At 40.4% G+C, this 144,179-nt stretch overlaps 4 protein-coding genes across 8 annotated transcripts in view; 2 read left to right on the forward strand and 2 right to left on the reverse strand.

The window, feature by feature from the left end:
• Positions 1-926: 926 nt before the first annotated feature.
• On the reverse strand, positions 927-25,026 carry galm (galactose mutarotase). 2 transcript variants are annotated; one of them, XM_030071173.1, is made up of 9 exons: positions 24,913-25,026; positions 22,333-22,520; positions 21,318-21,472; positions 18,782-18,895; positions 16,496-16,588; positions 12,257-12,338; positions 2,899-3,049; positions 2,457-2,631; positions 927-1,364 (listed from the first exon to the last, which is right to left on the reverse strand). In XM_030071173.1, the coding sequence occupies exons 2-9, from the start codon at positions 22,517-22,519 to the stop codon at positions 1,287-1,289; spliced, it is 1,035 nt and encodes a 344-aa protein (XP_029927033.1). In that variant the 5' UTR covers position 22,520; positions 24,913-25,026; the 3' UTR covers positions 927-1,286. The 2 variants fall into 2 exon arrangements, with proteins under 2 accessions (XP_029927033.1, XP_029927034.1); XM_030071174.1 differs by lacking the exon at positions 24,913-25,026 and adding an exon at positions 24,296-24,495.
• Positions 25,027-28,626: 3,600 nt separating this feature from the next.
• LOC115372371 (rap1 GTPase-GDP dissociation stimulator 1) lies at positions 28,627-75,066 on the reverse strand. 4 transcript variants are annotated; one of them, XM_030070211.1, is made up of 15 exons: positions 74,909-75,066; positions 61,804-61,908; positions 58,130-58,252; positions 57,672-57,797; positions 53,748-53,876; positions 53,540-53,665; positions 52,538-52,681; positions 50,781-50,912; positions 47,721-47,855; positions 36,752-36,877; positions 35,525-35,664; positions 34,242-34,368; positions 32,656-32,784; positions 32,071-32,187; positions 31,949-31,965 (listed from the first exon to the last, which is right to left on the reverse strand). In XM_030070211.1, the coding sequence occupies exons 1-14, from the start codon at positions 74,919-74,921 to the stop codon at positions 32,111-32,113; spliced, it is 1,632 nt and encodes a 543-aa protein (XP_029926071.1). In that variant the 5' UTR covers positions 74,922-75,066; the 3' UTR covers positions 31,949-31,965; positions 32,071-32,110. The 4 variants fall into 4 exon arrangements, with proteins under 4 accessions (XP_029926068.1, XP_029926072.1, XP_029926071.1 ...); XM_030070208.1 differs by lacking the exons at positions 31,949-31,965; positions 32,071-32,187 and adding an exon at positions 28,627-31,741 and having other exon boundaries at positions 74,909-75,065; XM_030070212.1 differs by lacking the exon at positions 32,071-32,187 and having other exon boundaries at positions 31,912-31,990.
• A 31,134-nt stretch (positions 75,067-106,200) lies between these two features.
• Positions 106,201-112,460, forward strand: chchd1 (coiled-coil-helix-coiled-coil-helix domain containing 1). The gene is made up of 3 exons (XM_030071198.1): positions 106,201-106,529; positions 108,443-108,561; positions 110,736-112,460. Exons 1-3 carry the CDS (start codon positions 106,391-106,393, stop codon positions 110,844-110,846), a joined length of 369 nt encoding a protein of 122 aa, XP_029927058.1. The 5' UTR covers positions 106,201-106,390; the 3' UTR covers positions 110,847-112,460.
• Positions 112,461-125,895: 13,435 nt separating this feature from the next.
• LOC115372859 (neurotrypsin) overlaps positions 125,896-144,179 on the forward strand; it is a 30,886-nt gene continuing 12,602 nt past the window's right edge. Inside the window, exons 1-7 of the mRNA XM_030071020.1 lie at positions 125,896-125,926; positions 132,131-132,373; positions 136,684-136,822; positions 139,343-139,521; positions 140,520-140,667; positions 142,352-142,530; positions 144,125-144,179. The exon at positions 144,125-144,179 is cut by the window's right edge and continues 87 nt beyond it. Of these exons, the coding sequence (XP_029926880.1) occupies positions 125,896-125,926; positions 132,131-132,373; positions 136,684-136,822; positions 139,343-139,521; positions 140,520-140,667; positions 142,352-142,530; positions 144,125-144,179 (974 nt within the window). The remainder of the gene's footprint in view (positions 125,927-132,130; positions 132,374-136,683; positions 136,823-139,342; positions 139,522-140,519; positions 140,668-142,351; positions 142,531-144,124) is intronic.

Raw genomic sequence — 144,179 nt, forward strand, 5'->3', positions numbered from 1 at the left:
GATTGGCTGAACTTACGCTTCAGCCTAACAAATGTTATGGTGCTGAATTACTTGGATGATTAATGTTCTTAACTTTCCACTTACAAAAACTGCATTGCTTTACACTGAACTACACAGCAATTTGGTCTCCCGGATATGAACCATTCAAGTGGTTGGGCTGGCAAAATGTATTAATTTGAATCAGTTGATTATCTTCACAGACATTTGGAAATTCTTAAATATTAGTATTTATCTTTTAATCTTTACATTGGATTTTGCTGCACTGAATGTCATGTCTGACATGTCAGTATAGGCACAAAATTATTCAAGTAAAGAGTTCCACATTGTTTCCACATTGAAAAACTCAGTGGTCCATCTTTAAACAACAAATATATCCTCTGTATTCTGACAAAAGCCTCATTTAACAGTACATCTTTACTCAACAAAATTTAAGGGAAATACAACTCATCAAGTATATTTTTCTATTTATGGCACGTGAGCAAAGTCAGTTTGAGACCTGGTTAATTAAACAGTTGTCTTTTCGTCAAAAAATGTGTACACTTTTTTATTAACTTGTAGGCATGTGCCAATTAATGTCAGTGCCAGTTAAAGGACCATACCAGTAACCCTGCATGTTTATCCAAATATCTACATAATGTATATACTTAATGTTTCTACTAATCTTTTCCCAGAGAAAGGAGTCATATTTTAAAACTATGATATCATTTTTCTGACCTTTTTATCCAGCCATTGGTTTCCATTCATTCCTCTATGATATGAAAATTTACCAACCATTCTTCACACCAGTATTCCATCACCATAATAAAGCTGTGAATATTAGTTTTCCTAAAAGGAGCAGCATTGTTTTGTTCTGATGACTTGAAATTTGGTGCAGTCTCTCCACCAGAAAATAGTCCCCGAGGAAACATTTGCTTTACACAGCCAATTCTGTTATGTGGTTTATGAATGCGGATGACTTTGTTAGCTACAGAAGCATAAAATTATAAGGTGGGTGTTACAACCAAAAAATCTAATTTGAAAATTGAGGGATTTTGTTTATGTGTTGTCAAATCCATAGTACCACAAGATTTGCAAAATGATATGTTGCAAGGTAAAATGTGGGTAAACTGTAGGAAACAGGCCAAACATTCAAAAATCACTAGCATGGACCTTTAACACAACACATATTTCTGTATATCCAAGTGCTTCTTCATCTTTGTGAGTTATAGAGTTTTACCCTTCATCTTCAAAATGATACTAACAGAAGAACAGAAGTACATTCAGGCCAGAATAGGCGGTCACGGAGGTCAGACAGTGGTGAAAGTAAAGTGGGTGATGTGTTGGTATTCCTCACCAGGATGCAGCAAAGAGTCCGGAAACAAGGCCTACAACATGTACACACAAAGACAAGCACAGGCACAGAAAAGAGGAAGAAGAAATGAAAGCCACAACAACAAAAATGGTTTAGTAAACTTGACTTTTAGGATACTATTGCTATTTACTGTAACTACATCACAAGTATAAAATGAGAAAATTCAATCCTTTAAAGGCCCCATGCTGTCCACTTTTCCAGGCTTTTATTTTAACTGTTGATCTCCCTGCAAGATGTGTTTGTGGTTTTGAGTACCTGTGGTCTGATAAATATAGTTTCACAGCTCCTCTCTCTTGCCTTTCTCCTGGAGCTCTGGCAGCACGGCTTGTTTAGCCAATCAGAAGAGAGAATCAGCCCCTCTCCACTGATTGGCTGACTGTTTTGAGTGACATATGGTCGGGCCAATCACAGACAAGTAACTGAAACCTACGCTGCTCAGCAGAGCTCCAAGGTACTCACCAGTAAACAGGAATTATCATCTTATATAGATCTATCTTATGTATGATTGTCATGGCTACTGCTGAGCGTGATGTTGTACGACCATAGATGTCTGAGCCCGACTCAGATCCCAAACCACAGACGGCAGAACACACCGGCAAAGCCGGTACTGTATTGTGTCAGGTTGATGAAACAGTTGGCACTGAAATGAGCCGAACAGACGGGCAAATGTGGACTAAAATCCTGCGGGACCCGGGAAAAAATGACCATCAGCCACTGTGCAATGAAACATGAGCCTCCTTGCATCCGTCTATGGCAGAACAACGTTTCTACGTCATGTGGCTAACTTGTTAGCTTGTTATCTGGGGAGCGGAGGCGGGCTGGCTAGTTTAAGTGGGCGGAGTCACCATATGTGTGACATCACAGAAAGGAGGAAGTGCTGTCCGTGCGTTTTAAAGGGAGAGTTTCAAAAAATGGGCTGTGTGCATTTCTCCGTTTATCACAGGTTTAATGCATGGGACAGTATTTATGTGGCCCCGAGACCTTCCCTATCACCAAAAAACATCCAAATTGCATTTTTTCATGCCATGGGGCCTTTAAGACAGGGGTTTTGAACTGCAGGTCTGTGAAAGTATTGCAGGTGGTCACTGACAGAATAACACAGTACCTGGTTAACAGCATCAGGCCAATTCTGTGTCTCCAGACAGAAGGAGCAGTGCTTCTTGTATTTAACTCCACCCTTTCCTGTCACAGAGCCATCCAAGAAGTTGGCAGTGTAGAATTGGACTCCTGGTTGGCTGGTGGACACCTCCAGGACACGCCCACTAGTTGGGTGACACACCCTATGATGCCAGAAGATGGAGATGGTCAAAGGTCTGTCAAACCATAAAAGTGTATTAAAGAAAAAGGACACAGGTTCTATGTCTTTCCCACTCTGTTTTATGGCTCTTGCTGTGTGCATTATTGAGCAAATGAATCAGTGAGGGAGTGAGAGAAAATGCATTATTCTACATATTCTATGTTCAGGATTAGCAGTGAACTTCAAATGCCGTCCCGTATGCACGCACACACACGCACACACGCACGCACACACACGCAAGCATGCACACCTGGCAGTGTGTCTCTCAGCCCAGGGGTCTCCAGGTAAAGCCAGACAGAAATTGTGGTCGAACCCTGGCAGTGGAATTTTCTTCAACTGAGGGCCAATTAGAACTGGACTTCTGAGGTCAAAGGGCGTACCATCCACTGCTCTTACCTCTCCTGCAGACACAGACAGATTAACCAAGTTACTGATCAGTCATTACACATCACTGAAATGATGTAAAAATGACGGCTCACTGAATATACTAATTATAGAAATAAACTTACACATATTATAAGAAAGAGTACGAGTAATCATTACACAGAACATATAAAAGCATCACAGGGTGATTCAAAGAAATCTTGGAGAGTGCTAAACAAGGTCTTAAATAGGGGCCAGAAAACCAATTTGCTCCCGGACATTGGTAACACACACATGCACTCACACACCACAAGCAGCACTACCAGCAATAACAGTCTTGCGGATAAATTTAATGATTATTTTGTCTCCATTGGAGAAAACTTATCTAATAAAATCAGCCAACCTCAGGATGCCTCCTTTACCTCCATTACCTGTCAGGTAATGTTTGACCTGAATTGTTTCTTCCTAAAACCAACTGATTGTGATGAAGTTTGTAAAACTGTCATGCACATGAAAAGCTCACATTCAGCTGGAGCTGATGAAATCTCCAGCAGAATCCTGAAAAGCATTGTTAGTGTAATTGCTGAACCTCTTGTTTATTGTATCAATCTATCTTTACTTTCCGGGGTAGTGCCAAAAATGGTGAAAATTGCATGAGTTACACCGGTCTTCTCGTGATAATAATGATTTGTGCAATTATCATCCAATTTCTATCCTGCCTTTCTGGAAACAGTAGTATACAATAGACTGAATAGCTACCTGGACAAGCTAAACATCATTGTGCCATCCCAGTATGGTTTCAGGAAAAACAGTACTACCTGTATGGCAGTATTTGACCAAATTGAAAAGATCAATGACGTCATTGATAAAGGTGACTGTGGTATTGCCATTTTTTTGGATTTATCTAAAGCATTTGACACTATTGATCTTGACATCCTAGTTAGTAAGTTGCATCACTATGGCATCAGAGGCCTCGTGCCTGATAACCCGAAGTAACCCGAACTGTGTGAATGTGCAGCTTAAGAGATTTGGTAATACTTTTATACTATATACTGTATTTAATACTGTATAGGTCTTCCCCACTCAATAACAATTTTCCCACAATGCATTTTCATGTAGAGTAGATTACTATGAACATATACCACTTCACCACTATAGTAAAAAACAGTATAATACTTCTGAAATATGGCAACTACAAAAATATTTGTTAAAGTGTAATTTGTCAGGTCTGCAGTTCATCAATCAGTCAGCTTTGAATGATCATAAGCAATATTACGCTGCAGCATTTCCCTAAGCATTTATCTTGAGGCTAGAGGGAGGTGAGTACCATCTCAATGGGTCCAATGTCTTTTTTGAAACCAATCTGACTCTATGGCAGCAGATCGTGGTCTAGATGGACAATTTGTCAGTTCAGGAGGATTCATGCCAGGATTTGACCAGCAACTGACAGTAAGGAGACACCTCTGTGGTTCTTCCAGGCCTATTGGTTTCCTTTTCTCTTACACAGATGAATAATTGAGACATCACTGAATTCCTGGGGGACAGTTTCTAACTTCTACAATGACAAGGAGAGATCAGTCAGTCATTTTGGGATTAATTTTTACTTCAGCATGTTGACTATTATATATACAAGACACAAGAAGCCTTAAAGTCATAATGAAATGTTATTTTGTTTCCTTACTTTGATATAGTGAAACAGGATATTTGGGGAGGGCAACAATTGGGGTCCGGGTATTATAATAATACCTCGGTTGCAGAAAGTATTCTGACCCCCTTCATTTTTTTCACTTTTGTTATGTTGCAGTCTGATGCTATAATCGTTTGAATAAATTTTTTTTCTCTCATTAATCTACACTAAGTACCCTATAATGACAAAGTGAAAACAGAATTTTAGAAATTTTTGCGAAATCATTAAAAAGGAAAAACTGAAATATCACATTGACATAAGTATTCAGACCCTTTGCAACAACACTTGAAATTTAGCTCAGGTGCCTCTCATTTCTCTTGATGGTTGCTGAGATGTGTCTACACCTTGATTAGGATCCAACGGTGGTAAATTAAATTGATTGGACATGATTTGGAAAGGCACACACCTCTCTGTAGAAGGCCTCACAGCTGATGCAATGCATATCAGAGCAAAAACCAAGCCATGAGGTCAAAGGAACTGCCTGCAGAGCTCAGAGACAGGATTGTTGTAAGGCACAGATCTGAGGGAGGCTACAAAAAAAATTTCTGCTGCACTGAAGGTTCCCAAGAGCACAGTGGCCTCCATCATTCTCAAATGGAAGAAGTTTATGAATTTAAACGATTGTAGCATCATGCTGCAAGATAAGAAAAGTGAAAAAAGTGAAGGGGGTCTGAATACTTTCTGAATGCACTGTACTTCAATGATTTATATTATTCTCAAAGTCAATGACAAATCATTTGACCAATAAAACATTTTCGACCCATAAAAATGCGCTACACATATTTCATTTTTTTGCTGATGTTTTTGATTATATTTATCATAACTATGATCTCATGTTTAACATATAACATAAGACTATGAACATAAAGCTTAATAAAAAGGACCAGCAAACCTTGAAAAAGTTGAAGTTAAGGAGACAATCCCAGATACAATAGGCTATTGAGTAGGCACTAAGTCAAACCCAAAAGCACTAGCTCCACTGCATCTGAATATAGAATTAGTTAAGACTTTATTAACTGTAGGAGCAAGTAGTCTATCCTTGATAAAGTACATATTTATATATATTTTTTCTCTTTTCTTGGCTATAGGCTATAAGAAATTGTGGGATGAATTGGAAGCACTCCATGTCTTTGTTGAGCCTGATGGATGGACATGAAAATGTGTTACTCAAAAAAGATGTAGAATATCTCGTAGGTCAAATATAATCAAAATAATCTTTTGTTGGATGTCCTTTGGGCTGATCTGCATTCTAACTGTGACCTACTATACATGTACGTCTGTTATAATGACACCCAGGGCAATGCTGTGCCATCTCATCCCCTCAAATCACCCCCTTGTTGAAAGCTAAAACAACAGAAAGCACCCTGTCAGACAGACTGAAAAACTCGCCTGGACTAACTTGTCTACTTGAAAGTTGCCTCACTCTTGTAAAACTGACAAACAATAAATTTCATACATTCAAGTCCTGGATAAACCACTGGTCTAATCTTCAGTACTTGAGGCAGATTTCCATTTTAACTAACACACATTTTGTGCTATAAATAAATAGTAATTAGCTTCTGTGTCTCCACTGAGGCAAGACCTCCTTAGGGGAAATCAGGGCAAATTGGAGAGGAATGAAAATGTTTGTCTGACAGTGCATGAAGGCACACACACACACACACACACACACACACACACACACACACACACACACACACACACACACACACACACACACACCAAATGTACCTGCACTCACATGCACAGACAACAGTATTAAGGCACATGTGCAGCAGGGAAAAGGAAAACAAAATATAAGCACAAAAAGTGGATGTATGGGGAAGTCTATGTATTATATTTTTTTACGATTACATATAAATAATTGTAGTTTGAAAGTGTAATATTTCTCACTGATTGACAGGCTAAATGTATTGCTGCTTGCAGTGACACTAAAACAGAGAACACGTAAAGCCTCAGACAGTGGAGGAAAAGTTTTTCAATCGATGCATACAGAGGACAGTCTATTGGAAAACGAAGACATTAGAGGGAGTGGACATTGATGCCACAAGCCACTCAGCCAACTATAGGACCCTTGCAGTTTTCAACTGTTGGAGAGGTTTGTGTATCCATGTCACCATGAGAGCTGCTCTGTCCAGAGCATTAAGCTCCTGACGGGTCTCCCAAATTATGCAAAGTGGTCTCAGGTGCGCTGCCAGACAAAGAGCAATTCAGAAGCCCCTACGCAGTGTTGACATGTGGAAACACACACCTTGCCCATAATTCAGATTTCGGTACATGGAATGTCACCTCTCTGAGCGGTGCAGAGCGTATGCTGGAGGTCAAGCGATACCAGTCAGATAGGGTTGGGCTAACCTTCTATATAGTCTCGGATCTGTATCCATATTCATGGATAGGGGCTAGTCTCCACAGTGAAGCGGCAGGCAGGTGTGGGGTTACTTGTTATTCTCCTGCTGAGCACTGCCATTTTGGAGTTTGTCACAATGAACAAGAGCATCCTCCATAATTCTACTGGGAGACTTCAATGCTCATGTTGGCAATGATGGAGAAACTTGGAGAAGGGACGGCCTACCAATCTGAACCCTGGTAGTGCTTAATATTGTCCTTTTTTGCTAGCCATGGACAGCCGATTACACAAAGTGCACTTCGTACCCGAGCTCCAACGCCAGCACTTGATAATCAACTTCATAGTTGTCTCAATAGATCTGCGACAAAATGTTTTGAGCACTCAGGTGGTCTAAAGAACACACCTAGTGAACTTAAACATGGAGGACCATGTAGAGTATATCCATAATGGGAGAACTGTTCTGAACATGTCCAGCTTGGGTGAGACTCCTGGGCTGACCCAGAGCACGCTGTGAGGATTACACATTCCATCTTGCCTAGGAATGCCTTGGGATCAACCAGGAGGTGCTGGTGGATGCAGCTGTGTAACAGGATGCTGAGCCTGATCCTGTTGCCACTGCGATCTGATCCTGGATAAACATTGAATAATGGATTGCCATATGGATGAAATTTCTATGCTATGTTCGACAGGCTGCTGATTTCATTACTGGTACATCTGGCTTATTTGTTTTTAGAATAGAATAGAATAGAATAGAAATACTTTACTGTCTACCTTTTGCGTGCAGAAGGCAGAAATTTGTCTTTGACTTGTATACATTAAAAACACTTTTACATAAACATACTAAGTACATCACAAGACACGTTAAAAAAAGTTACATAAATCATAATAGAGCAACACTAAATAGCACCAAGAGCTTGATGGTAAGAACTGAACTCTTGTAAGTATATAGTGCATTGTGCTGAGGTAGGATTTAAATAACATGTTCCATAATGACTGCCTGACATTTTGGACTATGTCAGGTAATTATTTAGCCAAATTAGAGTATGTGGTCAGTTAATCATCACAGCCTTGTTTTTAATACATCTGATTAGCATACTAGCTAATGTAACTTGTAGGGGCTAGCATTAGAAGTGGCTAATGATTTGCTTAGTTTAACTGAGCAGACTTACCTCCATCTAAAACTCTGAACTCCTTTGAAGGACTATTCCATTTACTACAATTTACCCACATTTTACAATACAACAAAGCATTTATAAATTATGAGGGGATACTAAAGATTTCACACAGAGCACTGTAATGGTGGTAGAAAAAGATGGTGGATGTGGCTGGCGGAGGTGCCGCTGCTCCGGGCAAATCTAGAATAAAACCAGAGATCGCAGCTGCTGATGGTAAAATCATTGTGGGATGACAAATTTTTAAACTTCCTTGTTATCAAAAAGAAAACTCTGAGCCAGGACGATATTGTTTTACTGGCTGTGAATCACTTTGGGTCAGAATGGATTGAGAGCTCCAACAAAGTTCTCTTTGAACTCTGCCCAAGCTCCACACATCGCTACAGAGCACATAAAGGTTCACAAAAAGACACGAATAATGTTACAAGTTGCCTGAAACTACTCAACGAGGTCGGTGAAAACATCCCTCGCTTTGTGTCTCATTACCTGGATGAACTGCCGCCTGTGACTTTTAACAGCCTTGACGTCTCCTGCCTGCTGGGGAGAACTGAACAACTAAACGCAGACATTTCTATCATGAAACAGGCTATGGCTGTGCAGACTAACGTCTGTGAGGACTTTTGTACAGTAACAGTGGATTTAAACGCCTGTGTGTGATCGAGCAACCAGGCTCGGGTGGAGGGAGTGTGCTTGCTCCCCGGGTCGGAAAGGAGGATTCGGGCCGGAGTGTGAAGAGTGAGGCGCAGGAGCCTGGAGCCCTGGTACGAGAGTGTGTGATCACGCCCCGGATCGACGTGGAGGGCTTGAGCCAGGGTGAGGAGAGTGTGGCCTGGACGCTTGGAGCTCAGAGCTTCCCGAGTGTGGAGCAGAGTGGCGGAGTGGAGTGGCGGAGCGGGGGGGTCCCCAGCGTGGAGCCGTGTGGTGAAGGAGGGCCGCCATCGTAAACGTGTCACTGGTAATGCTGCTATACAGTCCAAACACCGACTAAATCCTCCAAGAGTGAAGAGGACAAGGGGCATTGTTGGAACCAGCGCTGGGGGCAACATGCAAGTTGTAAAGACTAAGTTGGTGAGTGCTTTTGCCACTAAATTCTCGCCAGCCTTAGACATGGAGACTCTGGCTAATTATCTGAGAGACAAACTTCACCGTGATGTTACCTTCCAAAAGACTGAAACTGCCAGAAGTCGGTTTAGCTCCATTAAAATTACTGCCGAGTGTAATGAGGTTGGTGAAATGTATAATCCACAAGTTTGGCCAGAAGGGATCTTTGTACAGCGTTTCTATGAGGCGCGCAATTCCAGGGCTACTGCAGGGCCAGTGGATGTAAAAACACCTGCTACTACAAGGAATGTGCCTGAGGCTGGGGCATCTGCGGCAGTCTAAACATGATCTTGTGATATGACCATCAGGGTTGTGTCATATAATGCACGTGGTTTGCGTGCAGGACAGACAAGCTCATGGAGAACGCTGATACCTTGTGTATTCAGGAGACTCTACTCACTAAACAAGATCTGGATAAACTTATGAAAATTACAGACCAATTGCGTTGGCTAGCATACTGTCTAAAGTATTAGAACAGATTCTTTTAGATAAGCTTAAAGAATACATAACTACTGACAACCAATTTGGTTTTAAAAGTAAACACAGTACAGACCTGTGTATATATGCTCTTAAGGAAGTTATTAGTAAGTACAGTAGACATAACACTCCAGTGTTTATGTGTTTTCTGGATGCATCTAAAGCATTTGACCGTGTCAATCTCAGTAAACTGTTCTTAAAATTACAAGTGCAACCCCTTATCAGATATGGGGTTCGCCCATACCTTGCAGGTGAGATGGGGTAGAATTACATCTGCATCATTCAGGATGACCAATGGGTCCGACAAGGTGGAATTCCTTCACCTGTTCTTTTTAATGTATATATGGATGATCTCTCTAAGAAGTTAAAAGCATGTAAGACTGGTTGTATGGTAGGGGAGAGCCTCATTAACCATCTGATGTATGCTGATGATTTAGTTGTCCTGTCTCCTTGAAGTGCTGGTTTAAAACAACTGCTCAGAGTGTGCTCAGGTTATGGTGTGCAGTTTGACATTAAGTTTAACTCTAAAAAGAGTGTTGTCATGATATTTAAAACTAAAGAATACCAGAAGTTGAACTTTCTGCTGTTCCTTCTGTCTGATCAAGTGCTAAACACACACACACACACACACACACACACACACACACACACACATATATATATTTATATATATATATATATATATATACATACATACATATACAGTGGTGTGAAAAAGTGTTTGCCCCCTCCCTGATTTCTTATTTTTTTGCATGTTTGTCACACTTAAATGTTTCAGATCATCAAACAAATTTAAATATAAGACAAAGATAACACAAGTAAACACAAACTGCAGTTTTTAAATGAAGGTTTTTATTATTAAGGGGGAAAAAAAATCCAAACCTACATGGCCCTGTGTGAAAAAGTGTTTGCCCCCCCTGTTAAAACATAACTTCACTGTGGTTTATCACAGCTGAGTTCAATTTCTCTAGCCACAACCGGGCCTGATTACTGCCATACCTGTTCTCAATCAAGAAATCACTTAAATAGGACTTCTCTGACAAAGTGAAGTAGACCAAAAGATCCTCAAAAGCTAGACATCATGCTGAGATCCAAAGAAATTCAGGAACAAATGGGAAAGAAAGTCATTGAGATCTATCAGTCTGGAAAAGGTTACAAAGCCATTTCTAAAGCTTTGGGACTCCAGTGAACCACAGTGAGAGCCATTATTCACAAATGGCGAAAACATGGAACAGTGGTGAACCATCCCAGGAGTGGCCAGCTGACCAAAATTACCCCAAGAGTGCAGCTACGACTCATCCAAGAGGTCACAAAAGAAGCCAGAACAACATCTAAAGAACTGCAGGCCTCACTTGCCTCAGTGAAGGTCAGTGTCCATGATTCAACAATAAGAACGAGACTGGGCAAAAATGGCATCCATGGGAGAGTTCCAAGGTGAAAACCACTGCTGACCAAAATGAACACAAAGGCTCATCTCACATTTGCCAAAAACATCTTGATGATCCCCAAGACTTTTGGGAAAATATTCTGTGGACTGACAAGACAAAAGTTGAACTTTTTGGAAGGTGTGTGTCCCGTTACATCTGGCATAAAACTAACACAGCATTTCATGAAAAGAACATCATACCAACAGTCAAACATGGTGGTGGTAGTGTGATGGTCTGGGGCTGCTTTGCTGCTTCAGGACCTGGAAGACTTGCCATAATTGATGGAACCATGAATTCTGCTCTCTACCAGAAAATCCTGAAGGACAATGTCCAGCCATCAGTTCATGACCTCAAACTCAAGCGCACTTGGGTTATGCAGCAGGACAATGATCCAAAACACACCAGCAAGTCCACCTCTGAATGGCTGAAGAAAAACAAAATGAAGACTTTGGAGTGGCCTAGTCAAAGTCCTGACCTGAATCCTATTGAAATGCTGTGGCATGACCTTCAAAAGGCGGTTCATGCTTGAAAACCCTACAATGTAGCTGAATTACAACAACTCTGCAAAGATGAGTGGGCCAAAATTCCTCCACAGCACTGTAAGAGACTCATTACAAGTTATCGCAAACGCCTGATTGCAGTTTTTGCTGCTAAGGGTGGCCCAACCACTTATTAGGTTTAGGGGGCAAACACTTTTTCACACAGGGCCATGTAGGTGTGGATTTTTTATTTCGCCTTAATAATAAAAACCTTCATTTAAAAACTGCATTTTGTGTTTACTTGTGTTATCTTTGTCTTATATTTAAATTTGTTTGACGATCTGAAACATTTAAGTGTGACAAACATACAAAAAAATAAGAAATCAGGGAGGGGGCAAACACTTTTTCACACCACTGTATATGTGTGTTTCAAGTATTATGCTAAACATGCAAAATCACTGCAATCCTTGAAACTAATTTTCCAGCTCTGGGTCATATCAGCGTTTCTATGTCTTGTTTTGTTGCTCAGTGTTGTGTGTGTGTCTTGTCTTTTACCTGTAGGAATTGATGTGTCATCCACAGGCAGGTATGACTGAGCACCAATGGACACTTCATGGTCATAGATATCTGCTGCACCCTACACATGCACACAAAGAACAGAGAGATACAAGTTTAGTACCACTGTCCCTTGGGCACTGCACTGCACGCACAAACACAGTGCACGTTCTGATGCTTTGTGTCAGATCTCCACTTTGTAGATCTGACACAAAGCATTGGAGTCAAGTTGTAGGGTTTACTTTATTTTTTTATTTATGGCCCAGTTAAATAAAAACAGCTATTAAACAAATACAAACTCTATAATATAACCCATCCTCTATGATAATGCCCTATTAACATATTGTGGATTGTATTTTTTGTATTGCTTTTGTTTTGATATGATCCGCTGGCTCGCCAAATTGGTCACAGCTGAGATGTACGGGGGGTTTAAGAGGACACAGAAGTGTCAGGCGCAAAAACTAAAAAGCCCTGGGAGTCTGTGGGAGACCAGGTTGAAAATTTGTTGCTGATGAAAGTGCACTAATTGATTTCACATGGAAACAGTGTATCGCTTCAATCACCGAAGACACTGGATTTTGTGCTGGAGAGCAGATCAGTCCATCGAGCCGGCGTGACAGTTCAGATTTTTTTTTTTTTTCCTGAACTAACTGAATGGAGACTTCCATTTTAAAGACACTATTTTGGATTATTCATTGCTCACTGGGATTTACAGAGACCCTGCCAAGGATTTGTTTGGTGAGCACGGAAGCGGACATCGACTGACTCTTTGTTTTTTTGTTTGTTTGTTTGGGAACTGGCTCTTGTGGTGTGACAACATGCAGGTAATGGACAATGAAACAGCGTTTTCACTGATGGAGCTTATGTTTTGTTCTTTGTTGGTTTTTTTTATGCCACATTATCCCACGTTATTTATCACTATACATATATATCAGTATACATTTAGTTTGGCTGTTACAAAGTATCAGAGCTCCATTTTGGAGATTTAAGTCAAACTAGTGCTGCGCGGTATACACGGTATGACGGTAGAAACGATATAAATTGAGCCACGGTAGAGATTTGTGCTCTACCGTGGTATCGTCAACTTATCGATCACGGAATTGCGGACAGAATCGCGGAATTAGCCAAATAAAACGGAATCTATTTTTAACTCAGAATTTGACATAATAACAACCGCACCGGCACCGCACAAGCACACAACTCATAATACTACATACTAGGGGTGCTCCATCACGGGTACCTCACGATTCGATGCAATTTCGATTACGGGAGCTTCGATTTTTCGATTATAGCGATTACAGTGTTTGTCGATTCGATGCGATTATTGGTGCCACGATTCTTCGATTATTGCGATTTTTACAGCTATTTTCCATGCAAGACTGATTTTGTGTTAATCTGTGGCTAGCTTTGTAAATAAATAGCCCATAAATTAACTCATGTCACTCTCAAAATAAAGATTTTTTGAACATTTGACTAGGAATTATTTTTCAAAGACAAAATATTTTGACTGTAATCTGGGAGTGAAAGAATTGCATGAGCCAGTTCCATCATAACAAAGTAATTAAAAAAAATTGGTACACAGGCACTACAGTACACCACTGACTTTTATGTATGTATGTATGTATGTATTATAGTTTATAATTTATCGTGTTGCGAAAGTACTTGACGGTGGCGTTCGTTTTGTGGGTGGAGATAAAAGGCCGGCGGATCAGGAGGGGGCTTGTCTGTAAAGTCTGGTTTGACGTGCAGCTTCATGGGATGCAGGGCGAACAAGGGCAACCGCAAATTAAAGCCCGACTCCTTCAGCATTCGCCACGACGAAAATGGCCTAAAATATGTCACCGTGTCTTTCAACGAATGCACAAAAAATCACAAAGATGATGAAAAAACCATAGAAAGCCTGCGGGGATTCATATTTGAGAAGCCAGGTAACCCACTGTGTCCGGTGGCCTCCCTGGAGAAATAGCCTACCTCTCCCTGCTGCCTCCTGATCCACCTGCCTTTTATCTCCACCCAAAGTGGACACAGCGTGACAGCGCCGATGTATGGTAAATTAACAGTATACTTTTATTATTATTGTTACAACCGACGTTAGGCATAGCATACGTCTGCGCAAAAACACACCTGTCGCGAAACGCACGCCACCGTCCAAACATAATTGAACACTATTTTAACAATTGCACTATTAATGGAAATATCCAGTTCAACATTAACGAACCCAAATAGCCTGATGTGAGTAGAGGAACCAAAGTTCAGTGTTTATGTTTGCAGCTAATTTTAAATATTAAACCAAATGTTCTGTGACACTTTTTGCACAAGAGAACTGTTTACAATATTCACTTTATTTTTGTGAGAATTTTTGTACTTCTAAATCAGTACCTCTCTTGTTCTTTGGACAATAAATGCTCAAAAAATTACATTATATCTTTGTTTTTTTTTTTTGTTGTTATTGTTTTTAAAACAATTTAGCCTTGCAAAGAGTCTAAAAAAACCCATTTAGAAACACTTCCATGATAAGTTTTACAACATTTATACCGCGATATATACCGTTACCGTGAGGGATGCAATTTATACCGTGATATGAATTTTTGGTCATATCGCCCAGCACTAAGTCAAACATCAGATCAGTTTCTCTATTTGGCATGCCCTCTTACCCTACAAATGACAAAAACACATCCTCTATTGTACCACAGATACATAATGAGATTGTACATTCTAGTTGCACACTGCACTTGTCAAACTATTAATATACACTCCATATGTATCTTACATTAATATTATTATGACACTAATGCACAAAAACACATCATCCAAGACAGACTGCACTGTGCTGCTTTCCAGACATCATTGCCATCAAGTGAACAAATGTGGCCATTAGGGCATCAAGCAGGGTTAATCATGAGGGACAGCAACGCATACGGAAGCATGGCAACAGGATGTTATTTCTTCCAGTCAAAACAACTGGCAGAGTCCAACACCCACTGGAAACAAGCTTGACCTAGTGCCAAGAACACAGACGTAGCCCTAGCTGCGGTTATACAGGGCCCGCAGCAGCACATGGTATGGAGTACCAGATGGTTTGGTACTTCATACTCCCGCAGAACACCCCAACGGGACACCCCTGGGGACACGGTCGTAAGCCTTCTCCAAAACCACAAAGCACATGAAGACTGGATATTCAAACTCCCATGAGTTTCCGTACAAGAGTAAAGAGCTTCTCCACAGTTCCACAGCCAGGATGGAATCCGCATTGATCCTCTTGAATCAAAGACAATCGGCCGTAGAGTCTCCTTTTCAGCACCCTTGAGTAAACTTTCCGAGAGCTAACTCTCCGGTCCTCCCCTTTAAAAATCGGAACCACCACCCCCCATCTGCCACCCCTTAGGCACTGTCCCCGACCTCCACACAACACTGAGGAGATGTGTCAGCTATTACAGTCCAACAACATCCAGAGCCAGGGTAATAGCCAGAGTCCTCAGCCAGACGTTCCCAGTTCACCCTCACTATCTGCTTGTGTTTACCTGGTCTTTCCGGCAGCCTCCCTCATCATCTGATCAAACTCACCACCAGGTGGTGATCGGCTGACAGCTGGCCCTCTCTTCACCCAAGTGTCGAGAACATATGGCCACAGGTCTGATGAAACAACTACAAAGTCAATCATCAACCACTGGCTTAAGGAGCCCTGGTTCCAGGTACACTTATGAGCCTCCCTATGCTTGAACATGGTGTTCATTATGGATAGTCCATGGCTTGCATGCAAGTCCAACAACAAAGCACCACCGCTCTGGCTCCTTCCCCTCCAGAGAGGTGACATTCCACGTTCCAAAAGCCAGTTTCTGAACTGTAGGTCCAGTCCGTCAGGGCCTCTGCCACAACCCAACATCTGTGTGGCATCGCACCCGGCTCCTACTACTCCCTTCGCAGGTGGTGAGGGCCCATGTGACTTTTTCGGACTGAGCCTGGCCAGACCCCCGTGACCAGTCTGGCCAACAAGCACTTGCCTGCTTGAACTGCTCTTTGTCTGACCTCTCTACCGTGCTACATGCTCCCAACAGCTCAGCTCCCAGGGTCACAGGAGTACACAAACCCCTCCACCACAATAAGGTTAATAGATAACAGTTCACTGTTACCGCTTACTTATGACAATGCTCCTTATCACTATTCCTCTTTCCTCTTGCAATCCTTTAAGCTATCTTCTATAAAAAATGCTTGAAAGATTAATTCATTTTGTGTCCTTACCTGTCCACCCAGGTTGAAGTAGGAGTGGTTGCTGAGGTTGATTGGGGTGGTTTTTGTAGACTGAGCCTGGTATTTAAGTGTCAGTGTTTCCCCCTGCACACAGAAGTATCAGCATAAGAGCACACTTTTATTGATGTTGTCAAAAACTGCTTAAATGAAAAAGAAAAAAAAAACAGACAAACTGGAAACAGTAGTCCATTTTATTTACATAGCCAGAGGATACCAAATCAATGACTGCTTCATTTGCAGTCACAATAAATGACCCAATTTCAGACCTACTACTGTATGCACTTATACACATGATTATCAACAATACCACAATCAATTGTTGGCATATTTCAATTACTACATTATCTTCATAACACATACAGACACCACAAATCATACAGGATACCAAGAAATTACAAAACATATATAACATACCACACACAAGAGAATACTGACAAATTGTTTTGGATACCCTGATGCGGGCTACAATAAGCTTGTCGTTAGGGTTGGGACCACTTATTGACAATGACTGAAAAATCAACAACATCAGATGTAGATTTAGCCCCCCAGTGGTTGAACTGAAGCTGAGAGTGGGGCACTTCTGCCTATCCAGTATGCTGAAAAGGAAGGGCTACTGCAAGAATGAAACCAAACTATTTCAATGGCTTTCAAGTCACTGTTTGGTAAAACTGAACACTCATAATTGGCAGGTTTTGGGATAAGACATAATAAGACATTACATTACTCATCTTTTCCTTAAGATATTGTAAAGTTAGGATCTATTTTAAAACTGCTGCTATATCAACACAGCTCTCCATTAGAGAATTTTACTCAGGATGTTAAGTATTGGCATTGAGATGCAGGACGTCGAGAAGAAAAATCATTGATTTGCCCTATTTGCTCAAACTAAATTATTTTTTCAGTATGCTTATTGGTGGCAAATCTCCACATATGAAGTGACTTTTCCAAACTAAAGAGTGAAATCCAGAAGCATCCACTAAACAGCAGTGAGTGAACTCTCCATACATACAAGACTGGACTCACCAAGGACGACTCAACCGAGAATACAAACCACACAGCCATACACTGACAGTACAGAAACACCCTCACTACATTACAAACATCCTAAAAATTAGTTATTAGACAATGATATAAAAAAAATTTGATAATTAGACCCTCAAGAAAAACGCGATTATGCAATCGCATGAATTCCCGCATAAATCACCCAAATGTCGCTGATAATGCGGGGGTCAATTATTTTCCAAAAGGGCGCATAATCCCCTCAATAATCGCAAATTCCCGCGGAAAATATGCGAAATATGCGGGTCTTGCTTGATTTTCCCGCAATTTCACCGCATAAAATGATATAAAAACCCTGCATATTTAATCGCATAATCAAGGATTTTAGCCCATGTAATCAAGGATTTTAGTCCGCATAATCAAGGATTTTTGGCCGTGTTTTTCTTGAGGGTCTAGATAATACATAAAATTATACAGTAACTACAAAGCGTAAAATAAAGATAAATAAGTAAACAAATGATAAAAAAGAAAAGAGACAGAGGTAAATCTCAACCACCAAAGACTGCTCATTTACAATATAAAACTATCATGGTGAATAGAGGGGGATTTTGCAGCAAATTAGTCAACCATGTATGATGGGGGATTCTTCGTATAGTTGATAAAGGGTTGCCATATTTTGTAAAAAAAAAAAAAAAAAAAAAAAAGGTGAACAAGATCCCTTCTTATGATTATTTTACTAGTTTTGCTGATAATTTTCTGTTCCAATTTTTCAAATATAATTTTCTGGTCATTTCTTGTAACTTTTCAAAAATTTTACAATTTTTTTGGGTAATTTTGGAAACAAGTTTCTTGGAATTTTTTCAACTATTTAAGGGGGAATTTTGTGATCATTTCCTTATCATTTTCTACTACATTTTTTGCACATTTTGTATTTTTTTTTTTTTTTTTGTAACTTTCTTGTTACATTTTTTTTGTTTCTTTTTTAGTAATATTGTGGCAATTTTATGCCAATTTCCTGATAATTTTATTTCCAAAATTTTGGTTGAGCAATCGGTAATATTTCTTTGCTGTACTTTTTTGATATATGGAAAGTATCTTTAAAAGAATTCAAATGAATTTGCTTTGCTTTCAAAAGGGTTCATTTGCTCATATCCACTTACTTATTTCTCAGTAATGCAGTGCTTTCAATTCTAGCAGCTACCCCTCTCTCTTCAATGTGGGGCTACTAAAGATGCCAAGTGCAGCTTTACATCTGAAAATCAAGTCTAAGTGGTTTACCTGCAGAGTGTAGGTGACAGAGACGTGTACCTCTCCAGGATAGCCCTGGTCACCATCTGGACTAGTATGACTCAAACATACACCACCTTCCACCGCCTCAGCAACCCAGATGGCCTGAAGAGACAAACACACATCTAAGTGTGTGCGGGGTGTGTGTGTGTGTGTGTGTGTGAGTGAGAGAGAGAGAGAGAGAGAGAGAGTTTGTTGGTGTCAGGCACACACTTCCATTCACAATTTCACGGCTGTCCTTTTGTCAATAGGGAGGGGAAATGTTAACTTGGCGTCTGCTTGTTGTGTTCAGAAAAGAGGAAAAAACATCATTCATATCAAAGACTATGGACAGAGAATGCAGAGTGAGGTACAGCCTGCCATCGGGGGCAGTGCTGAGCACTCTGCTAAACAGAGCAGAATATATGATAGTCAATGAGGCTAAATACTATAAAATTGACTATAAAATTGACATTTGACTCCAAGCCCAATATTTATGATGCAGACAGAATAATAAGATGACATAAATCCTAACCCTAACCCAGTTTCAAAAAAACAACCACATCTTTGTTGCTGATCTCAGTAATTGGTGTGGACTATCAGCACAGTGGCCTAGTACCACTAGATCATTTGAAATACTGAGATAACAATCAATTTGACAGGAAACGGGTAGAATTGGCTTTCATGTTCACAAAATTTGAGACATGCATAGATATAGATATAGTCTTTATTGTCCCACAGTAAATCTGTTTACACAGCCCATACACAAACAGCAACATACAGATAACCATGGTCATAATGCATGGTGATAATGCATGGTTGCCAGTTCCTGATGCAAACACCAGGGGGTGACGTGCCAATTTTCCCTTCCAATACTGAAATTGGAGCCATCGACCTTCAATCTATGAATTAGCTTTTCTGTTAAATGCTTAACATCTGTTGAAACAGAAAGTATATCAATAAATTAGTCAGTGCCTTCCTGCTAACGACCAGTGTATGCATAAATGATTTGATTGCGTGCATGGTTAATGATTTGCTTCACTGTGAAACACAGAGGAGAGGGAGATAAGGGAGAGAAACGTGTTGATAGAAACCCACAGCACTGTGACATAAACAGTTCAGCAACGACTTCAATAAGCAAGAGATGCTGTATGTTCCATGACAAAACCAAAACCAACCACAGTAGCAGTGAGGAAACAGTTTAACTTTTCTAAGAACACTGGAGGACTTTTAGCTCTATCTCTATCCCGAGCATCTGCTTAAAACGTGCCGTATGTTTGATTTAGCCTAAAATCACCCCAGGCAGTGCAATTAAAAAGAATAATTGTGTTTTAACTTCTCAGTGCTGACATTAAAGGCTGTGACAGTTTGAAAGCGGTGACAGCTTAATTGAAATATGCACTGACCTCTGGACTTATCAGCGTTATCAGACATGCCCACCTCCATGCACATGCACAGACATGCATATACATACACACAGTGCTCCAACTCCACCAGCTGTGTAATGTCTTTATGGAGTTGTTACTTGCTGCACTGAGAGCCACTCCATCTGAAGAGATATTAAGGGAAGGAGGCAGTCTATGTGTGTAGGTGTGTGCGTGTGAGTGTGTTTGTGTGTGTGTTTATAGCAGGTGATGGAGCAGCTAACTGAATTATCTGCAATTAGCCAATGCACATTTCGGGCCTCAAGCCTGATGTGTAGACTGTTGCTCTTAAAGGACCATAACAGTGATTTTCCAGTATGTTTTTAGCATCATATCTACAAAATGTAAATCCTTCACATTTCTGCTAAACTTAAGCAAGCAGTTGTATTTTAATACTCCAATATGACTTTTCCTACCTTTTATCCAGCCACTGGTTTCCATTCACTCCACTGCAATATGAACATAAACTTACAAAGACTTTGACAGACACCATCATCATAATAAGGTCGCCCAAATTAGTTTTCCTAAAGCAGCAGCACTGTTGTGTTTTGATGACTTCAGTGACTGAAGTAGACCATTTTCACAGCAGCCATTTTGACATGAAATTGTAGGGAAAAAATAAACTAATGACACTGATGAAAGTTCTGCTCCATTTTGGTCCAACAACACCAGAGTTCTGGCCTAACTTAAATGGAATGGAACCTTAATTAATGTCATTAGTAACACCAGTGTTTATCCTGCTGTTTCATGTCAAAGTGGCTGCTGTGAAAAAGCGATTCTGGGCAGAGTGAAACGGCCTCTCCACCAGGAAATAGTCTGTCTGATTGCTCAATACAGCAAATTATCAGTTCTGTGTATTATGAATGGGTACGACTTTACTAGCCACAAAAGGAGAACATTACAAGGTAGGTGTTGGAACCAAAAATTTAAACTTGAAAAGAAAAAAAAATCCCCAAAATTTGGCACATTTTATTGAAAAAAAAAAAAAAAAACAATTGTAGGTTGGATTACAGCATTTTTAACAATCCGTTTCTAACTCAAATTCTTGTTGGTTTTCTGCAAATTAAATTAAATTAAATGACATGGAAAATAAATGATGTTCCCATACACTGCCATTCGTTTACCTTATTGAAGCCTCTCAGCCCTCCATGCAGTGCATTTGGTCCGTTATTAATATCCAGCTGGTATTCTGTTCCGTCCACTGCAAACCTTCCCCGTGCGATCCTGTTGGCCACACGGCCCACCACTGCCCCCAAGTACCGCTGATCTGACACATAACCTGACAAAACAAGAAAACACACCACATATTATACACAAAATAATCACCATTTCAGTTTGTTTTCAGAGTAACACATCTCTAACACATGAAGCATGTGGTATTAATGAATCTAATGAGGCAAATAATACATCACAGCTTATTATTACTCTATGGTATTATTAATGACAAAGCACACATACTTCCTCAGTTTTTATCTATCTATTCATCTATTGTATTATTTGTGTGTGGACTTAAAGGGATAGTTCACCCATTTGGAAAATCTGATACATCATTTCCTCTATAGCTGTTATAGATGATAGTAGTGGTGCTGGATACTGGCTGGATGCTCCAAATGCTAACTGTTATCCTCCTGCAATTGAGGTGGACTTCCCCCCGACTGACATTCTTCAAAATAACCATCTTAATCCAATCAATTTTTTAAATAAACAAGGTTTGTGTTTGATAATGTGTAGCAGAGTTTTTACAGCCCAAATGGCATCAAAATATTGGCCAAAAACATTAATCAATGATAGAACCATTTTCTTGTATGGTCTCAGCTCTCTGTGCTGGTCCACAGCTACAACAGTGACTGGCAGGTGCCTCAAAGGTTTGTGAAACATGTGCTCGAAGGGAGTGGAGGAAGAGAAGAAGCTAAGCACAACATTACTTGCCAACTATCTTTTAGTACTCTGGAGAAAAGAAAGGAATCTACTTCTATCCTAAAGTTTGAGTCTGATGAAATGTAACAGAACTTTTATATCCTGAAAAGGTTTTTAAAAAAAAAAAAAAAAAAAGTCCCACTAACAGGACACTTGACCAGAGCAGACCCTCTCTCAGAATAACAACAGTAATTATATCATTCATTTCACACACTGCAGTACCTTCCAGATGATCATAACCCAGAACCAGGTCCTCCAGCCGTCCATCCCTCCCCTTACTGCACACAGACCTGATGATGGCACCCAGAGTCAGCACCTCCACTTTGACCTTGGGGGCCCGCAGAATCCACAGGTCCACGCTGCCCTGGCCGGGTACCTCACCCCAAGGCTGCTGGCTCACTTCAGTCATCCTCCATAGCATGTGACAGGTAAAGATAAGTGTATGCATGTTTGCCTGTCTGTGCCAAATGTATGTTCCTCTAAGCATATACATGTATGTGTATGACATTGTGCATTTCTATGTATATGTATTTGTGTATGTGTATGAAAAATATGCAGAAATATGATAGAACTACAATCCAAAAAATAATAGTAAAAACAAACGTATGGGGACATGCTCTTTTACTATTCTTTATTTTAGAAAATTGTATAACTTCTTTGGCTGTGGACTTTGCACTCATCCAGTGGTCACTTGAGCTTGGTATTTTAAGCCAATGTACACAAGTAGCTGTGATGACCTGAAGTGTTCAGGGGCACTGTCAACGCACACACACGGACACACTTGGCAAAATGAACGTGTTTCCAGCCATGGCAGCAGTTACTGGTGTTTATGACCCAAGAGCGACATGAAGAAGTGTATATTTTCAAAATAAATATGCAACATAAAGGACAATTAGCGATCCAAACATAAAAAACAAAGTTGGCCAAAATCATAAATCAATTCATTGAGAAATAAGCATATGAAGACATCAGTAAATAAGCAAATAACTGGGTCACCGTTGTAGATTTTATAATGTACATATTACTCAAATAAAGACTATCTTACATAATTTTTATTTCCACAGGAATATTTTCTTGCCTGTCTTTAAACTACTGCTTCTTTCAGCATTTAAACTCCTAGTGAGGGCAGCACTGTAAGACAGCTTTCAGGGATAAAAGTTGCATAGGCTGTTTAGGGGCTTAATGTATCCCTCAATTCATCAGCGGCACGCTCAATCAGAAAATGTGCTGTTTCCGGGTTAAATGATGCTTTGCCTCAAAACAATGTGCAGGGTTGTCTTCTCCTGATAAGTGGGTGTGTCACGGTGGAATCCAACTCAGCACTGGAACATATATAGGTCCTAAAGCCCAGTGAACTAAAATATGTTTATACACAACAGAGGTATCTGTTCAAGCAATCTGATTGGTCAAGGGTCATTTAGTAAAACATCAAGGGAGCCACATCACTTCTAACAGCTGACATCAGCAAACTGAAGCAACATTCTCCATGAAAGAAACTACACTTCCCGAAGAGGAAAACCAAACCAGGAGAAATCTGACCACTCATCAAAAATGAACAGTTACAGTTAAACAAGGTTTAGTTTGGGGAAATACACTTTTTGGCTGAACATTAAAATTGGCAATCACACCTTTATTTCAGCAATGATTAAAAGAACTGTGACCTTTTGAATGGTTACTATTAAAAGCTGTGCTTCTTCTATCAACATCCGCACAAGCAAACCTAGCTGGTAAGCACTTTAAACGTTGATTCCTATTATTTAGAACCATACATAACTCTGAGTATTTATATACATTATTACATACTGCATTCTGGCCTGGGGGGTGAGCTCCCAGCATGCCTTGGGGCGACGGACTGTTGCCTAGCTCCAGGTCACTGCTGTTCAGTATTCCCACTGCATCTAGTAGCATTGCAGCGCGCATGGCTTATCATTTAGCCTTTGTGCCATGCTGTTAATTTTAGGTACAGTGTTTTTTTTTGTGCAGCATGAATGTTACTGTTTTGGTGTGTCCCCAGTAAGTCATTTGGTGAATCTTACTAGCTAAGTCACACTGTTGCTACAAGCTGTAATGTTAATAGAGGAGGTGCAATGTTGTCCAGAAAATCATGTTGCTCATTAACACTGACTCGTTTGCCGTTAAAAAAAAAAAAAAAAAAAAAAAAAAAAAAAAAAAGCAGCTGACATACCTGACGTTTTCGACCCAAACCTTTCCGCACTCGGCAGGGTAAATAGTAGAACCCTACGTCACCAAAGCGCACTCACGAGACATGAAAACTTTTTTTTTTTTTTTCTTTACAAAGATGTACAGAATGATACTCTGGGTTACACACGCCGAAACGTTTCTAAGGATATACATATTTACTACAAATATGTTGTTCAAATAAAAAAATCCCCTCGCACTTTTACTGACGGAAATAAACAAACAAACAAACAAACAAACAAAAAAAAAACATTAACTCTCAGCGTAGCCGACTGCTTTTGTGCTGATGACGGAAGTAGCTTGTACGTGCACGTGCGTGTTTAGGTCTACGTTAAAACGTACGCATTGAATGTATACACAGGTCTGCCTGTAACTCAAATGTATGTGTGTGTGTGTGTGTGTGTGTGTGTGTGTGTGTGTGTGTGTGTGTGTGTGTGTGTGTGTGTGTGTGTGTGTGTGTGTTCGCGTGCGCGTTCGTTCAACTGCCCCATCCCAAACATCCGCGCTGTGACACTGCAGTAAGGTGAGCGCGTGTTGTATGACAGTTTACGCACTCAGGAAGTGCTCCTGGTGAAACATGGCCATTAGAAGTCGGGTTCTCACCTCACAAAGCACTAGAGCGCTTCACGGAACAGTCCAGTCCAACAGTCCAGTCACTCAGCTGTGCTTCAAAATAAGCGTCACACGACAGGCCCACGGCCTCATATGATGACATCATCACAGTGGGCCAGCATGTTTTGGTAGCTGTTTTTACAACCTCCTGCAGCACTCAATGGACGACCTATGGCTGCACATACACAATGGTCTGGACGTCTGGCCGTCAGTGTAAATGTACTGTCTGCTAAATGGATAATTACCTCATTAACTGCGGCTTTATTATCTATGCCATATACTGTTGATCAATCCCAGAGAGAGAGAGAGAGAGAGAGAGAGAGAGAGAGAGAGAGAGAGAGAGAGAGAGAATGTTCACAGTCATTGGTCCATTGCTCCATCACTGTTCATCTCTGTTCTTTATTATTGAAAACTCCAGCCCCTGCCAACACTTCACTGCAGGACAGCTGCTTTATCTGCACAGTCAGTAAAGAGACACACCACTCTGTGGACTGATTGTTCACGGTTGTGGTACACTGTTCATCCTGTAGACCCCTATGTTGTATTTCAATAAGCCACCAACTCCCTTTTGAAGTAATTTTGCTCAAAAGGGATCCTCATATCAGGGGATATTTGTTTGTGTTAAGCATTTAAAGAAGAACCATGACATCAACCCAGCTTCAGTGATCTGATATTTAAATACATCATTTTAATTATATGGGTCCCTTGCAGTGTTTTTTCTGCTGGCTAATTTCCCAGTAATTTTCTTGTTTTCTTGTTTTGTTTTATTTTGTTTTGTTTTGTTTTGTTTTTTCCTGCTGATTGCCTTTCCCCCCATGTTTTTCAAAGTCAAGTGTATCTGTGCAATTTTCATATGGTTACACCAAAACAAAAAACAAAAACGAGGCTGCAGGGCCGGTGCATTAGCACGGCTGAAGAGACAACCCTTTAAGCCGCCGCCTCCCAGCATTTTCCAACGCCAGGTCAATAACTAACAAAATCGACGAACTGCGCCTGCACATCGCATCCAACAAGTGTTTCCGTGACTGCTGCATTTTTCTGATATCAGAGACATGGCTGCAGCCATCTATACCGGACTCGGCTATTCAACTAGGAGGTTGCACGATGCTTTCTACTCTGCCCTGCACCAAAAGTACTGAGCCCTAATTTCATTGCATTATCATACCGTATATGATTGTGCAAGATCTATCTATCTATCTAATACTGAAAAATAGTGGTTAGATTTAACCAGACAGTGGAATTTTTCTGAAATGATCCCTCATACAATATCTGCATTGTAACAGTTTCTAGTGAATTAAATAACAATGAAATTAAACTATTCCTCATTTTACCAAGGACCCCCTGGAGGCCCCTCATGGAGGTGAAAGGGTGCCCCGACTCCACTTTGAAAACCACTGATCTTGCTGTCAGGATATTGCCATTTGTGTCTGCAGTTTATACACTGCTATGTATATGTGCACAATTACACAGAATGGTGTGGATGATTAAGTCTCATGTGAAATGAATATCACTTTAAGTTGAAATGAAATAGATTTTATTGTCCTAGAAGTCACCAGATAGATGTGTCTCCTTCAGGTCCACTGAGTTGAATATGGGATTCCATTGGTGCCCACTGAGCCCATTTCTGCTGCAACACTGACATCTGCTGGACTATTTGGCCTGCAGAAAATAACTGGTCAAAAAGCAGTGCTGTCCCTAGACATTTGGGGGGCTCCAGGCCAAAAATCATCTGGGGGGCCCTTGTGTTTTACCATGAATAGATCAATGTTGGTCTAAAAGATAAACAACTTGAAAGATTTTATTTCACCCTCTGACTCCTTTTTTTTTTTTTTTTTTTGGACGATTTTTTCGTCATTTTTCTTGTATTCTTGTATTGAATTTATGGTAATTTTTCTTGTAATATAATTTTAAATATATAACGATTGCAGGTGTAAATAGTTTTCTGGTAATTGTTTTACTAGTTCTTTGATAATTCTCGGGTATTTTTTGCTAATTGTTTTTTGTAGGGGTAATTTTTTGATAATATTCTTATACTTTCTGATTTCTTTGATCATTTTTATTTTTTTTTTATTTTTCTACTGGTTACTAAGTTTCTCAAAATAAAATTCATTTATTTTGCTTTTTTGTTTGTTTGGCTACTTGTTTGTTTAAGAATGTTCTTTTTTTTCCTGTTAATTTGCTCATTGCCTTTTTCCCATGTTTCTAAAAAGAAATCAGATGAATTTTCTCCATTTGCAAAGGGTTAATTGAGCTTTCAAAAAACAACAACAGATGATTGGTTGTGGGGGCCCTATATTGAGGAAGGCAAGGTCCTATGGTGCTGTGTTTTTATTTGCCTACAGGGCAAAATGGTTCTGCACAGCAGCTATAGAAGAAAATTTCACTCAGACTTTATGAATGGCAGTATTGTATGGAACCTTAAAGCAGAGATGGTCTAGAAACAAGATGGCTTCAACAAAGCTGCACACCTACCTTAGGAGACAAGTGGTGCATCCTGAGTCTGTTCACTCCAATTTGAAAAAGCTTTACCTACAGATTATGACTGGTACGTATGGCTCATGGACATTCAAGTAAATACTAGGTGCTTTTTTTGACAAGCCACATACGTATTTTTCCCACACCTTCCAACTCCAAAGTGATATTTTTCAGACAAATAAATCAGGAGATAAGTTTGTTCAGTGGTTCTCTGTTGTAGCTAGCATTAAAAGCTGACAGCACCCATTTAGGACAAAAGAAGCATTTTCATATGACTGGCAGCAATGGTAGCCTAATGCATCATCTTCCTTTATTGCAGTATCTTAGCTTAGAGGAAGGAGGCAAACTGATTCAGTCATTCATTATTCATTTTCTGGAGCCTATCCCAGCGCTCATTTGGTGGACGGCAGGTGGCAAATTCATACCAAAATTAATTGGTGTTTTTGTCTTTAGAACAAGAGTGAATGTAGTGTGAACTTGAGAAAAGATATGGTAGTTCACCTTTAAAACATATAAGGGACGAGATTAAAACAACAGATAAATAGTAAATGGTGAATGTGTTTTGTTTAGAATCTTGTAACCTTGCAACACTTGGAAAGTGATGGTAAACCTTCTTTGTGTGGATTAAGGAAGTTAAGAATGTTAATGTTAATGTTTAAAATTAATGTTAGCTGGGGGGAAGTCCAGCTCAGTGGCAGGAGGCTAACAGTTAGCATGTGGAGCATCAAAGCTCAGCAGAATTGTAAATGGAGAACCTTTCCTCAGTGCGTTTCTGAAGATAAATAAAACAAAATAAACATCTGGTTGGGTGCGGGGGGGTCACATTTTTCAAAATGAGTGAACTACCTACTACTTTTAAACAACTTTTAAGATGAATTTCATCTTCAGCCCTTAGCCCTATCTCTGACCAAAACAACATTGGGATGTACTAATGAACTCACAGTAATCTCTTTGTGGACATTGGTCATACAGTTTTACTGCATTTCCATCATTTATGTATTTCTAATTTGTGGTACAGTTACAGCTGAATTTGGACCAAAAAAGCATTTGAATCTTGCTCAACTCAAAACAGCTGGCAGCAGAACCTTTGATTTGGTGCATTTGTGTGTGTGTGTGTGTGTGTGTGTGTGTGTGTGCGTGTGTGTGTGTGTGTGTGACTTGTTACATGTGGCTAGAATTTTTCAGAGTTGGACTGTTTAACTGATAAGAAAAATGCAATAACTAGAAGCCTTTTTTGGGAAGACAAGACATAATTTTATTCTGCTTACTGTGGAACACAGCTCTAGAAATGTCAAAAAATACCTTCCATAAATAATGAACAGACAGAGTTGTTCACAAATGTTTAACAATGTCTAGCTTGTATACATATTGTAGGTTCATACAGATATCACATTGAACCATAGCAGGAATATCATTGCTTTATATCCTCCACTCACAGATATTATATCAAATGATGCAAAAGAAAGGTTAATCACTTTAAATTGCATAAGTGTTTTTACACCACACCACACACACTGACCCTTGTCCCTATGGGTAGGCGACGAAAATGCACATTGAATTGCTTTGTATACAGCACCTACTGTACACCTATTATTATTATATACATATAAATATCCAATGATAGCTAGTTCAATATTCAGTGACTTCTTCACATTGTGCTTCTATAGGATACCGCTCTGTCAGACATGTATTGTTACATTAGTTTTGCTGTCTACCATAAAACAGGAAGCCTTCCTTAGAGAGGTCATGATATTGCTCTTACTTCACCGACTCTGACAGTCTCTGTGATAATGATAAACAAGAGACTGGACGATCCAGATAAACTGCTTTGATGCTGGTGGATGAGTCGGTTACATGTTCAAGATTTCTCATGGTGGCACAAGTCTTTGGTGGTCTTCACCAGGTTTCAGCTTCTCAAAAATACCTCAGCCTAAAAATAATCTTTTCCCAAAGGATTTGTGATAGGGATAACTTAGCGAGTAATGTTTGATTTCATCACAATATTTCAAGTCAAATTATCTTGCCTTTTCTTCCCCAACATTTCTCTTTGCAATGATGTAATATCTTTCAACACATGCATTCCACATGACCACAAACATTAACACATTCAAAACAAAACTGTGGCAAAACTGTCTTAACTCCCAGCAGTCATAGAGTTACTGTTTGTGATAAATAACTATAGCTTTTTGCTCATATGATGTAGAAAGCATTTTTTAAATGGTGTCAACTCAAAGTAATGACACTCGAATACTGAATAAAATTATTAATATTGACCTGGACTCAGTTTGCCATTTTTTTTTTTAAATTGTGGAGTAAATTAATGTGTTTTGGCACTAATAGCCCTCATTAGACACCATAACAATTCTGGCCCCTGCCTGCTCTATATAATATGCACAATCATCCTCAGGTGTGTAGGTGAAGTCCTTATAGTGATATTTCACCCGTTTTGAAAAAAATGATATTATTTCACCTACCCTTAGGTGCTATCTTCCTCTCATTGTTACTGAGTGCTGGATACTGGCTGGATGCTCCAAATGCTAACTGTTAGCCTCCTGCCTTTGGGGTGGACTTATAATAACTCATAATAATAATAATGATAATAATAATAATAATAATATTCTTGAAATGACCACTGTAATGCAAATCAAAATGTTTAACATCACTCGACAATTATTACCCTTCAAAACCTAAATGCATACATTGATTGTGCATGACCGATGCTCAAATTGCCGTTTAAAACGGTATTTACCATGCTATCAACATCCAGAAAGATCTGGTAACCTCTGCAGTTCGTGGATCACCCCATGCCAGAGGAGCAGTAGCCACCACACATGACTGTTCAAAAATTAACAATGTTTTTTCCAGCCATTCCAAGCTGTAAAAATTCTGGTACACATCATCAGACTCATACTTCATTAAACAATTGTTCATTAAACAATTTGAGTTGATTAGGGTGAATATTTCCAAAGGAAAGTCCACCTCATATAGAGCTGAACTGTCAATGATGGGTTCAGATGCAAATTATGCAACTAATTCTAAATGATGTCCTCCCTAACAACCTCCCCTACACACCAGAGGATGATTATGCATATTGTAAAAAGGAGGCAGGGACCAGCATTGACATGGTACTCTGATGACAGCTAGTTTCCAAAACGCATTACCTTACCTCACAATAAAAATGGTGAACAGAGTCCAGATCTTCGATAATCATATTAATAAATATCTGTAGTACTTTGAATTGCTTGTATTTCATCTTAACAGACCACCTAACCAGTTCTGATGAACAGAGGAAGCACATCTATCTGTAATTCCATTTGTTATTGACAACATTCTGCATGGATTTTCTGGAAATTTCTATGTTTTTTGTCAAAATTCTTTTGGCCGTCTAAGCAACCATGTCTCTTTAATTGTCTTTATGGCAAGATACACTTGAAGCAGAGTTTGTGCCAAATAACAGAGCTGCGTTTCATTAGCTGTTTGACTTCCACTCATCGACTTCGGCTCAGCCTTTGGTAATGCACAACAACAGACATTACATGGAGGCCACTTGGAGATCAGAGGCAAAGTGAGCAGGAGATGAGCTGGGAGGTTTAAATGGACAGTTACATGAATATTGGTTTGTCTATTCACGCTCATATAATTTGCCCCTCCTACAAGTTGACATTGCATCATAAATAACAGATAACTGTAATGCACTGTGTTTAACATTTGCCTCTGAAGTGGCCATGGTTGGGTCCAAGAGTCAAAGTACACTTCAGTTTTTCAGAAGAATGGAATGACACTAATGGTGGTGGAGATTCCCCCACCAGGCCACGCTGAGGGGAAGCCATGAAGGCCAGTTAAACCACTAATGAAATGTAGCGCAGAATTTCAACCTTACATTAAGTGTTAACCTAACAACAAGTCTTTAAAACTGTCAACTCATTTACAAAATCTTTATTTTAGACCTTACAACATTTAGGTCTACAGACCTTCACCCAACTGCAGCTTCTAACAGATTCTGTTCCCTTCTGATCAGTCACACAAAACTAGGTGTGCCGTTCAGTCATACTGAAACTGTGAAAATGGCCTTGTCCATCTTCAGTGAGCTGTGACAAAATGATCTATCTGTGCAGTAAGATACTTTGACTTAAAATATGTCATTGAAAGAACTGGATAAATCTGAGTAAAAGATGAAATCCTTTGCCCTGCCTGTCAGATTTTTGCAGTGTGTTGGTCTAGCTGGTGTCGCTGAGCATGGTCAATATGGAGCTGGCCTGAGATGCCAGCTTACTGCTGCTGTGATCTGCCAGCTTACTGAGGCTGTCCTTCATATTCACAGAATCCATCTCCTCCTTCATCGCACCTGCAGCAGAATGGCATTGAGGGATGGATGTAGGAAGAGAGAGACAAGTGGGAGTAGACAGGAGAAAAAAGGAGAAGTGATCAGAATGATGCATGAAAAGATTTTTAAAAATACTGTCGTCCTGAGCTCTCTTTCACTTTAAAGACCTGCTGCTGAAACAGGATGTTTGGGTGGGACATGGTACAGGGAAGTATCATTCACAAGTGTAAACCAACAGGATATCACTTTGGGACAGAAAGACAATTTTATCTGACGGCATAAGGTGGATAAGAGAGGATGGTTAAAGATTTGTGAGGGTTTCATGGGTTGAAATTTTAATTTATACCCACTAGTGCAGGATGATGTCAGTATTATTTCTACACTTTGTTTTTAAGAGAAGTAGAAGTCATGTGAGGTCATTTCATGAGAACTTGAAGGAAAAGAGGACATGTGAGATGCTGGTTGGTCTGTAAAACAGAGACTAGGAGTAAGCACTGCTCCACTGAACAGGACCTCAGGCCTCTTGAAGCCAGTCAGGGGTCATGTCAGCTGAGAAGGCTTATAAATCAGCTATTGTAGCCTCCCAACCCTAAATTATGTCCCTCCTTGTTTTAGCTGTTGAATAGGCTGCAACTGCTGTTGCTTTGTTCCACATACTCACACTCCAAGTGTACAGTACCTCAAGCATCATACCTGCCTTTACCTCATCTCCATTTATCTGGTCATTTTTAAGAATGTTAGCTTGGGGGAAGTCCACCTCAGTAGCAGGAGGCTAACAGTTAGCATCCAGCCAGTATCCAGCACCCAGTAACAATGAGAGGAAGGTAGCACCACTGCTGTCCTCCAGAACATTTAGAAGCTGAGTAGAATAATATCACATTTTCCAAAATGGGTGAACTGTCCCTTTAAGTGTATGAGGTAACTGTAAAACATACCGGAGTTGGCCAGGCTGCAGATGAGGCCTAAAGCGCTGAACTTGACCTCCACCGCCCCCGCAGGATCATCTAACATCTTCTGGAGTGTTGGGACCAGTTCAGCCTCTCTGAATGGAGCCTGCACAGACTCTGTAGCATTCACACACACACACACACACACACACACACACACACCTATGCATGATTGAATGCGTTTGCACATATGACTAATTAAAGCACATTCCGTTAACATGCATTCTGAATGAATTATACACTTTGACTGATCTGTCACTTCTCTAACGCCTCTTAAAAAACAGCTGTGGAAACAGATTATCTTTGCTATATTTTATTTCACAGTGCTACTCATTTATTTGTTTGACTATAATTTCTAGCTGTAGGATACAGTACAAAAGGCTGACAGCTTAGAGCTGTGGTTTTAAGAATAGCACATTATTAGCATCCTCACTAATAGCACATTCTCTCTTAAATATAGTGTAGCATCACATAGAATGCTGTGAATCCAGCCTTTGTAGTTCTTGTATTAAAATGAATGTTTTCTGGGATTTCCACACGCATTACAGCTGCAGATGAGTACTGCAAAGTATAGTGTGTGTTTTGCTATCTGAAAACAGTCTTTTTTATCACTGCTTGTCACAGAGGAAAACAGTTCAGTGCTTGGCACTGGCTTCCCCTAAAATGTGTTGTTACATAAGTTGCCATCACAGTTCCTGTCTGCAGCTGTAATGCATTTGCTCAATGCATTCCATTTTTATCCGACAGCTTATACACATATTTAATTCAAATTCAGTTGCTGGCTGTGTGTCTGTCAACCAACTTGTCAGCAGCTACATGCCTAGGGAGGGGGGAGGGATAAATCAGTGTTCTTCTCTTCATCCTTTCATCCATTCATGACAGTGGTTTAACTTTGCAAATATAAAATTTCAACCAGGTATATCATGGGCCACAGAAGACCTGATGAACTTTTCAGGCTACTCAGTCAAAAAGGGGAGTGGCAGTGGGTGGGACATACCACAAAAAGTCACAAAAAAGTGATGCAAGGTCCTGGACAACACACTAACTTTTCACACTGGTTGGGCCACACCCACTTCCAGACAGGCCACGCCCATCTTCTTCTTCTTCTTCTTCTTCTTCTTCTTCTTCTTCTTCTTCTTCTTCTTCTTCTTCTTCTTCTTCTTCTTCTTCTTCTTCTTCTTCTTCTTCTTCTCCTTTCTCATCTTCTTCTTCTTCTTCTTCTTCTTCTTCTTCTTCTTCTTCTTCTTCTTCTTCGGCAGTTTCTCCAAAGGGGATCTTGTGGGGTGTCCTCTACTGCCGACAAGTTGGATGACACAGCCACGCCCACTTTTGGTCGCGCTCTCTATTACAGATTCTGGACCAGAGGTAGTAGCTCTACAGAGAATCGTTAATTTGTTCAATCTGTTTATCTCATAGTGTGTTAAGAGAATGAAAAACTCTACCAAAATAGCTGTCTTTATGTCCATCTGCATCACATGGTACTGATCAAAGTGTTTACAGATTACAGAGCTCCTACTCTATTTTCCCTGATCAGCGGAACTTTGGATTTTAGAAAGTCTCTGAAACTGCTTTACCGATGTCAACAGCAGATGCTATTGCCAGGGCAACCAGAGCTTCATTCTGCATGATCACATGTTCACTGCTTGCCATGGAGATAAGGTGCCGTACCCCATCTGCTTTGGTTACAGCATGGATAACTTCCTGTCAGGGGGAGGGAATCAATTAGAGATGTTCATTAAGTCTCTGTTTTTTTGTGTGTAAATGTGAGCCAAAAAAAGAAGAGAAAGAGACTGAGAGTGTGTAAGTACATAGGAAATGCTATGCTCTTATACAGAAACAACTAGGATCTTCATAATATAAAATTAATCCAAATCACAGGTGTGATGATGAAGGTATCTGTGTATGTGTGTGTGTGTTCTGTTATTTCTGTATTCTGATGACCAAATGGGGACTGCCTGTCAGTCCAAAGTCCCACTATTCCAAAACTCCAATAGTCTGAATAACATCCACAAAATAAACCTGGTTAGGATTAAGCAGAGGGTTCCTCAAAAAAATCCATGATTTATATTTCATACAACACATGATGCACTGTGTAAATAAGATAGCTTTGGAGTTGTTGTAAAGTTTATTTATTCACACTGATGGAGCTAGGCTAATGACTCCCATTGACTTTTAGTTTATGCTAAGCTAACACAAAATAATACCCATAGGAACTAAACCGATGTACACAGGTGAAAATGGTATCGAACATCTTGTCTCAGTCAGGGGAAGTCGGGGGACTTTATTTTGCCCAAAACACGGGAGTATTCCTTTAACGTTAAGGTAAATGAGTGGTTGCATTTCTCAGCAGGCATGCAAAACTCAGTATAACATTGGCAGTCACTGAAATCCAACTCCAGATTGTGTATTTTTGGAGCAATGGGCCTTCAGAGCAATAGGCATTTGTTTTTGAGATAACAGGTTGTCAGACTAATGGGCTCTCAGTCCCAAGCGACATTTTTCAGACTGCTGGGATTTTGTAATAATGGCCCCTTGGACCAACTGCATGGCACCAACCAACCTCAAAAGCACAGAAAGTGAAGACATTTGGTTGCTTTTCAGTTTTCCCAGAGGTTAATGACTGTTGGGTAATGATTTGAACCACTGGAGGGTGAACCATGCCCAGTTTAGTGAGATAAATACACAGTGCTGAAATACTGACAGTATAAAGTATATGACTATACAGTTTACAACTCAAAAGTGTTTAAAGTTGAAGATTAGAGTTAGTATATGTTTTAGTTTAGAGTTTGAGGATGGGTCAAGGGCATCATTATTATAGTAATGTGTGTGTTTGTGTGTGTGTGTGTGAGAGACTAACAGGGTTTCGGCTGTGTCGGATGAGGGCTGCCAGTAGGCGGTTGGCTTCTCCCCTGACTCCTGCATGGTCCTTAGCGTCACACCACTCCATTACTCGAGCTAACAATACTGCATCCCTCCCCAGCACTGTGGCTGCCTCCTCTGACAGATCCAACCACACAGGGCAGTCAATGAAGGAAGGATGGAGAGAGAGAGAGAGAGAGAGAGAGAGAGAGAGAGAGAGAGAGAGAGAGAGAGAGAGAGAGAGAGAGAGAGAGAGGAAACCATCAAAACAGAGATTGGACAGAAAAAAGGGCATTTGAGTGACTAAAATATAAGCAAGTGAAGAAACAGAGACAGTAAATGTTGAGATAATAGGACAATGACATCTATGATGTGAAATGAAGAATAATGAACAGCATATTATTGCAGAAGACTGTATAGGCTGAAAGGAGAGAGAAAAAACTATACAGCAGACATTACTCAGAAGATAGAGCATACTCTGCTTGCTTTAATTGACTGTTCTCTTCACATGAACCCTATGTTCAATACTTTGTCATGTCATAGAAATTATGTTTTGTTTTGTTAGGTTTTGTTCTTGTGTCTTGTCTCGTGACTTCCTGTTTTATTTTGAAATCCCACTCTCCTCTTGTGTCAGGTCACTTGCCCTTCCCCTTGTGTGTTTCCCACTGGTCTGATTGTCTGCCACGCCCTGATTGTTTCCACCTGTTCCCCATTACCTTGTGTGTAGTCCCTGTTTCCCTTTGTCTTGTTTTGTCCTGCCAAGTCAAGTGTTTGTCCATGCTCCATGTCACGCCAAGTCAAGTCTCGTCATGTCAGGTTATGTATTTCCTTCGTTACTTTGTTTTGCCATAGTTAAGTTTTTGTGTCTTTGCTACTTTGTTTCGTCATAGTTTTGTTCTCATATTCTTTTGATACTTTGGTCTTGCCTTTGTTTCCTGTAATTCCTCGTTAAGAGAGATTTTCTGTTGTTACTTTTGCTATGGTGATTTTCCGTTGTTACTTTTGTCATAGAATATTTCTCTTGTAACTTTGTTTTGAATTTAAGTTGTTACTTTTCTAATTAAAAGAATTAAGTTGAACTCTTGTGAGTCGTGCGATTGGGTTCAATCCTTGTAGTCTAAGAACTGACATACTTTGCATGTGTGTGTGTGTGTGTGTGTGTGTGTGTGTGACTGTACTGAAATAGTATTGCTCAATCCATTTGCCATGAATAACACACACACACCTTGTCCATCCACCATCATGCGTAGTGTTCCCAGCAGCTTGAACTGAACTGGTGGCATGTCGGATCGCAGGAGCGTCTTGATCCTCTCCGTCACCCCGTCCTCCAGCATCCGCACTTTGTTGGTGGCTGGAAGACAGAGAGGTCAGTCTGACAGAGGACAAACTTGTTCTATTTTGTGTGTGTGTGTGTGTGTGTGTGTCTGTCTGTCTATGTCTGTGTGTATATGTCTGTCTATGTCTGTCTGTATATGTCTGTCTGTGTGTCTGTATGTCTGTGTGTCTGTCTGTATGTCTGTCTATGTCTGTCTGTATATGTCTGTATGTCTGTCTATGTCTGTGTCTATGTCTGTATGTCTGTCTGTCTATGTCTGTCTGTCTGTCTGTATGTCTGTCTATGTCTGTCTGTATATGTCTATGTCTAAGTCTGTCTATGTCTGTCTGTCTGTCTATGTCTGTCTGTATATGTCTATGTCTGTCTGTGTGTCTGTATATGTCTGTGTCTGTGTGTCTGTATATGTCTGTCTGTATATGTCTGTGTCTGTATGTATGTCTGTCTTAGAGTTCTCATCGGGCCTGAAAATTAAGAACCGACCCGACCCGGGCGCGACTGGGCCAGCCCGAGGCCCGACCCGACCCGACTAATTAGCCGAACTTTAGGCCCAACAGCCGATAAAGCCCGAAAAAAAAAAAAAAAATCGCCAAATTCCCCATTATTTAGCAGAGCCGGTCGGCCGCGGCACCGGGGCACCATCAGTCGGTATGAGGCGGGCCATCAGGCAGCTCACCTGTCAGATCCGGCAGACCTGACGGGTGGGCGCGGTATCGGACGGTGCCGCGGCCGGCCCGCCTGATACCGACTGATGGTGCCGCGGCATGTGCGGGTCAATACGGTAGTCTAGAAAACTGGAGATTTTTTTTTTTTCTCGTGCGCCCCCAAGTAGGCTAGATTGCGCCCTGGGCAGTTGCACTGCCCATAGCAAAAACCGTCCCTGCTGCCGAGTCTGCCAGCACAGCGGGATCCTGCTGCAACTCTCTCTCACTTGTTTGCGCTGCGCACGCACAGCTGGTCGTCTGTCTGTCACTGAAAGTTTAGCCTCCAAATCCAATCCAGTCTCTCACTCTCTCCACCAGTCACAGAAAAATGAAACGTCATAATCAATAACACAACACATAATTCTATTTTTTTTTTATTAAAAAAAAAAAAAAAAAAAAAAAAAATCCCCCACAGAACCCGAAGCCCGACCCGACCCGCCTAATTCACGTAAATTTTAGGCCCGACCCGACCCGAAAATGTCGGGTCGGGTCGGGTCGGGTTCGGGCAGAATATGAGAACTCTATTCTGTCTATGTCTGTCTGTATGTCTGTCTGTATGTCTGTCTGTATGTCTGTCTGTTTGTCTGTATGTTTGTCTGTATATGTCTATGTCTGTCTGTGTGTCTGTATGTCTGTGTGTCTGTATATGTCTGTCTATGTCTGTCTGTATATGTCTGTCTATGTCTGTGTGCAATCTGAATCTGTTGATTCTTTCAAATCTAGATTAAAAACTCATCTCTTCAGCCTAACTTATGGCTGACAGTTAGTGGTACGGTGGGCTGGTTCTCTGTCTCAATGAAGTAACCCAAGCACTCACCTGCCGACGAGATTATGAGATTATTGCTCTCACGGAGCTAATTATCAATTAGTCTTCTGCAGATAATTAATGTTCCACCTTTGTCTCTGTGTGAGTGTGTGTGAATGGTTGATGTGTGTTTGTCCGAGTGTGTGCTCTGTCTATTATAGATCCAGGTCTTCATGGTGTAGGTGGCTGTGTGGCCCGGGTCCCTGGCTGCTCTGGTGCATCTGGCTTCCCTTGGCGTCATCATCCCTCATCCGCCACCTATCTATCCTCATACATTCTATTGTTTGTTATCTGTGTTTACAACATCTATTGCACGTCTGTCCGTCCTGGGGAGGGATCCCTCCTCTGTTGCTCCCCTGAGGTTTCTTCCTATTTTTCTCCCCGTTAAAGGGGTTTTTTAGGGAGTTGTTCCTCATCCGATGTGAGGGTCTAAGGACAGAGGATGTTGTATTTTTCTGGAAAAGCCCTTTGAGACAAATTTGTAATTTGTGATTCTGGGCTATACAAATAAATAAAATTGAATTGAATTGTGTCTGTCTATGTCTGTCTGTGTCTGTCTGTCTATGTCTATGTCTGTCTGTGTGTCTGTCTGTCTGTCTATATCTATGTCTGTCTGTCTATGTCTGTCTGTGTCTGTCTGTCTGTCTGTCTATGTCTGTCTGTGTGTCTGTATGTCTGTCTATGTCTGTCTGTCTGTGTGTCTGTGTGTCTGTCTGTCTGTCTATGTCTGTCTGTCTGTCTGTATGTCTGTCTATGTCTGTCTGTCTGACTGTGTCTGTATGTCTGTCTATGTCTGTCTGTGTGTCTATGTCTGTCTGTCTGTCTATGTCTATGTGTGTCTGTGTCTGTGTCTGTGTCTGTCTGTCTGTCTGTCTGTCTGTCTATGTCTGTCTGTCTGTATATGTCTGTGTGTCTGTATGTCTGTCTGTCTGTCTGTGTGTCTGTATGTCTGTCTGTGTGTCTGTTTGTCTGTCTGTCTGTCTGTCTATGTTTATGTCTGTCTGTGTGTCTTTGTCTGTCTATGTCTGTCTGTCTGTCTGTATATGTCTGTCTATGTCTGTCTGTGTGTCTGTATGTCTGTATCTGTCTATGTGTCTGTATGTCTGTCTGTCTGTCTATGTCTGTCTGTGTGTCTGTATGTCTGTCTATGTCTGTCTGTCTGTATATGGCTGTCTGTCTGTCTGTATGTCTGTCTATGTCTGTCTGTCTGTATGTCTGTCTATGTTTGTCTGTCTGTATATGTCTGTCTGTCTGTGTGTCTGTATGTCTGTATATGTCTATGTCTGTCTGTGTGTCTGTATGTCTGTCTGTGTGTCTGTATGTCTGTATGTCTATGTCTGTCTGTCTGTGTGTCTGTATGTCTGTCTATGTCTGTCTGTCTGTATATGGCTGTCTATGTCTGTCTGTATGTCTGTATGTCTGTCTGTCTGTCTGTATGTCTGTCTGTCTGTCTGTCTGTATATGTCTGTCTGTCTGTGTGTCTGTCTGTCTGTATATGTCTATGTCTATGTCTGTCTGTATGTCTGTATGTCTATGTCTGTCTGTCTGTGTGTCTGTATGTCTATCTGTCTGTATATGTCTGTCTATGTCTGTCTGTCTGTATATGTCTGTCTGTCTGTGTGTCTGTATGTCTGTCTATGTCTGTCTGTGTGTCTGTATGTCTGTCTGTGTGTCTGTATGTCTGTCTGTATATGTCTGTCTATGTCTGTATGTCTGTGTGTGTGTGTCTGTCTGTCTGTCTGTCTGTGTGTCTATGTCTGTCTGTCTGTCTGTCTATGTCTGTCTGTCTGTGTGTCTGTGTGTCTATGTCTGTCTGTCTGTATGTGTATGTCTGTCTGTATCTATGTCTGTATGTCTGTATCTGTCTGTCTATATCTATGTCTGTATGTCTGTCTATGTCTATGTCTGTCTGTCTGTATATGTCTATGTCTGTCTGTGTGTCTGTATGTCTGTCTATGTCTATGTCTGTCTGTGTGTCTGTATGTCTGTATGTCTGTCTGTGTGTCTGTATGTCTGTCTGTATATGTCTATGTCTGTCTGTGTGTCTGTATGTCTGTCTATGTCTGTCTGTCTGTCTATGTTTATGTCTGTCTGTGTGTCTTTATGTCTGTCTATGTTTATGTCTGTCTGTGTGTCTTTATGTCTGTCTATGTCTATGTCTGTCTGTGTGTCTGTATGTCTGTCTATGTCTGTCTTTCTGTCTGTATATGTCTGTCTGTCTGTCTGTGTGTCTGTATGTCTGTCTATCTGTCTATGTCTGTCTGTATGTCTATGTCTGTCTATGTCTGTCTTTCTGTCTGTATATGTCTGTCTATGTCTGTCTGTGTGTCTGTATGTCTGTCTATCTGTCTATGTCTGTGTGTCTGTATGTATGTCTGTCTGTCTGTCTATGTCTGTCTGTGTGTCTGTATGTCTGTCTATGTCTGTCTGTCTGTATATGTCTGTCTATGTCTGTCTGTCTGTATGTCTGTCTGTCTGTCTGTCTGTATGTCTGTCTATCTATGTCTATGTCTGTCTGTCTGTATATGTCTATGTCTGTCTGTCTGTATATGTCTATGTCTGTCTGTGTGTCTGTATGTCTGTATATGTCTGTCTATGTCTGTCTGTGTGTCTGTATGTCTGTCTATGTCTGTCTGTGTGTCTGTATGTCTGTCTGTCTGTCTGTGTGTCTGTATGTCTATGTCTGTCTGTCTGTATATGTCTGTCTGTCTGTCTGTATGTCTAAGTCTGTCTGTGTGTCTGTATGTCTGTCTGTCTGTATATGTCTGTCTATGTCTCTGTGTGTGTGTGTGCCTATGTCTATGTGTCTGTATATGTCTGTCTATGTCTGTCTGTGTGTCTGTATGTCTGTCTATGTCTGTCTGTGTGTCTGTCTGTCTGTCTATGTCTGTCTGTCTGTAAATGTCTGTCTATGTCTGTCTGTGTATCTGTATGTCTGTCTATATCTGTCTGTATATGTCTATGTCTGTCTGTGTGTCTGTATGTCTGTCTATGTCTGTCTGTCTGTATATGTCTATGTCTGTCTGTATGTCTGTCTGTATATGTCTGTCTGTCTGTGTGTCTGTATGTCTGTCTATGTCTATGTCTGTCTGTCTGTATATGTCTGTCTGTCTGTGTCTGTATGTCTGTCTGTATGTCTGTATGTCTGTGTATGTCAAAGTCCATGTCTGTCTATGTGTCTGTATGTCTGTATGTCTGTATATGTCTGTATGTCTGTCTGTATATGTCTATGTCTGTCTGTGTGTCTTTATGTCTGTCTATGTCTGTCTGTATATGTCTGTCTGTATATGTCTGTCTATGTCTATGTCTGTCTGTGTGTCTGTATGTCTGTCTGTATATGTCTGTCTATGTCTATGTCTATGTCTGTATGTCTGTATGTCTGTCTGTCTGTGTGTCTATGTCTGTCTGTCTATGTCTGTCTGTCTGTGTGTTTGTGTGTCTATGTCTGTCTGTATGTCTGTCTATGTCTGTCTGTCTATGTCTGTCTATGTCTGTCTGTATGTCTGTCTGTCTGTATATGTCTGTCTATGTCTGTCTGTCTGTATATGTCTGTATGTCTGTATCTATGTCTGTCTGTCTGTATGTCTGTATCTATGTCTGTCTATATCTATGTCTGTATGTCTGTCTATGTCTATGTCTGTGTGTCTGTATGTCTGTCTATGTCTATGTCTGTATGTCTGTATGTCTGTCTGTATATGTCTATGTCTATGTCCGTCTGTGTGTCTGTATGTCTGTCTATGTCTATGTCTGTCTGTCTGTCTATGTTTATGTCTGTCTCTGTGTCATTATGTCTGTCTATGCCTATGTCTGTCTGTGTGTCTGTATGTCTGTCTATGTCTGTCTTTCTGTCTGTATATGTCTGTCTATGTCTCTCTGTGTGTCTGTATGTCTGTCTATCTGTCTATGTCTGTGTGTCTGTATGTCTGTCTGTCTGTCTATGTCTGTCTGTGTGTCTGTATGTCTGTCTATGTCTGTCTGTCTGTATATGTCTGTCTATGTCTGTCTGTCTGTATGTCTGTCTATGTCTGTATGTCTGTCTATCTATGTCTATGTCTGTATGTCTGTATATGTCTATGTCTGTCTGTCTGTATGTCTGTCTATGTCTGTCTATATGTCTGTCTATGTCTGTCTGTATGTCTGTCTATGTCTGTCTGTATATGTCTGTCTATGTCTGTCTGTCTGTATATGTCTGTATGTCTGTATCTATGTCTGTCTGTCTGTATGTCTGTATCTATGTCTGTCTATATCTATGTCTGTATGTCTGTCTATGTCTATGTCTGTCTGTCTGTATGTCTGTATCTATGTCTGTCTATATCTATGTCTGTATGTCTGTCTATGTCTATGTCTGTGTGTCTGTATGTCTGTCTATGTCTATGTCTGTATGTCTGTATGTCTGTCTGTATATGTCTATGTCTATGTGTGTCTGTATGTCTGTCTATGTCTATGTCTGTCTGTCTGTCTATGTTTATGTCTGTCTCTGTGTCATCATGTCTGTCTATGTCTGTCTGTCTGTGTGTCTGTATGTCTGTCTATGTCTGTCTGTCTGTATATGGCTGTCTATGTCTGTCTGTATGTCTGTCTATGTCTGTCTGTCTGTATGTCTGTCTGTCTGTCTGTATATGTCTGTCTGTCTGTCTGTGTGTCTGTCTGTCTGTATATGTCTATGTCTGTCTGTCTGTATGTCTGTATGTCTATGTCTGTCTGTCTGTGTGTCTGTATGTCTATCTGTCTGTATATGTCTGTCTATGTCTGTCTGTCTGTATATGTCTGTCTGTCTGTGTGTCTGTATGTCTGTCTATGTCTGTCTGTGTGTCTGTATGTCTGTCTGTGTGTCTGTATGTCTGTCTGTATATGTCTGTCTATGTCTGTATGTCTGTGTGTGTGTGTCTGTCTGTCTGTCTGTCTGTGTGTCTATGTCTGTCTGTCTGTCTGTCTATGTCTGTCTGTCTGTGTGTCTATGTCTGTCTGTCTGTCTGTGTATGTCTGTCTGTCTGTCTGTATGTCTGTCTATGTCTGTCTATATCTATGTCTGTATGTCTGTCTATGTCTATGTCTGTCTGTCTGTATATGTCTATGTCTGTCTGTGTGTCTGTATGTCTGTCTATGTCTATGTCTGTCTGTGTGTCTGTATGTCTGTATGTCTGTCTGTGTGTCTGTATGTCTGTCTGTATATGTCTATGTCTGTCTGTGTGTCTGTATGTCTGTCTATGTCTGTCTGTCTGTCTATGTTTATGTCTGTCTGTGTGTCTTTATGTCTGTCTATGTTTATGTCTGTCTGTGTGTCTTTATGTCTGTCTATGCCTATGTCTGTCTGTGTGTCTGTATGTCTGTCTATGTCTGTCTTTCTGTCTGTATATGTCTGTCTATGTCTGTCTGTGTGTCTGTATGTCTGTCTATCTGTCTATGTCTGTGTGTCTGTATGTCTGTCTGTCTGTCTATGTCTGTCTGTGTGTCTGTATGTCTGTCTATGTCTGTCTGTCTGTATATGTCTGTCTATGTCTGTCTGTCTGTATGTCTGTCTATGTCTGTCTGTATGTCTGTCTATCTATGTCTATGTCTGTATGTCTGTATATGTCTATGTCTGTCTGTCTGTCTGTATGTCTGTCTATATGTCTGTCTATGTCTGTCTGTATGTCTGTCTATGTCTGTCTGTATATGTCTGTCTATGTCTGTCTGTCTGTATATGTCTGTATGTCTGTATCTATGTCTGTCTGTCTGTATCTATGTCTGTCTATATCTATGTCTGTATGTCTGTCTATGTCTATGTCTGTGTGTCTGTCTGTCTGTATGTCTGTCTGTCTGTCTGTCTGTCTGTCTGTATGTCTGTCTATCTATGTCTATGTCTGTATGTCTGTCTATCTATGTCTATGTCTGTCTGTCTGTCTATGTCTGTCTGTCTGTATATGTCTATGTCTGTCTGTGTGTCTGTATGTCTGTATATGTCTGTCTATGTCTGTCTGTGTGTCTGTATGTCTGTCTATGTCTGTCTGTGTGTCTGTATGTCTGTCTGTCTGTCTGTGTGTCTGTATGTCTATGTCTGTCTGTCTGTATATGTCTGTCTGTCTGTCTGTATGTCTAAGTCTGTCTGTGTGTCTGTATGTCTGTCTGTCTGTATATGTCTGTCTATGTCTCTGTGTGTGTGTGCCTATGTCTGTGTGTCTGTATATGTCTGTCTATGTCTGTCTGTGTGTCTGTATGTCTGTCTATGTCTGTCTGTGTGTCTGTCTGTCTGTCTATGTCTGTCTGTCTGTAAATGTCTGTCTATGTCTGTCTGTGTGTCTGTATGTCTGTCTATATCTGTCTGTATATGTCTATGTCTGTCTGTGTGTCTGTATGTCTGTCTATGTCTATGTCTGTCTGTATGTCTGTCTGTATATGTCTGTCTGTCTGTGTGTCTGTATGTCTGTCTATGTCTATGTCTGTCTGTCTGTATATGTCTGTCTGTCTGTGTCTGTATGTCTGTCTGTATGTCTGTGTATGTCTATGTCCATGTCTGTCTATGTGTCTGTATGTCTGTATGTCTGTATATGTCTGTATGTCTGTCTGTATATGTCTATGTCTGTCTGTGTGTCTTTATGTCTGTCTATGTCTGTCTGTATATGTCTGTCTGTATATGTCTGTCTATGTCTATGTCTGTCTGTGTGTCTGTATGTCTGTCTGTATATGTCTGTCTATGTCTATGTCTATATGTCTGTATGTCTGTCTGTCTGTGTGTCTGTATGTCTGTCTGTCTGTCTGTGTGTCTATGTCTGTCTGTCTATGTCTGTCTGTCTGTGTGTTTGTGTGTCTATGTCTGTCTGTATGTCTGTCTATGTCTGTCTGTATGTCTGTCTATGTCTATGTCTGTCTATGTCTGTCTGTCTGTATATGTCTGTCTATGTCTGTCTGTCTGTCTGTATATGTCTGTATGTCTGTATCTATGTCTGTCTGTCTGTATGTCTGTATCTATGTCTGTCTATATCTATGTCTGTATGTCTGTCTATGTCTGTCTGTGTGTCTGTATGTCTGTCTATGTCTATATCTGAATGTCTGTATGTCTGTCTGTATATGTCTATGTCTATGTCCGTCTGTGTGTCTGTATGTCTGTCTATGTCTATGTCTGTCTGTCTGTCTATGTTTATGTCTGTCTCTGTGTCATTATGTCTGTCTATGCCTATGTCTGTCTGTGTGTCTGTATGTCTGTCTATGTCTGTCTTTCTGTCTGTATATGTCTGTCTATGTCTGTCTGTGTGTCTGTATGTCTGTCTATCTGTCTATGTCTGTGTGTCTGTATGTCTGTCTGTCTGTCTATGTCTGTCTGTGTGTCTGTATGTCTGTCTATGTCTGTCTGTCTGTATATGTCTGTCTATGTCTGTCTGTCTGTATGTCTATGTCTGTCTGTATGTCTGTCTATCTATGTCTATGTCTGTATGTCTGTATATGTCTATGTCTGTCTGTCTGTCTGTATGTCTGTCTATGTCTGTCTATATGTCTGTCTATGTCTGTCTGTATGTCTGTCTATGTCTGTCTGTATATGTCTGTCTATGTCTGTCTGTCTGTATATGTCTGTATGTCTGTATCTATGTCTGTCTGTCTGTATGTCTGTATCTATGTCTGTCTATATCTATGTCTGTATGTCTGTCTATGTCTATGTCTGTGTGTCTGTATGTCTGTCTATGTCTATGTCTATGTCTGTATGTCTGTCTGTATATGTCTATGTCTATGTGTGTCTGTATGTCTGTCTATGTCTATGTCTGTCTGTCTGTCTATGTTTATGTCTGTCTCTGTGTCATTATGTCTGTCTATGTCTATGTCTGTCTGTGTGTCTGTATGTCTGTCTATGTCTGTCTTTCTGTCTGTATATGTCTGTCTATGTCTGTCTGTGTGTCTGTATGTCTGTCTATCTGTCTATGTCTGTGTGTCTGTATGTCTGTCTGTCTGTCTATGTCTGTCTGTGTGTCTGTATGTCTGTCTATGTCTGTCTGTCTGTATATGTCTGTCTATGTCTGTCTGTCTGTATGTCTGTCTATGTCTGTCTGTATGTCTGTCTATCTATGTCTATGTCTGTATGTCTGTATATGTCTATGTCTGTCTGTGTGTCTGTATGTCTGTATATGTCTATGTCTATGTCTGTCTGTGTGTCTGTATGTCTGTCTATGTCTGTCTGTGTGTCTGTATGTCTGTCTATATCTGTCTGTGTGTCTGTATGTCTATGTCTGTCTGTATATGTCTATGTCTATGTCTGTCTGTATGTCTAAGTCTGTCTGTATATGTCTGTCTATGTCTCTGTGTGTGTGTGCCTATGTCTGTGTGTCTGTATATGTCTGTCTATGTCTGTCTGTGTGTCTGTATGTCTGTCTATGTCTGTCTGTCTATGTCTGTCTGTAAATGTCTGTCTATGTCTGTCTGTCTGTCTGTATGTCTGTCTATATCTGTCTGTATATGTCTATGTCTGTCTGTGTGTCTGTATGTCTGTCTATGTCTATGTCTGTCTGTATATGTCTATGTCTGTCTGTGTGTCTGTATGTTTGTCTATGTCTGTCTGTCTGTCTGTATATGTCTGTCTGTCTGTATGTCTGTATATGTCTATGTCCATGTCTGTCTATGTGTCTGTATGTCTGTATATGTCTGTATGTCTGTCTGTATATGTCTATGTCTGTCTGTGTGTCTTTATGTCTGTCTATGTCTTTCTGTCTGTATATGTCTGTCTGTATATGTCTGTCTATGTCTATGTCTGTCTGTGTGTCTGTATGTCTGTATGTCTATGTCTGTCTGTCTGTATATGTCTATGTCTGTCTGTCTGTCTGTATGTCTGAATGTCTGTCTGTCTGTCTGTGTCTCTGTCTGTCTATGTCTGTCTGTGTGTCTCTGTCTGTCTATGTCTATGTCTGTCTGTGTGTGTCTGTCTGTGTGTGTGTGTGTGCCTATGTCTGTGCGTGTGTGTGTCTCTGTCTGTGTGTGTGTGTGCCTATGTCTGTGCGTGTGTGTGCCTATGTCTGTGCGTGTGTGTGCCTATGTCTGTGTGTGTGTGTGCCTATGTCTGTGCGTGTGTGTGCCTATGTCTGTGCATGTGCGTGCGTGCCTATGTCTTTATGTCTATGTGTGTCTCTCTGATTTGGACTGAGTCTATTCATGGTGTGTGTATTTATTGTACCGAGCTACTGGATGCCTAAATTTCCTCCAGGATCAGTAAAGTATTTATCTATCTATCTATCTGTCTGTCTATCTATCCATCTAATAAACCCACACCTGCACTGCCTTTCAGTAGGAGATGTTACTGTGTACATTTTTCCAAATGGAATTCCTTCTACTCCCTGCTTTTTGTTTGCGTTTCTAATGGAGTGACATCTCTGCTGTTTGCTCTGATCAGTACCGGGAATGGCCAGGTTTCTGAGTGCACTCAGTCCGGCATGTTGAACAGACACGTCTCCCTCGTCGACATGCTGCTCCAGCAGGGTCAGGATGTGAGGAACCACACCCAGATCCAGCATCTTTATACAGTTACTGTCTGACAGAGACACACACATCAGGTCATCTTCACTGAAGACGGGCAAGGTCATATTCAAAATCTGCTTATTGATCAATGTCTTAAAGGTGGACTCAGCACCGGCAGAAAATGTCTGCTGCACTGCCCTCTAGAGGTTGAAACTTTGAGGCATGTTGCACTTCTGGCCATACCCACTCAGTGAGGTAGCCACATTCCAATTAACAGCAGCTAAAAATACCTGCCAGCTTGGTGCACCATGAAGTGCAACATATTTGACAAACATCTACAGGACACTGCAGCGGAAGGTTTCTACCTTATGAGTTAGTCTTTAAAGTTTTATTCTGCCGATGCCTTAATCACACTCACTAATATTGTCTGACTACAAATAATGATATTGGAACAGTTATTTAAAATAATGTTTGCATATATATCTATATCTATATATCTGTATCTATATCTATATCTATATCTATCTATATATATATACAGTACAGGCCAAAACTTTGGACACACCTTCTCATTCAATGCGTTTTCTTTATTTTCATGACTATTTACATTGTAGATTCTCACTGAAGGAATCAAAACTATGAATGAACACATGTGGAGTTATGTACTTAACAAAAAAAGGTGAAATAACTGAAAACATGTTTTATATTCTAGTTTCTTCAAAATAGCCACCCTTTGCTCTGATTACTGCTTTGCACACTCTTGGCATTCTCTCGATGAGCTTCAAGAGGTAGTCACCTGAAATGGTTTTCACTTCACAGGTGTGCCTTATCAGGGTTAATTAGTGGAATTTCTTGCTTTATCAATGGGGTTGGGACCATCAGTTGTGTTGTGCAGAAGTCAGGTTACTACACAGCCGACAGCCCTATTGGACAACTGTTAAAATTCATATTATGGCAAGAACCAATCAGCTAACTAAAGAAAAACGAGTGGCCATCATTACTTTAAGAAATGAAGGTCAGTCAGTCCGGAAAATTGCAAAAACTTTAAATGTGTCCCCAAGTGGAGTCGCAAAAACCATCAAGCGCTACAACCAAAGTGGCACACATGAGGACCGACCCAGGAAAGGAAGACCAAGAGTCACCTCTGCTTCTGAGGACAAGTTCATCCGAGTCACCAGCCTCAGAAATCGCAAGTTAACAGCAGCTCAGGTCAGAGACCAGATAAATGCCACACAGAGTTCTAGCAGCAGACCCATCTCTAGAACAACTGTTAAGAGGAGACTGTGCAAATCAGGCCTTCATGGTCAAATAGCTGCTAGGAAACCACTGCTAAGGAGAGGCAACAAGCAGAAGAGATTTGTTTGGGCCAAGAAACACAAGGAATGGACATTAGACCAGTGGAAATCTGTGCTTTGGTCTGATGAGTCCAAATTTGAGATCTTTGCTTCCAACCGCCGTGTCTTTGTGAGACGCAGAAAAGGTGAACGGATGGATTCCACATGCCTGGTTCCCACTGTGAAGCATGGAGGAGGAGGTGTGATGGTGTGGGGGTGTTTTGCTGGTGACACTGTTGGGGATTTATTCAAAATTGGAGGCACACTGAACCAGCATGGCTACCACAGCATCCTGCAGCGACATGCCATCCCATCCGGTTTGTGTTTAGTTGGACGATCATTTATTTCTCAACAGGACAATGAGCCCAAACACACCTCCAGGCTGTGTAAGGGCTATTTGAGCAAGAAGGAGAGTGATGGAGTGCTGCGGCAGATGACCTGGCTTCCACAGTCACCGGACCTGAACCCAATCCAGATGGTTTGGGGTGAGCTGGACCGCAGAGTGAAGGCAAAGGGGCCAACAAGTGCTAAACACCTCTGGGAACTCCTTCAAGACTGTTGAAAAACCATTTCAGGTGTCTACCTCTTGAAGCTCATCGAGAGAATGCCAAGAGTGTGCAAAGCAGTAATCAGAGCAAAGGGTGGCTATTTTGAAGAAACTAGAATATAAAACATGTTTTCAGTTATTTCACCTTTTTTTGTTAAGTACATAACTCCACGTGTTCATTCATAGTTTTGATTCCTTCAGTTAGAATCTACAATGTAAACAGTCATGAAAATAAAGAAAACGCATTGAATGAGAAGGTGTGTCCAAACTTTTGGCCTGTACTGTATATATATGTATGTGTGTGTGTATATATATATATATATATATATATATATATATATATATATATATATATATAGACAGATAGATATCTATATATCTATATATCTATATATCTACACATATATATAGATATATAGATATATATGGTAGAGAGTTGGGTTATATAGTTCCATTATATGAATCCACATGGTGGCCAAATATCCTTATTAGTTGCTCTGTATTCTCCTGGACTGCTAATCCACAATAATGGGTTTCTATTTCTCCATTCACTTACTTTGCAAAACAGCTCCTAAAATAACACTTTCAGTGCATAACTAAATGACAGCAAAATGGATCATGCCAATATAAAAAAACAAGTGTTACTTTTTTGGAGTAAAGTAAATGTATCTTTTCTTGTTATTATTCTATTTGAATTAGAAAGTAGATCCAGCAGGTAGCATCTTTGGGAAACTTGCACATAGCAACTTTTCACCCAAAAGAACCTAATAGTACTTTAACAACTAATTAATTACAATTACAATTAAATAATTACATGAAAAAATGGGAACTGGTACTTTTTACACTGGCATAATCTATTTTGTTGGCATTCATTTGTATGCTAAAAGTGTTATTTTGGAATTTTGTTATGGAAGTGAATACAGAGATAAAATGCAGTAATGTAGATTAACAGTCCAGGGGAGCACGGAACAGCTAAATGAAGATATTTCAAAACCATGTGACCTCATATGAGATCCAGCTAACTATACAATCCAATGCTCTACCAAGTTCAATTCCGGTTTAAGAGGAATACATTCAAAGCAAAGGTAAAGAAGCTCTTCTCCAGCAAAGATCTCACCATTCCTGGCAAAGTTGGCAATGGCCAGAGCTCCAGACAGCTGGAGCTGGGTGTTAGAGCTCTGCAGCCAGGAGAGGACATCCTGATACACCAGGCCTGATCCCTCACCAAAACACTTCTGCATGGACTCATCTGACACACACACAGTCAGACAAACATTATAAAAATAAAAAACAGCACATTCTGGTAACCAGGCATGTGCTGTCCTTTGATTAGATCCATTTCAAACAGGGCCGTCTTATGATTTAGGGTGATCAGGCCAGACAAAAAAAAAATTCTGGGTTCCGGTTCCCGACCGAGTGTCCCATTTAACCCCCGAGTCAGGTTATTTTATTGGCCTCTGTGTAAAAATAAAATAAAAAAATAAAATAAAGGCACTATGCGACCGAGTGTGACCTTGTTGGCATTGGTCAAAAGTTAAGCAGGGCTTTTATTTTGATCTATGTTGCACTCGCCTTATTTGTGATGTTCTCGCATAATTTCGGAAAATAACTTCATGGAATCACGCGCCACCGACAGCACTGGCTGGAAAGAATGGACTTCCGCACGGTGTGTGTGATTTGTCCTCACAAACCACCAGTGAAAATAATCCGACTTCAAGAGAAAACCTTTGCAGATGTAGTGAAAGAGGTGAAACAGTGCCATTGTAGGTTTGCAGCAGGCAAACATGACAGGCGATCCGTCATGTTTGCCTGCTGCCCCCACCGTGGAGCTTGGCTCTATGGCAGTGGGCGTGACGGGTGTATTCGACTTCAGGTACCGAGTGCTGCGATGCGAGCCAGAGACACCTCCCTCTGCTGGTAATAACGCTGCTCCGTCCGTTAAAAATGTGGTAACTTATGCAAATATTGAATTAATTATATTTAAAAAGCAACCCATGCATTGCTTCCAAAAATTAAAAAAAGAATAAAATAAAATAAAATCCCTACCTACCCATCCTTCCCGTGAATAAATAAAATAAAATAAATCCCCCTTACCCATCCTTAAAATGCTAAATAAAATAAAAAATAAAATAAAATAAATTCTCTACCTACTCATGCCCTTAAATGACAAGAAACCGGAACCCAAGGTATTTTTTTGTTTTGCCTCAGGTAACACGCCACAAAAGGGAAAAGAAACTTGTTACACTTGCTGGGACTGTTCTCAACAGTTTGTCCTGCCTCTGAAGGAGGCTGTTTCCTGATAAAGTAAGTCACGTTACTTGACAATATTCTGTTGTTTGACACAGGTTTTGCATAGTGTTTGTAGGAGTACTTCATTGGAAGAGGGCATTATTATTTGCTCAGGTTGTAACATTAGTGTAATAGGTCTTGGTAAATGGAGGTTAGCAGTAATGTCATTTGTTAGTTTTTAACACTGATGTGTTATTGGTGATTTCCTTTGAATTTTCATTGTTACATTTTTATTAGCCAAGCCATTCTTAAATGTCAAGCACGTTTCTAGAACTAAGCTTTAGCTTGCCTCTAGAAATACATATTTGTACTTGTTTGTCAGTGGATTGCTGTGGCTCATGAATGAAGCTCTGAATAAGGAGGGAGGTTTCATGCGATTCAATGGAACATAAATACCATTTTCATTAATAGTATTTTCAAGAAAGAAAGAGAGAAAGAAAGAACTTTCATGTTGACAGTTTTACACACAGGCGTGTTGAGGACAACAGAAAAGCTCCTCTCCTGCCCCAGGTTTATGTTGCATTGTTGTTACTGAACACAAGTATATTCAGACATGCAAAGCAAATCCATGAATAAATCACTCACCTCCTAAAAGCAGGGACACTATCAGGTTTGAAGCAATTTTGATGCTGCAGAGGTCATGAGGGTCGGAACCCCCCTGCAGTCCCCCAATCATTTCTGATAAAGCCTCGGGTACTCCTGATTCTGCAAACTGCAGCTTCAGTGTATCTGGGGATACAACAGGACCATGTCAGTATGGGGATTCCCATATTTCAAGCCTTTGAAACTTCAGTGAATTCACATGATTTCTTTAAAATTATAGGGAAAAAAGGCAATTAGCAAAAACTTACCGGAACATTGTTAAATAAATAAATAAATAAATAAAATGCAAGAAAACTATGTTTATAATTATTTAAATTATCTATTTAAATATCAAATTAGTGAGAAGCATTCACAAGCATATGACCCTTTGAAATAAATTCACTTGATTTTTTTCAAAAACATGGGAAAATGGTGACAAGGAAATTACCAAGAAAAGACCCAAACTGAGCAACAAATTAGCAAAACATAACAAGAAAGTGGTCAAAAAAGTATCTCCTTTCATTATTTCTGGTTAAGCAACATTCCTCCATTGTTGATACAACTGTCTGTTTGGTCTTTGTCTCAGAATGAAAGTTGAAGTTGCACTAGTCCATATTTTTATTTAAAAATCCAGTCACCTTAACAGCCTGAACCACAAAGTGGGGCTACAACAGAAAGGAATGCCCTCTCCCCACTCTCTGTAGATGCTGTAGAATCTACAGCATCTGCAGTGTAGATTCACCCAGACAGACCAAATTAAATTCTGGTGGAAAATCCCCCCACACAAAGTGAACTTACTTATCGCTGTCCTATCCTGATGCTCTATACCATCTCCACCCCACCATACTAACAAGACATTTAGTTTACTGGTATCACATTAGAGGATTTGGGTGGAGGTCCTCAAAATTCAAACAGTTGCCTCTGCCAGCGTGTGTAATTGCCTAATGCTGTTCTAATTTAGACCCAAATAATATTTGGTTCTATTGTTGTCAATCCTGGTCTTACCGCTCTCGCCCAGTGAGCCCAGTACTTCCAGGATGACATGTCGGCGTTCAGCATCAGGTGCCCGTTTCAGCTGGAATGTCAGTACCTCTGCAACACCCTGGTCTGTCAGGGCCTCCCTCGTCGAATCTGAAAACACACGGCTCTGTAACTGTAGGCAGTATAGGATGTAACTAATTACATAGCTATTTTTCCTGTTGTTAATAATCACCCATGTCAGCCAGGTTACACAAGGCCAGCAAACAAACATTGACTAGGGGGTCGTTCTCTGGATACTCCCTCATGATGGACACCAGTCTGGGGATCACACCACTCTGGACCAACTGGTCTTGCTGAGCCGCTGTGTAGGAGCAGAGATCAGGAAGAGTGAAATTGAGGAGAGCAGGCAAGGAAAGGATGGAGGGTATGACAACATGAGAAACGTAGAGAGACTTAAATAGACACATGACTGACTGAGAAAAAGATGCAAGCACGTGTCTGTTAAATCTGTCCATCTGTTTTGTCTCCCTTTCTATTTGTTTAAAGAGATAGTTCACTCATTTTGAAAGATGTGATATACACTCCTGATCAAAATTTTAAGATCAGTTGAGAAATTGCAAGAATTTACATTTTGCACTGTTGGATCTTAAGAAGGTTCTAAGTGGAGCTTCAAAATGCAAAAAGAAGAAATGGGAGTGAGACCAAAAAAAAATTTGAGTAAGCAATTTATTGCAAACAACCTTTAAACTGAAATAGGCTGTTCATCAGATGATCAAAAGTTTAAGACCACAGCCTTTAAAAGCCCAAATCTTGGCAAAAATGTGGATTCAGTGTCATTTTCTGTCAGGTATCCACACTGTCATCACCTCCTGATGGCAAAGGCAAAAAAGCTTTCTCTCTTTGAACTTGTTGGATTGTTGAGCTACATAAGCAAGGCCCAACAACAAGGCCTCTCGCAGCGTGCCATTGCTGCTGAGGCTGGACGCAGTAAGACAGTCATTTCTTCCTAAAAGATCCTGAGGGTTATGGAACAAAAAAGTCAAGTCTTCAAACGGCACAAAATTGCCCATTTGGAGTTTGCACAAGAGCACCAAACATGGGACATTGAAAGGTGGACGAAAGTTTTATTCTCTGATGAGAAAAAAATTAACCTTGACGGTCCTGATGGCTTCCAACGTTACTGGCATGACAAGGAGATCCCACCTGAGATGTTTTCTACACGGCACAGTGGAGGGGGCGCCATCATGATCTGTGGGGCTTTTTCCTTCAATGGAACAATGGAGCTTCAGGTTGTGCAGAGGTGTCAAACGGCAGCTGGCTATGTGGAGATGTTGCAGGGGGCATCCCTCATGACTGAAGGCCATCGTCTGTGTGGTAATGACTGGGTTTTTCAACAGGACAACGCTGCAGTTCACAATGCCCGCCTGACAAAGGACTTCTTCCAGAGAAATAACATCACTCTTTTGAACCATCCTGCGTGTTCCCCTGATCTAAATCCAATTGAGAACATTTGGGGTTGGATGGCAAGGGAAGTTTACAGAAATGGACACCAGTTCCAGACAGTGGATGCCCTCCGTGAAGCCATCTTCACCACTTGCAGCAACATTCCCACTAGCCTCCTGGAAACACTAGCATCAAGCATGCCCAAACGAATTTTTGAGGTGATTAACAAGAATGGCGCAGCTACCCATTACTGAGTCCTTTTTTGAAAATTTTATTTCTATTTTAGCGGGGGTTTTTTTGTTTTTTTTTTTGAGATATGGTCTTAAACTTTTGATCAGCTGATGAACAGCCTATTTCAGTTTAATGGTTGTTTGCAATAAATTGCTTACTCAATTTTTTTTTGGTCTCACTCCCATTTCTTCTTTTTGCATTTTGAAGCTCTACTTAGAACCTTCTTAAGATCCAACAGTGCAAAATGTAAATTCTTGCAATTTTTCAACTGGTCTTAAAATTTTGATCAGGAGTGTAATCCCCCCTCACACCCCCCACCCCACCATTTTGTTTACCCATTTTGAAAAATATATCATTTCACTTCCCCCCAGCTGTTCTGTAGGACAGTAGTGGCTCTATCTTCCTCTCATTGTTATTGAGTGCTGGATACTGGCTGGATGCTCCAAATGCTAACTGTTAGCTTCCTGCCATTGGGCCCCCTTTACAGGAACCTTCCTCCTACTCGGCCCTCTCAGTGGAGACACGGCAGGTGAGAGGGCCGAGCAAGAGGACGTTCCTGAAGTAGCTCCTGCCCCCCAAATACTACCAGGAACATTTTGGTGGAAACGGGCCTCTTTTTAAAAATGACCACCTTAAGGGAATACAAGAAAACATTATGGGGAAAATAAAATCCCCTTTTTCCAAACTGAGACCCTGATTCCACCTGGCATTAACATCCAGCAGCTGAACTGTCAGCTGATGGATCAAATGCAAACTGAAGTGCAGGTCAGCTACAAAGCAGCTGTTTACTGAATAAAAACACTACCTGGAGGTTAGGAACTACATGGGAGCCTGGGAGAGCTCCCTTAAAGACATGATTTAAAATATGTATTGACAGCATGCATACAGGAATATTACAGGTAACAACAGTGGGAGAGTCCCCACCCAAATGCACATTCATGGGTCTAGCCAATAATAATTTACAGATGTGAAATACATCTTACGTAATTGACAGCACATTAAAATGAGGCTGGAGTGAGGAAGAATGTCCCCTTTTGTCAAATACCTGGTCCATGTTAAACGCCTTTTATTTTTACTTTATTCATATATTTATTTACTTTTGGCTTGCTTTACAGCACAAAAGAGAAAGAGGGTGTTGTTCTTCCAGCACAAAGAGAGCTCAAGCATTTAGTGTCTGTAAATGGAGAGTGAAAAAATTATGGAAAAATCACTTAAAATCAGGTTTAATCTGTTCAGGGAGGGGAGGAGGGCCAGGAAGCAACAGTGTTTCTATTTAATGTGGCCTTCGTTTGGAATAACACAAGCACCAACAGCACCACTAATGTGAGATACCAACCAATCATTACCACCATGGTCTCATTGGTTTACAGTCATTTTAACAAGGTATCACAATTACCTAAAAATGACATACGTTAACTCTGTAGATATAGTATTTATGTCTGCCTAAGGCCTGATGGGTTGAGAGTCATACCTTAGCACTTACTCTACATAAGGACACTATTCATCATTACTGAGGCTTTGTTCAGACTGCCAGCCCAAATCTGATTTTTGGCATATCCACATTGTATGCAGATTGATTTCAGAAAGTCTAGGCAGCTAAAAACCACATGAAATATGATTTTTGCTAATTGGATCCAAACCACATTTGGAGGTGGTTTGAAATGCGATTCCAATCACATTTCTACAGATACGTCTCAGTCTGGATGCTCTGGACACTCAAATGGGATTTCAAACTGTCCTTTATGTCACTTGCAATGCAACACACAATGATGTCAAATCATGAGCAGCTGAGCAGAATCCATGCTGCTGCTACAATTACAATTACAATTCACATTTGGCAGAAACTTTTATCCAAAGCGACGCACACAGGAGATATTTATACACCACAAGGAAAGACCGATTTAGGAGAGAACTACGACATCAAGTGCCGGAAAACTCTGGTTCTGGTTCAAAGGACATAGGTGCTACAAGGCAGTGTAAAGAGGGAATATAAGGAGTGCATAAAGTGCATTGAGGAAGAAGGAAAGCATCAAGGCAGATTGTTTTTTTACACAGTCCATTAGGTGGGCAGGTGTTCCTTGAAGAGCTGGGTTTTTAGCCACCCCTTAAGGACTGAGTGGGAGTCTGCGGATTACTAGCAGAGCAGCATGGAGGACAACACACAGAACAACAGAAGCTGAAATAAATTTTCTGCCGGCACTTGGGGGGAGGCTTCGGTATATTTTTTCTGCTTCCGTGTTGGAAAGCCGTGTCACCAGCGTACATAGTTACCGACGCCTATGTTGTTACCGTGCCATAGGAACTTGTGCAGACAGGTTGGTGATGTCTGGGCAACAAAATCAGCCTGATCACTTGTAAATAACAGTGTGGACAGTCTGTCTTGAAGATCTGATTTGAGAAACTAATCTGATTTACCTGCAGTCTGAACAAGGCCTAAATCCAATGGCAGTGTTGAGCTTGCCTGCCTGTCAGACCAACTCACAGCTGTCAAAGCAGATGCGTCCAATGGCCCTGCCAGTGTTCAGCAGCATCTCTGGGTTATCACTGTTCAGATGGGGAAGCAGCGCCGTCACCAAGCCTGCCGCAATGCATGGCTCCCTCACCGCAGCTAAAACATACAAAGAGATGAGAATGAAAGCAGAGCTGTTTCATATAGATCATTTTGGCTCATTAGGGTCTGGTACATGTTATGCACCCATGAGTTTTCTCACAAATACTGCATACATTTTAGTACCTCCTCAGACCTCAGATGAAACAGTATTATTCCTCAGACTAAAAGGCTTCAGGTCTCAGGACAAACTTAATCAAGTCTCAGGTCTAGTACAACTGGGAGGATCAAGAAAATAAATAAAAGACACATTTTTGCAACACACTGCTACATAGTACTTTGCTTCAATATAGTAACAGCATGTAACGATAAAGGCTGCACCGCTGTCCTACCTTCCCGTGCCATCTCTGCCACCAGCAGTGCCACCTGGCAGGTTAAGCCGCTTCTCCTCCGTAAGGCCTGGGCCAATGAGGGCAGAATACCACTTCCGGCAATCTCTACAGCAGCGCCCTTTTCTGTGGACACACAAACACACAGATAAACAGATATGCACTTATTTGGTTTGGAAATAATGGACTGATTTCTATATACCAGAAATGGAAAATTGGTTTTGATTCATTAACATAACAAAACAACAAAGAGTATCATTAGCATTTTTAATTCAACATAAACTTTTATTATCAATTCAATTATTATCAGTCAATTTGACCCCAGTAATTTAAACTAAATGATTATAATAAAAATTGCTATCCAAGTTTACTTGTCAGGTATTTAATGATTCTTGTTGACATTTGTTCTATGTTTTAAACAGCTAGAAAAGCTTGGGGTCAAAATGACCTAAAAGAAACACTGATGTGTGCAAAATGTGTCCAGGACACAGAAAACATATCATCATGTTTACTCACTTGTTCCCATTAAATTAGTAAAAGTCATTAAATGTGAAGCCATAAAACAATGTTAATCATGTATTTAGAGATGTTAAACATTGAATGGGGTCAAATTGACCCCAAATATAATAGGAGGATTAACCCTCTGTTTCATGTCACCTTATTTTATTTATTTATTTAGAAGTCAGGACAATGCACATTAATGAACATGTACCACAGTACATGTAAATATGCCAGATTGTAGCCCAAGGGCTAATTTCCATCTGGAGTCCTCTAGGTAGGTTGGTGTTACATTACAGGAAAATGTTAAAACATAGAGCAATACAATACATTTCAAGTAGAGTTCTCATCGGGCCTGAAAATTAAGACCCTTGAAGGTGGTTATGAATACTCGTCTTCTTGTTCAATGTAACTTTGTTATGTGACTCTGTTTAATGTGCATTGTTTATGTTCAAAACTGGAAAAAACATCCTCAGTAAAGTTTAGTATGCAACGCTATCATACTCCAAGTGGTCTGTCCAACATAATTAAAATATATCCTCTGTAGTGCCATCCAAAGCTAATATTTATCAAATCATCTACAGTAGCCTACATACTAAATATATTCCCATATGTAAAGGCATTTATTTTTGAGAATGTTAGCTGGGTGGATGTCCACCTCATTGATCCGGCCAGTATCCAGCACTCAGTAACAATGAGAGGGAGATAGCACCACTAACCCTAACCCTAACCCTAAAGGGCTTAGAGCGACAAAGAAGCTGGCCTGAATTGTTCAGACAGACGGGAAAATAATGGACTAGCAGCTAAGATCATTGGATGACCTGTAATATAAAGCTGTACAGAAGAAAGCAGTTTGCATTACTACCCCCTCGGCAAACCGAAAGATCTACAAAGCATCTTTTGTTCCTTTTGCAAATCAATTAGTAAGCTGCACATGCTGTCATAGAAAGTGTTACTGAGAACTTAGAACAAAAATGAAGCAACCTACAAGAGTCTATGTCACATACAGCTAATATGTCTGTAATCTCACAGGAGAAGGAAGTGTTTGTGTGAGTGTGTGTGTGTGTGTGTGTGTGTGTGTGTGTTTGTGTAAGGGCTGTAGATCTGACATAGGGGCACGGGACACCTAGGAAAGCCTGTATTTAGCAGATGTTGATGAGAACACCACAACAAGTGGGGGGCGGCAGGGGGTTGGCGCGGATGCATTGCCATGACAACCCCCACCCCCAACCCCCACATAGATTAGGGAGGATGCATTTTCAAGCTCAGCAAGCTCAGATGGACTGGAGGAGAATGGAAAGAGGAGTAAGGCAAAGGGAGAGGAGAGGAGAGGAAGGGAAGAAGTGTGTATGTGTGTGTGTGTGTGTGACATATCCACATAACTGAGAAAGTGGGAAAGACAGACCGAGAGAGAGAGAGATAGAGAAGACGGTCAGGCAGTCAGACAACTTTTCGCCTGCTAATCTGTTGTGGCTTACATCCTCTTCCTTTCTCTCTGATAGAAATGCTGATTAGTCTGCCCTCTTAATCCACCTGAGAGTTGGTGTTGCCAAGGTAAGATTGCCTCCAGCCATACACACACACACACACACACACACACACACACACACACACACACACACACACACACACACACACACACATTCAGCACACTTCACTCAAGCAGCTGTTCAATATAATAGAGAGGTGAAGCAGGACATTCTCATCTGAAGCTCTGCAGCTCCCTCTCTTCCTGGAGGGCTTTTAATAGCTCTTAGATTTGGGCCAAGGCTGCACTGCATATGGCTGAACAAATATACCATGTCTCACTAACAAACTCTGGTGAAAAGAGCACCCCATCCTCCTGCATACGATTGGCAGAAAAGGAACATGGGCATTTCTGAGGGAAGATGTTGATTCAAGGTCTGCAATGTCCACAGTAAGAGAAACACAAGCTGGGTGGGAAGTTTTACATGTGATTACCCCTCAGGGATCAATAAAGAATTTCTGCTTCTGATTCTGATTCCCTAACAGTGTTGACTGAAATCTGCCATTGCATTGCTTTGGTTTTGTGCGTGTGTGTGTGTGTGTGTACGTAAGGATATCGGGCCTCATTCATCAAAACTGTGTGATAAACCTCTAAATTCTCTCACAAGTAAAATTCACAATGTTCAAATTAACATAGAAATTGGCATTTATCAAATGTGCATGCTGGGGCCATCAACAGATTGTTCTTATTATATTTAATCACGATTAACCTCAGAATTTTAATAACTAATCACAATCTACCACAGTTTTGTTGCATTATTTTGCAATCCAAAAGAGTTTTAAAGGACCATACCAAAGATTTTGTACGTTTACTAGAATAGCTACAAAATGTGTATACAGTTGTCCCTCGCTATAACGCGGTTCACCTTTCGCGGCCTCGCAGTTTCACAGATTTTTTTTTTAGACTGAGCAGCAGCACGCAAAGCATCTTGGGATACAGGAGCCTGAGAAGGATAGTCGCGGTGCATCCTCCGAATCGGCTACCAACGGCTGAAAAGGAGGCCGCATTTGAAGGATCCTTCGGCTTTGGATGAATTGGGACAGGCCTTTGCGCAGTGTTGTGATGTAACTGGCCTTCAAATGTGGCCTTTGAAGGATGCAGACCCTGAATTGGGACACAGCTACTGACGGACTTGAGTGTTTGTTGTTGCTGTTATTTGTGAAGCCCTGTGAGCGCCTGTGAGGTGTCATACCAGATTGCCTGATGTGTAATCACACAAGTAAGCTCCCTAAATCAATCATGGGAACACAGTGTTTATTTCACAGATCAACACCCCCGCCACACACACACACACGCACACACACGCAAAAGTTTTTAAAAATTAATAATAATAAAAAATATATTTCCGTGAATTTTTTCGCGGACCCCCTGGCTGTGCATCGCAGACCCCACTTTGAGAACCGTGGTATTCTGGTGTTATGTTAACCCCTTTGTGTGTAACTGGTCTAATCACTGAGTTTTCTTCTGTTCATTTGACTTTTTATGAGTTTGGTTTTTGTAACTACATTTTTCTCATTTTCTTGGGTAAACAAATCTCTTCATTTCAAAATCCACCTGTGACTCCATGCCTTCCAGCTCGGTCCTTGACAGTCGTAAGAGTGTGTGTGTGTGTGAGTATGTGTGTGTGTGTGTGTAGGCATAGATGACTTACTCTTTTCTAGCAATGCAGACAACAATGTGTCCAAATGGGGCTTCAGCTCCTCCTCAATCAGCTCAGTGCTGACAGAGATGGCCTTCAGAGCATCACTCAGAGAGTCTGCAAAACAAACACACACACACACACACACACACACACACAGTGCCATACATGCCAATAGTTAAGCATTTGCCACTTTAACGTAAAATGTTTCTTTCAGTTTCATAGAGGTGTCATTAGCTAAGCCACATTGTACATAACTCTAAATATTCGGGACCCTATTTTCATGCAGGCGCTTTGCACAAAGCACTGCCAATCACTGGTGCGGTGACATTTGGGTGGGGAAAACAACAAGTCCCTGTATCTGTTTTTTGAGGAAATTAAACTGTCTTTTCTCGTTGGTTTCCCATTTGAATTGGAAAGAAGATCCAGCAGGTAGAATCTGCAGGACACTGACGCATAATAACCTTGTACTAGAAAGGAACAGCCTAATAAAACTTTATAGCCGTAATTACATGAAAGAAAAATGGGTACCAGGAGTTATTGTTTTTTATATTGGAATAATCTACTTGTTTGCATTTGTTTATGTGCTAAAAGTCTTATATTGGAAGTGTTTTTTTGTTTGTTTGTTTTTTGCAGTGGAAGTAAGATAAAAATACAGTATTATGGATTAGCAGCACAGCGGGCACAAACAAACTAATGAGGATATTTTCCCACCATGTGGACTTGTATCACACCCAGGCAGCGACACACCCCAACACTCTAACAAAGTTCAATTTTTCTTTAAAGGGAAGGGTAAAAGGATAAGTTGGTGGTCAATTCCAGGCCCTAACACACCAACTGATAACACATTCATCTCAATCCAACCCTGTTCCCAATTGCACCAGGTCTATCTTGTCATGGAAATACCAACAACGTCCCACCACACCCCTCAGTGTACTGCACACCTTCATCTAGCTGTGCTTTGTGGAGTCCACCCAGGCGCACAAGAATAGAGCCCTTGATGTTTTACTCAGTACAACATGTAGACTTTTTTTCAGCCCTATCATGGTAAGTTCAGCAGCTATAAGGTGAAGTCTGTTAAACTAGCTCAGGCAACTTAAATGGCCCTGTGAACTGGGTCAGTCGATGTGTTAGCTGTGCACATCAAGTATTGCCATCACCAATTTCACATACCCAACCACCACCCTGGCAGGTGGCAGTGTTAACCACTGAGCTAATACACTGTCCACATCAAAATATACATTTTCCACTTCTGATTCTTTTAGATTTAATTGAATGACTTGGCTTACTGCAGGTACAATCCCCCTGTAGGCTCTGCTTCTTCATATTTCCTCTTTGGGGTTTGCAAGAGCCTTCATACTAAATGTATGTATAATGTGCATTTATTCCTAAAAAAAAACAAAAAACAAAAACAAAACAAAAGCAAAACAAAACAAAAAAAATTCAGTACATGAATTGTCTGACTAAATACAGGAAATCTGCAGGAAATTTGCTGGAAAGAAAAGCTCCAATTCTGAAAAGGTTAAAAGCATCTAACATTGATCCATTTTCCACACGCACTTATTCTTAATCAGGCTCACAGGGGCTGGAACCTATGCCAGCATGTATTGACCAGAAGTCACAGATTCATCCTAGAAAGGTTGTGAGTCCACCAAGGGACAAACACAAACAGACTGATACATACATTTAGAGTCCTCAGTTCAGCTGTCCTGCATGTTTATGGGAGGAAAGTGACGTTAACACAGGGAGAACATGCAAGTACCACTTTGATAAGACCAGGGCAGCTCCAGCCTTGGAGCCACCTGTGCAGTGGCAGTGTTAACCACTGAGCTAATACACCGTCCACATCAAAATATAAGTTTTCCACTTCTGATTCTTTTAGATTTAATTGAATGACTTGGCTTACTGCAGGTATCTTTTCTGGATTCTTTTTACAGTAAGCATAGATGTCATACTACATGTGTATTATTTGCTGAGCCGGGAAAATGTATAATCCTACATGACCTAATGCAAATGCATTTTAGGTTGAGTAAATTTTGAATCAGCAAGAGGAGGCTGCCTGTATTAACACATATCCATGACATCCGAGGTTGGTCCACAAACACAAATAAGCCACTCACACTCATTCACTGATTCTCTCTCTCTCTCTCTCTCTCTTTCCAAAATTGTCTGTCTCTGTCTCTCAGATTTTCTTTTGATGGGTTTATGGAAAGGTTTAAACCACCCCTCTCCAGCTAAGTGAAATTTCATTTGGTTTGGGTCTGTTTATTCTGACTGAGTGTTTGCATGGGCATCTTTGTTCTGTTTGAGCATTTAACTGATTTTAATTATAATATTAGGCCCCATGTAAATATAACTACTACTTGCTCTTTACAGTTTGGCCATTGGTTACCTTACCCAATACCCACCTGAGGAGAAGACTGGTCACAAAATCATTGCATTCAATTAACCAGTCAAACTGGATGGATTAGCATCATATTTGACACATCAGGTAGCGGTGGGGTAGTACTATCTAGATAAACTGTCAGTACTGGAGTTCTCAGGAAGGCCTGAAGCAGTCAGGCAGGTCTCACAATGAAATTGGTCAAATTTAAAGATACAAAGTATCAGCACACAGTATTTGCTGTCCAACCACCACCTTCAAAGAATATCTGTGTCTCAACCCTTAGTTAGTCAAATCCCATTCACCTGTATTCTAAATGAATGCATCAATACAGCACATAATGCCATGTGTCCTACCAAGGATATACAAATGCGTTTGTATTCTAATCCCATATTGATGTATGAGTTCAGTGCATCACCTGGTCATATGGTGAAATAACTTCTATCATGGTTCTGTGTTTTGACTGTTCCTTGTGTTTGGTGTTGTTTTTCTTTACCCTGCTGTGTTACTCATTATTGTGTCTTCACCTGTGTCTTGTTACTCTGTCTTGTTTGCCCATCCCCGTTCCCACACCTGTCCTGAGTTGTGTATCAGCCCTGATTGGTCTGTTCCATTCCCAGTGTTTCCCTTAGCCTATCCTCAGTATTCTCCTGTCTTCCAGCTCCTTCTCCAGGTGGGCCTTGTTTCCCAAATTAGCTCCTAGTGTATTTAAGTCCTGTTTCAGTTCAGTCCAGTCTGGTTATTGTCTCCTCAATGTTCCATGTGTTTTGTAGTTTTGTCATTAAATAGTTTGCGTTCTTTGAAGAAACCTGCCTTGGATCCTGCATTTGGGTCTGCTTCCTCTCCTACACATGACAACCTCTGTCAGTCTAGACCAGTGAGTACAGCCACACTGAGTTGCCTCTGTGTTGTATTTATCTGGAAAGGGCAGTGCTGCTGAATGCCTCTGCAGTCTGGGACGATGGCAAACACATTTCTGCTACACTGCATCTGAGCAAAACAAAGCCCTGGCATGTTCAACGGCAGCACCTCAGGGATCCATGGCCAACATGTTAAAATGACTGGCCATCCCACCAGCCTCCTCAGTAACTGGTGCATCCTGTGAAAAATTCTGAATTAATGCAAAACAAAGCATTAACAATTGCTCACCCGTGACCTTGGACATCTTGTGTCCGTGCAATTAGACTGTGGTGTCAGCGCAATGCTTGGGAGAGCACTGCTCCATAACACTGAACATAAAATGAAGCTGCAAAGATCTATCTCAGGAGATTGCTTGTACATTAGTTGTGAGTTAACAGTCAGACAGGAAGCATGAAATGGTAGCAAGATGAAGCTTATGTCATTTACATTAAACTATTTTGTTGTCAGATGGTCAGGTAAGTTAGTGAGTATGATTGTTTCTGCAAGTTTATGTGTTGCAGTTGTGGTGAAGCTACAGAGAAAACTGTTTGCACACTAAGAAGCCATTGCTTGAGTATTCCTTTGTGAGAGTTCAAAAGTTTATTTTTACATTCCACTTAAGACAAACATCAACAAACAGCAGGTCTAAGAAAATGGAAAAAATTGCTTATTTGTTGTGCTGACTGGCCAATTGCCAGCTTGCCGGCCGATCGATTCATCAAAACAATTTTCAATTTTCATGATATGTGCAAGCTGTCAATCTGAATTTAACCAGTAACCTGATGTGCCAGATGGTTATTATAAAGAAACTATCTTGTGTAAGCAGGTAAGTGGAGCCAAATGCAAGAGCAGAGGCAGATTGCAGTGACCAATACAAGAATCTATTAAGAAATGCGGGAAACTAAGGAACCTGAGAAGCACAGGCAACACAGATATGCACATGGCAAATGAAAATGACCAGCCAAATATGAAACTGAGCTGAGCTTAATTCAGGGCTGGTGTGGAGGGAAACAGGCTGAGCTGGGCAAACAAGACTGACACAGAGAAGGCACAGGAAAACCAACACATCACAAACACAAGGAAACATATGGAGAAATGGAAAGCAAATACATAAACTTTTTGTGTTGGTATATGTTTACATCATTCAGAGTAAAAATCATACTACTTAAGATGACAATTTAACATGATTTCAAATACTGGAGATTCATTGTGGTGAAACATTTCTGAGGAGAGAGGCCAGTAAGCAAAGCTCAGTAATAACTAAGTAAATCAATACAAGTTCATTCACATACTTTCCACTTATAGTCTATTTAATGTATGTTGGAAATATTATAATATAATATTCTAATTTATGTTATCTCGCAATATGATTTGGGTTCACTTGCAATAAATTTAGCATTCTCTCATACTGCTTTTGCATTTCCTTCCATTCTTTCTGAACTGTATGTGTGTTTTCGCTCAGCGGCTCCCAGCGCAGCAGTGCAGCGCTCCAGTAGGATCAGCTCATTGAATTTGACTTTGAACTGGGCATAAATTCTGCTGATATAGTACTGCTACTAAATAGGTACGCTAATGTGATTAGTGAAAGGAAAATTAAATGCATTCTCAGATCTAGAGACCTATGTGCTGGAAGCAGCTGAGCGGAAACAAACATAAGACTCGGAGGGAACGGAAGTAGAAAAGTATTGCGAGGTAACGCAAAAGTATTGCAAGAGAACGCAAAACATATTGCGAGGGGATGCAAAAGTTATTGTGAGGTAACACAAAAAAATACAACTCACCACAGCCTTTTGGGGGGGGGTCTGTAATTTTCTCATTCTTGGCCCAAGGCCAAATTGTATGCTATTTTCCTGGTTTCCACCAGGGGTATTGTCATAGGTACTGCAGCATTGCAGGCTGGCAGAAAATTTGATTTTTAAAAAGTTGTTTTTGTATGTGTTTGGGTATGAAAGAGGTTTGTGTGTGATTATGGAGAAATTTGTGTCATTCGTGTATGTGCATGTGTGTGTGTATACATAGCTAAATAGCCAGAAATTACATAGCACTTCTCCTCAAGCTCAATCCCAATCCTTCCCCCTCAAACACACACATACCTGCACCAACACACACACCCTCCCATCCTTCCACATGCACACTTGCAAATGCACATGCACATACACTGGGTTCATTGTGCTACATCTATATTCTAAAGTTGTCTTTTTTTTTTTTAATAAATTTGCTGCTTTACATTTTTTTTTTTTTTTAAACTGAATGTTCAGTGTAAAGCAATGGTTGGGGTGATTCTTGCAGTGCAGAAAAATGCCTTTTTGGTTATGGCTTAATCTTCTGAATTTTCCCTGATGTTTCTTCTGTATCATGCACTGATATGGCTTGACACAGACATTCTGACACAAGAATTTCCTGCAGCCCAATAACAAAGAATTTTAAAATAAATTTGTATTTTTCTAATCCTGCACAGAAAGTTTACTTTGACACACAAATATTATATGTATATATACCAAACAAGTTATACATTTGTCATGCAAATGAAGTTTCATAACTAGATGTCTCTGTGGATATACATTTTACCACAGAGTGACATCACATCACTCTGTAGTGAGCCATTTATCTGTAGTAGAAAATTATGTTTGCAGGCCGTTAGTGTGTGTTGGGTTAGGGGTAGGTTGCGGGTGACGGTTCCCTGGAACGATCATGTGACCACCTCCAATTGCTCCAGTTGAACACAATGTAAATGCGACTGCAAGAGTTCTCTTGTGCGCAGTTATGCCAAAATTCCACTGATTGTGATGTAAGATCATTTTGGCTTTGTTCTGTCATTAGACACATGATTGTAAATCGCTTCAACAGAGCACCGTGGAAGCGTTTAGCTTGGAAGCTAAGTGGCCTAACCAGCTTCAAGGTCTAATGGGCATGTTTACAGGCCTCACCGAAAATGCAGCCTTTCTGATTGCCTTGGTAAGTAACATTCTCAGAATGAATGACTTTTTGGTGTGATCAGGATTGATGTCAGCTTAAAAAATTTAAATTTCAGATATGCTCAAATTTAAATTTCATTTAGTTTTGAGCATATCAAGGACCTTTTACATCATCAAGGAAATCAAGTTTAGATGAGGCACAAGGGTTAATGCTTATTTTACATTGAATTTTTGTGCTGAAGTCATTTTTCTTCTTCCCTTGCCAAATCCCATATGGGGATCAATAAAGTTTCATCTCATCTTATCTAGTGGTTTGGAGAGAAATACAGCAGAAACCAACAAGAAGACAAAAGGAATTATCTCCAAATGAAATGTAAAGATCAGAGTAGACACTGTGTAGAAGAGTGTGACAGAAAGAGAATCACTGCTCTTCACCTCCCCCTCCCACTGCTCTGCTGTCATGTCACTGACAGTGTAGGACTGCCACATCATACTGAGACCTTAGGCCATTGGACTGCAAAGGCAATATTTATTGTGTGTGTGTGTGTGTGTGTGTGTGTGTGTGTGTGTGTGTGTCTATTCCTCTTTACAATTATGTTGCTGTCAAAAAGGATCTAACCTGAGACATTCCAGTTCCAGGGAGTCAACATAACCCCCTTCTTGTAAACAGTCAGCTCAGAATTAACATGATGTCTGATTCCTCTCTTTATTAGCATGATAGCTATATGTAACGTGCATCACATATAGGGTTTGAAACCCTAATTGTAAATGATAAATATACACCAAATTTATCCTCAGATATTGTCAAAAGATGCGCAGAGCTTGAGGCCAAGTTATTCTCAAATGTTCAATTGGAAAAACAGTAGCAATTGCAGAAAGAAAAGGATGAGATTGGGTAACTTGCTGACACCTAACCCTAACCTAACTGAGCAGGGAACATTAGCTGGGATTTGATCATCCCAGCTGGCCTCCTCAGATGAGAGTGTCTGGTGTGTAAATGGCTGAAACACTCTGTGATCTCGTGGTGATGCTACTCATGAAATGGTCCTTGCCAATAACCACTAAAACTAGCTTGCACAGACCAAAAGATAAAAAATATATATATATATATATATATATGTATATATATATATATATATATATATATATATATATATATATATATATATGTATACATATATGTATATGTATGTGTATATATATATATATATGTATGTATATATATGTATATATATATATATGTGTGTATGTATATATATATATATATATATATATATATATATATATATATATATATATATATATATGTATACACACATATATATATATACATATACATATATATACATATATATGTATATACACACACACACATATATATATATATATATATATATATATATATATATATATTTGTATATATATGTGTGTGTGTGTGTGTGTGTGTATATGTATATGTATGTGTGTATATATATATATATATATACACACATACATACAATGGTGATTTAAAAACCACCATTGCTTGATTTTCCCTGTCAAATCCATCAATTTATGTTTTGCATAAGCCACTATTTTGTTCTAAACTAGACCTAAACCAATCCAAGCCCTAATCTTAACCATAAGATTACAATAATCTATTAGACCCTAACCACAACCTGGCACTAACCTTAACCAAAAACAGGGCTGTGCAGTCCACAGGGCAGGTTAGGCAAATGCTATAGGCGCCATCATGCCAGAGGGTGCCAGGGAGTGAGGTTTATTTATTTTATTTTTTTGTCCCTCACTGCACCCACTCGCCGCAGTCTTTCTATTCATTTCCCTAATGATTTAATTACTAACAGCCAACAGTCAGTGACCTTTGCGATAACACTGGGGATGCAGAGGAAGGGCCAACACATAAAGATAAAGGGGATGAGGTGATTCCAAAAGTCTGACAGCCCCTGCCACCCAGTACCGGACATCAGGGACTGCCACATGGTCTCAGGTTCACCGTGTCTCGCGGACCGGTGGTTGGGGACCACAGTGTTGGCGCATGTTGTTCTTCAGAGTTGTAGCAGATAAGTCACAGATGTGGGCTGGTATCTTTTCTCTTGAAAACTCATCTTGCAAGCCATCCATACTACCAAAATTGGGGATGGGGTAGGTGTGAGATATTGAGTGTATTTTTACCCTTTTTACCTTTTTACCCTACATTTATTAAAGAAAGGCCCAGGCTGTCTTTAGCCAGAGGCCAAGGATCAGGCTGTCCTGGGCTGCCCTGGGTTGTCCTTAGCTTCTGGCTCACTTAAGCAATCCTGCATTCACACAAGCATTCATTAACCCCAGCTATGAGTTAACCCCGAGCCAACAATTCATACTCGTGCCCTGAAGTCCTTGGATATCTATCTCACAAATGCTACATATGTCTAATGTTTACCTACTATATTTGGAACTATATTGTGCAAAATACCTAGGGTTAGCCCTGGAAAGCCGGTGCTAACCCTGCTTCAGAACAGTGTCAGATAGTCCAGGACTAAGATTGGGAACACATGCTTTGTCCTGGCATAAGTAGGGGCTGCAACTGACCCAATTTCCTCTAGGGGATCAATAAATCAACTGATTCTGTTTTGTGCCCAAAGAATTTTACTCCCCTAATGTGCTGTTCAGTGGCATTTCTGCATTTATAAGGGACAGAGCAGGCACAAAATTTGTGTAAAATTAAGTGCACAATGACTTGTCAAGAGATTAGCATGGTAGTGAATCCCAAAGATGGGGATACCAGGTTGGCAAATGTGGTTTGCTTAGATATTTTACATTCTGAATCACACAGAAAGTAAGAAATATTCATATCATGATTTTTTTTTTTTTTTTTTTTTTAGCTGGTTGCTAACATTACAGCATTACAGGAAAATACGTGTGTGTGTGACTAGCATACCACCGGACACCAGAGACTTGGATCATACAGCATGACAAATGTGAGCTTCTTAAACAGAACTTTTGATACTGTTTTGCTGTTGCTCAATTGTAAAATTCCTATTGGATCAGACGTGGCTAGCGTTTTTGGAATATGAGGTTTCTATGAAGGCTTGTCAGCTTTCTTTGTCAGGGACTGAATGCAGCACACAGTGACTACTTGATACAAATAATATGCATACTAGGTGAAATATTCCTTTAATAAACCATGGATCACCATCAATCCAGTTGCTGTAGTGTTTGACATGGACCTTCTCCATCTCTGCTCCGTAGAGTTTTGGTGTAGATTTTGAAACTGCAAAGTCCAAATTTTCACCATCAGACAGGAAGTGTATTGTTAGTCCTGCCTTACTCCCCCCTTGGTCTAGGTGCCAGACTGGTAGATAGATATACAGACAGATAGATATAGATATATCTATCAATCTATAGATAGATAGATAGATAGATAGATAGATAGATAGCCCAATTCAAATTCCCACCCTCAACTTCTCACATGAAATAACACTCAAGCATTTAACCTCAGGAGCTAAATAAATATTGCACACATACATGCATGTGTTGCACACAAACAAAGTTACACACAAATACACTGTGAGTAGAGAGCTGCACATGCTAATCACCTCAGCTAATCCCTCGTAAGTAGAATGAAAATAGACCAACAGGAGGGGGCTATCAGGATGATACACACCCTGCCACGTCAGGATCTGAAGCTCATGTCCTTATGGTGTGAGTATGTATGCACGTGTGTGCATGTGCCTGCATGTGTGCATGCATGTTTGTGTAGCATGTAAGCAGGCAGCAATTTAATAATCAGTCCCATAAAGGTGCCATCAGGGACTCCCTCGGTGCTTGGTACAGCTGCTCATTCAACTAAACTGCAAGTTTACAGTCATACATACTATACATATGAAACTATACATATGCACATATGTACCTCCACACTCATACATACAGACCTAGACAAAATAACACAAGGCTACAATAACTTTGCACCAAAGATGGAGACAAACTAATGGGCAGCAAAATTACCACTTTTTAATTTATTACATTTTGCTTTTATTTAACGCCCCCCTTCCCCAAAAAATAGTAGTCATTTCCAATACATAGCACAGCCTCTTGTTGCAGCCATCACTACTCTTGGACTGGTGTGGGCTCGGGCTATCTTGTGTGTTCTCCAATACCATCCATAGATATTTTGCAAAGAATTGGGATGGACATGGAGGTGTCCAAAATAGAGCAGAGATCTACTTTATGCAAACTTCAGCCGGATTGGGGTACAAGCATTAGAAAAAAAAATACTCAGTATATGGTTGATCGACATCACCAGGTGATATTAGCCATGCTTTGTTTTTGTTTTGTTTTTTCAGCCACAGAGGATAGCTGTAGTATAGTTAAAGGTTCACCCATTTTAAAAAATGCGATTTTTCTCCTTGTTACTGACTGGCTGTTTGCTCCAAATGCTAACTGTTAGCCTCCTGCCATTGAGATGGACTTGCCCCCAGCTAACATTCTTAGAAATAACCACCTAAATACATTGAAATTTTATTCTAATTCAAATGCTAAGCTGCCTGTGTCGGTTAGCACAGTGGCTCTCAGGGGCAAACCATTTCTGGCTCTTTGCCATAAGTCATATGGCTCTCAACAGAAAACGTGTTTCATAAAGAGTTAAAATTGAAATAGCTAAATTCAAAATTAGTACTCAGTTCTCTCTCTCTCTCTCTCTCTCTCTCTCTCTCTCTCTCTCTCTCTCTCTCTCTCTCTTCCTCTCATGAGTGCTGGATACTGGCTGGCTCCTGCCATTGAGGTGAGCTAACATTCTTAAAAATAATCATCGTAATCCACTCAAAGAAGGCTTAATATCACTTTACAAGTGTTGCTTTCCAAAAGTAAACTACATATACAATTACTCTGTGCACAAGGATGGTTTGTATTCTGTGTTCTGTTATCAACATCTAGAAAGATCCAGCAATTTCTGCACTTCCTTTTATCATTCTGTGCCAGAGGGGCAGTAGCCACCACAGTAGCCCTGTAATAATAATAATCAATACAAAGCAATGAGGCAAATGAGGTGGAAGTGAAATAATATCTTTTTTTTTTTCCAAAATGGTCAACTATCCCTTTAAGAACTGCAACAATCCATCCTCTGCAATCCATGGTGTTGTGTGGAACAGATGTCTAGCTGCCTCCACTGAATATCTTAGTGGTACTCTCCAAAACTTTGAATTGCAGTGGGATAATAGATCATTCATTTTGACAGCATTTCAAAATAGAACTCGCGGTAAATTTGCCAAGAGATCAAAAGTTTACATCCATATTTCCAAATCCATAAGGCATCCAATTTTTTCATGCCAATTCATGTGAATTATATGTTTTTACAACAAATGTGTGAATTGTATATGTTTATATCCCTCTGCAATTTAAAGTTGAATTGTATATGTTTATATAAGTAGTGAGAAGACTGAAGAGCTGAGAAGACTGAAGAGAGAAGAAGTGAAGTGAAGTGAGAAGACTGAAGAGCTGAGAGCGCATTTACTGAGCCGAGCGGTTTGCCCCAATGTTAAGTTTATAACTAGTTTGGGAAATAAACAATAACTCAATAAGTTTCCCATTTCCCATGGCGCGCAAAAACCGTTATGGGCTGCATTTATTTCCAGCAGCACATGGACTGTGTTTTTTAACTGATGGCGTTGAGGAGGAAAAAGCGTATACCAATAACAGGCCTACCATGAATTCTACTTTAATAAATGTATTACTTTGTAAATGTTGACACTGTCAGAGAGACTTCTTTATGTTTACTGAGATGATAGTGGGCGTTGCTGTTGGTGTGCAGAGCAGTATGTAAGTGGGGTTGACAAAATATCAGACACCTCAATATGATGCTCCTCACACCAACGCCCCCTACCAGCTCAATAATAACCATAAAGAAGAATTATCAGCTTTCTTACAGTCAACAACATTTTAAAAGTAATAGGTTTAGTCTAATGAAGTGGCCAGGAGTCTACATGCCATATTCATGTGAACACAAGTAAGACAAATGCTTAATGTCTGAGTTTCAAAACGTTATTTTTTAACTAATGCATATTACTGTTTTTTTACAGATGGCAAAAGAAGGTGGATGCAGTATGGTGTGGGACTACTTCACCAAGGATGTCACTGGTGAAGCAGTCTGTAGTATTTGTGCAGCTTCTGTAAATCAGGGATCAAGCAAGCAAAAAGCAAAAAACACAACCAGCCTATGGCAGCACCTTAAAGCTAAGCATGATGACATGATGATACAGCCTTTGATTTGTTTCATGTTCAAATTGTTCATATGCTTCTTGTTCCACACAATTTCTGATAATAAAAGTATTTGAAAATTGTAAAATGTTCTCCCTTCAATTTGTATCTTTGTAACAAGTGTTTGGAACTATATTTAAGCCATCAAAAGCAGGTATTTCGACTGTTTTTTTTTAATTGAAAAATGTAAAAATTTAACCGGCTGATATATCGGTTATCGGAATTTTTTATTCCTTAATATCGGAATTGGCATTGGCCCCAAAAAAATCCATATTGGTCGGGCCCTAATTGACACCCTCATCCATCTAAAAATGAAGTTTCCACCCAAATATTGAGACCTCATGGACCAAAAAAGCCTCTGTAAACACAGTTCCCTACCATTTTTATCTATCTATTTATCTATCTATCTATCTATCTATCTAACATTCTTCATCCCTTCCTCCCAGCTGATTCCCCAGCTGCCCCCCACACCCCACCCACCCCACATACACACACACACACACACACACACACACACACACACACACACACACATTCACACTCCCTGATGTCTGACGGGACAGGAACACATACATGCCCATTAAATGAAGGTGTGTACACGCAGCACAGAATCCCACAGCATGGCAGCAGGCTGCATGTGAAGCACAGAGCTGTGGAACAGAGGGATGGGAGATATGGAGCTACTCACCGGTCTCTGTCATGGCTGCTGGTCGGCAGGCTCTCCGCTGCCTGGCTGACTTTCTCTGCCTGCTATGGCTTTGTGTGTGTGTGTGTGTGTGTGCGTGCGTGCGTGCGTGTGTGCGTGCGTGTGTGTGTGTGTGTGTGTGTATGTGTATGTGTGTGTGTGCGTGTATGTGTGTGGCTTGAAGAGGAGCTGCCCTCCCTTCTTTGAGCCAGGCGTGCCCCGACTCTTTTTGAGTCAGCTCAGCAGTCTCTCTCCCTCTCTCTCTCTCTCTCTCTCTCTCTCTCTCTCTCTCTCTCTCTCTCTCTCTCTCCCTGCTCCCACTGCGCTTGCGTTTTCTCTCTCTGCTCATTCGTTTGCTATTCCAACCTCTCTCTCTGTTTCTCTCTCTCTCTCTCTGTGTTTCTTAATTCAAGTTTGCCAGTGCATTTTTAAGAATATGATAGCCAACAAATAAACATTCCATAATTATTTTTAACACTTTAAAACCAAGGAGACTGTGGACAGGCGTTCATTTTGAACAGTTTTATTTTACCATCTGAACAAAATTAATTTTGGTTTTCTTATTTATTTATTTATTTATTTATTTATTTAGCAGGGGTGGGTGGTGTAATTTTTCAAATTTAGACTGTCCTTTAGCAGAAAAGCCCCCACAGGTCATTTCTACAGCAGTTTATTACCAGCTTTAGTGCTGTTTAAGAGTGCAGCAACAGTATGGTGTATTAAGGATGGATCAGTCAACATGTCTTTCACTCAGCCAGCCCAAGTTCAGTTCCAGGCAAGAGCACTGGTAACTAGGCTAGGTGCTGCCTTGTGGTAGTATTGGCTAATATTAGCAAAAGTAAGCTAATGTTTCTTAACCTTAACCCCGACCTTCTTCTAACCTTAACCGTCATGACAAACCTTTTCCTACCGTTAACCGTCATGACAAACCTTTTCTTAACGTTAACCGTTATGACAAACCTTTTCCTAACCTTAACCGTCATAACAAACCTTTTCTTAACTTTAACCGTCATGACAAACCTTTTCTTAACCTTAACCGTCATGACAAACCTTTTATTAACGTTAACCGTCATGACAAGCCTTTTCTTAACTTTAACCGTCATGACAAGCCTTTTCTTAACTTTAACCGTCATGACAAGCCTTTTCTTAACCTTAACCGTCATGACAAGCCTTTTCTTAACATTAACCGTCATGGCAAACCTTTTCTTAACTTTAACCGTCATGACAAGCCTTTTCTTAACATTAACCGTCATGGCAAACCTTTTCCCATCGTTAACCGTCATGACAAACCTTTTCCCATCGTTAACCGTCATGACAAACCTTTTCCCAACATTAACCGTCATGACAAACCTTTTCCTAACGTTAACCGTCATGACAAACCTTTTCCCAACGTTAACCGTCATGACAAACCTTTTCCCAACATTAACCGTCATGACAAACGTTAACCGTCATGACAAACCTTTTCCCAACGTTAACCGTCATGACAAACGTTAACCGTCATGACAAACCTTTTCCCAACGTTAACCGTCATGACAAACGTTAACCGTCATGACAAACCTTTTCCCAACGTTAACCGTCATGACAAACGTTAACCGTCATGATAAACGTTAACCGTCATGACAAACCTTTTCCTAGCCTTAACCGTCATGACAAACCTTTTCCTAACGTTAACCGTCATGACAAACCTTTTCCTAACCTTAACTGTCATGACAAACGTTAACCGTCATGACAAACCTTTTCCTAACGTTAACCGTCATGACAAACCTTTTCCCAACGTTAACCGTCATGACAAACGTTAACCGTCATGACAAACCTTTTCCCAACGTTAACCGTCATGATAAACGTTAACCGTCATGACAAACCTTTTCCTAGCCTTAACCGTCATGACAAACCTTTTCCCAACGTTAACCGTCATGACAAACGTTAACCGTCATGACAAACCTTTTCCCAACGTTAACCGTCATGACAAACATTTTCCTAGCCTTAACCGTCATGACAAACCTTTTCCTAACGTTAACCGTCATGACAAACCTTTTCCCAACGTTAACCGTCATGACAAACGTTAACCGTCATGACAAACCTTTTCCCAACGTTAACCGTCATGACAAACCTTTTCCCAACGTTAACCGTCATGACAAACGTTAACCGTCATGACAAACCTTTTCCCAACGTTAACCGTCATGACAAACGTTAACCGTCATGACAAACCTTTTCCTAACCTTAACCGTCATGACAAACCTTTTCCCATTTTCCCTTTTATGCACTGCTAATTTAGCAGTGCATAAATTGTATTAGATTAGGTCGTATTAGATAGAACGTCTTGTGTTTTTGTGTAATTTTCTTTGTCATTTGATTATAAATATTTAATTATAATGATTATAAATCATTTACAAATGATTTTCTGGTCATTTTTGTTTTTTTTGCATTTTGCTTGCTCCTTTTCTCGGCATAGCTCTCTATAGTCTCACCTACTGCCTCTAAATCAGATTTCAGACTTTCATCTTCATCCCACTGAATCCTCCCCCATGCCTCTCTCTCTCTCTCTCTCTCTCTCTCTCTCTCTCCTTCTCTCTTGGAGAAGGCTAACTGTTATCCCCCCACCCCACCCACCACACACACACACACACACACACACACACACACATACACATACATACACACACGCATACAAACACACACACACACACACACACACACACACACACACACACACACACACACCTAATACGCTCTTAATCTTAATCTGTTAAGAGCTCATCAGTCGACTATTAGCTGAGGGTGAGACAGAGCAAGAATTCTTGACGTAAATACAGTTGCCCTGTGTCTTGCTGGGTTGTGATAGGAGAATGTCATAATCTCTAAAAACAAAAGCCAGCAAATGAATGGGGTGTGTGTGTGTGTGTGTGTGTGTGTGTGTGTGTGTGTGTGTGTGTGTGTGTGTGTCTTAGAGCTAGTGCCATCTGGCCCACCAGGCACATCAGGGGCATTCACGTTTGTGTGTGTGTGTGTGTGTGTGTTTTGAAAGCTCAATAAACGCTTTGAAACCTGAGCAAATTCACTTAATTTCTTTCAAAAATATGGGGGAAAAGACAATGAGCAAACTTAGCACACAAAAATCATAAAAAAAAACAAGAAAATTACCTGAAAATGTACAATAACAACAACATAAAAACTTGCAGCAGCCTCAGTTTGAATCTGACCCTGCATGTCATCCCCTCCCTCTCCTCTGCCCCCCGTCTCTCTTCACTGTCACTATCACATAAAGCAGAAATGCAAAAATAATAATCTTTAAAAAAAAAAAAATAAATAAATAAGAAAAGAAAATGACTTGATTTCTTTTTAAATGTTAAAAATGACCAGAGACTGACTCAAGATATAGCAAAAATTTAAAAAAATTAAATTTTTTTTTTTTTACAAAAATAGTGTGTGAGACATCCAGACGTTGCCTTCTCTCTGCATCAAAGCTCCCATTAGATACCTAGGTGTATGGGTCGGAGGTTCTCCATGAGGTGTCCCAGGATGTCTCTGGGATTTTGACTTTCAACAAATGTTCATTTCTATGACATGATGCCTGCCATCGTGTGGCCCTGTCGTTTCATGATGTGTGCAGTGTCATTTGTTTCAATACCAGCCAGTCAGTTCATATTATGGGTATATTGTCAAACATTTGAAAATGAGATATTTCAGGGTTTGCCAATATTTATGACTGTGAAAAAGTTTGAGTTTATTTAGAGACCCACGCCACCATTTTCAGTCATAAACAATAGACAAGAAGGGAAGAAATGTTTTTTTTTAAAGTTTTTTTTTTTTTTTTTTTTTTTTTCCCGATTGCAGTGACCCCAGTCACTGCAATCGGGAACATGGTGCACGCTCTTAACCGGTGAGCCCTTAGAAGGGAAGAAATGTTGAGAAGGACTCCATAGACGGGACCCTATCCAGAGATAAAGCCTACTTCAATTTGTTGCAATATTTAAAAAAATTAAAAACAGTATATTGAGTTGGCTGCTATGTGTGGCAAACAATAAGTTGCAAAATAAGCACACATCATCAGGAACAAAGAAGGGGAGAGTCTTTGAGGGTGACAGAGGTCCAGTGACAGGGGTTTATGAATATATAATGAATATATAAATGTGACATGTGAAAGTGTGTGTGGTGGAAAGGGCGACCAGAGGAAGGAGGGTGGGGCTGAGGTTGGCGATGGGAGTGGGATGGATGGGGTGAGAGGATAAAGTCTGAGGTTAGGAGTGGGAGTTGGAGTGGGATGGGTGGGTGAAGGAGAGATGAGCTGAGGTTGGGAGAGCTGGGGTGGGATGGGTGGGGTGAGGGGGTAGTGGATAGAGGGACCCTACAGTTTACTTAATAAAATAAAAACAGATGAGCTTGTTACATGCCTACAATGATCTGTTAATTAATAAAAGTACATTCTATCATTGGGAAAATGGCATAGCTTTTAGGCCTTTGTGTATTCTACGCTTCTCTTTAGGCCTACGGAATTTAAAAATTCCCTAAATTATAGCCAAGTGCTTCTCCTAAAGGGATAGTTCACCCATTTTTAAAAATTGTCCCTAGTTGTTCTGTAGGACAGTAGTGGTGCTATCTTCCTCTCCTTGTTACTGAGTGCTGGATACTGGCTGGATGCTTCAAATGCTAACTGTTAGCCTCCTGCCATTAAGGTGGACTTCCCCCCAGATAGCATTCTGAAAAATACTTGCCTTTATCTACTCAAATGTTTAAATAAACAAAGTTTGAGTTTGGTGATATGTAGCAGAATTTTAACAGCCAAAAACAGTATAAAAAATGTTGACCGTTTTCAAAAAAAGGCGCTGGTCCTCAGTTCCAGCACTGGCTGGTAGGTGCTTGAAAGGTATCACAAAAAAGGATATATGCATATTTTTTAATTCCAACTCTGTTCCAATTCCAGAGTGTTTCTCTTCTCTTTTCCTTCATTTTCTCCTCTACTACTCCCCTCCTCCTCCAAGTTAGTTTTGTATTTTGCATAAAAACTGTGAAAATCCACTATTTCTACAAAATTATATACTGTGAACTGCTGGATCATGTGATGGAGAAATGTGTCCAATCAATTGAGAAATCTTTCATTCACATTCCAACTCATGGACACAGATAAATAATATGGACGCATGTCACATTTTCCTCTGAGAAAGAGATCCAAAGGAATGCAGAGCACAGACAGAGAAAACGGTTTTCTGTAGTTTCTGTGTTGTGGCTGTGAGGCAGTGGTACTCACCACCAGGGGACGCCAAATATCCACAGCAGAGAAAAACGGAGATAGTGGTCACACAAAATACACACCATCCCATCACTTTCCTTTACCTTAACTTTAAAACCTAAGCAAATCCACTTGATTTTTTTTTTTTTTTTTTTTTCAAATACAGCATATTTAAAAGTAAATTACAAGAAGAACGGGCAGAAAACTTGCAAACACTTATCGGAAAATTTCCACGATAATTTATACATGCAAATCAGTATTTATAATTATCACAATTATTATAATGATATATTTTAAATTAGATTACAAGAAAATTACCACAAATTTACCAAAACAATTGTAAAGATGACAATAATAATAATAATAATAATAATAAAGGCTGTAGGGCTGAAACCCTGTTGTTTTTGGCTGTTTTTTTTTTTTTAATTATTATTATTGTTATTATTTCATTTTATTTTTTCCTTCTTCAGAAATGTTTGTGCAAATTCCCATGTGATGGTAAATGGTGGAGAAATGAAATTTTGCACATTGGTTTGAAGTTGTGTGCAAATGACACAAAACTTGGTAAAGACATTCATTGATCCCAACTCTACAAATTTGCCATGGGAACCCATAGGAACGCCATATTGGATTTTCTGCCATTTGGAATTTTTGAAAAACACATTTTTGCATCTCCTCCTAGGCCGTAGGTCCCATTCTTTCCAAATTCGCCGTGGATCATCATAGGACCAAGCTCATTAAAAGTTGCACAAGGCTTGTTGATACCTTATTTCATTTTCACTTAAATTGACAACAGTCATTGGGCCATTCATCACAAAACTTGTATGTTCACATAAGTACCTGAAATATACCCTGAAAGGTTCATATGAATCAGCCACTTGGAGGTGCTATCAATGCAAAAAAATGGATGTGGCATGGCACAATCAGACGATAAATCAGAAATTATTTGTCCTATCGCCACGAAACTCACAGGATATGTCAACGTGCTAACCTGAAAGTTTCATTCAAATTGACCACTAGGGGGTGATACAAATTTTTAAAAAGTGATGTGGTATAATACATATATCACTATAAATCAGAAATAGTTTTTCAAATCACTACAAAACTCGGGTGATATGTCCACATAAGCACCTGAAACATTTGAGATTTTCATTAACATCAACCTCTAGGGGGCACTATAAATGCAAAAAAAAATGGGTGTGACATAACACAAATTCAACGAGAAATCAGAAAGTGTTTGTCCTATCGCCACTAAACTTGCAGGATTTGTCCACAGTAGTGCCTGAAACACACCCTGAAATTTTCATTCAAATTGACCACAAGGGGGTGCTATAAACGCACAAAATAGGCATGGCATAACACAAATTGGAATATAAAAATATAAATATAAAGTCCCCATCAGTACCTAAAACATACCCTAAAAGTTATTTTTAATGAAGCTGCTGAAGCTTTTAACTTCTAATGGTCTTTGTTGGTTTGAACCCTGGAATTATTATGGTAATTATTATTACTATATTTTTGACTGTATCATCTTATTTTCTGTTATAATTATTTTGACTTGTTTATTTTCATTTTGCTTAATATTTTTCTTGGGTGTGCATGTTTGTTTCTTTTTATTTATATTTACATTTATATTTTGATCATGTATGTTTAAAAAAAAAAACAGGAAATGGATAGTTCAAAATTGACACTAACTTATATGATGAATTGTAAAGTTAAGATTATTTATGGAGCACATTTAAAAACAACTTGAGCTGACCAAAGTACTGTACAACAATATATTCAAATGTAAGAAAGCAGTGGGGGCAAAGTGACTATATCAATATCAAAATCAATATCGAAAGCATTTTCACAAATGAACAAATGTATGAATGAATGATGATTTGTAATTATTTGAAACACACTGATGAAGGCCGCAGTTTCTGAAAATGTTTTGTGTTTCCAAATGTAGCAAAATAGAACAGTAAGACTCCACAAATGCGACCCTTCGTTGAAGGAATTTGTAAAATGTACAAATGTCCTCAATTTGACATTCCTAGTGACCTTTGGGCTATGAACCTAGTAACCATCTAGCTCTTGGGAATGAAAGCAGCGGGAATGTGAGGAAACACAATTAGTGAGGCCTCACAGACAACACAAATTAAATTAATTACTGGTGCTAGAATGAAGGTCAAAATACCATTTACATGTTGTACACAGAGATTCCATTTCCAGAGATTGTATTTGCAGTCAGACCCCCGGAATGCCAAGCTTACTGACACCCTATAATAATAAAGACTATACTGACAGTATACTGGTTTTTATGCAAAACAGTTCATAGTATGCAGTTTATTAGCATGTATAGTAATGGTATCCTGTAGTGGCAGGCTGGCCCTTGGAGCAACAGTGTAGCAGCAGTGCAGTAAGCATGTATAGGAACATCATGCACTCTTTCTGGCTGCCTGTGGTTCAGTGATAGAAGGAAGCAACACACTGCCTCAAACATCATAGTCACGAGATTTTTACAGATCTAAAGCAAGGCTGAAGCAATGGTTTAGACATCACTGATTTGAAATTTTGAGGCAGGCTTCAGTGTTTCAATATCAGGTGTAATATTACAACACTCACCTAATCTGACCCAGAGCAACACACACACCTCTAAAGATGGCACCTGTTGCTACCCACACTCCAACGCTTTTCAAATGACAACGTACCCCTGTTCCTAGACCTGCTGCACTCCTGCCCAGTGTGGTCGTGACACCTAGTGATGACTTTATGAATGACTATAAATATTTCAAAAGGTGACATGTTGTACAAACCCACCCAAGTTCCCTCTGAGGTCATTTGTTCTTTATCCATATACTCAAATATACACTCGGTGGCCACTTTACTAGGTCCACCTGTATAATCTAAAATGCAGTCCAGTGTAACAGTACCACTAACTATGACCACAATGTCAAACGTATAACTGAATGAGTACCTCTATTACTGTGACAAAAAGAAAATCTGAGCATTTGTATTGGATTGTATCAGACTGTGCAGGTGTACCAAATAAAGTGGCCCCTGAGCGTACATCAAACGTAGGCTTTGTGACAATAAGCCACCCCACTGTTCAACAGAACTCAGTCATGTGATGTCTATTCAAACCTGCCATACTACAAATAACATGCTTATTTTCATACAACATTTTGACCATTTTACTACATTTTATTACTGAACCCATTTGTCTCTATCACACCCTGGTTATTTTGAGGTGGACTGAGATTATGGCACAAAATTTTAAAAAGTCTTGAAGAAAAAAAGCAATGACCAATGATTGTAATGTATTTATTCATAGTTTCAAGTAACTTCAATGTAGCTTGCTACCTTTTGAGTAGCTTAGCTTAGGTTAACTACTTTAAATCAAGAGCAGCCTGGAGCTGGTCAAGCTTCAATTTCAAAGTAGCTTCCCAAACACTGATTACATTACAGTACATTTAAGGTAAATGTGTGTTTGGGTAAGTTACTGAATTTTTAGAGTTTGTGGAGTTACTGGTGATTCTAAAACAAAATCATATCATCATATCAAATCATAAGTCTATCTGTTTCAAAGGAGATGCAACTCATCTGGAATGAGACTGGAGACAGGCTTGCCTGCAACTGAATTCTGCATTGGTTCAGCCAAATATTTAGAGGAAAAACTACATAACTATGCTGTGAGTGCAACTGGATTGCCCGATACAATTTTATTTTTATGCAAAGAAAAAAATAAGTCCGAGTTCAAAAAATTTGAGGTATCACATGCCTCTTCCACTGCATGTAAAATTGAAACTTTGACTCCAGCTATTTTTGTGTGGGTAGATAACTCCATTATGTAAACATTTAGTTGACAGCAAGTGCACAGAGTTAATGGTCAACAGAGCCTAGGCATTCAGACTTAACATAAGGGAAGGTGTTATTCAACTACATATACCCTTGAGACTAACTTAATTATTGCATCAGACAATCTAATAGTCTTCAGTCTAGACATGGACTGTAGAAGTTTAGGCCTGAGCTTCTCTTTGTCAGTGTACATTCCACGTACACTCTCAACCCGATGTTGATTCATTTTTTGGGATTTATTATTTATTTTTGAAGGAAGAGGCCAACATTTTGGTTAGTAAGATCTTTGAATGACTACCTGTTGTGCAACAAGAGGCTTTGTAGCATTTCCCTTCTGTGTGTGCTCAGGCTGCCACAGTTGTGTTTTACCTCAGACTCTGCGGACATTAACAATGTAAACACATATTTTGCAACCTCAAAATTATTTAGATCTGATATTTAGCAATCAGACAACCAGTTACCTCACCAGAGTATTAATAATTCATCCCTGTTTTTGTGTTTATGTATTCACTGTAAAACAGCTTTCTTTACAATAGGAGAGGGGCAAATCCAACTGAAAGGCCATTTTAATGTTTGTGTGAATGGATCTTTTCAATTTTATTTTGAAATCAATTTGAAAAACCATTCCAACAGATTTTTTCTCCTCTGAAGCAGGAAGTTCCCCAGTTCCCCGTTGTCTTGAATGCCAGTGTTTGCTTTTTATTTGCAGTGAAGAATGACCTTTATTAGGCTAATTGTGAAATAAACAAACTTTTAGTTTGATGATCTAGCAGAACTTTTACAGCATAAAATGTTATGGAAAAAATGTTGACCCTTAAAAAAAATTAACAATGGTAAAACTATTACTGCTATGCTGAACCTTCTATGAGTGGATTAAGGCAATTAATTTGAAGCCTGTTTACCAGGGAAGTCCACCTCAATGACAAGAGGCTAACAGTTAGCATTTGGAGCATCCAGCCAATATCCAGCACTCATTAACAATGAAAGGAAGATAGCACCACTACTGTCCTACAGAACAGCTGGGAGGAAGTGAAATAATATCATATTTTTCAAAATCGGTAAACAATCCCTTTAAAACAATGGAAACATAAAACACAATTCACCAGCCACAAATCACACTGGAGCTGTCCTTTGGAACCAGAGAAATCCCGCTTGAGAACTCAACACTTTAACTCCACTTTGATTAATCTGCTCCAAATGCAACGCCTCCACTTAAAACATAGTAGATACAAACTAGTCCGTTTGTACTCAAGGCACATCTACTTGTGTACCTGCCACTGTACAGTACCTAAGGCAACTTGAGTTGAACATGTGTCAAGGAAAGAAACTTCATGAGCTATTGAAATGTCATGGATGTGTGTGTGTGTGTGTGTGTGTGTACCAGTTATTACTAATGTGGGGATGTAAATCTGTTTATACAGTCTTGTTGTTAGCGAAAATCCTTAATTTTAAGGTGAAGACTTGATTTAAAGGTAAGCTAACTTTAGCGTTAGGTTAGTGTTAGGTGTTAGGAACAATACACTTGATATCTCACACCGACCACATCTCCAATTTTGGGAGTATGAACAGCATGCAAGGTGAGTTTTCGAAAGAAAGGGCACTGGCCCATGTCAGTGTCTTATCTACCACAACCCTGAAGAACGATGTGCCTTGACATCGGCTCAGAGTTAAGGTAAAACCATTGGCAACCCAGTGCCCAGTACTGGGTGGTGGGAACTGTCAGACTTGGTCCAGCCTTATGGAAGCACCTCCTCCCCTTAGTCTTTACGTGTTGTACCAGATTGGGGCCCTAAGTCTTGTCAGATAAGCTACACGTATTGTTGGCTGTTGCTATGAGCTTGTTAGGGAGGTAGGGCCTTTGGTGGGGGTTCTGTGTAGAGCGCACCACCCTGTGGCCCCTTCCTGTTCCCCCAATACTATCGCTATAGTCGGTGACATTTGGTTGATATTAATTTAGGAAATAATATTGGGGGCGAGTAAGAAGGAGGTGCTTCTCCCTCATGCTAACCACACAAGGTTCTCTTTAGGGTTGTGGTATGTTAGGGGGTTACTTTAGGATTAGGGCTAGAATGAGGGAAGGAGTGGGGGATGGGTTAGGGTAATGGAAGGGGTGAGGGTTAGGGTTAGGGTGAGAGAGGGGGTTGAAGGTTAGGATTAGGGTGAAGGTGGATCTAAGTTCTTTGTTCTGGGTTATTGCCAGGGTAGTTAGGGTCTACTAATTAATAACAAATAGATTAAAGGAGTTTGTGCAAGTTAATTTTCCGTGGTTACCGGCTTGTGTCTTTGCTTTTGTTCCAATTTTATATGTTAAGTAGGACTATTTAATTTTTAGGCTTAGGGTTATGCAGACAGTGGTTAGGGTTAGTGTGTGTGTGTGTGTGTGTGTGTGTGTGTGTGTGTGTGTGTGTGTGTGTGTAGGATCCTATTGTTGCTTCGTGTCTTATGTTTTCACATGAATGAGGATGGCTAATACTGCCTCAATGCTTTCTCCCTCACACAAAAAGCAAGAGTGAAGCAGCAGTGCTGTGGTGTGGGAGGGGGAGGACAGCAATTTCTCAAAGGAAAACACTGGTATTCTCCAGACAGAGCAGACCTCATTAGCTAATGGTCTTGTCCAGATAATCAATTCACTTTGCCAGACAAGCCCAGACAGTCTGATGTTTTCCCACTACTCTACCCTTCACCTTGTTCTGGCCTTAGCTCACTTCCAACACAAGTTTTTCTTTCTTTCTTTCTTTCTTGTTTGCTTGCTTGCTATCTGCACATCTATTGCTGTTGGTCATGATTCAGTTCTATGTATGCACTGGCATAGTAAAATGCATTATCATTGCCAAAGACAATATACATCTAAACATATAAAACCTTTCTTGTTAGAAAGGAATATGTGAACACGCATTACTGATTGTGCACATATGATAGCAGACTTGAATTCACAATTAACTGAAAGTGACATAAGCTTTTATGCAAGCAGTTCTGAATTCTACTGCAATTAAACAGTAGTCTGACATGCTTTCTTCTTTACAGCTTGATTCAGTTTTATTGACTTATTTGAATTAAATTGAACTGACCTGAACTATTTATTTCAAACGTGTAACATTAATAATAATGATTTAAAAAATCATACATAATGTCACGATACAAAAAAAAGGAAAAGGAAAAGTAATTAAGAGGAAACTATAATGGAAAAGAAATCATTACATGTTTGAAAAGGAAATTCAGGCTACATATTAAATGGGAATATTTTCTTTTTTTTCTCCTTCTATTGCTATTTTGCTATTTTACCTATTTTATTTGTTATTTTACTTTCTAATTCAAAAGGTTTAACAATAATAAATATTGTAGTAATCAGATATTTTCACTTTCTCTATGTCTCTTTATCCACTGGTATTGTAGGTATTTGGTATAGAGGGCTTTCAGGTAGCTTACCACCTTCTCTGACAGCCAGATTAGAGGTCTCTTGGATAATGATACTTGCAAACAGCTGATAACATTTCTAAATGTAGGATTCAAGTACGTGAATTCCACTGTCTAATGCTGATATACATTACTAACCCAAGTCTTTTGTGCTTTAGTTCATTAACATAGCTCAAAAAAGAGTCAAATTTGTTCACTTGTCATATAGAAGTGTAAAAATGGCTATACTCATTTTTGGCACTGAACAAAGCCTTATGTAGTGCCAATTAGTCAAAGGTCCAGGAGCCACTGTAGTACCACCTATATTTCTTTTCTGAAACAGCACTCAGTAATGACACTTTGGGGGCATGGCTTTCCATGTGCTTGTTGTATATTATGTCATAGATCAGCAAGGTCCCAAATGCAGAATCACCAGGCTCAGGCAAGAGTGGGCAAGTGGCAACAAACAGTGACTTTACCAAATTCTTGCAGACAAAGGGTAATACAGTCCGTTCCAGTAGTCAAAACCAGAGATCAGAATACCAGGCAACAGTGCCAGACCCCTGGGTGACAGGCAAGTTTGAACGCATGGGCCCACTGGAGAACCTGAGAGCAGACAGACGCAGGAACAAACAGCCTTCCCACAGGTTCATTACCTGGGGATCGATGCTGACAGAGGGCCTTGTGCTCAATGGTAAACGGTGAGACAACATCAGGCAGGGAGTGAAGTCCAGCAAACAGGCAGGACTCAAAAATCCAGAGAAAACAAAGGAAACAGACAGGCAGGATACAGAGCAGGCAAAGCACAACTACGATCTGGCAAAAACAAAAGGAAACTGACTGGTTTAAATACAGAAGAGTGGCAGTGGGTGTCACAGGTGTATGTGTGAGCAGCAGGAGGGTGGGGTTATGGCAAGCAGGAAGATCCAGCCATGACATATTAGCAGCCATGACATATTAACAAATTATAGCTTAAATTGTCCGTATAGACCCAGCCAGTGATTTTATATCCAAACTATGCCCTAATGAGGCTTAAGTTCATTTCCAATGCTATGTGTAGCAAAAGTTCAAGTTATCTCTACTTCATGTGAGACCTGATCTTGGTCCCCTAAAAGTCTTTGTGAGGCAGCCATCCAGCGTCGGGTTGAGATTTATTCAGTGTAAAGGTCCAGAAATGTAACCTTACCATGACGGTGAGGACACTGGACATTATTTTACATTTGAAAGAATGAGAGTGGGCTTTGTACCTTGTCACATCATCTCTGGCAAAGCCAGAGCTAACTATGTTGCAATGGACATTGTTGAAACAATGCACTATGTTAAAGTTAACAATGCTGTTCTGCATAAATATGAAATTAATGCAGTCATATTGTGTGAGATTTCGTACAAACAAGGTGGAAGATGACAAAATACCCAGGTAGCTACAGGCTCGCCTCAAGGACCGGCTTAAGAAATGGATGAATCCCGTGGCAGGAGCAGAATAGTTTAATTCATTAATTTGTTAGTTCGTTCAGACATGTGGGATACTGTGGGATGATCATATGCATTTCAATTGCTATTGCATTTCTATGTAAACAAATAAGCCAATTCCCCAATGGACTTTAATGATGTGGTACTACAGAAAAAGTAATGAGGTCACCAAAACTGACAGGGTACATCTTCTGGGGAAGTTTGCCTTGTGGTAAAAAGTTGGATAGACCATTTTGGACATCCATAGGCTATGTCCAAAATTTGCCACCTCCATCCACACTACGCAGCATTAGCGTTTTCACACCCTCTCTATTTCTAGTTTAGCTTCATCAGTTTATCCCAAAAGCCTGATTAAAAAAAACAAAACGAAGACATGGATATACTTTTGAAAAATATTTAAATTTCACAACTGAAAACTGAAAAAAAGTGCTTTTTCATTTAGGTAATTGTGGGCTAAAAGAGACTCTTCTTTCTGTGGAAACTGAAGTGGGCTAAACTACCTCCAAAGCTTCTTAATTTCTACAGAAGTACCATCAAATCTATCCTGACCAACAGCGCCACAGTGTGGTATGCCAGCTGCACAGCCACAGAACATCACAGTGAAGGCGGCCTAGCACATCATCGGATTGGAGCTCCTTGGACTGGACACTGGACACTGGACACCAACAAACTCCAAAAGAAAGCCCACAGAATCCTTAAAGACCTCACACACCCTGATCACTCCATGTTTGAACTGTTAAAGGCCCCATGGTGTCCACTTTTTCAGGGTTTTATTTTAACTGTTGATGTCCCTGCAAGATGTATTTGTGGTTTTGAGTACCTGTGGTCTGCTAAATATAGTTTTACAGCTCCTCTCTCTTGCCTTTATCCGGAGCTCTGGCAGCACGGTTCGTTTAGCCAATCAGAAGAGAGAATCAGCCCCTCTCCACTGATTGGCTGACCGTTTTCTGAGTGACATATGGTCGGGCCAATCAACCGATGTCACTGCGCAATGCATTCTGGGATGTAAACAATAGCGCGCCGCCATATTGAGCGAGAGAAAAACAGAGCCAACGAGATACAGTAACTATTTGAAAACTTGTTGAAAGCGTGTTATCATCTTATGTAAGATTGTCATGGCTACCGCTGAGCGTGATGTTATACAACCGTACATATTTGAGCCCGACTCCGATCCCGAACCACAAACAAAGCTGGCATTGTATTGCTATTGTGACGGCGGCGTGCATGGACGCAGCAGCCCCTCCAGGGATCAGCGAGAGTGAATGTTTGAAATGTTTTGCTTAACCCAGATGCTCAGGTTGCATAACCTACAGCCGAGAGACTTTACTTTACAAATACTTTGAACTGCTGCCATCAGGCAAACGGTTGAGAAGCATGGAAAGCAAAACCACCAGAATGCGCAACAGCTTCCTCCAGAAAGCTGTTAGACTTTTAAACTGCTGACTTTACCCATCACTCGGGGATCCCAAGTGAGAAACCTTATCTCATTTTGTGTGCACTACTGCTGTATGTGCAGCTTAATGACAATAGAGCTTGATTTGATTTGATTGTGTCAGGTTGATAAAACAGTCAGCGCTGAAATGAGCCCAACAGACGAGCAAATTTGGACTAAAGCCCTGCAGGACCCGTGAAACCGGGACCCTGAGCGTGATGTTACACAACCATACGATCCCGAACCACAGACGGCAGGAGACACCGAACCTCCTCAAATCTGTTTATTACAAGATGTTTCAGAATGGTAAGGTCGTCATCGTCTGCTGCTTATCCGGGACCGGGTCATGGGGGCAGCAGTCTAAGCAGAGACGCCCAGACTTCCCTCTCCCCAGACACTTCCGCCAGCTCCTCAGGAGGGACACCAAGGCGTTCCCAGGCCAGCCGAGAGACATAGTCCCTCCAGCGTGTCCTGGGTCTTCCTCCCAGTGGGGCATGCCTGGAACACCTCCCCCGGGAGGCGTCCAGGAGGCATTCGGAACAGATGCCTGAGCCACCTCAACTGGTTCCTCTCGATGCGGAGGAGCAGCGGCTCTACTCCGAGTTCCTCCCGGGTGACCGAACTCCTCACCCTATCTCTAAGGGAGCACCCCGCCACCCTGCGAAGGAAACTCATTTTGGCCGCTTGTATCCACGATCTTGTCCTTTTGGTTATTACCCAAAGCTGATGACCATAGGTGAGTGTAGGAACGTAGATCGACTGGTAAATCGAGAACTTCGCCTTTCGGCTCAGCTCCTTCTTCACCACGACGGATCGGTACACCGATCGCATCACTGCGGAGGCTGCACCAATCCACCTGACGATCTCATGCTCCATCCTTCCCTCACTCGTGAACAAGACACCGAGATACTTAAACTCCTCCACTTGAGGCAGGACTTCTCCACCAACCCGGAGAGGGCATGCCACCCTTTTCCGGTCGAGAACCATGGCCTCGGACTTGGAGGTGCTGATTCTCATCCCAGCCGCTTCACACTCGGCTGCGAACCGCCCCAGTGCCTGCTGAAGGTCCTGCTTCGAAGGAGCCAACAGGACAACATCATCCACGAAAAGCAGTGATGAAATCCTGTGACTCCCGAACAGGACTCCCTCCGGCCCCCGGCTGCGCCTAGAAATTTTGTCCATAAAGATTATGAACAGAACCGGTGATAAAGGGCAGCCCTGCCGGAGTCCAGCATGCACCAGGAACAGGTCCGACTTATTGCCGGCAATGCGAACCAAGCTCCTGCTCCGGTCGTACAGGGACCGAACAGCCCTTAGCAAAGGGCCTTGGACCCCATACTCCCGGAGCACTCCCCACAGGGTACAACGGGGGACATGGTGGAATGCCTTCTCCAGATCCACAAAGCACATGTGGACTGGTTGGGCAAACTCCCATGAACCCTCGAGCACCCTCCGGAGGGTATAGAGCTGGTCCAGTGTTCCACGGCCAAGACAAAAACCACATTGTTCCTCCTGGATCCGAGGTTCGACTATCGGCCGGATCCTCCTCCCCAGTACCCTGGCGTAGACCTTCCTGGGTAGGCTGAGAAGTGTGATCCCCCTGTAGTTGGCACAAACCCTCCGTTAAGGTATTTTTGTTAAATATGTTGTAAATATGTTGTGAACTTGTTGCCCTAGGAGTGGAGGGGTACTGGCTAAATTCGCTAGCTTGGTAGCTTGTTGGCTCGGGAGTTGAGGCTAGCTGGCTAAGTTCACTAGCTTGGTAGCTGGTTGCCTGGGGACACAGGCGCTGTGGGCGGAGTCACTGACGTTAGGACAGATACTGACGTCAAGACTTACAGGAAGTGCTGTCCGCTCGTTTTACAGGGACAATTTCAAAAAATGGGCTATGTGCAAAAACAACAAAAATTGCATTTTTCAGGCCATAGGGCCTTTAACATCTGGCAGAAAGTTCAAGACAGCCAAATCCAAAACAAGCAGACTGAGAACCAGCTTCTGCCCCAGAGCTGTGGTCTCCATTGCCCCACTTCCACCAGAACAGACAATGTAATTGCAGACATCGACCACTAGGTGATGCTTGCTTTATTTTCTAAGTTTGTTTAAAACTTCCTGGATTTTTTTTTTTTTTTTTCATCCTGTACGTCATTGCAGAAGTAAGCTTTGGCAAAGATGGTGGTGGAAAGCACAGAGCCCCTAGCGTGTGTGCTGTCCCTCTTTTACCCACGTGTGGGAGACATAACAAGTTTGTAAGAACTCATGAGAAATACAAAATACTGTGAAGATTACCTTACCAGGAATGTTGAAGTTTAACCCCCTCATTGATCGGCAAGCAGGCAAAGTGGTTTGTATTGTTTTATTTTGTTGTTGAATTGAAGTCACATTTTATTTTCTAAACGTTGTGATGTAAACAAACCTTTATTTATTTTATTTATAATGTCTGTCTGTATTTTAGTTCTACGGTGTTTCCATGATGTTACAAAGATCTGCCACGATATTAAACATCAGTAAAAAGAACCGGAGTCTCGCATCTGATCAATGGGCGGCACTGACAGTGTTGCACATGCACCATGATACGGTGGCCGAGAGAGGTCACCGCACTGCAAACACCACAATGCAAATAAAAAGCAGCGATGCAAATATAAGGCAGCAGCGATACAAATAAAAGTACCACAACGCAAATAAAAACCAGCGATGCAAATAAAAACGACAGCAGCGATGCAAGAAAAAACAACAGCAGTGATGCAAAAATAAAGACAGCAGCGATGCAAATAAAAGAGCCTCAACAGAAGTGAATGGTCTGATTCTATAATTAGTCCGGGGACTATTATTGCAGACAGACAGGCCTGGAGAAAGGAGAGATGAAGAGAAAAAACAGTGAAAAAATAAGTGATGAAAGGAGAGAAAACAACGAAAAAGTAAGTGAAACCTTTATTTTATGAAACTGTTATTAAAGTTATTATGCAACTTGAACACACACTGAGTGTTTGGTTTCAGACGTTCACATTTTAAAGTTATTATGCAACTTGCACACACACTGAGTGTTCTGTTTCAAATGTTCACATTTAATTATTTTTGTTAATAACTCAAGTAATATTTTATGTTATGCAATTTGCACACACACTGAGGGCTCTATTTTCGCAGACCAGGCGAGGCAGAGGCTAACCCAACTGGGTGTGGCCAAGTGGATTTTGCAATTTTGCCACGCCGTGCGCCATGGCGCAACTACTGCGCCGTTCCTCCTACCGGCGCAAGGGAGGAGAGAAGGCGTAGAATGGGTTTGACACAGCCGATTCACTTTAAACCAATCAAATGAGCCCCTGTCCTCGCCTTTAAAATGCTCTGCATGAAGGCGTAATGAAAGTTTACACAATTGACATGGAGGAAGAGAGCAGCAGCAACACACACTCAGGACAAAGAGGCCAGTCTTGGCTGCTGGAATGTTGCTGGAGCTACCTGCCATCCATCCATCCATCCATCCATCCATCCATCCATGCATCTATCCTTACATTCGTCTTCCTCATTCCCCTTTCTTTCCATTACCTACCTGCCTCACATCTCTCTTTTTCTAGCTCTGTCACCGTCTGTTAAAGTTATTGATTTTTACGAGCAAATATAAATTTAACTGTGAAGCCCCCATGTTTTTACCTCAAAGGATAATCCTCGCCATATTCATATAAATACATGTTTGTTTTGCAACTTTCGAATCCATCACTTACTGATGCAACAACACACTAGAGATTAAAACAACTGTTCATCTGTGTTTGCCCTTGGTTTCACCTGCTGACTAGCCACATAACATTATTGGGGAATCACACTGCTAAGCCTTCCTGGGAAAGCTTACTCCAGGGTGCTAGGAAAGAAACTCCAGCCAATTTTCAAACCTCAGATTCAAGAGAACCAATGTGGATTTTGGACCAGCTCTTCACCCTCATAAGGATACTGGAGGGATCATGGGAATTTGACATTGTAGTCCGTGGATTTGGAGAAGGCTTATACCTGTGTCCCACAGGTTTTCCTGTGGGGGGTGCTGTGGTAGTACGTGGTACCAGGTTTGCTGCTGCAGACCATTCAGTCCTTGTATAACCGGAGTGAGAGTTGTGTCTGCATTCTTGGCACTAAGGGCCCGCTCACATTACCAAGTTTGTTCCACGCCCAAGCACGTTTGCCCCTAAAATCCGGATTCTTTGACCAGTGTGATCGCTCCGTTCCGTGCTTGAATACAGTACACTTCTCCCGCTCTGGCACGGTTGGAGGGGGTGTGCTTCAGCGCAGTACGGGCGCATACACGAGCACATGCACGGTCACGCACGCAGTGCGCGGACGTAAATCATGCAACTTCCCTCCTGCCTCTGCAAAATTGTTTAATGTGCGCAGCTTGATTACCGGTGAATGGCCGCGTTGCGCAATCAATAATCAACCATGTTCTCTGTGTCATTGTCCGTTGTGCTGCTGCAACCGTGTATAAACAAAAGTCGGTTTATAATGAAAGTATGGCAGTCTGTGTGCGTGGAGATCGGGCTGTCAGTTGGACCTTTCTGAAGAAGGAGGAAGTTATCTCTGAAACTGTCAAGGTAAATAAACATCCCATGTCTGATTAAAAGCAACAAAAACGTGTTTTAGTTAAAAGGAAGACATGATGAATGTATTTGAACTACATCGATTTATAATGTCGTCGGCTAGGACTGTTACTTGTCTCCCATTCTGTTCATAATTTTCATGGACAGGATTTCAAGGTGCAGTTGGGCTGTGGTATGTGTCCAGTTTGGTGACCACAGGATTGCGTCCCTGCTCTTTGCGGATGATGTGGTCCAGTTGGCCTGTGACCTTCAACTGAGTGCGAAGTGGTCGGGATGAGGATCAGCACCTCCAAGTCCAACACCACGGTTCTCCGCTGGAAAAAGGTGATGCACTCTCTGAGTTGGGAGTGAGTTACTGCCTCAAATGGAGAAGTTCAAGTGTCTCAGGGTCTTATTCACAAGGGAGGGTTAAGTGGAGGGCGAGGTTGACAGGCGGATCGGGTGGTGACAGCAGTTATGCAGTTACTGTACTGGTCTGTTGTGGTGAAGAAGGAGCTGAGCCAGAGGGTAAGGCTTTTGATTTACTGGCCAATCTTTGCTCCACCCCTCACCTATGGTCAAAATATCTGGGTAGTGACTGAAAGAATGAGATTGCGGATACAAGTTGCGAAAATGAGTTTCCTTTGCAGGGTGGCTGAGGACATCCTGAGGACCTCCTGACCTTCTGGGCATGACTAACTGGGAAGAGACCCCGTGGCAGACCCAGGACACGCTGGGGGGATTACGTATCATGGCTGGCATGAGTACACCTTGTGATCTCTTAGGAGCGCTCGTGGATGTGGCCCTGGAAAGGGACTGACATCCTCAGCCTGCTGCCACCACGGCCTGGTTCCAGATAAGTGGTTCCTTAAGCCAGATGCAGAAGATCAAGAAGATGAAAATTTTCTAAGGTCTGACTCCCATGAAAGAAGTACATTAAAATTAGATATAGCGAGTTATAGTAAATGCTAAATAAAACTTTTAGAATGCATAGTTTCAAACAGTTTTTGGATGGACAGTCTCCAGATACAGTTGCCTTTGCTGTGAGTTTCCTGTTTTCTCAAAGCTCTGGTTTCCCCATTCTCACAGACACATCGAGCTGGTGTTTTCAGATTTACATACCTTGGAGACCATTTCTGAAAAGGTCTGCTTTTGTGGTTGTAAATGCTGGCTTAGTGTTGACAGAAGACCAAAACGAAGAAAAAAATAAATATGTATTTTCAAATTTACCCAGCTTAATGTGGACATGGCCTGAGGCCATGCCTGCTAGTGGAGCAAAATAAAATCAAAGATTCATACATGGTCTGTTGTGCCTTTTATTCAAATCACTTAACCACAAGGCTTGTATATATGAATTGCATTTCAGTATCAAGTTTCTTTTGGAATGTCTTGTACTGAAACATTGAAAAGAAAACATAAACGATAAAACACACAGCAGGTATCTTTGTGTTTTGATAAATAATGCAAATAGAAGTTTCTGAGATGATTTAAAGATACATTTGAGCAGCACTGTGGTTCTGTCACGAAACTATTCATTTATGTTGCCCAAATCCACAAATTGAAAGGACAGATTCTCAGGTGAGGTTTGACAACCTTACAGCATCTAGTTACAGAGCAGCATAGAACTTACAGGTTTCTATACACTGATTTTATTGTAATTTGTTTTTCTCTTTATATAGATTGTGATTATATTTTATAAATTGTTTTCTGACAGTCACAGTAGAGAGAGACAGGAAAGGACAGGGAGGAAGAGGGGAAATACATGCAGAAAATGGCCTGAGGTTGGACTCGAACTCAGGGCGCTGAGATAAGGACTCATCCTTAGTACGTAGTACATGCTCTTATCTGGTGCACCTCGTTGGTTTTTCATTTACACATGGAGAGAGACCTCCCTGGTGTGTGTGTGAGTGTATGTGTGTGTGTGTGTGTGTGTGTGTGTGTGTCTAACAGCTGTGGTTGTGGACCAGCAGGAGGCAGGAGGCAGGGCAAGTTGGAACCCCCTCCAACACACACACACACACACACACACACACACACACACACACACACACACACACTTACAGAGGCTTTCTCTTTGCTCCCTATACAACATACCAGCTGTGACTTTCTCCAGACCCCATGCCCTTCATGCCCTCATCAGTTATTCAGCACTAGAACACAAGGACCCCTGTGCTCTGCACACACACACACACACACACACACACACACACACACACACACACACACACACACACACACACACACACACACACACTAGGGAGCTTTTTCTCCATGTTGCTGATTCATAATGGAAGAATGGAGAGAACTGTTAATGAATAATATTTCAGGCTGTTTAGCTTATATGCGTTTTTTGTTTGTTTGTTTTGTTTTGCTTTGTTTTTTGTTAAACTGAGGCTACCAGTAGTTGATAAAAGAAAATAACCCTTTTCATATTGGAGAGAAGACATGGACATGCCAAAATCCATTACTAGTAAAAAAAGGTGTGATTATACCATAGCATATTTTGGACCTATATAAATATGTAATACATCAATCTGTAGTCCAGTGCAGTTTATATAGACAGTACTTTCATGTTACCTCATGTGATTTGTATCCCTTCCATCATGGACAGAAGTTGCTCTGGGATGCTGTGGTAATATTACAGGATTTTGTTTTTGTTTGTTAAATATGGGAGGAATTATTAATGCTTTCTAACATCATAAATTACACTCACTCTAGGAATTTGGCTGTCAGGAACATGACAAGAGATGTGACCACAAGTGTACAAAGTTTCATTTTCAAGAGCTGCAGTAGCTGGTTAGTACATCAAAAGGATAATTCACCCATTTTGGGAAAAAAAAAAAAAAAAAATGACTTCACTTTCCCCCTAGCTGTTATGTAGGACAGTAGTGGTGCTATCTTCCTGTCACTGTTACCGATACTGACTGGATTCTCCAATTTTTTAAATTTAATTTATTTATTTATTTATTTGCTGTGGTGAGGACAGTGTCAATCCCCTTTTCAAAGATGTGAAAATGATGTGCAATGAACTCTACACCTGGCAAATACACCTTAAGCATAGTTACCTTTGTAGAATAGCAGTCTAACAACTAACATTAGTTAGTTAGCTAATTGGCTAACGTTAGTTTGTTAACTAATTGGCTAGCTTACCGTCCCTCTGGCTGGGTAACGTTAGCTATCCCGTCAGTCAGTGGTGACAGCAGAAAAGAGCCTAACACAGTCAGTCAGTGAGGAGAGAAGTGATGGAGCAGCCATGTTCTGACACACCGTATGACAATGTATTATTCCAGAAGAGTGACTTTGTCTTCATGTGTTGGCCCTGCTGTGTTAATGTTCTTCTCTGTTCTTTTTTCAACTCAAGACGAGAAGAGAAGAGGAGAAGTGAAGTGATGAGAGTGAAAATAGAGTCAGTAGTGTCAATAGTAGGAGCAATTTTTTTTTTATTATTATTATTATTTATTTATTTTTTTTACATAATTTGACATTAAATTTTTTCCTTGAGTGTAGTTAACAGTGTTTTCTTGCTTTGGTTCATTTACAAGTAAGAATTTCCAATCAACAATGAGATCAGCTAAGTACTGTATGTTGTAGTTTGTTGGTTTGTAGATATTCACATTTAATAAAAACAAGTGAAAACGGTACATCTAGAGGTTTAAGTTTTACAATTTTTCTTCTCCTGGGGATGATGCCCGTGGACCCCTGTACAACTATCTGGGTTACGATACAATACAATATGATACGACACGATACGATACGATACGATATGATACGATACAACTGGGGTTGCCAACTTTCAGGCAGACAAATAACCAATGAACGGAGGCACACTCACTGAGTGACAGTGCTTTGACCAATGAACAGAGTGCACACTCACTGACTCCGCTCATTGGTCAAACAGTGGGAGAGGGGGCAGACTCTCAAAAATAAGGGACAAAGTGCGTCCCTTATTGGTTCAATATGGGACATGTGTTTTGGTTGCCAAATACGGGACGATTCCGTATTTCAAGGGATGGTTGGCAACTCTAGATACAACTTTATTGTCAGTGGTACTGAAATTGGTTGTACAACACAGCACCTGTATGCAGACATAATCACATAAAGCAACAGACAGCAACATAGAGCACAAAAAAAGTGCCAAGCACATGCAGTACCTAGAGCAGACACATGTACTATACATACAGTTCATAGCAGACACATGCAAGACAGAAGCAAAATCAACATTTTCTCTTGATCAGTGGTCCAGAGTTTGGTTTAGTTTTAGGACTGACTGGTGTACAAATGACTTCTTCAGTCTGACCTTGCTGAAGCCCAGTACTCTATATCTTCTTTGTGAGGGCCTAAGCTCATATTCCCCATTTAACGGATGTCTACAGTTAGAGGTCATATTCCTTGCTAGCCTCAGCACACTGTTGTTATAGGAGGATTCATAGAGTTTCTCAAGTGGTTGGCCAACAATCTTAGAGCAGATGTTCAGTTGCTGCATCAGTTGTGATTTTAAGGCCACAGACAAACATCCATACCAGGTGGTACCACAGTACTGGAGGACACTCATAATGACAGATGTAAAAAACAAAAGAAGGATCTCTCTACTTGCCCCGAAGGATCTCAAGCGACGGAGAAAGTATATTCTTTGTTTTGTTTTCTTACAAATGGTTCCAACCTGATCCTTCCAAGACAGCAGGTGGTCAATAACTACACCAAGGTATGGATATGAGCCTACTTGGTCTATGTTTTCACCATGAATGTTAACGGGTTCAGCCCATGATGTCCTCCAAACGCCCCTGAAGCGGTTGTGTATATGCATACAGAGCATTCAGAAAGTGTTCAGACCCCCTTCACTCGGGAGGCACCTGAGCTAAATTTCAAGTGTTGTTGCAAACGGTCTGAATACTTATGTCAATGTGATATTTCAGTTTTTCCTTCAGTGTTGTGTGTATATGTATGTGTATATATGTATGTGTGTGTGTGTGTGTGTGTGTTTGTGTGTGTGTACATATATGCATATACATATATACAGTATATATATAGAAGGCAATAGTGATAGATGTAGGGGTCCCAAGCGATGACAGCAACTTCAGGAAGAAGGAACATGAGAAGCTCGAAAAAATAGCAAGGGCTGAGAGAGGAGCTGGAGAAGATGTAGGGAGTGAAGGCTACAGTGGTGCCGGTGGTAATCGGAGCTCTCAGGGCTCTGACCCCCAAACTGGGAGAACGGCTCCAGCAGATTCCAGAAACAACATCTGAGATCTCTGTCCAGAAGAACGCAGTCCTCGGAGCAGCTAAGATGTGTTGGCTGATTTTGTTTGTGTTGACTATTGGGCCTGCAAACCAAAAGCACAATAAAGCAAGAATCAGATGAATTCAGCTGAACTGGCACTCAAGGAATTCTCCCATTTAAACAAAACTCAGTCACCTCACCCAGAGTAGCCAGGAGGCAACTGAGCACAACCCTGACAACACAGGTCACATATGATGTTACTGTTACTTTAGATCACGTGTCAAACTGGTGCCATGGAGGGCCGAAAGGCTGCAGGTTTTCACTCTAACCGAAAAACTCCACCAGGTGATGTCACTGATTATCCCACCTTCAAGCAGAGAGAAGAGACCAATCAGTGAAGTCACTGATTAGTCACTGAAAGAAATTAGTAAAAGACTACAAGAAAATGATTGGAAAATGACCCAAAAATTAACATGTGCAAAAAATATATAAAATAAAATAAAATAAAATAATTAATTACCAGAAAATTAGAAAAAAAAATTAAGAATTACAACAAACTATGTATATTATAACAAATATATATATGTAAATTAGATTTGAAGAATATTACCACAACATTACCTCAAAACCTTGTAATAAAAAAAAGTCCTTAATGAGTAGTGTAATAACAGGAACACAGAATGGTTGAATGAGAGGAAATCAATGTGGATTGCCTAGCAGACAATGGAGAAAATGTGTAATAATAAATACTCTTAGCCCTGATTTAGGCTTCACATGTTTGTTTTGCCTTTATACATAATGAAACAGACAGACTGCTCAAAGTGGAGGATGAAGCCAAAAGTTAGCATCCTTGACCTTTCAATCATTAATGCAGGATGCCCACCAGGACTCATCTGCCCACAAGAAGGCCTTACTAACAGTTGGATTTTGTTTTCTAGCTGACATCTTTGCTGAGGTCTTTGTCTGCAACAGCTGAAGCTTGCCTCTCCAACAAAGCAACACTGACCCACCCTCCTCTCCCACAAATGTCACATCAGATCTGCACAGGGTCTCGGGGCTGAGTCAGACTCTGCAGCACCAAAAACTCAAAAGACCGGAGGGGTCAAAGGTCATGCTACAGCTAGAGAAGCAGAAACACAGATAGGGTGACAAGACAATACAGAAAGCTCCCCCTCAAACGTCAGCTCAGTCTGTTCTCATCACCAGCCACCTCTATTCCCTTGCCTACTCTCATTTTTTTTTTTAATTGTCTAAATATGGAAGTGCAAAATATTAGAACAAAAATTAAATTAAGATTTAATTCCCCTGGTCCATTTGTCTGTCTGTCTGTCTGTCTGTCTGCAGGATAAGTTATAAGAGGATTTGTATGAACTTTGTTAGTCATTGGCCAAGGAAGAAGTGATTAGTTTTTTCACACCAAATGATCAAAGGGGAGTGTGGCAGGGTGGGGTGGGACTGGCATATCTATATGTGCGAGCTGAACTGTGGGTTGCAACGGAAGAGAAGATTAAACAACCTGTGAGAATCAGCAACATTTAAGGGGTGTGTGCATATATTATATATTCTGAGTTGGGTTAGGCAGGCCTTTCATATCCCTGATTTGAAAAAGGCTCTTTGTCAGTATGAATTTGTCAGTAAGAATTTGATCAATGAAGTCTATCAGTTTGAAGGATGTATTGACAGATGAGAAACTTACTGCTTTACTACAACTTAGCTCTAGCCATCATTGTTTTCCGCCTTTCAATAACAATCATGACTGCCATTTTTGAAACTGTGGTTTCAAAATGTTATTGAGAAGCTAAAAAAAAATTATAGCTCTGTTGAATGCTGCTCTGTTCATTTCCTTTGGGGATCAATTAAGTATTTCTGATTCTGATTCTGACTCTGAACTCTAGATGGCAACACGTTACAGTGTTGTTGTTAATGTTTTAGCATAAATTATTGCTTTTCTTACAGTGTCATTGATATTTGTCTGTATGGGTGGTTCTTTGAGATGTAATGATCACTTACCTATCTTTACATTTATATTTATAACTAAAAGGCCAGAGCATCTCTTGTCCCATTAGAGAAAAGGAGGTTGAGGCAGATGAGGAGCCTGTTTAGACTGAGGTTGACAGTTATAATGTACTTTTTTGAGCGTCACATCCTCTTATTGTTATCTTGTTTATTTTGGGTTGTTTGACTCCATAAAACTATATGCAGCACACCTCTCTTTGAGATAAATGAGTGGATTGTACACTTGTCCTAAACAATGACAGTCTACCACAGAAAACACAGCATTGTGTCCTTTCCTCTTGTATACTCATATGCGATCCACAGTAAAAATATTGTGGTGACTGGCAGAGACTTTGGCAGGTACACTCATTTTTTCCATTCCTCCACTTCTCTGTTTGCATGGAGCCTATCAAAACTACCTCATAATTATACAGGAATATCTTGGATGTGTTGGAACCTGACTGATCATTAGCTCCTGCTGTTGTTTGACCCATCACTTCAGGAATTATATCCTACATCTTATATTTTGGTAAAACGTAAGTGATGATATAATGTGTCTCTTCAGACAAGTCATGACATAGAGCTTAAGTCTGATTTCAGTTAGATTTGACGGTGTGATTATCATCGAAAATACTATAACATTCAGTATAAAAAAAGTACACTGCTTGCATATGTTCGCTTACGAGGTAATTCCCAAGTCTCTCTCTCTCTTACACACACACACACACACACACACACACACACACACACACACACACACACAGTATACATATATATGAGAGAGAAACTGGAGTAAAGGACAGGTGAGAAGGGGAGATGGAAGGCAGAGAACAAATTAGCATAGAAGTTACCCTCCTGCCCTTTGTGAGGCAGTCCCTCAAGAATTCTGCCAAGAGGCAATTACATTTATCCACATGGTACAGCATTTTATGTTCAAAGGACAAATGTGGCAAAACAGCTGCCAAATCAAGGTTGCACCGACAGACTAAAAACATAGCAAGAAACAAGGACTCTTAACACCAGAAACCTACAGACTGAAATATGAGCACAACTCTGTGACTCAGTCTCAGTAACAAAATTAGAATGAACTTCAACGACTAGAATGGTGGCAACAACACATTCTCATTCCCAGCGCATCAAATATCAGCGATTTGTTAAAGTTGGGGAAATGTTTGGTTTAAGCATAAAAAACCACTTGGTTAAAGTTAGGGAAAGGTTAGGTTTAGACATCAAAACAGCACCAACATGGAAACTGGACACAGTCTTGGTCACGTGTGATGCAATCTCACTCCAAAAGTAAAACATGTTGCTTCCTCTGTTGGAAAAGGAACTCACCCTCATGGCCCCCGCTTCATAACCTGTTGTGCTCGATGGTTTGTTACACAGAACCATCTGAGATTTCATCACTTGAAAGTGGCAGACACTATCATAAAAATACTTGGCAGGTGACTGGATGAGCTGTCTCTGTTTATCTTGGGATAACTTCAACCCATCAGATCAATGAACCATAAGACACAGTGGGAGAGCAACGAGGAGGAGGATAAGAACAAGCCGCAGCCTAAGGAACTTTGTCAGCTATCAAGCAAGTCAGTGTGGCTATGTTAGTTAGCATGTCAGTAGACGATTCTTAACAACTTTTCTAAGGAAAATTGTGCATCCAGTTCTAATACAACGGATGCTATAGCAGCACCCCGTTAACCTTGTTTAGGAGCTGCCACTGTTGTCGCTTCTTGCTATCATCACACATAAACCACGCCCATAGCTGCCAGTAGGACACTGATTGGTCCAAACCTGAAACCTGGCAAGATGGATTCTCACGCAATAGTGAATCCAGCTGTCTTGCAAGTTAAGCTGCCTAAGGGTCCCGTGGCTTACACACCCACCATCCACTCCAACTGCCTTTCTAGCCCGACTTCCTTGCTCTCTATACTACATCACCACCTCCTGAGTCTCATACTAACGCTAAAATCTGTGCCTGTGCCTTTGGCTTCGAATGGGTGTTTTTTGCGTCAGTATCAGATGCAAAAGGGCATGACACAGCGTGGGTATTTGACGCCCTGGGAATAAAAACTGGTGCCAATGTATTTATTATTATTCTCCATATCCATCTACACAAGAAATGTCTTGAAGGTGTCACATAATGTCATAATGTCTCTTTTATATGTAGTTTCATCTGAAGATGGAAGTGAGAGGTAAGCTCACTTGACATGGCACTAACACTGCTGACACTGCAGCTCTGACTCAACGTGCCCTAGAAATAAGCTAATGTTTAGACTTGCCCCACATTCTCACTGAATGTCATGTTGCCATAGGCCAAGCACCAGCTTAACTACACGACAATGAACATTTTTCCACTGGAAACTGTAGCCAACTTTCCTTAATCAATGTGCCTCTCAGTGAAACTGGATATGTATGACTAGCACTGACTAACAGCAGCTTAGAACAGCATTTACTGTATTGTTGGCTATAATATATGAATGTGGTGACTCATGAGAAAAAATATGCCAGGCTTGCCTTCTGGTTTCATTATGTTCTTTCTTGACATTTTCTATTCTACGTCATAATTGTCGATGTGGAAGACAACTTTATAGGTGATTCGTGTTTTGTAATGCTGCTGCCTTGCTTTCTTGTTCCATGTGCATTCAACTGCTTTTGGTGGGAAATGATAACAAGCTGCAACCTGTGACAGAAGTGTCTGTAGCCAGACATGATCAAAGATACCTCATAATGTAACATGTTACAAAACACAAAGACATCCTTATCAAATGGATCGAAATAAATCATACTGGTGTCAAAAAATGGATTTAATTAAAATAGATGTAGTTTCTATTTTCAAATACATTCACATATGATAATTTTCCCATAAGTGTCAGTGCCATTATTACCATTATTATACTGCATCAACTCTGGAAAAAACAATGTGTTTGATTCAGAGTGTCATTCGTTAAATCTTTTTTAGAAACTAATTTTAAAAACTTCTGGCTAAAGTCTGATGAAGCTTGGTGTTTAAAAGCTGGGAAAATCATGAGGGAAGAACTGCAAATCCAGTAAAGTTAAAGCTTCTGAATCAGTAACAGACATGGTTAACATGAAAGCAAATGCCAAAAAGTTTGAAGACTGAAAGCAAAGCACTTCCTTAATTCACAGCCTTCTTATACACAGAAAACAGCTCCACGCTAAAACTTTTATTTATGACAAGTCTGATTTTACCAGCAAGCTTCAACCAGTAGAGTCAACTGTTTTACAAAGACTGACTGAATGAAAGAAGCTAATGAGTGAGACATCTTGTTTCAGTCACATCTCTCCACAGTTGCACCAGCTCAGTGCTGACTCAGCAGGACATGTGGATCAGGTAGTGACAGTCATCATCAGCAGCTAATGATGATAATGTTAGCTGCTTGACCTTTGAACCGACACAGGGTATCATGAAAACATAATAGCACACTTGCTCTTACTTTTTCTGACATCTATGACTGTAGCTAGAAAAAAGTCCCCCCCTGTCTTTGATCTCAAGTTTGGTCTCTGCTGAAAAGCATTTTTTAATATTTTAAAATATAAAATACTGCTCCCAGAAATCATATCTATATTTTTTCAGACTGATCAAATACAAATGACAAATGCAAGAGAACTGAATTAGTTAACCTTGACCAAACTGAAATCATGATATCCTGGGGGGGAAAAAAAAAACAATATGTAATACAAAAAGACATCAGTTTACCTTAGGAGTGACACCATTATACCATACAATGGAATATGCATACCTTTACCTTTACCTCTGCATCGTACAAATCTGTGCATCACAGGTTCAAAGGCAATGTGGAAGGCAATGTGGAAGATGGCACAACGTCTTGGGATCTTTTTTTATTTAAATATTCATTCATTCATTCATTTATATTTTACTTTTCCTTTTGTTTTGCCATGTTGTATGATGAGGAGGAGGCTGCCTTCCTGTTACCATTCTTTTTGAAAAATTCAATATATATATATATATATTTTTTTTTTTAACTTAAAAAAAAAAAATTATAGCTTGGCAACCACATATCACAGAAAATTCGGACCTTCTTATTACAACATCTTTCGTTATAATCGTTCATCCTAATATTTCCAAGCCTTGTGTCGCTCTGAGCACCTTCCTGCGGCACTGAACGTAGCGGAAGCTTGTACTGACATCCACACATGCTTTACGACACCGTGGCGCGCTTCACGGCCAGTCATGGCGCTGCACACATGAGTACAGTGAGGATATGTTGTGACGCTGAGCTGCTAACTGAATTGATTTGCTGATCTGTTGTGTGTTGTAGACCTACAGACATATCTTCTTGTTTCCTGCCGAGTGGCTCCAGCAGGCAGAGCCATGGCGGCGCAGGGAGGACTTGTGTTCCAGGAGAAGGTCAGCAGGCTGCTCAGTAAGCAGAGGGGCAAGCCGGTCCTCAAGCCCAACAAGACCCTGGCTCTCAAAGACTCTGTGGCCAACCGCAAAATGAAGAAAGGCGGTAAGCCTGGCTTGAACCCCGTTTTGTCGGAGGGTTTGTCCCAAAGACAGCCCGCTATGGTGCACAGCAACATGGAGCAGGGCTGCTTTGGGGGTGTTCTCTTGCTAACCATGGAGATTTCCCCAGAGTAGCTGACTGAGTGACGTAGCCTGTTATAGAAGGAGGAACAGGCAGGGCTAGCTAGCACTGAGTTAGCAGCTCACAAGGGCAAAACTACTCATGATATTATTATTATTAAGAGTTACCAGGAAAACAACCAGTGCTTTAATGTAAACTGGGGGGAGATCAAAGATCAATTCACTTAAGTGTCACAATTTATTTATTTATTTATTTTTAGGATTTTTTTTTTTTTTTTTTTTAATTTATTAATTTATTTTTTAATCAATTACTGACCACAAAGCCTGCAGTCCACATGTGTTCTTGTGGCCTGTTGTAAAATGGTGTGTGTGTGCAGACTGGGGCCTAAACAGTCTTGGAGCTGCATCAGTTGGCTTTGACTGGAAAGCTGAGACTCTTGTGGATTCAGTGAGCCACATTTGATTCATGAGTGATGATGTTCACCCCCATAGCAGCCATTTCACTGTAGTCACACCATGTTTTGAAACTTGACAACACTGTATAAAATGACCTATAGTGACCTTTAGGATAATCACCGCTTCATGAAACTTTACAGCCACAAACTAGAGGAGAATTAAAACACACACACACACACACACACACACACACCATAATATTAAATTGTAGTACACATTGAATTGGCACCCAGGTATTGTGATAGTATGGAACCGTGAGATAAATATATCATCCCAGCCCGAATGTAAATCTTGGAGTATTGTGCTATAGGCTTTACTGTCCCAGCACATAACATGTAGCAGCAGTGAAACAGTGCTCTATCAGAGAAAGTCTGGTTGAATTGAACCCTGCAGAGCAGTTTGTCCAACACAATACAGTTTATCTTTTCTTAACTTGTTTTCTGAGTGACTGTCACATATGTCATCCAGTGGAGATCACACCAGAGGAGTGTGCATCATCGAAAAGACTGGCGAAGCCCAGCTTCATTGATGGTCTTAAAAATGATTGTTAAATTGTTAACTTTTCAGTAAACATCTGATTAAACTATCTATTCAGCTGCCGTGTGAGAGATAACCCTAACCTAACCCTAATTATGTAGCATTGTTCTAGGCTCTGTTGTCCTAAGGGGTTGTTATGCTGTGAGCATAAAACTCAGGATAGGTCGAAATAGGTCAAAACATGAAACAAGCCTGGAATAAAACATCACACCAAGAACATGAAAATATAAAGAATAAAACACCAAGTCAGCATCTTCTGGTCTGTAATGTCCAGGTACCAGCAAGTGTCTCAACCAGTTGTGTCTTTTAATGGACCAGTTGAATGCTGCATGGGACCAAGGAAGGAAGCAGCTTTGTTATGAGCAAAAAGCTACATGTTCACAGTAGAGGTACAGGAAATGCTAACTACTTCTTGTGTTGGGGAGGCAATGAAAACAAGGAAATGGACTGATCTTGTCTACAACTTGCCAGCCAATAGAAAGCTCTTTGTGCTTGCAGGCACTGCCCACAACATTCCCTGTGGCCTGGCCATTTGGAAATAGGATTAACCCATTTCATTGTTTTAGTTGATACACTGTGCAAGAAGTAGCTATCATTACCTCCACCTAAAGTAATTGTACAAATGAAATAAATCTACCTCTTTTGGACTTGCAGATGTCCAGACTTTTTGTTCAGGGTGAATTGTTTATTGTGTTTGGTTGTTATGTCTTCCTGAATCCCTGCCAGCTGACCTCTGGTCTCCCTCAGAGGCATAAATCAAGTGATCCATGTTTTAGTATTGATCCTTGAAGGAGAAAATGTCAGTGAATGAAGAGGGTGAAGATAAACTGTGTTCTTCCACAGAGGCCACTTGCATCACAGAGATGTCGGTCATGATGGCCTGTTGGAAGCAGCACAACTTTGCTGACGCGCTGTGCTCCAGTGAGATGAAAGCCTTCTACACTTGTGTTCACAACGCCCAGGTATGGTCCTGTACACACCAAACATGTAACCATGCATACCAGCCAGGGTGCCAAATGAAGTTTTCAGTCCACTGGTTTTCACTGGGGTCTGGTGGATGTCTCTCACACTTTTTTTTTTCTTTGGTACGAAATTAGATTCACATTTACAACAGGCATTTTGGTCCTTAAATGCTTTTCACAAACATTTAAACACTAGAAATAAAACGTCGATCCAGCATCACTCAACTGATGTTTAAATATGATTTCAATAATTATAAGTACAGTTTTTTTGTAATATTTCTTGTAATATTTCAATATTTTGGATAATTTTAAGGTTATTTTTGTTAATTTTCTGGTGCTGATTTTCCGATCATCTTGATCATTTGTTCGCTACATTTTTTGCTAATGTTCTGGTATTTTATTTTATTTTATTTTGTTTTATTGTTTAGCTAATTTGTTAATCGCCTTTTTGTTAATCGGTTTTTTGGAAGAAATCAAGTGAATTTGCTCAGGTTTCAATGGCTTAATTGAAGTGTTTTGTCCCCATGACAAATGGATTTAACTGCCCTTATCTGAGACAAAAACTTGTAAAACTTTGTAAAATAATCATATTTTCTTAGGCGTTTCCACTTTTACATTTTTTGCTGTTTTTATAGCTTCAGTGAACCTTTGTACACCATAGAACTGCAGGCTGTTTTATTTAACCTGCCACTGTGTCTGTTGGACTAAAAAAAAACTACCCACCACTGACAGTATTTACATGCATTTGGCATGTGCTGATTTGCCACTGTGAAACCATATTCCAATACATAACACAAGGATACAAGGATACAAGGAAGTTTATTGGTCATTATACAACAGGTTGTATAATGAAATTAAAATGTGGTTCCCTCTTGATTGATTAATTGATTGTATAAAAAAATAAAATTATTAAACATGGAGGAGTTCAGATGGTGCATTTAGTAGTCTCACAGCCTGAGGGAAGAAGCTGCTCTGTAGTCTGGTGGTACGGCAGCAGATACTTCTGTATCTTTTGCCTGCTGGCAGCAGAGTGAACAGGCTGTGGCTGGGGTGGGTGTTGTCATCCTTGATTTGGACTCAATACCTGTGCCTCCAGCTGTTTGAAATCAGTTCACCTCTGCTCAGTCTGCTGAATATTTGTCTAGCTGTCTAGCCCCCCTATACCCTCACAGCTAAACACCATGCTATTTCCTGCAGGATCTTCCCTCCTGTTTTACTTTTCTCTTCCAGTTTTTCCACAGTCTTTTATTTAGCCAGTGCATCTGCTGACATTTTGTTTTCAGGTTCATTTCCCCTCTCAGATGAGATGCCGTAATTTAACAGTGTCAACACTCTGGGACTGGCTACTCAGTTTGCTCAGACATCATCGCTTGGCATAGCGGCCTGGCCCTAGATCTGATCTTCCTTTTATGGTTTCAAATTAACTCTTATTTAAAGCTGCTTGAAGCAGCATTTTTATATAAAATGTATCGTTCTTAATAGACTAAATTACAAAGAGAAGATCCACTCACTTCCATTTTGGTGCCATTGTGCAAAACTGCTTAGTCTCACTTTAAAAGGGGCCCTACCAGTGATTTTGAATGTTTGACTTCAGTTTCCCCACATTTCAGATTGCAACAAACCATTTTGCAGATCATGCGGGGTGGTACTTGAGATTTCACAAAATATAATCAAAGTCCCTCCGTTTTTAAATATGAATTTTTGGTTGAAACACCCATCTTATAATGTTCTGCTTTTGCAGCTATCAAAGTCCTCAACATTGATAAACCACAGAACTGATAATTGGCTGTGGAAACCAAGTGTTTCCCAAAGGACTGTTTTCCGGTGGAGGGGCCGTTTCATGCCACCCAATTTCAAGTCATCAAAACACAACAGTGCTGCTGCTTTTAGGAAAAATAATGTGGCCGACTGGTGTGAAAAAAGTTTGACGTCTCTGAAAGTTCATTTTCATATCATAGTGGAATGAATGAAAACCAATGACTGGATAAAAGGCAGGAAAAATGGCATCCGAGCTCTTAAATTTGACTGGTTTGGGAAAAGAAACCTGACGTACATTCAAGTTGTAGATATTTGAGTAAACATCCAAAATCACGGGCATGGTCCTTCAATAATGTAATGTAAACATTTTGCACTTTCTAAAACACTGGTAACACATCTTTTCCATTCATTTACAGGTTGCTATGAAAGCTAAATCTGAACAAACCAATGCCCAGGGAGGACGCTTGCTGCCCAGACAAGCCACAACGCTTCTGAAGAGATTTCCCAACATGCGCACTGAAGTCTAGGAATATTGATTTTTTCTGGAACCTAAGTCATAAGAATTGTAATTTGCTGGTTAACAGAGGACATGGAGTGACTGGGTCTCATCAAGTAAAGTGTTGTCCAGAGTCTTGTTTGCAGAAGCTGACCAGACAGACTCACTCACTACATCAGCCAGCTGTGGCTCTTAAAGCAAATACCTTCTGGCAACTCCACTCTTAAATATCTTATAAAGCAATGCCAATAAGTCAGGTTCAATCAGATAAGGGTAATCTCAAGCTATACTCAGCCTGTGTCTACCTTTTCTGTTCAATGTGTAACTTCAGCAGGCTTCCAGGACTTATTAAATTGCTTTTTATATTGTCCATCAATCTTCTGTTAAGTCCTGGCCACCGTGTTCATAATAAGCTGTGTGTTATGGTTTGAAATATAATGCGTCCTTGTCCTTGTGTCCTGAATTGGCTGTGATGAAAATCACTCTCCATTTTGTCTCAATCCAATTTAGCAGAGCGGTCCCGAACAGTGCAGAGACTGTATTAATGGAACAGGATGGAACTGTTCTTGTATTTCATGGCCTCTTGCTGGAAGCTTACCATTATCAGCAACCACCTCAGTGGCTGCTGGGTTTCCTGTGGATCATCATTCCTGTGTAATTTGAGATTGTTGGTTAATGGCAACATTCAGATATTATCAGCCTATTGGACAGATTTGATTAGGTACCAGTAAGCAAAAGCCCACTGTGGCTCATCTTTATGTAATGAATGGATTTAACATCAAGATTACTTTGGTCTACAACCATTGCCTGGATTCCAGGTGTCAGATCCATAAATGATGCTTATGCACAAATACATACATACAGTGTTTTATACACAGATATTGGTATTTATGAAAATGAATGTGCTTACCTCCACTCCATACATTACACCATACATACTCAGTTTTTTGGCTGCTGATGGGAAAGTTATATTATTATTGTTACATTATTTTTTTCAATATACTAAGTGTCCGTATTATTCAGTTCAGCCTGATCTCACCAGTGGTGTATAAATAACATGCCAATTTCTTAAGTCATTTCGCATGTTATCACGATACATTTTCTGCTTTTCCATTGTGAAGAGGTGGTGTGTCAAAGAGGTTCCATGTAAAATGTCCTGGTTAGATTTATTCCACCAGCAATTTGTTGTCTAATATAAATAAATTAGTGAATAATGGACTACATTACTACCTTAAAGTGGCCTCAGTACAAGACCGAATCTATAGTACCCGTAATGCTCATTTCAATAAGAAAAAAAATTCCAACATTTAGACTGAAATTCTTTTCAAATGTATCTTGTTTAGGTCTTAAAAAGAATTTAATTTATATGAATGACACCTGTAGACACCCAGCCCAGGCTTCCATCCACCCCATCTCTGTTTTTCACCATCTTAGGCTATTTCTCCATGTTTTGCTGTTGAATTCAAACAAGCTGGACTTATTTACATTTTTTAATGATGTTTAAAGTGTTAATTTGGGTCCATGTTTTGTCTGTGGATCAGGAAGGATTTAGTGCTTTGTTTCCCCGCTCTATTGTCAAGATGTGGTATTTTGGTTGTGTCCATGTTTATCTGTCTGGCATTAAACATAACCTTCCCAGTTCCGACCCTGTCAACCAACCATTTCCCCCGCCCTGCTTATCACTTCCTCTGAAATGGCTAGACTGTTCCAAAGCCACAGCCATCAGCATTCATTTAGATACACATTTAGAATGGTAGCCTCAGCAAAGAGGCTTTTAATATTACCTGTTACCACACAGGCTGGAGTTTCACCGCCATGGACTGTTGCCTTCTTTAAAATTGACGTTAAGATTTTATTTATTTATTCATTCATTTATTTTATGTTTACAGTCATTCATAGCAAACTAAACCACCACAAAGTACAAAATGTTATATTTTCTTAATTGTCTATGGTGTTTTCATCTTTAGTTAGGGTGCATGCTTATTATCATGATTATTATGAGAAAACAAGATATGTGCTCATTTTAGGTTTCTCTAAGCTCCTTCTCACAGTGCCTTTACATACTGTGTTTGGATGTCACATGGTCTCACAAAAATATTTCTTAAAAATCTGTCATAGGTAATGGCTGCAACCTATAAGGTTACATGCATAAATACAGACTGTCCCTGTGTCAGCAGCCTGGTCGTGACTCAGACACTGTGTCCGGCCTGGAAAATATTCCTCAATATTTACGCCGGCTGACCTCTTCACCTGCATGTAAACATGGTGTTGCCTGGTCACAGCCAGTATCCAGTGCTCCATCTGAGCAGAAATGTGACTAGAGGCTGTTTACCAAACACAAACTGTGGCAATAATTACTAGTGCAAGATACAAAGCAGCTCAGAAGGCTCTTCTGAAGGCCATATCAGGGCCTGGAGAGCCTTTCTGTTTTTGTTGAGGCCCCTGTTGATGCCTTGTTGGGATTAGAATAGCTGCCAAAAATACTCAGCTGTTTTTAATGGGATCTGTGAAAATGTTCCTATCTTTGACATCTCCCGAAAGCCAAGCAAGTGTCTGAAACACTGCGTCCTGAGAGACCCTCTTTGAGTTTTGATATAATCTAGCTCAGGCTTTATAGGCATCTGTTTGTGATAGGTTGCCAGGAAAAACAACAAACAGCCAAAAAAAAAAAAAGAAAAAGAAATCCGCCTTTTTGGTGGGAACGAAATCAAGGCTTTGGTCTAGTCATATCTCAGCTGGATCTTCTATGATCTCTTGTTCTATTGGCTTTGTTTTCAACACCTTCATTGTTTCCCAGCTATCAGTTTCTCATTATCAGAGGGTGGAGACTTCTTCTGAACTTATTCAAATAACACGTGTTTATTAAATAAGGACCGCACCTTACCTCCTAAGATGCCTGGTGTGACTCCACTGATGGTGGCTTTTGGATACAGTTATGTTGGCTGATTGAACCTCAACTCAAGACGCTGGAAGTGTACAGACCTTTCTTGACTGATGTTTCACGTCCTTTCCCATGTTTTGTTGCACTTACTAGGGTACAACAATTTACAACTTCTTTATCACAGGATATTGAGTGGACTTTGGTCAAAGCAGATATCACCTCGGGCTAAGACCTCCACCCAAGATCAGCCTGAGTGGAGGCTTAATCTTCAAGTTTTACTAAATTAAGGAACCTAACTAGGCTGTGGCCTATGCTTCCTACTGTAATGAGACAGTCCTAAACAGCCATATTTCCTAAAACTTAAAAAAAAAAAAAAAAAAAAAAGTGAACTGTCCCTGTCCCAACATGGCAAGGACAGGGGTTGACGGATAACCACCTTGCTCCCAAACACACATCACAATTATTCAGTATGACACTGAGCCTCTAATCACAACTAATTACAAAGACATGAACATGTATAATGTATGCTAAATTAATGACATGATCAAAGAAAACAAAGTACTTCTTTTTGAGAAGAACTCCCTTGTATCAGATGTATACGAACTGACTGACAATATCTGATAGGCCAGTAGGCGCCCATAGCTACTGTCCCATATGTTGGTTAATGGCCTTACACTATACACACATGATCATTTTAATGTTTTCCCATAGTTATCACTCGAAACCTTAATTTTTCAAGTTGACAACTGTGGTGTGGTTGTGTAAAATATGATCAATCCTTCTTTATTAATATTAATATTATTGTTGTTGTTGTCGTGCGGCTTTTCCAACTGTTCAAGGACCTCAGGTTTTTTTCATTACTCTGGCTTTACGGGACAAACTGCGCTGTCTGTGTAATACTTTAGATGCTGATCTGAGACCAGTGCATCTACAGTCGTAGATGTGTACACTGTAAAGATAGTCGATAGGAAAGATTTGCCCAGAAAACAGTATTGAAACATTGGTGCGACGCCCCCTTATGGATTGTGTGTGTGTGTGTGTGTGTGTGTGTGTGTGTGTGTGTGTGTGTGTGTGTGTGTGTGTGTGTGTGTGTGTGCTTGGTATCTCCTTTCCTCACCGGGACCGCGTCATTTTTAACACTGAAGCGGGTTGGGTGTGTTGAGTTCAGTGCACATCTGACCGGATCAGCCGGTGTTTCCGTGTGTTTCCTTGCTTTTCCGAGCCGCGGCGGCAGGCTGGTGCTCCGGGCTGCAGACGGGGTGAAGCCGGGGGTCTGGAAGGTGTGAAGGAGATGATTCCTTAACGGGATGGACTGGAGGAAAGCTGTGGCGGGGCTCGTCCCCTGCTCTCTGCTGCTGGCGGTCTGTGTCTCTGCAGAGGTAAGCCCTGCCAGCTACTCTCAACATTACATTTAGTTACACTTTGCCTTGCCTTTGAGCCCGGGCACGACTTGTGGCACGTTTTCACGCCATGGATCACAAACAGATAGAGCAGACGATCATCCGATCAGGTTTATCTGTCTCCACCCGGGTTTCCTAAACTTTTCACATCTCCGACCACTAAATACATATAAATAAACTATGGACGTCCATTGGATCATATTGCATCTGAGAGGATTTTTACTGTTGGTGCTGAATTAGTCCTACATGTCAGACGAAGTTAGAACGTTATTGATCTCTGTGGAGACACTGGGGGAAATTGGGAATAGGCTACAGCAGGGAAAAAAAGAAGGCTGCAAAAAGACCTCTGAGGTGGCAGTAAAAATAGTAGAATCAAAGAATACAATCATAAAACACAGGCGACACGACAGAGCGTCAGTGAATGGTTTTGTGTGCTTATGAAAACCTTTCAACAGTAAAAGAAAAAAAGCAGAAATGAACAAAAGAAGCAAACCGGCGTGCAGTTTGTGCAGTAGTGTGTATGCAAGTTATATAAGTAGACCTATGTTTGCTATGTATGTTTGTATAAACATGAGCGAACACAACATATATATTTATAATGAAATATACACATCCATATGGTATAGCTATGTGTGTGTGTAGGCCTATATCTATAGCCTATATCTGAATCTATCTATCTAGATAGATAGATAGATAGATAGATAGATAGATAGATGTTTGGGTTTTTTGTTTTTGTTTTTTGTTTGTTTGTTTGTTTGTTTGTTTTTTTGTTTGTTTTTTATTTTGTTTTGTTTTGTATTGTATTTCCCCCTGACTGGAGATCAAGGTCTGCATCACTGGAGGCGAGAGTGAAACCTGGGATGTAGGCCTAAACAATGGGACAGTGAGTCCCACTAAGTACCAGCATAGCATCATAGCATACTGTCACTAATCTGCCTGTTTCAAAAAATAAACAAAATGCATTCAGCCACACAGAAACATGATATATTTGAATGCAAAAAATGCAGCATTTGGATTTATTATTCTGAATTACATGAAATATCTCATCCTTTAAAGAGACTGAGGTAAAAAAGAGACATGGCATAATGCTGCCCTCAGGTGCTCTTCACAAGCTCCTGCTTGCAAGTTATAAGAGGACAACTTTTGATGGGATTATTGTTGGAAAAAAAATGCTCTAAAAAATGTTTTTTGACTGTATGGTGGTTATTTTATTTTACAAATTATGCCTTCTGACTTTATTCTGCACTGGTAAAATTAAGAGGAGCATGGGGCATTCATTTGAAGTTTTCACTAGACACAATTACCTGGGTTTGGCTTGGGTGGCACTAGAGGAAATATCAGAGGGTCACCAGAATCAACAGGGTTCTTCTCTATTCATTACTTCCTTTAAATTGTCATCAGTTCGAAGTGAGGGCTATAGAATCTGAAACAATAGACAGACTGACTCTATAAAATGTTCTTCTGTAATGATACCATATGTTTTTGTTTTGGCAAGATTTTTAGAAAAGCTTGGAAGATGAAAAAAAATTGGTCTATATCCCACTAATGTTTAAAATTAGACTAGTGTCTGAATTTGTGCTTTACTGAATGTTGAAAATTCATTGTCTTATAAATCTTTCTGGTTTGGGCATTATAATGATACAGGGCACTTGAATAAATAAAAGTTAAATCAAATTAATGAAATCAAAATCAATATTTGTGATGTAGAAAATACACAGTCGCTGAAAGGACCACACCAGTGATTTTGCATGCTTAATGTAATATCTACAAAATGTACATACTTCATGTTTCTGCTAATCTTATTGCACAGTCCTATCAGTTTTGTGGCATTTGGCTGAATCAGAGCAGACAGTATAGCCCTATAAACATCAGAATTCATCCTGCTGCTTCCATCAGCAGTCACATCATCAATAAACACTAGTGACCCAGTTCCACTGGCAGCCATACATGCCCATGCCATAACACTGCCTCCACCATGCTGGACAGATGATGTGCTCTGCTTTGGGTCCTGAGAAGTTCATCTTCATTTTATCTGTCCAAAGAACCTTGTTCCAGAACTGGGCAGGCTGTTTTAGATGTTTTTTGCAAAGTCTAATCTGGCCTTCCTGTTCTTGAGTGACACCAGTGGTTTGCCTCCTTCTGACTTCCCTAGATGTTGTGAATGGGTTTCTCTTCACCAGGGAAAGAACTCTTAGGTCATCCACTTCAGATGTCCTCTGTGGTCTTCCAGGTCTTTTGGTGTTGCTGAGCTCACCAGTGCATTCCTTCTTTTCAGGATATACTAAACCATTGCTGTCTGTCTGATAGATTTTTTTTTTTTTTTTTTTTTTTTTTTTGCCTTTTGAGCCTAATGATGGCCTCCTTCACCTGCATAGACACTTCTTTGGCTCGCATGTTGAGGGTTCTGATAAACAGCTACCACATTCAAATGCAAACACTTCGAATTAACTCCAGACCTTTTACTTTCTTAAGCACAACTGCTTTCTAGTCAAGTGTCCAATGACTTTTGAGCCTCTGAAAATGGGGTGACAATGTATAAAACTGGCTATAATTCCCAAGAGATTAATGATATATTTTTGTTTCAACCCCTTAAGTTAAAGCTGAAAGTCTGCACTTCAATCATGTCTTGATTACTAACTGTATTTCCCCCCCCCAAAAAAACCAAACAAACAAACAAACATATATAGAGTTTTTGATTATGTTATGAAAACATTAACATACCCACATGATTTGCAAAGTGGTTTATTGCAATGTTAAATGTGAGTAAATTGTAGTTAAACGGCCAAACATGAAAAATGACTGGCATGTTTCTTTCAGGGTAATGGGACAGACCCAGAGCTTAACAACATGTCCATTGAAAGTAAGCTCAATGAATTAGAATACAATACAGTCACAAGATGTGTTTGAGTAAGGGGCGGTGCCACAGTCAGACACAGCTCAGCATTTATGAGCTTCACTACCTAGCTCCATTTATTTATTTATTAACCAAATAAAAGTAGGCAAGGCAGGATGAGAGAATTGGGGACTTGAAAGGTAATTTACAAAACCTCTGGAATGCATTGAGCCTAACCGGTTAATGAGATCTATCAGTATAAGTGTGTCCAACAGGGGATTTTACCTTTAACAGCATAAGTGCCCATGCGTCATGTAGTTTTGCCAGCTGAGCCTAATGAACAGGCAGTCTAACGACTGTTGCTCCAAGCTCTTTTGGAGTACTGGCTCTCATTACAAAATGACTGTTCAGCAACTTCTCTGTATGAGCTCTTCCTGTCGGTAAGCTGCAGGATGGACACTCATGGCAGCTTAGGGCTCAATCTGCTGTGGCCTCTGTGTAGAGTAGGCAGGGAATATGAACATTTGACCACATAGGAAAAATGTGTGGCACTAGTGATTTCACTGGCTCAGTTTTCTTGTTTTCAGTAGACAGTTAGTATTAATTCTCCAGGGTTCCTTGAGGAGCACTTGACTGGAGTCCTTGGAGGCTGCCAGGAGTTGTGCATTGGCCTCCTGGAGCTCCACAGCAAAATTATAAATAATTTCATTACACTACAATTGAAAAGACTGTAGCAGTAATTTAGAATGCTTGGCCCATTTACTACAACTTCCCCACATTTTACATTGCAACAAACCATTATGAGAATGGTTGGACTGAAGATTTCACAACATATAATCAAAATCCCTCAGTTTTCAAATATGAATTTTTGGTTGAAACAGCCACCTTAAAATGCTCTGCTTCTGTGGATAACAAAGTTGTCGCCATGTATAATCTGCAGAACTGACAATTGGCTGTGTAAAGCAGGAACTATTTTCTCGCTGTTTCACACACCCCGTTTCAAGTCATCAAAACACAACAGTGCTGCTGCTTGTAGGAAGACTAATGTGGACACCTGATGGAATACTGGTGTGAAGAAAGTTTGTCTCTGAGAGTTCATTTTCATACCATAGTGGAATGAATGGAAACCAGTGGCTGGATTAAAGGGAGGGAAATGATTTAAGAGCTCTAAATTACGACTGCTTGCTTTTGGAAAATATTGACAGGAATTTTTGTAGATATTACACTACACAGGCAAAATCACTGGTGTGGCCCTTTTAGCCAAATAAAAAAAATTGTAAGAATGACTGTTCTGATAAGTTTCACTGTCTCTACATACAGAGTAGACAGTTAAAACAACAACAACCATGAATGAATCATACCATATGGGTTTCTGGGACTAACTGTAACCAAACGGGGGTCTGTGGCATGAAAATGCTGAAACTGTCCATAAAGGAAATGCCACTTGCATTAGCCACCTGATAACTTGTCGGCATTGTGCAGACATATGTTTAGAGTTCAGTTTCAGTGACAGCGGAAGTGACAACAACCACAGAGTTGAAACTCATGCAACCACATTTGGTCCAATCCATAGGATAGGCTTCAAGGTTTATGTGGTCAATAATATCTGCTGTAATTTGAGAGAAAGTCACACTAATCAACATTTCCTTAGACAGCTTTTAAAAGAGTAGTGACTTTACAGCACTTAACACTGCAGTTTGGTTTCCTGAATTTATATTGTTTCCACAGGTCTCTCAGAGAGGATACTGGAATACTCTGCAGAGTGCAGGTATGTTTGGGTTTTGCTATCTATTGTTATTAATTTATTCATCTATTTATCAAGTCCTGTTGGCAGTTATATTTAAGTGATAGTTCACCCATTTTTGAAAATTTGATATTTTTTCACTTCCCCCTTAGTTGTTATGTAGGACAGTAGTGGTATTATGTTGTTGTCGATGTTGTTGTTGTTACCCTTTACTTAACCAGGAAGTCCCACAAGATTGAAATCTGTTTTCTAAGGGTGACCTGGTCAGCATACCAGTTACTGTTGAAATGGAATAAAACACAGCAGACAGGGAATGCAAACATCAAACACACAATGAAGAGACTAAATCTCCCTCTGGTCCTTACTGAGGGCTGACTCCTGGCTGGATGCTCCAAATGCTAACACTTGGCCTTCTGCTATTGAGGTGGACTTCCCCCCAGCTAACATTCTGAAAAATAGTCAGACTAATCTGCTCAAAGAAGCTTTAACATTCCTTTACAAGTGCTGCTTTCTGAAACTAAACTGAACAACTTAACAATTACTGAGTGCACATGGATGACAGATTTGCACAAGTCATTGTTTAGAACATGAAATAATATCAGACTTTTCAAAATGGGTGAACTGTCTCTTTAGCTCATGATAGTCAGGTGAACTGGTGGAGGTCTAGTCTGGATTTGCCTGTTGTTACTCACTGCCTGGCCACTGGAATAAACTAAGAGTACATCCTCAATTCTCCTTTTCACTGCAACCTCAGATTCTTTTTTGGGTTGTGGAGTGTGAGATAAAGATTTGTTATTTCAGCATGATTTCACATTTATATGTGACATCAAAGCATGGAAAGCCCTGAGTTTAACCCCCCTCCCCTGCCCACGGCTGAGCAAGTTATTAGAAAGCTTTGATGACCACCAGAGATGCAGATTATCTGATGAGGCTTCTGGCCCTGAAGGAAACCTCTGTCTCTCTCTCTCTCCTGCCTCCACAACCTTATCTGATCTTCTCTTTTGTCTCATTCTCTTCTCAATATCTCTTTCGCTGTTGGCTAATCTTCATCATGTGTAGCATCGATGTATCCACCCCTCCCTCACTGTCCTTACTGCAGGATGTCTGTGAATGCCAGTCCTTTCCCCAGGTCCAAAACCCATCTCATCTGCAGCCAAAACACACACTGTTCATCTTCAGCACCAGATTCTCCAAGAGATTTCAAAAATGCATACAGATAGAGTTTACTTGGATGACTTTGAAATGTTGGGCAGTTAAACTGACAGCAGCTTAAGTTGTGGTTTTGGTTGGCTTCTATAGTGCAACTATTCTGATTAGGCTTTTCATTATGCATGAATCACAAAACGAATCCGGGGTACAAGCAACAGAGATTTAGAGACAAGTGCCAGGCGATGAAGTTCCAGTCCCCCTGTCTCATTCCGTTCGCCTCTCCCTGTTGACTTTGCATTCACGCCAGCTCTTGGCATTCTTTCTAAAAATAGGGTTAGCGCGTTGCAGGTGTTTATGTCCCACAGTTGTCTCATGTATTCCATTTTGTCTTTCAACTATTACCACTCAGCATGTCCACATTAGTCTAGTACTTTGCATTCTCCTGGGCAGAACACGAGTCAAACGACATAGTGTTACCCACCTCTGTTTTTCTTCCTCTTCCTACCACTCAGGACATAAATGCTTAAAGATAAAGCCATATTCCTAACATACTTCTCTCCTCAAGTCCAGTTTGCAACATGTAGCCTTTACCCTACTTCTTTCCTTTCTTTCTACCCCTCCCATCCCCTCACCTCACCTCAACTCCCTGCTTTCTCCCCTGAAGTAATGGCGTGCCTGCTCACCGTAAATCATACCGTTCAACCCCTGCCATTCCCTACATCTAGCTTGTAGTCCCAGACTAAGCTGAGCCAGCAGTGGATTTTTCCCACAAAGTGCTCGGCTCCTGAACAGAACAGAACGTTACTTTTCCTTTAGCTCCCTTCTGCTTCATATCTGTGCAGTATCCTCACTGTCAGTAGCCTGGTTCCAGACCTGTGAATATCCCATTCACTTTTTCAAAAATTCTTGCGATTCATACAGGACTGGTGTTGCTAAATTCAGGCGAGACTTGTCAGCTGAAAAACTAAGCAGTGTAGCCAGTCACTGCCATTGTAGGGTCGAGCAAGCGTTGTAGATGTGATCAAGCTGTGCCAGAGCCAGAAACATCAGAACAAAGGCTGGAAAAAGTGAGATGGTCAAATCAGGGCTGCTTCTGTCAGCATTTCTGGAAAAAATATGGACTTGCAGTTCTCAAGTTCAAGACTCAGACCCTTTTTTACATGACTTGACTCATACTCGAGCATTAATCACTCGGACTCGTGCATTAACTGTCTTTGAACCCAGAAGCTGTAGCTGAAGGCTCTGAGAGCTTTTTTTTGTCCTTCCTAAATACAGAAATGACATTCATGCCTTTTGTGGTTTCATATTGTATGCTGCATTACAAGTGTATATGTATACAGTGGTCCCTCGTTAATCGCAGGAGTTACGTTCTAAAAATAACCCGCAATAGGCGAAATCCGCGAAGTAGTCAACTTTATTTTTTCCAATTGTTATAGATGTTTTAAGGCTGTAAAACCCCTCACTACACACTTTATACACTTTTCTCAGACAGGCATTAACATTTTCTCACTTTTCTCTCTTGTTTAAACTCTCAGAGTTCAAACCTTCGTAGAAAAATAAGTCCAGTATTATAGAATGAACGCATTCTGTACTGTACAGGAGACACGGCACGGAGGAGATTGATTGACAGTGGTCTACAGTCCCTTAGCCAATCAGGACGCAGAACACAATGCGCGGGCTCTCCCTTAGTCAATCAGGACGCAGAACACAATGCGCTGTTAAAAAAAAAAAAAAAATTAATTTTTTTTTTTTTTTAAAAAAAGCATGCAAAATTGCACAAAAAAAAATCCGCGAAACTGCGGTGCCACAAAAGGTGAACCGCGTTATAGCGAGGGACCACTGTATATATTATATTGTTTCCTCCCTCTGCCAAATTTGCATTAGTTGTGGCTATCAATGTGTTTCGAAGCACATCCAATTAATCAATAACATAGCTGTCAACAGTTTTTGTTGTCAGTTGTTGAAATCTATGTCAGCTCTTTCATTGTAGCAGAGTGGCTCTGAGCCCAGCCTGACAGGCAGCTCACACATGCACAGGTGGAGTCAGACCTGACTCACACTCAGAATTAATGACTTGGACTTGGGCTCAGATGCAGGTAACCGGACTCGGACATGAACACTGAGGACTCAGAATCAGAATCAGAATCAGACAACTTTATTTATCCCCCAGGGGCAATTCGGTTCAGCAGTGTACCCAGATTATGCATACAAAACAAGAAAAGAGAAACAGACAAAAACAGACCCATACCAAGCAGGGACAGGTAGTGTGTGGCACAGATACACAACAGGCAATAGTCAATGGACCATAAAATATGAAAATAAATAAATAAATAAATACAACTCGTGACTAAACCCTGACCCAAGGTCCACTGACCCGACGACAACAGTGCTTTTACCAATAAAACTACATGAGGCTTATTTGTTTGATCAGTACATGTGAAGTACTGCCTATGCCAGCAATGTTGCGTCATGTTTAACTCAAAATGTCGCCCTGTACATCTGGTAAAAAACGGTTTTTAACATCCTCTGGTTGATGTGATGTTGGAGGCCTGCGGGTTTTGAACAGTCCAGTTACTAAATGTTTTGGTGCAAAACTGTCTTGTGTGTCATGTATGAGAGGAATGGAGTTTCTTGTCATAATTACAATGTATAATATGAATATAATGTTTCGGCTCACTGAAATTCTATAAATTAGTAGAGTTCTGCCCACAGTATGAATTGGTTAGCTTCCTACCTAAGCTCTATGAGCAGCAGCTAACTTTCTGAAGACATCGCCTCTCATTCATGTTAATTGTTACCTGGCTAACAACACAATAAAATGGATGATAAAGTTATAAATGCTGCTACGGACATTGTTTTCAGTAAATCAAAACGAAAAATACTCAAAGCTGAGCAACATTTTGTGCTGAAGGCATTTCTGAGAAAATAGAGCCCTGGGTTTGAGTCCAGCCCAGGCCCTTTGCACCATGTCATCATGTCAGAGAGCTGTCTTTCCTTTCTCTATATTGTGACTAAATAAAGCGGAAATGCCAAAAAATGAAATGCTATACTAAATGAGAATAATAATTCCGTTCTCTATGATAATAATCCATGAAAAAAAAAAGATAATTTTCCTCATTTAAGGATTAAATGAAAGAAAAGGAATATGGACTATTTAGTACCTTCTAGTGGTGACCAGTAGAACTACAATAACATCAGGCAACCATATTTTCTCCTCCACAAGTCTCAGCATTACTCTCCGTGCTCCTGGGACATACCAGTACAGATACAGCAACAGATCTGTGGTTGTAGGGGATGCAGTTACAACATACAAGTGAAACAGGCTATTTAAAACTTGTAGTTCTGTGTGGAGTACTTTCAGACAGTGTTACACTGTGACACTCTGACAACATAACCACTAACAGACCTGTTTGTAAGGAAAAACATCATATATTGCTTAAAAATTTGCTCACAGCTAACAAGCATATCACTATCACTGAGCTACTTTTTTCTTTTTCTTTTTTTGGAACAGTTTATCTGTTTCAGTGTATGTGTGTATGGGGGTGTATGTGATAGATAGATAGATAGAGAAAGAGAAAGAAAGAAAGAGAATCTACACATGAGCTTCCACAAAGGACAGAAAGTGAACCACACTAGATTATAGAGCACCAAAGGACAAAGGTCATAGAGACGTTTTTAAAGCACACCCCTTTTCTCCCAAGAATTTATGAACCGCCATGTAAACACATGGAATCCTGCCAGCTGTTTACAGTTTGTGTGTGTGTGTGTGTGTTTGTGTACACACCTGTAAAGTAGTGTGTTTGTGTATTAACCTATATCTAAGAGCACTTTCCATGAAATTACGCCCTCAGGGCATCCTCTGTTGCTGTGTGGACTCTATCAAATATTTATCATCTCCATGTGTGGCTTTGGCAGGGAAAATTAGAAACAAAAATGGAACATAAATGCAAATCACACTGTCCAGCTAGCCAGATATTATCTTTGGCAGCAGTTTTATTTTATGAATCATCATATAAAAAGTTGACAGATTCTGCTCTAATGCTGAAAGGCACCTGTCATTGTGGAACATGAATGCTAATAAAAATTCAAATGCTGAATTTTTTTCTGGACAACAAATGTGTTGGAGTTGCAGTGTTCTTTCTTCTTGTTCTGCTCGTTTCCATCTTTTGATCAGACCCTGTGGTGTTTTTATTAGGTCCTTGCTGACCTGCCATAGGTTGTTTCTTGAACTTTGTTCTGCTTTGTAAGAAAGATTAAAAGAAGGACCATTGCAACATTACTATGTATTTCTCCTCCTGTTTTGCTTTCCAACTGGTTAGGGTCGATGTTTGTGCTTTGATTGGGTGCCCATTGTTTTTGTTTTTTTCTCACCCATGTCTGGGATTATGGTAGGAATGTAGGACCAGGACAGCGTGTAAGGAAAGTGCAGTCGTGATCTGTGCCGTTTTCATGGCTTCACCCAGCAATGCACACATGAACACATCCTGTTCCTATCCTCTTTAACTTCTTACCAACCCTTTTGTGGATGATAAATTGATAAATTCTGACATCCTGTGACACATGTTCAAACATGAACAACACCTAAGTACAGGCTTGTGAGATGGTGTCATATTAAACCTGGGTTGGGTCAAACATATGAGTCAAATTTGATGAGGATGCCCTGACAAGAAACCTACAAGCACATCCACATAAATACATCATATTAAATATTTATCAGTTAACTCACTTAAATTATTAATAAATGTTATTAAGTCACAATTAAGTCCTTGTGTAAGCTTACAGTGTCCCACTTGAAGATGAGAATACTGAGATCAAATTGTAGCCACGCAGACTTCATATTCAGATCTGGTTGCTTTATTGGCTGCAGTGAGACCGGTGAGTGATCTCTTTTGAATTTTACTTGAGTCATCTCCAAGTAGGAGCCATGCAGGCCACATAGCTATACCTGTATTCAGTCTGACAGCTTTCCAGCTAAGTTATTCCAAAAGTCAGGTACACTGGGGACATTTCCAAAAGCTCTATTGGAGGGCAGGATTGTTTCTGTAAAGGCAACAATAAAAAGATAAGGCTGGAATGTTGCTGGTTTGTCTGTTAGATGGACAAGGTAAGTACATGTCCTGTTTTAATGGGACATTCTCCTCCAGGTAGAAAGTCCTCAGGGAAGCTGCTAGCGAATATAGAAATACATATTTCATATAGGCATAGTTTGAAATGTCAGATGCAGAATTTAAGACACTGGTTAAACAATTTGGTATTGAGCTAGCTAAACTTTCTCTTGCGCCCTCTGTCTTTATCAAATTTCCCACAGATATCTAGATCCAGATATTTTTTCCTTTTTCAACACTATCCAGAATTCACATCTTGCATTGCGCACAAAACGCCGCCTCTTTTCCCTGCTGGTATTCCACTATTTCTTTGGTGCCAGTTGTGTAGTGCATCTTGTACTGAGCTGTCACTGCATGAGAATCACAGTTGAGACGGTGAGCTGACGCCACACCCAGCCAAACTGCAGTCTGTGGCAGCAAAGAGGGACTGGAGGTGCACCAGATGAACTCAGTCATTTCATACAGTGAAATTTGTTTTATGAAGTACATGAGAATGTTCTTATTATTTTGACAACAGTGATGATTGTTGAGAGGTAACAGACAGCTATTTGTTAATGAACATGTTTGGCCAAGAAAACCTGGCCAGACAATTTTCTAGTCTTTCTTGTAATTTAAAAATATGCTTGTTTCAGAACGTTAAAAAGGAAAGCAGTTACTTCTGTTATGTTTACGGAACAACAGTTTACAACAGTTACAGCAGGACAAATGATTGGGACGTAGATATTCTGAAAGGAAAGACGTGACCCTTAGGCCCCTTCAAGTAGTTCAGTAGGCCAGTGGCTTTCAAAATTTGAGTAGGCACCTAACTAAAACATGTTTATGACAGATTTATGACAATGATGATGAATACCACTTATATTTGGCATCTACTGTTAAACATTTATCTCCTGCTGAAGATCCCCTGTCCCCCTAAAATGGGTCAAAAAATGTCAGGGAAGTGGAAGAGGTTATAATACAATACATAACATATATGCATATTAAGTTCTGTATGTGTTCATATGTTTTTAGCTATCGTCACACGGCACTGTAATTCTTGTGATGCATCCATTTCACTACTAAGAAGTATAGTAGGCTTTGTCAAGAGGTGTATATTAGCCATAAGAACAGATGTTAAGTTTTAAGTGATTTGATTTTATTACACACATTTACAGCTGGACAGCATGTAAGCAGCAGCAGGCGTGATGTTCTGTAGTGTGAGTCCAGATGTTCATGATGTGTGAGCCAGAATGACAGCGAGGTGACACACTGCTGACACATGGAGGTGTTAAGGCTTCTACTTAGACTGGCTGTTGATCTGACAAGCATGTTTCACTGCTGCCCAGAGTCACAGGGGTGTGTGTGTGTGTGTGTGTGTGTGTCTGTGTGTGTGTGTGTGTGTGTGTGTGAGAGAGAGAGAGAGAGAGAGAGAGAGAGAGAGAGAGAGAGTGTATGTTTTGGCCTGTGACCAGGGCTAATAACATCTTCTCTCTAAGGGCTCGACACTACACCAGGCGGAGCAAGGCAACTTAATTTCTAAAGTACATACATAGGGATAATATGGTGTGTTTTACATAAAAGAATTTAAAGTGTATTCAAAAGAGAGTAAAACAATCAGTTAACCCTCAAGCAACCAACTGGGGCCAGACATACACTTTTATTCAGAATTTAATTATGATTAAATAAGTTATTCCTTTGATACTTCCAAACTTTATCAGTTTTGTCAGTATATATATATATATACAGTACAGGCCAAAAGTTTGGACACACCTTCTCATTCAATGCGTTTTCTTTATTTTCATGACTATTTACATTGTAGATTCTCACTGAAGGCATCAAAACTATGAATGAACACGTGGAGTTATGTACTTAACAAAAAAAGGTGAAATAACTGAAAACATGTTTTATATTCTAGTTTCTTCAAAATAGCCACCCTTTGCTCTGATTACTGCTTTGCACACTCTTGGCATTCTCTCCATGAGCTTCAAGAGGTAGTCACCTGAAATGGTTTCCACTTCACAGGTGTGCCTTATCAGGGTTAATTAGTGGAATTTCTTGCTTTATCAATGGGGTTGGGACCATCAGTTGTGTTGTGCAGAAGTCAGGTTACTACACAGCCGACAGCCCTATTGGACAACTGTTAAAATTCATATTATGGCAAGAACCAATCAGCTAACTAAAGAAAAACGAGTGGCCATCATTACTTTAAGAAATGAAGGTCAGTCAGTCCGGAAAATTGCAAAAACTTGAAATGTGTCCCCAAGTGGAGTCGCAAAAACCATCAAGCGCTACAACGAAACTGGCACACATGAGGACCGACCCAGGAAAGGAAGACCAAGAGTCACCTCTGCTTCTGAGGACAAGTTCATCCGAGTCACCAGCCTCAGAAATCACAAGTTAACAGCAGCTCAGATCAGAGACCAGATAAATGCCACACAGAGTTCTAGCAGCAGACCCATCTATAGAACAACTGTTAAGAGGAGACTGCGCGAATCAGGCCTTCATGGTCAAATAGCTGCTAGGAAACCACTGCTAAGGAGAGGCAACAAGCAGAAGAGATTTGTTTGGGCCAAGAAACACAAGGAATGGACATTAGACCAGTGGAAATCTGTGCTTTGGTCTGATGAGTCCAAATTTGAGATCTTTGGTTCCAACCGCCGTGTCTTTGTGAGACGCAGAAAAGGTGAACGGATGGATTCCACATGCCTGGTTCCCACTGTGAAGCATGGAGGAGGAGGTGTGATGGTGTGGGGGTGTTTTGCTGGTGACACTGTTGGGGATTTATTCAAAATTGAAGGCACACTGAACCAGCATGGCTACCACAGCATCCTGCAGCGACATGCCATCCCATCCGGTTTGCGTTTAGTTGGACCATCATTTATTTTTCAACAGGACAATGAGCCCAAACACACCTCCAGGCTGTGTAAGGGCTATTTGACCAAGAAGGAGAGTGATGGAGTGCTGCGGCAGATGACCTGGCCTCCACAGTCACCGGACCTGAACCCAATCCAGATGGTTTGGGGTGAGCTGGACCGCAGAGTGAAGGCAAAGGGGCCAACAAGTGCTGAACACCTCTGGGAACTCCTTCAAGACTGTTGGAAAACCATTTCAGGTGACTACCTCTTGAAGCTCATGGAGAGAATGCCAAGAGTGTGCAAAGCAGTAATCAGAGCAAAGGGTGGCTATTTTGAAGAAACTAGAATATAAAACATGTTTTCAGTTATTTCACCTTTTTTTGTTAAGTACATAACTCCACATGTGCTCATTCATAGTTTTGATTCCTTCAGTTAGAATCTACAATGTAAATAGTCATGAAAATAAAGAAAACGCATTGAATGAGAAGGTGTGTCCAAACTTTTGGCCTGTACTGTATATATATATATATATATATATATATATATATATATATATATATATATATATTTTTTTTTTTTTTTTTTTTTTTGATGAACATGAAATGTCTGTTATATGTCTAATGACATATAAAAAATACATATAAAATATAAAAAATACATATAAAACTTTTTTTTTTTATATGACATAAAAAAAATCTATTTTTGAATAGAAAGGTGGTTCTTTTGTCACTCATTGTAAATAGGGATCTGATCTGACCCCAGTTGGACATTAGTGTGTGCAAAATGTATCAGTTACCTTACAGCCCTCCACAGCCCCCACAGCCCAGCCTCTCCCATCCCAGCCTGAGGGTGGATGACCTCAGACTGATAATAAAAGATTTGCCAGCCAAGGTTTGCATTCTAGTTACTTTTTAGACCAAAATATAATATATTTTTTAGCCAATGTTCCTAGTTGAGGCATCTCTGCATGTTCAAATTATTAATCACATTGTTTTTTCTCCTACTAAACTGAATGAATAATCCTCTACTAACTGTGCAATTTAAAAGACCATACCAGTAATTTTACATGCTTGTCCCATTTACTATAATTTACCCACAAAAATTACAACAAACCATTCTGCAAACCTTGCAGAGGCACTAAAGATTTCACAATATGTGACCAAAAAAATGTGTTTGAGTTCTAAAACAGGACTGCTTAGATCAGGACATTATTACCCTGAACAGAATCACAACCTATCACAGGGCTGGTCCTTTAATGAATAAATGACTGTGAGTCCATGAATGTCTGTAGTGTGTGTTTTTGATTTTATGTGCTTAGGAGGAATGCATGTGCATGCCTGTGTATTGTGAATATATGGCAATGCACTTGTGTGTTGTGTGTGTGTCTCACATGCATACTCACATACAGCATCTCCAGGAAACAGATGTGGGGTTTTATAGATCAGTTTTGCAGTTCCTCTGGTTGCTCTGCTCCTTTGAACCCAGTGCATGTCTGCGCACCAGATGGATGTGTGTCTGCTGGTGTCATGGCCTGTCTTTACAAGTTCCTCATCCTCCATTTATCCCAGAGGAAGTTTTAAGTTAAGTAGACTCTTGTTGACACGTTAAAGGACATGGTGACAAAAGAGGTTTTGCAGATCACCAGTAATCAAGCACCAGTAGTCTACTGGAAACCTAGTCTACTGGTCTTTAGGAAACCTGGCTGTTTTCCTGTATTCAGTGAATATATCCTAGATTATTTACATGGCTGGATTTTTGGTATAATCTACGTGTTTTACCTTTCAAATGAGCTAACTTTTTGACCATTTTTTCATATTTTTCATCAAATATGGTGTTGTTATTAATGATTATGCTAATAACGGCATGAGTATGATATTTTAATCATGAAAGTTCATAAGAAACAACATTGCTGGGTCCAACAAATGTCCAGTAGGCTACAGGGGAAGATGTATGTTGAATATATAATTTCAGTTTCACTATAACCTGCAAGGCATCTGGCAACTGGCAACATCCTTCTTTGGCTCTTCTTTGTGAAGTTTTGGTTCGCACATCAACACTTAGGTCGTAAAACACATCTATCCCCTCCTCTGGAGACAGGCAGAGGGAGGGCTCCTTGGTAAACTCCATGTTGCTTTATTATGTTTTTGGGTCAGTATAAAACTACTCCTTATTCTCCACCTAGGCAATGCATAAATCAAGTTAAGTTGATGAGCACAGGCCTTAATCACAGCTACAGCATAAGGAGGCCTCACAAGTCCTACATTATAAACATTAAAGAACAGTGGCACTAAAACCTCTTCAGAATGTGACAAAGGGACTTCAATAGCAACTCAGTCATCACCATAAAATAAACCATTTTACATATCATACCCACTATAATTGGGTAGATATGAGATATGGTACAGAGAGAAAAGTGCACTTTTTTTCCTCAATCACAAACAGTGATTGAGAGAAAACAATGCTACAGAATTTCACGAATCCATATCTGTCAACGTAGTTTCAAGGATAGTATAGACTGATTGAAGTTAAAGCAAAGTGTTGGGTTGTCTAGTTCCCTGGGTGTGATATGAGTCCACATGGTGGTGAAATCTCCTCATCAGCTGCTCTGTGCTCCCCTGGGCTGATAATCCACAATACTGATTTTGTGTCTGTCCTGACGTTTCCATAGCACGGCAAAAAAGCTCCCAAAATAACACTGTCAGCACATGAATGAATGCGATCAAAGCGAATCATGCCAGTTTAAAAACAACAAGTCCTGGTACCCATTTTTCCCATGTAATTGCAGTTAATTTGAAAGAACTATGATATTGTTTCTTCCTAGTGCAAGGTTACCATGTGGAAAAGTCCTGCTGATGCTACCTGCTGGATCTACTTTCCAATTCAAATGGGAAAATAAGACCAAAAAAGCTATTTAATTTCCTAAAAAATATGGGCACTGGGACTTGTTTTTTTTGTATTGGCATAATCCACTTTGTTGACATTTGTTAATGTGCTGACAGTGTTATTTTGGGAGCTGTTTTTCTTTGGAAGTGAATGAAGAGATGGACTGTGGATGTGGATGTAGATTAGCAGTCCAGGGGGTGTGCACAGCAACTAAAGAGGGTTGTTGATAGCTTGATTGGTTGATTGATTTACTGATTCATTCATTCATTCATTCATTTGTCACTGTTTGGTGGGAATGGTATAATTTTGACACATTAATATTTATGGTTTATAGATAACTCAGTCAAATAGCTTAACTTTTCTTGTCTGTCTCATGGCATTTCTCTGTTGGTGTGTTACTGTTATTTCCTTCTGAGGCTCTTTGGCTTCATCGCTGCTCAGGCATTGTGATCTGGTTAATACAGATGGACTGATTGACTGTATTTGCAGCCCCGCTCTCCTGTTCAGAGGGCTTCACCGAGCTGGGCTACTATAATGGCTCAGTTTCCCAGACTGATGCTGGCTTCCCCTGCCTGAGGTGGACGGACTTCCCAGACTACATGCTGCAGTACCCCGGCCGTGGCCTGGGGGATCACACCTTCTGTCGAAACCCAGACCGAGAGGCCAACCCTTGGTGCTTCTTCAGGCAGAGTTCTGGTGCTATTGGCTGGGCCTTCTGCGACTGCCACCAGGGTGAGTGGAGGGACGAACTCAAGTATGTGTGAATGAGAATGGATGATTGATGAATCAGTGTACAATATGGTGAGACTGGTGTTTAAGTATACTATTGACCCTTTCTTAAAAATAGAAAAAGATTCTGGTGCACCAATGATATGATGGATATGATGCTGAAACCATTTTTTTCCACAAAACTGACCAATACATGTCACCTCAGATGCTAAAAATGTGTGTGCCCTTAGGGGACATTCACAAAGAGAAGCTTTAGTTGCACCGAAGGCCTTGTGTCTCTGAGAGGCAGGTGGGGAGCATTGTTCAGCACGCAAAATTAAGGCACTGCACATTGCCATTTTAAGCACTGCTTCTTTGTTTTTTCATTGCACCCTCATATGCTGTGTAATAAACTGCTCCTGTTGAGGGTTGTGCTAGCTTTGACCAACACAGCGTTCCTCAGTGATTTAAATTGCATAATTCCATTTCTCTTTCCTGATTTCCTTTTAACAAAGGGCTGGTTCAAAGTAGTTTTAAAGGGATCATAAACTCTGTTAAAACCTGGGATGTTCTTATTTAGTGTTATTCTTTAGTACTTTCTTCATCATCCATTTAGGGTCTGCATTTTCAACAGTAATCCATTCCACCAGGGCGTTCGCCTTGCAGGGTAATAAAATTGTTGGGACCCTGGTAAGAACAAACCAACTGCAGTGAAAATATCCTTGTTGGAACTGACGTAACTAGAGGTCTTACTAGTGCTGCAACGATATGTTAGTGAGTGCTTTCATAGTTGACATTGCTTGGCATAGCCTAGTGGAGGACAACAGGTGCAGTCAAGGAGTCAGTCAAACAGAACAGGAGGGGAAAAAACTGAGGTCATGTTCTGACTGCATCACAACCGCTCTTATGTATAGCGATGTATTAGTGCTATGGAAGGGGAAAAAAATATGGAGTTGGGGGAGAGGGGACAATATTCTGAGAAAAAAACTTCAGAGATGAAAGTTGTAAATTTATGAGAAAAAAACTAGGATATTCTCTGAGATTACAGTGGTAAATTCACGAGAAAAAACTCACACATGAGAAATAAACTCAGATAATTGATTTCACTTTTTGGCTAAGTAACCACATGGCTTGACTTGGTTGGATCAGCCACACGCTGGAGATGCTGCCGCCTGCCATGTATCATGTATCATGTGTGTTGTTTTGTTCTGAGCAGGCCCAAGTCATAGCAATGTCTCTTCAAAGTCCAGATGCCGATGATTACATTGTGATTCAGTGCAAAAATCGCCAGGATTTTCCTCTTACTAAATCCCATAGTAGAAAAAAAAATGTTCTCGTAAATTTATGACTTCATAATCTCAGAATTTTAGAGTTTTTTCTCATATATTTGAGTTTTTTCCTCATGAATTTACCACTTTAATCTGAGAGTTTCTGATTTTTTTTACTGTAAATTTGTAACTTTATAATCTCAGAGTTTTCAAGTTTTTTTCTTGTAAATATAAATAAACAAAATTTAATTCATAAACTTTAATCTTGGAAATTCTGAGTTTATCTTCTTGGAATATATCTCCCACCAATGGCCCTAATGCACTGTGATACTTATGTATGAAAGTACATTTTAATCCCTTCCCAGCAAAACCTCAGTTGACTGAGGTTAAATCAGCCTACACGCCTCCCTCCACATGGAAAGGACTTCAGATTCTTGCAGTTCCATGATGTTTTATGCACCCAGTGGTTTCAATAACAAAATATTTTGATGTATAAATGCACATTTTACTTCACTGTCCCTGTTTCAAAGTTGTTGCTCTGTACATATATTTTCAAGTCGTAGCTCCTAGCTGATGTAGGCTACATGGTCCCAGCCAAGGTTATTATAATGAAAACTAATCAAATGACAAAAACTAGATGTGAAACTGAAAACAAAAAGTCAAATGAAATAAAAATTCTACAAAAAAAAAATGCAAAACTGTACTAACCTTGGTCCCAACACAACTGAAATTTATAGTGTTAAAGTGATCTTATATAGTAGAGTTTATAGTGAATGTATAGTGATCAGACAACTCAAATCAATTTGATGAAGGATCTTTCCAGCACCCCTCCCCATGACCTTGCTGAACAATACCTGGTGTTTGGGAGGCAGGATGTCCACATCTGTTCCATGTCTGCTGCACTGGATTGGTTGTTGTGTCTTTGTCAATCCCTCCACATCTCTTCATTTCCATGTATAGTAAATAGAGCCCTCTCAGTTAGTCAGCCCCACCCTTTGTGTTGTGTTTTCTATGGTCCCATCACCTTACCAGCATTATTCTGTTGCCTGCCATGATGAGTGTCCATTCTCAGTGGCCAGCTGTCAGCAGCAGGGTGTGTGTGTGTGTGTGTGTGTGTGTGTGTGTGTGTGTGTGTGTTGTCTGAGGCAGCAGACTGCAGTGACGGGAGTGATTCAGGAGTGATCAGACTGTCTGTGTAACTTTCACCCAGACTCACCTTCAAATGCTTCCTCTTACCTGAATGAATGGCACAGAGCCCCATAGAGGTCATGCAAGACCATTTATCATTTTTTATGAATTCCACGCACACAGTGTGCAATGTTGTCTCCACAAAATACTAAATGGAGGTCACAAAATCCTACAACGTGTGCATAATTTTTTTGTGCTCTGAATTTGTTATCTTGTAGAATTAATGACATCATACCCGTCTTTGTTTAATTTATGCTCATATCTAAAGAAGGCGTGACCACACTGCTGCAGACTGGCGCCCTGCTGTTGCATGTGCAGGGATGGTTACTGTGTGCCCATGAAATTCACTATACATAACATCATGTTATGATGATGTATGAATTATAGTGGGTAAAGGCAGCCATTGCTCAATATAATGGCAGAGGCAGAGGCTCTCACTTGCCCATGTCAAAACAACTCTTACTCAAAGACCATTTATCAGAAATACAGTCTGCTGTCAGCATATCCATGAAATCATGGACACATTTTCTTTGGATGTGGGTACAGTCTTACTGAAATGTGGACACAATGTTATGAATTTGAGAGCTTGAAATGTCAAACTGAAAGCAAGAAAAAAATAAATCATGAGCACAAATAAGGATTTTGTGACCTCGGTTTAGTATTTTCGTGGGCGTTATTTTTTTTTCCTCTCCCATGGGCGCTCAGATGGACACAAGCACATTTGCTATTTACAAAACATAGTGCCGGATGGGAAAATACCAACTGTGCCAGTTGGAAACTACCAAAGACACTTGGGTCCTGCTTGGCACAACTTGGCACTGGGTGGAAGATAGAGCCCAAAGTGTTGGAGAACCACACTGGTCAACCACACTGCTCCAAAATCATGGAAAACAATGGGAATTATGCCACTACTCCTGCCCCCATTGCTGAGACGAGGGCTAGAGTGCATGCATGTTTTTACCTCCGCCAGTGGAGTTTGACAAAGGTTATGTTTTTGCCCCATTCCATCTATTTGTTTGTGTGTTTGCTGGTAAGATATCTCAAAATGTTATGAATGGATTCACACAAAGTCATGGACCAAAGAAAGAGCTGATTCAATTTTCATTCTTACTGGTCAACAGAGGGTGTGACGGTGGGCGTTGATAATCACAAAAAAAATGTAAAGCTTCCGAATGAATAATGTACAGGGTTACCACTGTGCTCTTACACTCCTGGTGCGCAGTCCAAGGAAAAATAACAGAAAGGAAGAAGTTGTGGGTCGCACACAAGCTTCCGAATGAATTCATGTACTATGGGAAAAATTTGTGTAAAGGTTGTTCATAGGACATGAAAGAGCTGATGATGCCAGCTGGCCAAAATGGGATGAGACGCTGGGTGTTGCCTATTATAAAAAGTTGTCTTCCAGACAAATTCACATCACTATGACAAACTTTGTGGACAGCTTGGTCAAGGAAGCAAGGAAGAGCTGATAAACCTTTTATGGCAACTGACCAAAAGGCAGTGTGGAAGTGGGCGTGGCCTATTGCAGAAAGGCGCATAACTCCAGAAACAGAAATAGTCGCTAAATCAACCAAACACACTGTTTAATGCTTGAAGTTATTTAACTAAACACATTACCTTTGTAATAATTGATGAAAGTTTTATTTTAGAAACTATGTGACATGGAAATTGCATACTTGGTCATGTGTGTTTAACAGAACAAAGCAGTGTTTTGTTATCCAATAGTGTGCCAAAGGCCTTAAATATGGTGGTCAGTAAAAAGCCTGCCATGCTGGTTACTGCCTGGGTCAGAAGAAATGGATACCAGTTTGTACAATTCATTGTGCAGTGCCTCTGCTTCTTTCGTGCTCTCCTAACTCTACAGTGTGTCCTTCTCAGGTGCAGCCAGGTTAGTGGGGGGCGTGTCAGGCCACAGTGGGAGGCTGGAGATCTACCTCAACGGCCAGTGGGGGGCAGTATGTGACACTCATTGGACCGATCGCGACGCCAGCGTCATATGCAGGCAGCTCGGGCTGGGGTGAGAGCTTCTAACTGCTTTTGATTATTTGTTCTTGATTGTAAATGTGTGTGTATAAGTCTATATTTGTGTACAGGTGTGGATACATGTATACACAGTATATTTTGACTAAGGTAAAATCACCCTATGTTCTGGATAATCGGACCCAGGGGAAAGTATGTACTTTTTATTGAATCATTACATTGGCCATGTTTAGCCTATTTAACTCATATGTACACACACACACACACACATATCACTGATTCTTGAGAATTTGGATAAATCATGTCCCACTAAGAAAAATGCTATTTCTGCTGGAAATTTACAACATTTTAATGAATAAAAAGAATCAAGGGCATAATCAGGGGGTCCTTTGCACATTTGTAAGGTTCTTTTATAGGTTTATTTTTAATTTGTATTAATTTAATGATTATATGTTGGCCCATGGCCTACAAAACCAGTTGTCCTCAGATAGGAGATAATCATTTCAACTTGATTAAAACAACAAAAAGTAATAATTTCATTGAATAATATCTTTACCACATGAAAGAGTACATCATAATATGTATTAAAAACTACAAACGATGGGTTTTGAACAATATTTACTATTATTTTGTGGTTGCTCAAAATGTGTCCCACATATTCGTCACCACCGTCAGATATTTATTTAAAAAATAATAATAAAAAAACTACAAGGTCAATTCCATTCCTGAGGAGCCCTTTTCAAACCTTCAGCTCTACTGCATGCTTCAAGACCGCTCAGGCTCCTGGAAGTTTGCTATTTTCTCTTAAATCTCTTCATATTTTTGGACACTGCTACTGTCACAACCATAACATGTCAACACCGTCACTTCTGTATAAAAAATATTAGATTAGATTATGGAATAAATGTATACTTTTTAAGAAGAGGTCTGATGCAGGTAGCAACAGGGCGAAAACAAGCTGGCTAATGTGAACAACTCATGCTTATCATGTGAAAGAGCAGGTTTTTGTCTCCACCGTCAGACGTCACCACCGTCAGGTTTTCTGTGTGACGGTGATGACTAAAGTCTGAAAAATGCTTATAACAGTGCTCAGGATTCTTATTTTTTGTACCAAATAGTTAAATAAAGTTGTTAAGCAAGAAGCCATTGACTTGAGTGATATAAATTTTGGAAATGTATGTTTTAATGAGGCCACTGTCACCACCGTCAGATTAGTGTCACCACCGTCAGAGGCAGTTATATTTGTTTTAAATGAATATGCTTACAATATGTTTCTTTGGTGCTGTTGAGTTATTAAAGTAATAGTCTCTTTAATACAAAAATATGTTTTTCAAATTTAAAAAAAAACATTACGGTGACGGTGTTGACAAAAACAAAGTAGCCTAATAACTGGAAAAACACCTATTTTATGAAAAAAATGCAAAATGAGGAGGTTGCACCGGTACATTGCTGAACAGCCAAGACCTTGGCCTATAATGATATACCTTCAGATTTTGTCATTTAACACACATTTTTTCCCCAAAATTAAAACCTGTTTTATCCAAATTCCCAAGAATCAGTGATATGTAGAGAAAGAAAGAAAGAAAGAAAGAAAGAGAGAGTGAGAGAAAGAGATGCCTTTGGAATTGTTATTTAAAGGGTCATCCCTGTGATTTTGCATGTGTAGCCTAATATCTACAAAATGTATATACCTGATCAAAATCTTAAGACCAGTTGAGAAATTGCAAGAATTTACATTTTTTTTGAGATATGGTCTTAAACTTTTGATCAGCTGATGAACAGCCTATTTCAGTTTAATGGTTGTTTGCAATAAATTGCTTACTCAATTTTTTTTTGTCTCACTCCCATTCCTTCTTTTTGCATTTTGAAGCTCTACTTAGAACCTTCTTAAGATCCAACAGTGCAAAATGGAAATTCTTGCAATTTCTCAACTGGTCTTAAAATTTTGATCAGGAGTGTACCTCAAGTTTCTGCTCATCTTTCCCAAAGCAAGCAGTTGAATTTTAGGACTCCAGTATCATAGGACTCCAGCTATTGGTTTCCATTCCATTCATTCACTAAATATGAAAATGAACTTTCAGAGACTTTCTTCACACCAGTATTGCATCATCGTAATAAAGTCGTCCACATTAGTTTTCCTATTAGCAGCAGCACTGTTGTGTTTTGATGACTTGCAATTAAGCAGAGTGAACCTGTCTGCCAGGGAAAATAGTTACCGTGGAAACATTTGCTTTACAAAGCTAATTATCAGTTCTGTGGTTTATGAATGTTGATGACGTTGTTAGCCGCAGATGCAGAACATTACAAGGTGGCCAAAAATTCTAATTTGAAAATCGAGGATTTGATTATATGTTGTGAAATCTTTAGTACCCCTACATGATTTCCATAATGGTATGTTGCAATGTATAATGTGGGTTATTATAAAACATACAGTTCACTGGTATGTTCCTTTAATTACCTCAAAGTTTGTGGTGTTTGTGGTTTGTTTGTGGTGTGTAACAGAAGAAGAGAGATTGGACTTTATCATTTCATCTCTGTGTGTCTGCTGCCCATCCAGCGAGATTGGAACAGCACTGCAGCATTCCTATTTTGGCCCAGGCTCTGGACTGTTCCACTACGAGCGACTGGGTTGCCGTGGCAATGAGAACTCCCTAATGGAGTGCCGGAGCAGGAAGTTTGTCACCAGTGACTGTAACCATGGCAACGAGGCGGGGGTGGTGTGTGCTGTACCTGAAGGTGAGACTAGGGTGTCAGGATGTCACTTTTCAGACAGGGTAAAGAGAGGTGGCACTTAATGTTCATGTTAATGCTCTATTAACCAGTAAGTACAGAACAGTGAATCTCACTATACAGGTTAAAGGGATCGTTCACCCATCTTGGAAAATGTGATATGAATTCACCTAAGCTGTTGTGTAGGACAGTAGTGGTGCTCTCTTCCTCTCATTGTTACTGAGGGCTGGATACTGGCTGGATGCTCCAAATGCTAACTGCCTTAAAGACGATTTAACACAGTGATCAGGAACCTTTTGCTCACAAGCCATTTCCGATTCTTTGCCATAAATCATATGACTCTCCACAGAAACCACATTTCATGGAATACAAATTAAAATAGCTACATTCAAAATAACAACGCAGGTCTCTCTCTCTCTCTCTCTCTCTCTCTCTCTCTCTCTCTCTTGCTCTCTCTGTCTCTCTCTCTCACACACACACACAGGGACACACACCCAGCTTGGTTTCCCTGCACACACACCAGCTTGCCCCAACCTGACTTCTCTATGTCTCTCGCTCTCCCTGTGTGTGTCTGCTCTGTTGACTTTCCTCAGCTGCAGTGTGTTTTATAATCTCTCCCAAAAGGACACAACGCGCGTCCTGGATTTCTTCACCCCCGATTATGTTTTCACAGTAGCCCAGAGGCAGCTTGTTGCTAACGAGGTGAAACATGCCACTGAATGAATTTCAGTTTCAGTACTCAGGAGTAGTGAGGCATTTCGGTGAAACTCGGTACCATAAGGTAGCAAATTTTAATGCTCAACTCCACTAATAACATATTTGAGACCATCAGGTAAAAATATATCAGATGAAAAGAAAAATTTTAACATCACTTTACAAATGTTGCACACAGTTTTGCTAACATAATAAAACATTTCTGCTTTTCCTGTCTCTCCCTCTACTGTGACTGTCAAGTAAAGCAGAAACACCAAAACAAAAAAGTTTTCTGTCTTTGTCTTTTCCAGGGAGCGGCGCCCCCTTAAGGCTAGTCGGTGGCCAGGAGGACTTTGAGGGCCGTGTCGAAGTGTATCATAATGGCAAATGGGGGACCATTTGTGACGACCAGTGGGACGATATTGATGCAGAGGTGGTCTGCCGACAGCTGGGCCTGGGGTAAGAAACATGGTACTTGATGTCTCTGCTTTGATTCTGCTGTGCAGAGATGTGGAGATATTCTGTGCAAGTTAGAAAGAAGAGCTATGTAATTTCACCTATGGCCCTTTATTCTGATTTCCATCTAAAACCTTCTCTGCTTGTTTGCAGCAATAAAAAAGAACTTACATGGACAGCAGATCGTCCTTTTGTCTTTGTCTTTCTAGCCTGGGGACATACTAGACACTACACACTAGATCACACACAGCCATTCAAAAATCTAATCAAATCTTAACACATCTTGAGTGCTCAAGACATTTTAATACATCAGTCAAACTATCTCAAGACTGTCTATAGACATAGCTTTAGATAGATAGATAGATAGATAGATAGATAACACATCTGAGTGTGGCCCTACACTTCATGCTCAATATCTTCATAATCCAAAAGTGTCTTTGGTGCAGCTGTGAGTGAGCACTCCATCTAGACAAAGCTGAGCACACCAAGCATCACCACATCTACCCCCACCACACATTAAGCTTGCTGACATCACCTTACAATATTTCTGGGTGATGAAGTCCTGAAAATCAAACCATTACCTCTCACTAATCTGGGCACACCGGCATGTGAAAAAAAAAAAAAAAAACTTTCTCTGCCCGTTCTGCCTTTTCCTTCTGATTCCCAGATTCCAACTGGAGAGGATCCCAGCTGGACTGGCCTGTATTTCCACTGCCTTGTGCACTCTGAGAGCACTGTACAAATCAATGCAGACAACACATGAATCTTTGATTAGCAGTAGTTTTAGAGAGGTAGAGAGAGAGATCACACATTATTCTGATGTCATCAGCTGTTAGTATGGTTGGATGCTGAGAGCATGCATACATAGCAACATTGTTTTGTACGACAGAGTGAACGTCCTCTGCTGTTGCCTATGAAAGATTTATCCCTCCACTTCAGCAACTATATTTGGAAACTATAACCATATCGCATTGAAACACAAATGAATATGTTTCAGTATTGTGTATATAAGTGCATGCAGGGTTCTTTCACCATGTACTATCTGTATATTTATACTGTATGTTGGTGTATTTATTGAAAATATATGCCACAAAAACACAAAAGTAGACACAAAAATACAGTGTATTATTAAATAAATTAATGTAGTGCATGAGATTACATATTCCCCTAAAAGAATGGTAATCCATCCTATGCGATTCATTTAGTAGCAGATTCTACCAAGTCAGTCTGCGTAATATCATTGTGTTAAAATATCTTTCATATTAATAAGACATGACCCATGTTTTTGTAGTGGGGAACAGAAGAGAAGTAGAAAAGTAATCTGAGGTAATGCAAAAGTATTGTGAGAGAATGCAAAATTTATTGTGAAAGAACTTATTGAGAGAAGACAAAATATTGTGAGGGAATGCAAAAGTTATTGTGAGGTGATGCAAACTGTGAGCCTTTGGAGGCTCCATAAGGAACTGCATGGGGACAGTGGACTAATGTTAATACTTCCTGCTTTATAGTGATATATTTAATAAGCTTTACAGTATGTAAAGCAAATTTACAGATTATCTTTTTGCTGAGAGCAAACAGGTCACAGCCCATACTTATGTCATTTAGAACACCACTTTAATGGCTTAAGAGAACCGTAGGCTAGCCTCCGTTTTGTCAGTATTTTGACTGTGTCTGTCCTGTCCATTAGGGGTGTAGCCAAAGCGTGGACATGGGCACACTTTGGCCAGGGCTCTGGTCCCATCTTCCTGGACGGGGTTCAGTGCACAGGCAATGAGCTCTCTCTAGAGGAATGCCCTCACAACAACTGGGAACAACACAACTGTGACCACATGGAAGATGCTGGGGTTTCCTGTAACCCATATACAGGTCTGAACCAGTGAAAGACACTTGTTCTAACTCACACACACCACTTCAAAAAATGACAAGCAAGTGGCGGCCCAGCTTAGTCTTATCAGATTGCAGGATTTCTGGGTATTGATTGCAATTTAGATTTACCAATATGCAAAACTGCCTCGAGCAGCTTTAGTAGAAATGTATCAATAAAAAATTGTAAAAAGAAAAAAAAAGAAAAAGAAATTTAAAAAAGAAAAAAGTGAAAGAAAAATTATAGCTTATTAAGTCAACTAGCTGGTTAAGTTTGTGATTAAGATGCACAGCAAGAGTAAGTGAATGCTGTTATTCCACATTCCTTTTTTGGAAAGTGCCCCTGGTGTAAGTGGGATAATTCACTCCAACGGTTTGTAATGCACTATGTGGAGGCAACCACTTTGCGTCACGTGGCTCATTATGCATTAAAACCCTTTAATACACACCTCATCATGGATTATACCAGAGATAGTCTATACAAGGCATACAAGAATGTCTGAGGCCACTTCCAGGGGGCAACGTAGAGCACTAAAACTGGCCTGAGCACAGTCAAATGAATCAATGGGACTTCTCCACAAAATCAGCTGTCTAAATGACAGTTTTTTCACTGTGCATTGGTGAAAATGACCAGACGCTGGTTAAGATGATACACATTGCTTTGTATGCAACCAGTCAACACCAAGTGGAAGTCTTCTTGACATAATTTTACAACTATCTCATTTCATGTTAGTGTATACATCTTCATTACTAATATTGAGCCTTGTAACAATGACAGTAAGCGCCCAATTACTGGAAAATATTTGGAATCAAATGTACACATCATTTTACTGCATGTAGCTTCATTGACTGCCACATATTCTACTCTGTTTAGCGTGCTCACAGCTGCCCCTGATAGCCAACAGACAGTATTGGAGTCCTTTTTCCTTGCTGTCTTGTACCCTATTGGCTACAATGTTGTTTCATAATGTACAACGATGTTTTAGTCACTGGGAGGAATTTGGGTTTTTTTTTCGATGTCAGAAGAGGCTTCCGTTTTCATTTCTTTTATTACATGTCAAATATTTCTCCACACAATACACAAACATTGAAAGTTTTTGTGACTTTTGCTCCCCACAGTACCAGTACCTGTACCTTCATACCTTCATAACCTCCATTGCCTTCATAAAACCAATCAGACTGCAAACAGCAACTGCTCAGACTACAACGGAAACAGAACTGGAAACCAGAGCACTTCCAGTGCCAAAATCTTGTCCCTCACCTACAGACTCTATTTATAAAGAGTCTATTTATAAAGACTAAATCTGCAGCTCAGGAACTTTGCATAAAAAATGTGAAAATGTACAAGGCACACTTTACAGAGTTTGATGAAATGTACAAGATCTGCAGATTTGGGTACACACTTTCATAGCACATTACACTCCAGATAATAGCTCATATCTCAATTAGTGTTATTCTGGATAAGCTGGTCATATGCATCCTCATACCTCATACGGAGGTTGAACAGACTACAAAAAACAGCAGTATAGAGGAGAGATGTAATGTGCACCCCTGAGTATCTGGTTTACAAGCAGAGCTTCCCTGTCTGTGGTTGTAGATGGTGCAGTTCGGCTGGTGGGAGCGGACAGCCCCTGGGAGGGGCGTCTGGAGGT

The sequence above is a fragment of the Myripristis murdjan genome, chromosome 15 (genome assembly GCF_902150065.1).
Source record: "Myripristis murdjan chromosome 15, fMyrMur1.1, whole genome shotgun sequence".
In the NCBI taxonomy this organism is placed as follows: domain Eukaryota; kingdom Metazoa; phylum Chordata; class Actinopteri; order Holocentriformes; family Holocentridae; genus Myripristis; species Myripristis murdjan.

Bases quoted from the DNA above. Each gene is read 5' to 3' on its own strand.
- galm (XM_030071173.1), bottom strand. From the start codon at position 22,519: ATGACTGAAGTGAGCCAGCAGCCTTGGGGTGAGGTACCCGGCCAGGGC. The intron at 16,589-18,781 runs GTAAACCACTTA...TTCTGTGTGCAG, and splicing joins CTGTCACCTACACTCTGCAG to GGGGAAACACTGACACTTAA. The intron at 2,632-2,898 runs GTGTGCATGCTT...CTGGCATCATAG, and splicing joins GCTGAGAGACACACTGCCAG to GGTGTGTCACCCAACTAGTG.
- LOC115372371 (XM_030070208.1), bottom strand. The intron at 52,682-53,539 runs GTAAGACCAGGA...TTGTATCCCCAG, and splicing joins GGGCTCACTGGGCGAGAGCG to ATACACTGAAGCTGCAGTTT. The intron at 34,369-35,524 runs GTTAGTCTCTCA...TCCCCCTGACAG, and splicing joins TCCGACACAGCCGAAACCCT to GAAGTTATCCATGCTGTAAC.
- chchd1 (XM_030071198.1), top strand. From the start codon at position 106,391: ATGGCGGCGCAGGGAGGACTTGTGTTCCAGGAGAAGGTCAGCAGGCTG. The intron at 106,530-108,442 runs GTAAGCCTGGCT...GTTCTTCCACAG, and splicing joins CCGCAAAATGAAGAAAGGCG to AGGCCACTTGCATCACAGAG. The intron at 108,562-110,735 runs GTATGGTCCTGT...ATTCATTTACAG, and splicing joins CTTGTGTTCACAACGCCCAG to GTTGCTATGAAAGCTAAATC.